Source organism: Lichenostomus cassidix, chromosome 12, assembly GCF_008360975.1.
Source record: "Lichenostomus cassidix isolate B80296 chromosome 12, HeHo_3.0, whole genome shotgun sequence".
Taxonomy (NCBI): Eukaryota; Metazoa; Chordata; class Aves; order Passeriformes; family Meliphagidae; genus Lichenostomus; species Lichenostomus cassidix.
This window is the reverse complement of record NC_139493.1, coordinates 6,621,253-6,765,072: the sequence shown is the minus strand read 5'-3', so window position 1 is coordinate 6,765,072 and position 143,820 is coordinate 6,621,253. Positions and strand designations below refer to the sequence as shown.

The 143,820-nt window shown below is 44.7% G+C and overlaps 1 protein-coding gene and 1 long non-coding RNA gene across 3 annotated transcripts; both read left to right on the top strand.

Annotated features, from left to right (window-relative positions):
• Positions 1 to 43,293: 43,293 nt before the first annotated feature.
• SYNPR (synaptoporin) lies at positions 43,294 to 142,019 on the top strand. Of its 2 annotated transcripts, XM_085072393.1 has the most exons (6): positions 43,294 to 43,448; positions 43,538 to 43,603; positions 114,939 to 115,063; positions 129,939 to 130,137; positions 138,989 to 139,180; positions 140,168 to 142,019. In XM_085072393.1, the coding sequence occupies exons 1-6, from the start codon at positions 43,431 to 43,433 to the stop codon at positions 140,432 to 140,434; spliced, it is 867 nt and encodes a 288-aa protein (XP_084928519.1). In that variant the 5' UTR covers positions 43,294 to 43,430; the 3' UTR covers positions 140,435 to 142,019. The 2 variants fall into 2 exon arrangements, with proteins under 2 accessions (XP_084928519.1, XP_084928520.1); XM_085072394.1 differs by lacking the exons at positions 43,294 to 43,448; positions 43,538 to 43,603 and adding an exon at positions 100,877 to 101,025.
• Positions 84,752 to 94,037, top strand: LOC146431589 (uncharacterized). The gene is made up of 3 exons (XR_014854703.1): positions 84,752 to 84,837; positions 91,187 to 91,259; positions 92,239 to 94,037. It is a non-coding gene; the product is annotated as an uncharacterized LOC146431589 (long non-coding RNA).
• Positions 142,020 to 143,820: the final 1,801 nt, after the last annotated feature.

Below are 143,820 nucleotides of genomic sequence, written 5' to 3'. Positions count from 1 at the left end.
CTCTGCAAAAGGTATGATAAACCCAAATTTCCGCCAAACGTAAGGCTGGAATGAAGATACATTTTGTGTGAACAGGCAAAAGACAGGAAACAGGAAATCTTGACACTTCAGGGCTCTTTTGAAGATGTTTTCACTGATTTCTCTGGATCTTGAAATGCATAATTTAACATCTTTTGCTTTATCTCATTTAAAGGAAACTGCCAAGCCCTCACCTCCTTACCCTCAGTTTTAAGGCAGTCTTTTACACTTCCAGAGGAGCTGTTTTAAGTATTCAATACTCTTTGCTCATTTCCATTATGTTTACTATGCAGTTGTATTATTAGGTTGCTGCTATTTCTCATACTACAGTATGTACTATTCAAGTTCTCAGATCTTTAGCATTCATCTACAGAAATATCTAATTAATTTCCAGCTTCTGGAATTTGTGTTTAAATTGGTATTTAATAGGGATTATTAGCATAAATATGAACATAACTTTAAACTGGGGAGATATGTTCAAGCATTACAGAAAGCTTAGAACTTTATGGAAGACCTTTTTCAGCTTACCTGCTGTTTCTTATAGGAAATATGCATTAAACAACAACCTACAGATGAAAAGGACAAGATATTTCAGCTGGCATTTTTTGCCATCTGAGTTAACTTTGCCCTGTTCTCTAACTGTGAAGAAGATTACATTGTTTTCAATTATACACTTTATTCTCTGTTCCTGGGGGTTATCATTAATACACTCTGTCCTTGGAGATGTTCAGAGCTTGGACTGTGCTGCAAATTGGGGTGAATAAAGCTAACTCCTTTTTTTTGTCCATTTATTTCTCTTTATGGTCATTTCCACTCAGAGGCCTTTTTGTACCCTCTCTCCAGTGCCTTCAACATTTCAGCCTTGCAAGGAAAGAGTGAGGAAAGCCCTTCTCTTTCAGTAGCTGCACTCCATTGAAACATTTCAAAGCTAAAACTGCTGGAGAGCTGGAGGGTGAGGCAGACACTCAGCTGCAGAGGGGATCAGTGTGAGGTTTGGGGTAGATGGTGCCTTCTGCCCATAGGGAGAAGGAGGAGGATGAACCTGGCAAAGCACCAGTGAAAAGTGCTGCCTTATGACACCTCCTTAGGCTGGGAAAAGCTCATTTGCAGCCCTTTCCCTGGAGAGATGGCACAGGAGAAAACACACAGGATGATCACCAGGTGATGGACCCTAGAGTGGTACAAAAGGGGGAGAGGGGATCTGATAGCAAAGAAGGTGAGGATCTGATAGCAAAGAAGGGCACTGCTGAGATGTGTTTGCAGAGAGGGAGCCACCCTGATTTGGTGTCTGAAACCTCAGAGACAACCCTGGCCACATCCAGGCTCGAGGATTGCAGGGAGATGCCAACTCTGCTCAGGACAGAGGGCACCATATTCATCAGGGCCTCCTGAGGCTGTGCAAGGACTCTCCTCTGCTGATGCTGAACATCAGCCCTCTCCCACCAGTCTGCAAATGAATGGAAGGAGGCTGATCTGATGCTGTGGAGGTGTCTGCCCCCTTTCAACATTCAACAATTCACTGTCCAACTGTGCCTGCCCACGTTGCCCCTTTCCAGTGCTTGAACTCATACAGAGAATGCCTCTTTATAAACCTCTCTGTGCTCTGGGCGATCTGCCCAGCTGCCCTGGGGTCTGGCTGCTTAACTGCATTAAGGGACAGTAATTTCCTGCTGAGACAGCCAACAATCTCCCGCATTTCAAAGTTTCTGTTTAATTACATTTTCTGTTTAAATTAATGTTGTTTCCTCCATGCCTGTCTCAAAGCAATTTCTCTCCCATAGACACTCTCTGGGTTTTCTGCCTCGAGCAGTGGCTCTGCAGCCTTTGGTGGGACATCAGGTCCCTGCATGATGCTGCCAGAAGATGGATGATGGGCATCTCCCTCCATCCCTCTCCTTGCTGCACCTGGAGAGTCAGAGCATCAGGACTTTGGCTTTCATGGTGCAAGAGGAGGGAGGTTTTAACAGAGACCTTGGGGACACTCTTTCCCCAGAATGTCCATGTTGTGATCTGAGAGAATGGCAAACCTGCTTGGCCTTTTTGTTTCTATAAACCCTGTGTTTGGAGCAGAAAGGCCTCACCTCTCCCATGTAGAAGGAATTATGGCTCCCTTCCCGCAAGGGTGAGAAGGTTTCTTGTCCTGAAAACAAGACTGTCATAGAGTCACAGAATCATACAATGGTTTGGGTTGGAAGAGACATTAAAGGTCATCTAGTTCCAACTCCCTGCTATGCGTAGGCACACCTTCCACCAGGTCAAATTGCTCCAAGCCCCATCCAACCTGGATTTCAACATTTCCAGGGATGGGCCAGCCACAGCTTCTCTGGGCAGCCTATTGCAGTTCCTCACCACCCTAAATGGGAAGAATCTTTTCCTGATGTCCAATTTAAGCCTATTTTTTTTGCAGTTTAAAGCCATTTCCCTTTGTCCTGTCACTATTTATTCTTGTAAAAAGTCCTTCTTCAGGGACCTACAGGGACCCCCTTGGTTACATTTCCCAAGGGCTCCCAGGTGACACCCAGAATGTTGGTGGGACAGACAAGTCCCCACTCATTTGTGTAGAAACTGTGGGTGAACACCTCAAGATAAGTGGCTGACTCCTCACTCTCCCTTTTTTAGCAAACAACTGCTATTTTTTCTGATCAGGGAGGACAGCTTGGCTTTACACCTCTTGCCTTCACTCCATGATGATTTCTTGATTTCTCAGAAAACCTCAGTGTTAACCCACCTTTGCAAACAGAGCCGTTGAGATGTTTGGCTACAACAAAAGGATCTGCATGTTTGCATTAAGCCTTATAGGGGGCTGTAATTTTCATTATGCAGAAACCACTCAAACAGCTCCTCAAGAATTAGAATGCAGAGTTAATAGGACTTTCAAAGAGGGTCGATTCATTGATATTACTGGAAGTCTCAGAGGTCAGCCTTCCAAGGCACTCAACACTCCACAGCACAACTAGAATTGCTGGATCTCCTGCAGGTATTTTCCATTTTAATTTACCGGCAGAGCAAAGTGAAGAAAAACTGAGTGCAAAGAATGGTGGAAGGGTTATGCAGTGCTGTGACATTTGCTCAGCTCTGTGAGAAGGGAAATAAACTTTCCAGCAAACAATTTTAAGCACGTCTTTGTGTTCAGGACTAACAAGTTTATATGGAATGAGTCACGGTGCCATATTCTGTTTTTAAGCGCTGTGACGCATGCAGCATAAGCCTTTCTGAAGGTATAGCAGAGGACCTGCCTGCAGAAACCCCCAGTGAGCAGGGGGGTCACCTGTGGCTGGCACAGCCTTGCATCCCTCCAGCACTGAGCATCTGGGAGTGGCTCTGCCATGACAAGGGCTGGGGTACATCCTGTGCCCACATGAGGGGCAATGCCAACCTTCAGGGACACGAGTGTGAATCCCACAGTGACAGATGCCTGCAAGCAGAGCGTTAGGTTCCCTTCTTTTGAGTTAGTTTTTCGATTCACAGCAAGTGCCAAAGAGTAGAACAGTCACTTTCGGAAGTGTGAGTGGGCTGGATTCCCAGAGGCCCAGGCAAGGTGCCCTCACATGTGTCCCCTCCCAGTTTGTCCACCTTTTTGATCTCTTGTTAAACTCAATGAGAGCAAACTAAATCATCTTGGGATTTTCTTCAACTGATTCAGCAGAACTGGAACCTGCAGTAAAAAGCTTTTCCAACAAAAACAATGACAAGATAGGTTTGTAGACGCTGCAGCACTGTGTTTGAACAAAGTGCAACCTTGAATTTCATTTTGAAAAAACTTTCATCCTTCAAGTCCATGTGATTTATCACCTCAGTCTTCTCCATGCAAAGGTCTTTTCAAAAGCATTTCCTTTTAGTGAAAATGTATTAACTCATTTGCCCTGAGCTGACTTCTGCTTTCAGCTTGACAAGCCAAGAATGTTTTCATTTGGACGAAAACTTGGAAAATGTCAGGAGATGGAGAACAACTTCCTGTCTGTCCACAATGGGAATCACTTTGTCCACTGACTTTCCTTCCTATACGCATGGGCTGAGTCACACTGAAGTCCAATTCCCACAGTGGCTGGTGGCAAAGCGCCAGGAGGAGATTTGAAGAATTTAAATGGATGTAAATTGATCAAGCAAAAGGTAGGAAAATCCCAAATGCTTCTGCATTTGCAGCAAATACTGGCTGCTCCTGTGTTGTGCCAGCTTTCTTGAGCAGCATTTCCAGATGCAATAAGGATTTTTTTGTTAGTAAGGGCTATCACAAAGGTGTTGATGAGCAAATGGAAGAAAATAGGTCTATGCTTCCCACTGCAGCTGGGCCAGGTCCTGTTAGTCCCCTAGATTTGCTGGTGTAGTTACAGCTCCATGGTGCTGTGCAGGGCCCTCTGCATTGGTATTTTCTCCTCCTCAAGCAAGCAGCAATGAATCACAAAGCTTATTATTCCTTATCTAAGTTTCACCTCCAGGGAATTCAAATGAAATACAGGCACGCAGGAAAGACGGCTCACTGCTGTGGGAGGATGTCAATACCTTAACATCAATTTAGGGAAAGATGAGCTCCCCCAGATTTAAATCTTTTCTAAGATCAGCCCATGCCTTGAGGCAGGTTATACAGAAAATACACAACACTAAGCTTCTTTCTTTGGAATAGAAACATAAAAAAATCTTTTTTTGGGTAATAGATAGCCTGTTGTTTCAAACTGGAGAGCCCAATCAACCAACACCAAGCTCAAGGGAGCTCTTCCTCTCACTTCTTTCCCATCCAAGTGCTCCTCTGTGAGGCTCAGGTCCTAAGGCTGTTTAAAATGTGCTGATATCATGTCTAGTCATATCAATAATTAATTACACACAGAACACTTTTCCACTTGGCATTCAATCTCCTCTCTAGGCTAAAACTTGTGGTAACATATCAAATGCTTTACCGTTTTCCAAAACCTGAAAAGGGACTACTGTGGGAATTACTCAGACCCAACTGCAGTGATGGCATAACAGCAAAATATAGCAGTTGCTTTCCTCTGGATGTTTTCTAAATTATTTCCAAAAGACCCCAGACCTGGCTCAGAGGTGGCCAGAAAAATTTATGTGCAATGGATCTGAGTGCATGCCATTAACAAGGTATGTGGTTTAGTCTGGGATTTAGCAAGGGACCTTAGAGAGAACAAGCAGGCAAAAGACAATGTTTAATTTTTTCACCTGTTCAGGACTTAGTCACGTTCTTAAATATTTTGGAGCCAGTGGGATCTTGGAAATGCTCTGCTGGACTTTTAGCTTGTTCTTTCCTGCTTCATTGTGTCATAATACCCAAAAGAGCCTCTGATAGACTGAGGTTCAGAGAATGGTCTGGGTGCTAGTAAAGACTGAACAGATGCCAGGCCTAAGAATCAACCAATTTTTGTTGCATCATCTCCATTTTTAGCAGAATTGTCTCAAAATACTGCAGTGAGCACCTGCCTCAAACAACCATTGTGAAGATTTCCTGAAGCTGGAGCAATGCCTTGAAGACAAATCATATGTAGGAAGTTCTAACTATCATTAAGGTGTTACTAATAAGGTTATTTTAAACTCAAAGTAGGTTACTGAAGGAGTTTCACAAAAAGCCCCTGCAAAACACAGTATTTAGAACAATGTTAGCTGAGAACAAAGGACTAACAGTCTGAAACGAAAGCTGAAGACCAAGAATGTGGCAGTGTGTTTTAAATGGGCACCGTGCAGCAGCTGCTACAACCCAGTGCAGTCTGTGCCAGAGCCAGTCTGCTTGCTGAGCCCAGTCCTGCAGCCATCAGAGCCCTTCCCTGTCCTATTTCCCCTCCCAGCCCCAATTGCCCTTCCAAAACTCACCACATCTGAGCACATCCCAAAGGCTGTGATGGATGTCACTGGCTTTTTGGCTCTGTGCCCTGCTGGGGAGGGGAGGAATGTTGTGAAGGCCAAGTTGAAGCTCTGTGGTTTCTATACAAAATGGAGTGGGGTAAGAGGCTTAGTAGCATTTTTAGTTTTATGTAAGATTGAGTCTCCTTAGTCATGGTGCTGTCACAGAGGGGAGCTTGGTGCCACCAGAGCCAGACCAAGACTGGATTTTCTCCCTTCCCTGTGCAAGGTGGTTTTAGGAGCTGCTCAAAAGCTTCCCAAAGATTGCTGTCACTGGTCACTGGGTGAGGAGTGTAGGTGTTTTGCAGGCACCAGCTCCTGGCCTTGGAGCCACACAGCCCTAGCACCTCACCTGACACAAATATCATTACTTTCACACATTAAAGATTTGGAATCCTGACAAAAGGGGATAAAGGTTAAGCCAGATTGGTTTTGTCTAAAATCCAGTGTATTAAATGCACTGGATACACAGCTAAGCCACACAATACATCCTCTTTTGGTCTACGTCTTTCCTGAGGGGGAAGACTTGGACAGCAGTGGAGGGAGAGCAACTCCCTCCACTGTCTGTGAAGAACAGACCCCTTGATGTGAGTCCAGCAGCATCATGGCCATGAGGAATCACAAAAACAACTCATAACCTAAATCCCTCTTAGTGACAAAGTAAACCAGAAATGTGCATATAGGGATAAAAAAACTAACCAAACAAAATGAGCCTCCAACATTTTATTAGCTAAGTCCACACTGCAGTTGCAGCTATACTTATCCATGAGCTTATATTGGATTTTATATGAGATTGCAGGGTATGTGCTAATACACAAGTTATTTTGCATGTAAAAGGGCCACAATTACCTTTCCTGATGAATCTCCTCTGTCCACCTCAGGGGCTGTGGATCCCTCTGGTGTCAGCAGGTCCCAAGGGTTTGCACACCCACAAGCCTCCTCCTATCCAAAGCAAGCAGCTGATCCTGGGATAATTGCTGGAGCTATTAGCAAAGAGGATGGATGAGGTACATTACTGACGTAATGATAATAAATGGAGGCTTTCACTAATCCACGTGGTGCAACAAGGCATTGAATTCCCACAAAATGAGCCAGATGCTGATGGGATGATTTAAAACTGGGAAAAGTACAAGCATTTCAGCCTATCCTGGGTTTTCAAAAGAATGCACTTGCAGGAGAAAGGGACCTTTTCCCCTAATTCTCCATGCATGAAGCTACCTGGTACCTGGGCAGCCTGGGCTTACCTTGTAAGTAAACTGTACAAGACCAGGGCAGATGGAGATGAAGGCTGGTACTGGATGAGCTGATGAAGCACAAAAATGTGGCTGTGATGTGCAGACCTAGCTGGAGAGGGGCTGCTGGTGGTGTTTGATTGCAAATATTTGCCACAAGAGAGGCTGACTGCACTCCGGGGAGATCCATAATTAAGTTCAGGTAAAGGTCCACAAGGTCCTGCACAGTGCTCTGTCATCTGTTTTAATCAGACTGCAGCAGATAATAAACCCCTTTGTCTTGAGTGCAACCTGAGGGAAGAGGGGACTCATATCTGACAAAAAGATAGAGTGCAGGCTCCTGCTAAGTGACTGATCCACAGCAGCCCCTTGTGCCATCGGGGCTGCTGGCTCTTTTTCCTCAGAAATGGTTATTGCTGCAACAAAAGTTGATTTCTGGAGCTTGGAAGGCTTCCTTACCTAATTCACTTTGGCTTTCTAATACTCTAATACTTGTCCATGACTGTACTTACCTGTAAATAAATTAGGCTGAAATATTATACTGCACCTGAGTCAACTGATTTCTTTGCTGGCAGTAAGATCCTCATTTTTCTGCAGCCCAGTGTTTCCTGGCCAGTGCAATAATCACTGTATTTTTTTCAGTTCAGGTGAAGCAGCATTCTGGAGCCTCTTGCTACCCAGTTTGTTTTATTCACTGCAGTTCACTCTACCTAAAGTTGTGTCTTAAATGAGAGCCCCAAAACTCTCATCAGTTCTTCTTCTGAGTTTAATTTACAGTTATGCATCCAAATGGGATCAAAGATTATATATTTCTGTAAATAATTATTTCAACCACTTTTTCTTCCTATGTCCACATAATGTCTGCAAAGTAAAATACTGTGACAGGCTGGGAGCTCTTTAGTTTATGATGGGTATTAAGGAATAAAGGTCGGGCCAGATGATCTATTAAGATGTCCTCCAACCTGTTCTATGATCCTATGAAAAGAACTTACAAAACCCTTGTATAACCAGAAAAGAGAAGGACAGGTTTCTCCTTTATCCATTTCTATTAGCCTGAAAAGTATGTTCAATGCAAGTTTGTTTTTATACAATATAATTTTAAACCTAATTGTCATTTTAAGATGCAGTAATTAAGAACAAAAACACTACTGATTGGCGTGGCAGCAGCCTGGCTTAGGTACCATGAGGACGAAGAGAACATCAGGGAATGCCACTACAAATTGGCTCTAAATTACATGAAGCTGCTAAAAATATAAAGCTTTAATTATTAGCTCATAACACCAAGTGAGAAAAGAAAATGCTGCCATAGTGACAAGGTGCAACACTGGCACATCTGCACTTCTTAATCACATTTGTTAATTATGGTGGCACATGCTGATGAGGAGTAATGGGTTGGAGACTGCTGGTCCAGCATGCAGAAAGGCACTTGTAGGCAGAGAGCTGACGACAGGTAGAAGGGAGGGCCCTGCAGGGACAGGGACAGGGACAGGGACAGGGACAGGGTCAGGGACAGGGTCAGGGACAGGGACAGGGTCAGGGACAGGGTCAGGGACAGGGACAGGGACAGGGTCAGGGACAGGGATGCCTTTCCCCAGGTTTGGTGCCCAGGCAGAGCAGGGATGTGCAGCCCCCAGTCACAGTCAGTGGAGGGGCTGCTTTGTTGCCACCTGCCAGGTTTTGGGGTGACAAGGCTGTGTTCACAACACACAGGGGGACCCAGTTTTTGTCCAGTCCTTACCCAGGCTGTTCCATGTGCATCAGAGGAGATGTGGGTCCAGCACAGGAATACACCCAACTGTGCCCCCACTGCTTGTGGGAGAACCCTGCTGCCCAGCACATCCCAGGGACGTCACAGGGACACCTCCTGCAAGTACTTGAGATGCACATTAGGAAGGATGTTGCCTAATATATACCTGGAGTCTTCACATTTGCATTTCACACTCCTCCATACACTCAGATGGACGTTTTCCCAATTAGCTTAACTTCTGTCTTGACAGAACCAAGACAGTAGGAAATATTATCCTGAATGTCAGGGACTTAAAAAATAACCTTTTCAGTGCACATTTAGACTCTGACCACAGCTGAGCTCTCTAAATGATACTTTAAAGGAGATAAATAATGTAATAATTGATAATAACAAATGTTAAGTTTGTCATAACTTAAAAATGCAATTTACCTTCTCAGCCAGAGGGAATATAAGCTTGTATGTTGTTCTTCGCCATTAATGTTCTGCCAGCTAATGTACTAGGTTTCTATAATTATCAACCCCCCCTTTCATTATATTAGTGGTTAACTGAATGTTTGGAGATACACACTTACACCTCGGCCCACAACTTGGCCCTCAATTTATCAAATCTCGTCAGCCAAGGCTCTGCCTATTTAATAAAGATTGAGTGACTCAAGGGAGCTCTGGAGACACTGCTGTTTGCAACAGAAAAAATAAATTGCTGCAGCTTTGATCTGAGCAGTTACCCTTGTGCACAGCACACTCGTTAATTACATCTAAAGGCGAGATGCCGCAGACAGATTTTAAGAAACTTTTTAACAAAGTCTGGGAGACAAGTGCTTGTAATTTTGTGATTTGTGCATGGGGCTAGACAGCTCAGGAAATAGTCAGCATGTTCCTGAGAGTTACTGAAATATCCTCAAGGCCCTGGCTCTTACGTGTGCTGGGACAGGGCTGAGCACTGCTGCCTACACACCCCAGCCCACCAGCAGCACTGCAGAGCTGTCTGGCTCTGCCTCCAGGCAGCTGCTGTCCCTTCTGGGTCAGGAGCCTCCTCCCTGATCGACTTGTTATATTGACTGTCCAGGTCAGAGAGGTGTCATCCGTGGAGAAAAAAAGTACAAAGATCCTTTATCTAAAGTCTTTAATATTCCCAATTTCTGTCATATGTGTTGTGCATAGGTTATGGAAAGAGAAATTGAAGGGCAAATCATTTACAGAAGTGTAGTGTCTAAATGCAATGATTTTAGAAAATATGAAGGGTTTTGGTGCATTGCATATCTTCCCCTGCTTTCTGGATATTTTTCTGCTGTACATGTTTCTTGGGATGGAAATTATGGCCCTTTCGAAAATAGATGGTCCCTCCTCCTCAAATATATTTTAAAACTAAAGATCACTCAAAACCCCTGCAATTTTTGAATTGGGTTATAATTTTCAGCCATGTTAACATGTTCTGCAATGATGGCTTTTTCTTTCTCCTTAAAACACATATGAAGACCTTTCACATTTTCTACCCAAAAAAATGATGTGAAGCATGTTTGGATGTAAGGCACTTGATTCTGCTTTGGGTAGATCATAGAATCATAGAATGGTTTGGGTTGGAAGGGACCTAAGAGACCATCTATTCCCACCCCTCTGACCTGTGGCAGCAGCAGTGACAGAGAGAATGAGCTTCACCTGCACAACAGCACTTGTGTCCTTATCCTCAGTACTGGCAAAAAACACCATCAGAATGGGAACCTCCATTATCATAAGTGCTCATAAAAAAATTCACAGTACAGATAAAACCAGTGAGCAAATTGATCCAAAGCAAAGAGTCAGAGCGGGGAGATGTCATCTGTCAATTAGGAAAATACCCTGTTATCTGCAGGCTTGCTGGTTTCAAAGCACGGCAGAAAGAGCCAGGAAACCACCAGAGCAACATTAAGGGGTCCAGACGTTAACTGCAGCGTTAATAGCTGTGTGAGTAGAACTTGAAGTATGAGATCAGATACTGTAACTAGGAAGTCCTGGAATCCATAAAGTAAATGCAAAGAGACTCGCGGAAGCTTGATGATTCAGAAAAAGAAGTACCTAATTAAAAGCCCAAACGGGTGGGTCGCATCTTCGGAATGCAGAGCTGTGCTTCACAATTTGTACAAGTGGCTTGAAATTTGCAACAGGAGTTGTTCTTGCAAAATAAAAGCATCTGCTGATAAAATAACTTGTAAATCTTACATCTAAACAGAAATTAGGGCCAACAATTTCATAAAGCTAACTGTGAGAAAAAAGAGATTTCCATTTGAATCCAGGGTGCTGCCAAAGCATCCCTTGCTCACAAGTGCTGTCTAGAACATTAAAGAGAATGAAGTTTGCATGCTATAAGGCACATATAACCTCACATTTCTCTTGAAATTCCAATGATGTAAGATCCCCCATCTGCTCAGCTTTGCCCGCTGTGAGACTCCCTGCATTGCCTTGAATTGACAGAGGCGTGTGGTCCATCAGATGGGAATCTCGTCTGGGAGACAGGCTGCTCGCTGAGCTCAGGGCAAGGACATGGAGCAGTGTCCTGCAGCCTGGCCCTGTGACACGCTCCCAAACCTCACACACCCTCCTCCCTCACTTCTCTTTCAGATAAAGAAGTGAAGTATGAATCAGATCAGAGAGAGCCTGAACCACTTGCAAAATGTGCTTCTGGAATAAAAATCCCCGTTTTTCAGTAATTATCGTACTTGAAGCCCCATCCGAAGATTATTGATGGGAAGGGCAGGGCTTGCCTGGACTCCAGCACTTTGCAGCCTGGGCATTTATTTTCTGCTGGAAAGTGTCTGCTGTGTCTTCTGGTCCTCTTGTGTCTCTGAGATAATGCCCAGTGCAGCCAGTTGGTCTGAGAAAGCAGCTCCGACGAGGAGCCAGGGACAGCGGCTGGGAGCCATCTGGGTGCATGGATATCAATAATGCCTCTCATGTTCCGCGGTGATTAAGGCAGAGATGATAAGCAGCCAGATTTGCTGCTTTTGGGGATGTGGCAGCTGCCAGCAGGGAGGTGCAGACTGTGCAAACCCGAGAGCATCACCAGAGCTCTCATCTTGCACCCAGCCCCTTTGGGGACCCAAATTCTTTCTCCCAGGAAGATGCAAACTCGGACAGAGCTGGGCAGTTAAAATCAGCCTCTGGAAGACATTTTGTCTTTCCCTGCAGATTACAAGGCATCTGCTGTGCTCTGGGTTTCCAAAGTGCTGATAATGCTGGCTATCTCAGCTTGCAAATGAGGCTGAACATCCTCTGAGGCTTTCAGGTGAAATGGGCTCATTTTCACCTGCAGACTTGTGAAGAGGCTGCATAATCTTTCTGTAGACACTGAAAACTGTCTTGGCTCTTTCACAGGTTGTGGGAAAAGTGAGCACAGAGCAAGTCTGAGAAGAGCCTTGTACATTTTAATCACCTGATGTAACTGCAGAATTCTTAAAATATCATGCATCTGATGGTGAATTTTCAAAACTAATTCAACAGCTCTGTCTGTTCATAAATAGCAGCTACCCCTCCATTGTAAATGTTAGGAATATGAAGTGTAAAAAAATGCACTTTGAGGGAGAAAAGAGAGAGGTATAAGAAAAAAACATCAAAATAAATTTGGAGTACTTTTTATAATGCACTGCAGCTAAGTTCATCATGAACATCTGATGAAGGCTGCTCACCAAGCTGACAGGAGTCACTAGCACCATCCCAGCCTGTGGGTCCCTGTGCAGCCTCTGGGAGGATGCAGAAGGTTCACATTTCTGTGCACTGTGCTGCTTGTGGGCACCCTCATCAGCGCAGTACTCCAGCATCATCACATCCCACTCCAGTATCCAGATTTTAGAAACAGCTCATGCAAGGGAACAACCCTCTCAGCCCAGTTCCTGGTGGGTGGCAGCCAGAGGAGCACTCAGCTCCCCAGACAGGTCAGGGGGACACAGCACCAGGAGTCTGGAGCCTTGCCCTCGCCGATGTCTGCAGTGGATAATGCACAAAGCATCCCCATGGAATCTACATCTCTCCACTGACTTTTGACACCAGAGAGACCTCAGGCATTCCTGCCGCCTGATGTTGTCTGGAACAAACTTCCTCCACCCTGGGAAGGTGAGAAGGAATCAGCTTTCTATGGCAAAATGTGCTTGGGATCAAACAAGAGAGTCATGACCTCAGCTGATTGTCCCCCTGCTGCAGGGATGTCCCTGGTACCTTGGGGACACCAAAGCTCCATTCGCCCCCACCACGGCCATTCCCCCTCCCGTCAGCACCCACCATGCAGAGGCGAGCAAAGCCCTCAGTCACTAGCATCCTTGCACAAGAAGCCTTTGCTCTCCCATGGCATCTCCTACCCGCTCCTGCTTTGCTCCCACTTCTGCCTGTTCATTCAGTTTCCTGGATTTCAGCAGCATCTGGCACCTCCCAGAAGCAGCACCTACACGGCTAGTGGCTGTCTCCACAGCTCCTGTCACCCAGACCTGTCTGCCGGCCATGGGAAATGGGAGAGGATCGCTGGCACCGAGTCTGCATCAAACCAGCTGCGTGCAGCCATGGGAGGAGAGGTGCAATTCATTATAGCTGTGCTTCCCCCCCTCTTCTCTGCCTCTTCTCTGAGAAACGCCACCCAGTCCCAATCTGGTTCCCTGTTAATTTTGCAGGGCTGGGCTGTCTCCTTCGGAACACCCTGCAGGAGCAGGGAGGGGGACAGGGAGGGCGTCGCACAGCTGTGCTGGCAGCCGCTCCCAGTGTGTGTCCCTTGTGCGGGGACAGGGGAGGGCGCAGCCTGGCTCCTGCCTAATGCCAGACTGCTCCCGGCTTCAGACGCATCTCTATGTAACTGCTCTCTGCTCAAACACACGACTTTCATGAGCTAAATCCCTCCCCTGCACCTCTTAACACATCCTGGGCTCCAAGAGGCTTCCTACACTGCTCAATCAATGCTAGAAAAAGAGCTTTTCACCTGCTGTCGTATTTAATCTGTCCTTCTCTTAAAGGCATTTCCTGAAAATGTGTAAGAGCAGGAACCTTCTAAGATGTTTGTTAAGTGTAAAATACTGAAGTGACTTTACGACACAATTATCTTTTCTCCTTATCTTCTCAGAATCCGTTCCAAGCTGCGCCCATTGTATCAGCCTTTCAGAGACGCAGCCAAGCCGGTGCTGTTTCACACACGAAGCTGTCACACCCTCAGCGTGTCGAGTGCAATCAGCCAGTCAGGGGGAAATGTTTCTCCTAGACGCCGGTGACAGGCGCCAAAGTCTCCTTGGGTTTGAAAATCGGTGCTGTGTGTTCCTGTGTTACATAAACTTCTGCCCTGATCTGCACCCTTGGTCGTCAGCTTGAGAAGGTGCCGAGTGCCTGAGCATCACACGGGCTGGGGATAAAGCCTCGGTCGTCTCACATTGCTCAGCAGTGCCGGCAGCAATGGGCAAGCTGCTTCTCCCTTCCATCTTTCATTATAATAGATTTCCTTTTTATTACCCTTCCAAGCGGCTCTCACCATCTCAGACATCCTCATCATTTTTCAGAGTATTTTTAATGCCTCTTCCCAATTTCCCTTCAGTTGTCTTTCACATGTCACAGCTCATATGGCTGGGGCTCATTGTAGCGCCATGTCTGTCTATCTATTTGTCTTCCTAAATCCCTGCAGGTTTTTGGGGTGGTATTTCAGTATTTCTGAGTTGTCTTCCCTTCATACTGTATATGTTTCATAAGAAAATTTGCCTGGTGTTAAGATCTGTCAAGAAAGAGACAGCAACAAGTTAAACAACTTCCCTTACTTGGGAGAGAGATGACAGCATATGAAGAAGCAAGTGTTCAGAGAGCCTTGGGACATGAAAATCCAAAGAAGCAGAGAAATCACAGGTCAAAAGTGGTGTCGCTCCTTCCCTTGACATGTGAGCTTTTATAACATTGTATGTTGCTCTGGGGTGTTGAAGAGCCCAAATGTGCCTGAATGTGGAATATTGCGTAACAGCTCTTTCCCTGTGAAACTCCCCACTTATGCTTGTTGAACACCTGCATACATCAATAAATACTCACAATTAAGATAAATTAAAATGCCACAAATAAATTGTGCTCCGAGAGGAGTAAATGTATTTCTTGAGTGAAAAAAGGCAAAACCATGTTGTTTTGGCTGAAAGTTTGTAAGCACTGAGTAGAGAACCCCTTCCACCAGATGAAAGCCTTGGCCCTTCTTCTTTTCTTTCTCCTCTCCAGCTGCTCTCCTGTACTTCTTCAAATAAATTATGCAAGGATTTTGCTGATGGCTCCTCACTAATACATCATGGCTGGAACTGCTCTCTTTGCCAGTACAAATGGCAGCAGCAGTTGCTCTCCGGCTGAGCAAAGTAGTCAAGTGATACCTCTTGCATAATGCTGATGTATTGAAGGATCATCACTTTTTAGGGGGAGGGAAGAGAATATAAGAGAGCCAGGAAAGTCTTCTAAGTGAAAAGGGTTTTAATTAGCACTTCAAGCCTGTAAGCCAAAGGAGAGCGTTCAAATCAAAGCTGCATGCTGTTAGTCTGAGTGATGCTGGACCCTGTTTCAGCCCCGTAGCAGCAGAGGGCATAATTGAACCAAATCTGGATTTTCTGAGCCTTCCTATTGCATTTGCTTTCTGGTGAGGAAAAAAAAATAGTTTGCAGATGTGAGAGAGAGACCCTTCCACTTTCCAGTTTCAGACTCTTTCTACTTCCCACTAACAAACCATTGTTTAAAACCAGTGCAGTCTCCTTATGGACAAAGAATTTCACCTTTGCTTTTAATTTTGCTTTACTTCAAAGAGGAAAATCGTATCAACTCTTCAGAAGTCCCCTGCTCCTCATTTCTCTGTAAAACCTGGAGCTTTTTAGAAGGTATTTTAGCCTGTGTTCTGTGCAAAGCAGGCATGAGAATCTGCTTGGTAGCAACACTGCCCATGAATGCAGAAATCTCCTACAAAAAGCCTAGAAGAAGGGCAGAACTGGCTTTCCTGGAGTCAAGTCCAGGGCAAACCTCTGCAATGCTCTGATGCAGAGCCATTTCCACATCCCTGTCTGAGGCAGCAGCCCTAGCACAGGAGCATGCACTCACTCAGCAGGGGCAAATCAAACGTGGTGTCTTGAAACCAAGCTGCCTTCTCTGAACTGAGGTGTGAACTTCACCTGGACAAGAGAATTTTATTGGAAATTCTGGCAGGTTTCCAGCAAAAAGGATTTCTTCTTTTTTCTCTGAGCACAGGTAGGCTTTCACTGCTCCATACTCTCAGAGACCCACAAGGGACATACTCCAAAGGGCTGACAAGTGTCAAGAGGTGGTTCTTGACAGATGAGGGAGCAGGAGGAAACTCAAACCAAAAAGGAGCTCAGAAATAGGGCATGCTGATGCTATTTTTATAAGGATACTATTGATTAATCAGCAGACTCAAGCAGTGCTCCAACCAGGTATGTGCTCACAACCACTTATGTTGTCATGACTTTTTTAATCATGCTTCATTAAAATAGTGAGAAAAAAAAATGCATTGCTGTATGAAACTCTCAAAACCCTGAAAGCATGGCATCCCTTATGCTGGGGGAAAGGAAGTTTGCACAAGCTGTTGATGCACTAGTGCATGAACCTCTCACTTTGTTAAACTCAGCACAATATTGCTACAAGTAGTTGGACAATGTACAGGTATCTGAATAGTGTTTGCATAGAGAGTTCTAAAAATATTCCACTGTTACTTTATGCCCAACTGCTGTTGAGCATAATCAAAATCAATGGGGCAATACTGTATGTGACAGGGTACTTAACAAATACCCAACAGTTACATGATGGTAAATGTGCCTGGAAATACAGGCCTTGATATTCAGATAATTAGCAAAGTTTAGAGTTTTCTATAAAATTAATAATTTCTACATATTTAATTGAGTTAGGGATGAAAATGCAGCCTTTTTCATTAAACCCTCTCAAAGATGTCTACATGGAAGGTGTTATGAAGCTGCCCAAGCCTTGCTTTCGTAAAAATCTCCCCTTGTCAGACCCCTACAGTCCTGGGTATGCGGCCCCCAAAATATTATAAGCCAGTCAGAGACCTGGAATAATGCAAGACCAGCTACTTTTCAAAATGTCTTAATTTCCAGGTCAGCCTAGGATATCCTACCAAGCAAATAGTGTAAAATATGTAAAATAATCCTTTGTTTCTGAGGCAAAGAAAGAGGAAATGGAAAAAGATTATCATTAAGTCTTTCTTTCAAAGGGGGAGTCCCCTGCTAGCTCTCTCAAGCTAGAGAAAATCAAAATGACTGGGGATGAAATGAATATGTATGGCTGGGTGCTGCGTTGCACTGATAAGAGCCTCTCCAGCTCTGCTGGCAGCACCATGCGGCCTCAGTCTCGACTCCCTGCATCCCTCCTACCAATGGGAGCTGCCTGCATGGTGAGGAGGAGGGTGAGGAGGAAGGAGCAGAGCCAGCATCACTGTCAAGGGGGCTTTGGCTTTTTTGGGAACCCCCAGGCACTGCTCTTGTAGCTGGATGTGAACGCTCAGCCGTGCTCATCCGTCTGCAGAGGCTTTCCCCTCTCAGCACCACCATTTGAAGGGAGGGAGGCACAGAGGGACCTGCAGAACAAAGTGATGGTCTCAGCTGCCAACACAATGGGCATCTGCAGGTTCGACAGTGTCCTCATCACCTGGGGATGGAATTGAGGGGTCTGCAAGAGGCTCTCGCTCTGCCCCTTCAGCTGCAGCAATCTCACTGTCCCAGAAAGTTAATCAGCCAAGTATTGCTCTTTTGTACTTAACGTACAACTGCTTATTTTTGCCAGTTTTCCTTATTTCCCACTCACCCCAGACCCCCATGGCTGGCAAACTGCCAGGGGCCTCCCTGTTGGACACACAGCCCTGTGACCAGCAAAGCCTTCAGGTCTCAGCATCGCTCAGAGCCGTGCTTGGTGGGGCCAAGGGAGGTGACATACTATGCTGTGCCCCCTCTGTGCCACCCTGCTTGTCACCAACCACATCACCTGCTGTGCTCTGAGCTGAGCAGGTCCCACAGGCACTGTGCCACTTAGAGCTGGGGCTGCTGGGTGAGGTCCTTCCCTCAAACACTGTACACAGCCTGGGTTTTGCTTAGCAAAAGCAGCTGAGTTCTCATTGACCTTTCTCATACATCCCCAGCATTCCCACTCAGGATATCTTTGTTTGAGATCAGGGCTCACCAGTGTCCCATCAGATAAATGTTAGGATTAGAAGAAGCTCTCTGCTGCTACATCCTTGGTTCCCATTCCCTCATCCATACTTCACATCCCTCAGCCTGTTAGCAACAGATAGATGAAGAGCAATCAGTTCCAAATAATAAGCCCTTGACTTAGAGCAGAAGTGCTCATTAAAACCATTACCTGGTGTTTTGATTCTACTGAATTATGTCCCATATTTATTCCCCTGTGGTCAGATTTTCTCTGTGGTGAAAATGCCTCGAGCTTTCTTTCCTTGCTAAACTTCATTATTTTACAGTGTTTTCAAAGGCTGTGAATACATGAAACAGGCTCAAGTCTGCTCTGCTCTTTGAAGAATAGCCCCTTTACTATTTCTTTAGCCCGCTCTTGTGCTGAAAAGATGCTGGTTTCTCATCTTTAACCAGATTCTAGAAATTATCATCCAGTTTTCACACAATCATTTAACAATCATAACAAATCATATCTTGTTGGAACACCATCACAAAGCTATTTGTGGATGTACAAACCTGTTAAACATGCCACACTTCTCTTGGATTACAAATCAACTTTGTATTTGACTGACAGAGATATAGAATTGGAGAATCACGTAGTCATGGAACGGTTTGAGTTAGAAGGGACCTTAAGGATCTTTTTGTTCCAAGCCCTCTGCCATGGGCAGGGACACCTTCCACTAGACCAGGTTGCTCCAAGCCCTGTCCAACCTGGCCTTGGACACTTCAGGGAGTAGGGGGCATCCTCAGCCTCTCTGGGCAGCCTATGTCAGGGCCTCATCACATTCACTGTAAAAAATCTCCTTGTAACACCTAATTGAAATCTCTCCTCATTTAGTTTAGGACTGCTCCCCCTTGTTCTACCACTACGTACCCATGTAAAAAGTCACAATTCACCACTGAGTAACTCAAAGTAACAAACTTTGGTGGAAGCAATTAGAAGTACTTGGCTGCAAGTAGCTGTGAGCATATAGGGGAGGAAAAAGTCTATATTTAACCCCTCCCTCATAAGTCATGGTCCCTTGCCTCTGCGGCACCATTGCCATTCTGCCTTGCTCCTCCCATGGGCTGGTAATGAGCTGCAATCTCTGAAATGTTTCTGGTGTTATAAAAAGAACTCTATGTTTAAACTCATATTCAGAGTTGATGCAATTTAGCACCACTCCTTTGCCTGCCAGCATACGGCATGTTTGCACAATATCAGGGACTTTCTTTACCAACAGCAAAGTTTTAAGATAGCGGTGTTGGCCCAGTTGGGTGTTGTGCTCCAAAAGCAGTGACAGGTAATGAGTGGGAAGTTTGAAGACCTCACCTTTAGCCAGACCATGAATGCTACAGAGCTTGGTAACTCTGGAGCGTGAAATTGCTGAAATAGCCTGCAAGCCTACACACCCCACCTGTACACAGACACTGGCTTACTTTCTTTTTTCCTTCATGTCCTCAGACGTTTATTCTTCATGAACATATTGTATGACTTTCATATATTTGCCAGTTCAGCCAAGGACATTCCAGGTTAGAGCACATGTAATGAAATACTGAAATAATCAGTATGTCTGAGCCTCAGACTCAGCCACCAGCTCAGACAGAGGTAATTCCAAGTGCTGTAGTACCTTTTCTGCAGCCCCATTCCCTGGGTGTGTGGCTTTCCTGGGCCATCCAGGTATAGCTGTACAAGGCTTGGGTTTGGATGCTCTAATTCACCTTGACACTCACAGCTTTCTTTGCATTAGTTCTAGGACATGTAAGGCCATACAAATTTCTGGCCGGTGGTCAGCTCAGGTGATATCCTGCAGCTCCACAGCTGTTTGTTCCAGCAAGAAGGGAGCAGGACACAATAGCTCCTTTTAGCAGCAGCCCCAGCACAGATATCTACAGATTCTGGTGTTCCAGTACATTGCCTCTACCATGTATCATAGCTCCTTGCCATCTCATCAGCTCTCCAAGAGTCCCTCTACTATACTTCCACATCCATTTTCAACTGGAGGAAGCCAAACTGGATGTTTTACACTAGGTGCTTTAAAGGGGAAGAGGAAGATTACTTCCCTTGATCTACTGGCAAAGCTTTCATGAAAGGTTTTGGAAATACTTAGCAAGTAAAGTTAGGGAAACAATTTCCCCTCACTTCTTCGAGGAAGTCAGATCCATGTGAGTGGCATTTTGTGAGGCCACTTGACCTGTACAAAAGAGACAGATGCTCTGTACCAGCCCTTTGCCATTAGCTGCTGGATGGGTACCACTTTTTCCTTGGGCAAAGCAAAAAGGTTTAGAGAGCAATTTTATGTGCAACCATGAATCAGCACAGGAGGAGGCAAGGGAAGCACGGCGAGATTTGGGAAGGAGTGACAGACTCCCAGTATGGTGATGTTTTGAAAGGACGGAGACTGGGTACCACCATCACCGCCCATCGCCCCGGCCGCTGCCCAGCGCTTCCTGCGCATCCCCGGCCGGCGGGGGAAGCGAGCGGCTCCTGTCACAAAAGGAGACGTTCGGCCCCATCAAGTGGCAGCCGAGCAGATTGCAGGAAAACACAACCCAAATGCGTGTAGTTTAGCATTAAATATTTATGTATTTTCCTATTGCCCTGTCGCAGTCAGAGTAGGGCTCTTTGGCGAACGAAAAGGCTGCTGGCCATTGGTAGCAGCCGCGATTTAAATGGTTACACTTACTAAATGTGAAACTTAAGAAATGCTCACTTGCTTGCAGCAAGAAGTTCAGTTAATTTAAGTATTAATTTTTTTTCCCATGTGACGATTTTTGTAACAGCTGTTCTTCCCTGAAAGTGTTGCCAGGTTTGTGAGGCTTTAGTGTAATATTCATGCAATAATTTAATGTAATTCTTGGAAATGTAGCTATGATTACACTATGTGTCTGTGCTCACACAAATGAGTGTACAAATACCCTATGTCCTGCATAAGAAGGTTCCAAAATAAACTGTTTTGGGAAAGGAAGCATGGCTGGTTTAAGCTCCAACAAAGGCTGCAAATCACCCCATTCCCTGACCCTCACCCCAGCACAACCCAGGCAGGGACACAAGTGCAATCCTGCAAACACTATTTTCCCACTGTTGGAAGCTCAGTGCAAAACAAAGTTTGCCTTATTAAATGTATTGCCCATCACACAATCTACAGGCTTAAAAACCTTCACTATGTATTTCAGCATTTTAACATTGTCTTAGCAGCAAATGGTAATGTAATGATGCTGTTACTGGCACTGAAGTGTTGTTCAGGGTTACAAATCCTGGAGCTTGTAATAAATCAATAGTTGAGATGCTTCATGTCCTGGTTTCTGATGCTGCCTACACAGGCAGGGAAGAGCAGAGAACAGGCTCTGCTATTAGCAAGTCTCTGCATCACAGCTCAGCTCAGTTCCAAGTACTCTAAAGAAATCTTCAAAAGGACAGAAATTCACGAGAAAGTCTATGAGATTCTTGCACAGGAGGAAGTTTTCCAGCAGCTCTTGCTGGAAGGGCTCACAAGCCATGGCTCACAGGCCTTGTGTTCCTTCATCTACAAGATGACCCATCAACAATGAAATGGCTCTTTGGCATTGTTAGAAGGGGTCTGTCCAGATGGGAAAGCAGCTCCATCTCCACGTAGAGATCCCTGGTTCAAACTCAACCAACCTGGGACCATTTGCTATTACCATCAGCACACTCAAAATCTTCCCATCACTTCAGTACTTTCTAACTCCAGTACCTGTGAAGAGCTTTGAAAGCAATTTTGTGATTGAATGTGTTAATTATTTTCTCTCCTCCTCATCTTCTGTTATTTTCATTCAAGGAAATATCAATCTAAACCCTCCTTCTTCTGTGCAAATGAATGCAGATGCCTAAAGAAAAGATCAGCTTATTGGCATCTACCTCAGCATGAGGTATCCCACAAAAAAAAACCCTGCACCAGATCTCTTCTTCTGTGCCTCTTTTTCTTTTCTTAATTCTCTTTTATTGGAACAGTTGGGTCACATAGCATTTCATAAGTTCAAAGGTTTTTCTCGGTTGGGCTAAGTTTATGCTAAGTAAATGCTAAAATACCACTAAGTAACGTTATGATATGTGGTTTTATGTTTAATTAAGTGTTGTATTTCATCCTGGGCCAAAGATCGTTGATTTTTGATGGCTTGATTTTGATACTTTTGGCAGTAACCTTAAGTGTGATTTTCAGCTCTTGACTATATCTGGTGGGGATGTCTACTTTGAACTGAGAGCAATAGAATCTTGAGTTAAACCCCTGGATCTGAGGGTCCAGGGCTTAAGAGGTGCCTCCATTGCCAAATGCACACGTTTTAAGCTGTGACAGGGATGGTGATGAGCACCTCAGCCCCGGACACAAGCTGCCATCAGGCTGGAAAGATCTAAAGAGCCTGGAGCTGCAGGCACAGTGGGGCTGCAAAGGGCCTGCCAGGGCCATCACAGCAGGGCCCTAATATTGCTGCTCCTGCATCATTCTGAGCTGGGAAAGCCAGGTAGTGCGTTGGGGTAATTAACTAGGGTTAGGGTTAGGCCTAGGGTTAGCGTTGAGAAATCTAAAGGGCCTGGAACTGCAGGAACACTGGTGCTGCAAAGGGCCTGCCAAGGCGAACGCGGCAAGGCCCCAACCTTGCTGCTCCTCTGCTACTGAAAACCAAAAATCTCCCTTTTGATGAATATTGATCATGACAGTCTTGCTGCTTTTGGATTCAGACCACAGCCTTTGTGAGGGATCACACACATGGAAAGCCATCACACCAGCCGCCCAGCTAGGACCATTCCCATTGCCTTGGACCCAGTAGCTTGTGCTGGCAGCTCAGAGATTTTACAGAGGGCAGAGAGTAGGCCTGAATGCAAGGAGGCTGCAGCATCCTCCATTGAAATTCACTATAATTCCAATAATCCGCTGAAAGGTCACTGAATAGTGAGTAATTCAGCAGGCAGCCGATAGCAGGCTGATAGCATTCCTGGCACACGGCCTACTCACTCTCACAGATAACTTGCTAAGTGGGGCCATTTTCCCTGAAAGACAAAGCTTGGGCTAGAAACACAGCCCTCTCACTGAGAGCTGGGATTTTTGGTTTAATTTCATGTTAGAGGATTTCTAACACCCCCAAGGCACCCAGCTGGATCCCAGAAAGAGAAAATGAGCAGATGCGTGCTCCTAACCGCTGCACCAGTGAGCTACCACACATCTGAAATAGCAGCCAAAAAACAATAGCAGCGCTGGGGAAAGCACTTGTGTGGAGGGAGGAAGCAGGGCCCCTATTTCTGTGTGCATTTGGGCAAAGAGGGAAGGTGCTCAGAGGGTGGTGGGACTGGGAGCCTCCCTCCTGCCCTGCCACAATGCCTGCCCACAGCCAGCAGCTCTGCAAAGTGCCCACTGGCAGCTCCTGCACTGAGTCGTGGCTCTAGCAGGTGCCTGATGCTCTTGGCATACCCACCCAGCCAGGGGCTCTCCAGGTGACCCAGGCTGCTGGCTCTCAGTGTCCTTGCTGCTGGAGAGGCTGGCAACAGCACCAGCACCACCTGAGCACCAAGTGATGCCTCTTGCAGGACCCGGGGTGATGCATCCTGCCTCCAGCACAGGGGAAAGAGGCCGCTTTTCAGCCCAGCCATAGCTGACTGGGCTTGTGTGAGGTATTTGGGGTCTGATTCCCAGCCAGCAACAAGGACATTCATTCGTGAGGTCAGTTTTTGGACAAGGACCCAGTTCAGGTTGAGAAAACAGCTGAGTTTTGTGTTGAGGCAGGAGAAAATATGCAACTACTGCTTTGCTCTAACAAACTCACTGTTCTTTACATTCCCAAGGATCTCATACAAAACCTCTGATCTGCTGTAATAAATAGAGCATGAAAATCAGGTTTGGGCTTCAATTTTATCCATGACATTAGCTCTGCCTTCGTTTTTTTTTCTCCTGCAGGGTGAAGTTCTAATGAAAAAGGCAAAAGTCAATGCTAATAATCTGGGTTTTATTTTCCCTTCCTTTCTTTCAAACCTGACTCAGGTGGATTTCAGCAAGTGGATTTACAGTTCAGAGCTCTCCCACAAGCCCTCACTGCATGCTGGCTAAGTCACCACAATATTGACATTCCCTAACATAGGACCTTCCAGTCCCCAGCACCAGAAAGGAGCTGCCTAACTCCCAATCTCACCTCCTCCTGAAGCAAAATAGCTGGGGGGGGAAAAAAAATCCATTGATCAACTTCTTTCCTACCAAAAAAATCCCATTTTCTCAAAAAGAGTGCATGGGAATTATCTGCTTTTGCTTGTTTTCACAAGGTTTCTGGGGCCTAGCAGATCAGTTTGGGTCATTCACCCAGGACACAGGACACATCTCCTGCCCCTTTCAGATCCTCACCAGACAAGGTTTTTTATAGTTTTTTAGATGCAGGCCGATATTTTCCAGTTTTCCAGGGAGCTCCTGGTTTTGGGGCACACTGGCAGCATCCCCGAACACATTCAGCTGCTCAGAAGAAAAGTCAGGATAAAGTCACAGCCAAGCCTGTCCAAAGCTGTAAAATGCATGATGGACTCATCTCGCCGTGTGTTCTGCTGTACTCACTCACCAAAGCAGAGCATGGCAGCACAGCATCTCTCTCTTGAAAGGGACTGGCAGTGAGCGTGGGTGGAAGCACAGTCGTGGCTCCGATCAGATCATCAATCATCCCTTCACGACGTGGCCACTGGTGCCACTCAAGTGAGTGAACACCCCGCAGTTGCCAGAAAACCACATGGCCCAAGCAGCTGCTGAGCAGTCAGCCAAGCAAATGCTGGGGCAGCAAGGGGAGAAGCAAAGCCTTCAGCCACTATTCCCAATTAAGATAAGAACTATGTTTAAGTTTGGTGATAGGCTTGGTTATTACCCCCACTTTAACTGAACAGGAGGTTTCATCTGGGATGATTGGCTGGAAAATTCAGCTCCAGCGGAAAGCTGCCCCGAGCTCTGCTGAGGCAAAGGATGGTTTCCTGAAGTGCAAAGTGCTGTGGGAATGTCGACGCAAATCCAGGCAAGTTCCTGGCTTTGCAGAGTTATTTGTTATAGAGGTCAAAGTAATTTTCTAATTCAGGAGGAGAGAAATACTTAACTAATATTGTAGTGTGTTGAATGAATAGTGCCTGGATAGTAAAACACTCCCTGGCTTGGCAAAAGTTCCCTTGTGATGCTTATCTAGAGAAAGCAAGATCACTTTTCTGAAATTCATAAGCAGCAGTTCCTTTGCATCATAAAAGTCTCCTATTGCTCCAATAACATGAGCCAGAGAATTATTTTGGAAGAACTTGCAGGATTGAGGCCTTTGTGTCACTGCACGGTCCATTTGCTAGCTACAGTCCTATTAGTGCTCCTTTCAGCTCCACTTGTGGGAAATCTTGCCTGTTGCTAATGTTGCTGACCTCCCAAAAGACTTTGAGGTCCAGCAGTGGCAAACAGTTTATAAGAGCAAGATGTTATTGCAATTAGCCAGAGTTGTTAAGTGCATCCTGGCAGGTAATGAGTACGTGACATATGTCTGTACAATCATTCAGCAGTGTAAGAGTGCTGGAAAAGAGCTTGTGCTTTCTAAATGCCTTAGGTTTTATAGAAGGGAATGAGGCCACAGCTGCTTTTCAGAGAGGAGCCACGTGAGACAGGCTGAGAGCTGCTAAGGCTGTGGGAAAGGACAGCCCCAGCCGAGCATCCCTCCCCGTCCCTGTCATCCAAGTGAGGAAGTGGGGGCTGTCCTATTGCCAGTGTTTGCCTTGGAGGTGACCTTTAGGTGATGAGTCCAGCCTCCCTGGGGAGGTTGGGGTGTCGCCTGGGAGGGTGGCAGGGTACCCACACCCTGAACATGCCCATGTGGCTGCGCCCAGCCACCACATGCCAGGTCGTGACGTTGGCTTCTAAAAGCTCCAGGACTGAGCCACGGTTGTGAAGTGTCATCAGCTCCTGCTGCCAGCACAGAAGTCCCTGCTGGCTCCTCCTGCACGTCTCCTGTCAGCAGCAGAAAACCCTCCTCTCTCGAGCTGTTGTGTCCGGGTTGAGCCGAACAGTAAACGTACAGCTTGAGTGTGAATCAACATCATGATTCATCCTTCCTGCAATGTATCCTTTCACTGTGATTAAACAGCTATTCTGTAAGACACGAACTTCACTTAAGAACTACATGGTTTATTTGGGTTTGGGAATACAGATGCGGTCCTGTTCAAACTGCCATGCCCGGGAGCCAATGACAGAATATAAAAATAGCTTATGCTGTCAGCATGGCTTTTTCTTATTTGTATTCTGAGTATCATCACTTTGGCAGGCACAGGAAGCTCTTCTTGTTTGCATTTTATTTTGCCTGCAGAAAATTTACAGTTCAAATGACTTCTCTATGCTTCATCAGACTAATCGGATGACAAATTGCTTGAGCTACAGAGAAGAGACCTCAGACAACAGAAAATTGCAATGGAAGAAAAAATTAAATGCCTGCTTTTGGTAGGAGCAAAGATTTTGCTTCGTACCAATCTCGGTTTTCATTTTGTCCTTCTATGTTAGCGCGAAGCTTTGTGAAATGGAAATCAGATTATTTAATCTGATTACAAGGATCTACAGGCTTGACATCATCATTTTCTTCAGTGACACAGAGCCTCAGAAATGCTGTCCTTCTTCAACCAACAGAAACAGCTACAGCCTCTATTTTTGCTGAACTTCCTACTGCCACTGAAGCCTCATAAAGCATCCAGAACGAGGCTTATTTTGTCCTCATCTTATTTATCATTTTTGATGTCTTGCTGCTATCCAGAACAAGCAGTTTAACAAATACCCAAAGATCTGTCCCTTTTTCAGAATGGAAAGGGGAGATGGGATGGGTTTGCTCTTCCTTGCTGTGCTGGCTGACCTTGCCTGGAGTGACACAGAGCAAAAGCAATGAAGATACATTGCCCTAGTTTTCAATAAGAGCCTTAACACAGACTAAATGTCAGGTTTGGAGCTTTAAACTGCCCTTGAAAATAACTTTGCTCTTAAATTTCTATGAAATATTATTTCCTGTGCAAGGACTCTCTACTGGGCTGGCGTTCATTTCACAGGCAGAACTGTGGCACCATCTTCTGGATGACTCTTTAGACAATAAAAAATAACCCACCTAAAGAGAAGATGTTTCTTTATCATCCCTAACAATGAGAACAGCTTGAATATTCATTGGCTGTGCACTCCTGATTACAGCAGGCTTTAAATCATTTAATTATGCCATCCATTTTGGAATCACTAAGAACTAGTCAAACTCTTGATTGCTGAATTTTGTTGTGAGGGAATACAGATTCTTCATCTGAGAGGATATTTCTACCCACAGAGCAGTAACAAAAAGTGCCCCACTTATTAAAAACAGTGGCAGAACTCCCCCTACTGTGAGGTTATGAGCTGAGTTTACTCTGTGGTGAACCAGAGGTGAGTTATTCCAACTCAGATTGTTACTCATGAAAAGTTTTCATTTTGTAATAGGTAAATGGAAGAAAGAGGTGCAAAAGGAGCCTTGGAGGAATGCCTGTAAATGTAATGCACAGCCCAAGCCACCTGCTACCGCCTAACACAGGACTTAGGAATCAGAAAACTTTACAGACTTCTTAGAATCACAGCTTTCCTGAACACAGATTGTAGACCAGTAATTACTGTTAAACCCCTAAGGCATGCAACTACCTAAGGGTAGCCAGCGGCACCTTGGCACTAGGGAGTTTCAGGAAAAAATGCTGATGCATAGCAGCTCCGCTGCCCCTCAGCTGCCAGATCTGTGCATCCTCCAAGTGAAACTGATTTTCAAAAAGCATTTTTTTACTCATGTACTTGTGTTATTTTATTTGATGGTGGCCACTGGAAATTCTATAACAGGTGAGATTATCAGTTGGAAGCCAATTATTGACTGCGGTTATCCATCACTTTCTATTTCTTTATTTATTGTAACTCTCTGATAGTATTTTTTATTCTTTTTTACTATAATAAAAATCTCTTTGGATTGTGTTTTGACTGAAGATAAGTGACTGAAGGCTGCAAAAATTTTTTACCTCCTCTGGTGGTTACAGCCTGAGAAAGATGAAGCAAGTGGGCTGCAATTTTCCTCCTTTCTGCCTCCCCTCCCAGGTACTGCATCACAGAGTCCTCCCTGCACCCCCTTGGGTACTCACTGCACCAGTTATCACCTAAATTTTGCATGAAAGGCAAATCCAAATACTCCAACCGTACCTGGGACTCCACAGCTTCAGATGGCAAGAGGTAGCAGTCAGAGATCTCTGTCCCTTCAACCTCATGTGAACTGCTTTTCCTTGTGATGCTCCAGGGTATATTCACCTGTACTATCAGTCCTCATTCTCAAATCCAGAGTACTGAAGCATCAGCCCATCTAAAGGAGTCTTTCTTCTCTGTGCTTGAAACCATGCTCCGTGATGGGAAAGAACAAACCATACTCCCATCCAAACAAAGCCAGAGAAGCCAGACTGTGTGAGCCACCTTTGCTCTGCGTTTTGATACCTCTTGTATGTTATCTGTGGTCACTAAAATCATACCATTTATCTTGAATGAGTGATAACTGGGCTGTTTTTCACAGTTCCATATCGTGGCATGGACAATCATTCCAAAGGAATGCCATAACTGGTGCAGCCTGACATTTACACAGCACGCTCGAGCTGCTCAGTCATGTATGGAGACCTGCTGCAGCTCCCAGAACCAGCAGTGTATTATCACATCACATGAGATCTCATGCTGCTGTGTCTATAAGCACAAGAGACAACATTGGTTGTCTCCTTCAGTGGCAGCTTGAAGATGCAATATCTGGCTCAAAATATGCAGGGAATCAGAGACCCTGCCCTGCCCCAGGAATTTCACAGGACTCCTATTGCCACCAACAACAGTTTCTGGGATTGCTCTCACACTCCTACAGAATTCAACACTCCATCTCTGCTGCAAAAAGCAGCTACAGCTGCCCAGCTGACCTTGGTATGATAAGCAGGACCCTGGTCACCCCTCACTCACTGCACCGCCCTGCTCCTGCGCAGAAATCAGCTCCTGGAACTGCTCCGAGGTCCCCACGGGTCACCGCGTGCCACTTACCCTGCACCACTGCTAATCCTATCAGCAGCAGTTTCCTCACTCAGATGTCCTGTAATTGAAAGCACTGGGAATTTTGACTTGCATGCTGTGTTATAGAAAAATATTATGGCTAGGCATTAAACTCCTGCTGTGAAACACGACACATGCCGGAGGAGAATATCAGATATTCCTGCTCCTTTCCCTGTGAGGTTATACATGGTCAGGGTACAGCAGGGATTAGAGGAACATGGGTAAATATTGCCTCTCTCAGATGGCACAACAGGTATGAACTTGCAGGGAAAAACCTCTGTCCTCTCTCCCCAAACCTAAACTCCAGCTACAAAGCAGAGCACAGTCCTCTGCTCCATTTCTCTCTGTTCAGAATTAAACTCGAGCTATGTAATGGAGCACAGATGTGTGCTCCATTTTTCTTTCCCCAGATTAAAGTCTACCTGCACAAAATAGCTCCAAAGAGAGCATTTCATGTCATAGCTATAAAAGGTATTTGAGAAAGCATATGCATAGTGTCATTAAGGAATCTATACAATGAAAAATTACATATATTTTAGCCACTTGCTATCCCTGGTGTTATTTTGATGACTTTCTATGGCTGAATCCGAAGCAAAAGGAGTTAATTGGACATACAGGTGCTTTGCTCTTCTAAGCATAGAAAAAACAGAGGGCCAGATGCTCTGCTGTTGATTACAGAGGGACCAACATTGTGCAAATGATTTGAAATCTCCAAATCTAGTCATGTTTGGATCACCTTCCCTTTTTTGCTTTCCTCACAATAATGTGTGTGACATGATCTGGCTGCACAGACTTTTAGAACGAAGCTTTTATCCAGGCAAATTCAAGGGCTCCTGCACAAGTAAGTGTATTCTGGTCTGTACAAAAGTCCTTAGAAACATCTCCCACAGCAATGACACAATTACCTATGGCAAATGCAATTGAAGAAAATCAAATGTCAAATCTGCTAAGCATCCAATATGGACCTGGTTTTCTTGGCAAAGCTTTCAAAGCATTTTTTTCTCCATTCCCATGGCATCCAACACATGACCAAGAAGGTAAATTAGTCTCCAATACAAGTAATAAACCCCATCTCTGCTTCATTCTGAGGTAAACTCAGCCAGCTTTGGAAATCATACACTCATGCAGAGCCAGGCAAAGTTTTCCTTCATTCAGAAAGAGAAGATAAATTGCCCAGATAGCAGCTTTGGACAGGATGAAGCTTATTTGCTCACATCCTCTGGGAGAGGCAGAGAGATGCCAGGAAGGAATCTGGGACCTCAGGGTGGTTAGGTTCTGTTGAAAAGTCTGTTCAACAGGAGAAAATAGTTTATGTGTGGCCAGTGTCAGCGCAAGGAATGGGAGATGAAAAGCAATGATCATGTTTGGCTGAGAGATTAAAAGGGGCTGCTCTGCACATTCTGGTGCTGACAGATCTCATGATTTAATCACGAGCCTTGAAATACTTAGGGATATTTTAGAGTTGTGGTGACTTGAGGAACAGCTTCAGGCTTTTTGCCTGAAAAAGGGGGGTGAAATCTTTCAGACGAAATGAAAGATTGTATAAACTATTGATCCCTGTGTATCCTAAATTTGACTGTGAAGATTCTAAGCTTTATTTTAGCAGAACACCTTTTCAGGGACCAGGCCTGTGTTTATGAACAACAAAACTGGGCTCCTGAAAAAATAAGGTAAACAAACAATAAATGCTAGCTGGCTCTCCTGGATCCTCGAGCTGAAGCTGAGGTTCAGAGCAAGAACCCCATAACAGCTCGGAAAGGTGCAGACAGTCAAACCCACACCGTGCCAGCGCCGCAGCGGCTGCAGAAAGTGACATCTGGTCTGGGATAATCTGCCTTCCGTACACTGGCTTTATGTGAGGAAAGCGCCACTGATCTCGGAGGACTTGTTCCAGATTTAGCTCCGTGTGGGATCAGAAGGAGACCAGCTGCAGCTGCTCCAGGCTGCCGGCCCCAAAGGATGGAGCAGCCCTGGGTGGGTGCTGCAGCAGTTCCCCAGGGAGAAGGGGAGGCACTGGGTGCCACAGGAGAGCAGCTGGATGGATTGAGTGCCTCACGCTGTGCTGGAATGGATGCAGCCAGGAAAGGAATTCCTGATCCCCAGGCAGAAACTGGGCTCACCCCAACCTCCTGACACACATCCCAGCCCCGCAGCAATGGCACAGGGAATGGCCTGTGGGAAGGGTGGCAGGTCGCCCACCAGATGCTGGGGCTGCCTTTCAAACTTGTGGCATCAAAATCCTTCTCTCTGGAGCTCACATCACCAACTCAAAGCCTTTGGGTGACAGCTTTCTCACCCCAATCATTTTATCAGTACCTGGACACTGGTTCTTGGTTTTGCTGGGTTTTTTTTGTTTTAATTTGCCCTTTCTATCTCAAACCCTCTAAGAATTTCAAAACCTGAAGTGGAAAAAAAGCCCCCATGTACCCTCTGGCTCTGGAACAGGGAATGGAGATGGTGACTGGTACGTGTGGCCAGGCATGTCAAGGCATTATGATGGCAAAGCAGAGTTCGTTTGACTAAAAATATCCTCTGTGACAAATTGCACAACAAAACAAACAAAAAATATTAATATTTATAAAATATTTAGGCTTCCCTGATTTTCACTTTGAACTTCTTTCCTTGCAAGTTTAGATTAACATGTAAATATGCATATAATCAGGCTATTACAGGCAAAAATTATCCCGTCATCATGGAAAACAGGCAGGTTTTCCTTTTTGATATATTTTAGGTAAGGGGTCTGATTCTCACTCATGCTGCATTCTTCATGTTGTGCCAACAAAATAATCTTATTTTTGGCCCTCTTTGATTTTCCGAAAAGGTGTAAAAAGGCTTTTGTACAGATGAGAATTGAGAATGAACTGTTGTTTTGTGAATTTGAATTATACTTCATCTAAATTATAAAAGATAGAAAAAAATAGCTCAAATATCAGGGAAGTACCACATTAAAATACAAAACTCGTTAATTTTAACATGTATTACTAAAATGTTTATTATTACCAATAGACATCAATTTGTACTTTCCCCCCATGACCTAAATGTTTTGCTTTTACAAGACAAATGTGGATTTCCTCCCAACACAGTGAGTTGCTGTGAAAGAATTAGATGAAAGGCAACTAAACCAACCCAAATCCTGCAACTCTCATATTCACATGGACCAGATTTTGCACTAGATGTCCTGCTTGAGAGCTGTGAAAATCATCCCAAGAATCTATTTTCCTCCTGTTGTTATGTGCACATAATTTTCCTTACTGGTAAGGGTTGTAACAAAAAGAAAATATCCTTTAAAAACACAAAGAATGTTGTTCTATTTTTGTTCATTCAGTGGCTTAATTGCGTTCTCCATTTGGTGACATGGTTGTTTGGGGCAATAGAGATTTTACAGTAAGACAAAGAGAGCTTTCTCCCTGCTTCCACATCAAAGGAAAAAATGTGTTATGAAATACCTTTTGAAAAGCATTTAAATCACCTGACCTAATATTTTCAAATTAATCCAATTATTTAAGTTGATAGTGTGTTTAATATGACACCGTAGATGTGGCCCTGGTTTTAAATCAGTAAGTCACAATAAGACATTTCATATCAACCTTTTCACAGTAATTAACGTGATCTTTTCTTCTGAGATGTATCTGGCCCTGGTCCTGAGAGCTCAAACACTCAAACAGTGAATAACAATTGTGAGGGAGATCAGTCCTTCAGCTGGGGAAGTCCTTCAATCTGTTATCTGCCCATGACGGGTATTCTTAAATCCTTTCATCCAGTACAAAGGACTGGATCAGGAACTTGTACATATATGTATGTTCATCCAGTCTGGGTAAGACCTCATTAATATTTTATGATTAAAAATTCCTTGTTTAAACAAATTCCACAGGATTTATTCTTATTTTCTTTCATTCCATGGGATGTCTCATCCCTCCATCACATGAGACAAAAAGAGCCTGGTGACATCAGTCACTGCCTGTCCCTAATCTTGCTCCCCTCAGGGCAACAGCAGGACTGGGGAGCAGATCAGGCTGGATGCCACACTCCAGTTTTCTCATGTGCATGTTTGGATTTTGAATCTCCAGGGTACCTGGGTTAAAATCAGGAGGAGAGGAAAGAGACTGTCCCACAGAGACTCATGAGACTTTTGCTTCATTTATAGAGCATCCAAACCCAGAATATTAAATACTGCTGAGACGCAAGTCTGGGCAAAACAAACAGATTTTGGGATATGCTTCTCTCCATCACACCAGGAAAAGCGGTTGTCAAAACACAATTGAGCTTTCAGTCTAAACACTACTGGCACCGTCAGATCCAGCCTCAGAGAGAAACCATAAACCAGCCTACATTTCAGTAGAGGATCCTAACACTCTCCCAAGACTCCCTCTCTGTCGGAACTCATTCAGCCAGAATGGTTTGAACCTGGTTTCAGGTTCAAACCAAAACTCCAGCGCCAAACTCTCACTCCACAACCACTATTTCACAAGGCTTGCCCTCACATCAGTGACAGCTGCTGGAGAGTCAGGAGAAAAAGAGCAGAGAGGAACCACACAACAAGCTCCCCATCTGAAAGTACCAAAATTTGCTCATTGAAGCCTGGATTTGCCCATTTTTTTCTATACTGAGAGCTCCCACACCACGGTACCTATACAGGGAAGTGCAGGGATGCTTACACAGCTTCTTGGACCAGGGACCAGCAGCAGACATGGGAATTGATGTTCCTGGCCAGAGAGACTGAGCTTCAGACTTATGCTTTTCATGGCCATGTCACACAGCTAGCTCAGAGCTGTTATCTGACACATGCACAGCCAGACCCTGTCCTTCTGGTCACACTTGCTGAGCTCCAGGACAGCTGGATTTGGTCCTTTGGTCACATGTTTCCCTTATAGTTTACACTGCTACGGCGAGTGTACGTGTGTATGTATATATATATATATATATATATTATTTTATCTTTAAATATAATTACATATATTTATATATGTGTGTGTATATCTATATATAAGCACACTTCCCCATCCATGGAAATGTCCAAGGTCACTTTGAGCAGCTGGTCTAGTGGAAGGTGTTCCTGCCCACGACAAGGGTGCTGGAACTGGATGGTATTTAAGGTGACTTCCAACCCAAACCATGCTGTGATTCTCTGTCTATGCACACATGGAGATTTTCTACAGATCTCCAGCCTCTCCAGGAAGTTCTGGCATATACAGGTCATTGAAATAAACTATATGGCCTTCATAAAGATCAGGCTGCTCTAGAAGTTGCCTCTGCTAGGGCAGATTTGGAGAAAAGCAGTGCAGTGTCACTACACTGCCTTTTGCTGACAACAGCCTGGGGGTAAAAGAATTTCTTTTATTTCCTTTTCCAGCCTCCCATTCTTCTTTAGGCCTAGCAAATGCTCTCAGACTGCCTGAGCTTATCTTTTCTCCCAGATAAGTTATTTCACAGACTCAATCCTTTGTTTTCCATGCCCCAGACTGACTCTGTGAGAGCTGCCATAGCCCCCAGCTCCTTCTGCACCTGAAGAGATGTCCTTGAAGGACTTCAAATGCTTATGAAAATTGCAGCAGGAAATGTAGTCAAAAGCCAAAGTTTGTAGGGGAGAGACAAGAGGTGATAACATACAAGCAGGAGGACAGAAAGAAAAAAGATGCTGCAGAATTCTCTTCTGCTACTACTTTTTTTAAGGTCTCAAGATTTTTTGCCATTTCTAAGAAAAATTACCTTCAGCAAGAAAAGAAAAATTTGTGTCTTTTACGAGGCACATAGCTATAAAGGTGACTAAACCAGGAAATGCTCAGCAGCTCTACACAGACCTTGGAATGGCTCTGTGCATAACCCAGTGCTGCCTTACACAAAGCTCACTCTACCACTCTCACATCCCCACCTCAAAAAAACGGCAGTAATCCTGCTGGGGGGCTATTCATAGCCTTCCCCACCCCTTGCTGATTGAGTTAAGAAGACTCTGGGAAGAGCAAACTCAATATAATCCCCCCCTCCAGCACAGCCTTTTCTACCTTCTGCTCAATTGCAGCTATTTGGGATTTTTGTGATGGGCTGTGTCTGCTTTCTTTTTACTTACTGTTTTGCTTATATATCTGAGTTTTAAATTCCTTTTTGTTATCTTTCCATTCCCGTTTTTTCCACTTCCTTTTTCATGCTGCTTCTTCTGTTTGGTAACTCCCTCTCACCATGGGTTTTGTATTAGTGGTCTCTGCCTGCTCTCTGTCCTGTAGGGTCTCCTGATGTTTCTCTTTCCACCAAAGTACTGGGGTCTGAGTTCTTCAAAACAAAACCACAGTCACCTTCCCTGCAGCACCAGGGACTGATGGGTGGTGTTTGGACAACTCTGAAAGGGTATATCTAACCAGAAGGGAAGGCTGATTTATCCTCATGAAAACTGGGTGTTGCTTAGTAAGTAGGAATAATACAGTGGCTGACTCTGTTTTACAGCCCTTAAAAAATAATTTGAGGAGTATTAACTAGACTCCCTCAGAAACAAATTGAGAGGAGGGGCTTTGCCATTTCACACAGGCCCTGGGGCAGAGGAGAGCCTGACCAGGGTTTGACTAATGGTGAGGATCCAGTCTCTGGTCCACTTTTGTGGGTATGTGTGAAGCTGTGGTGAAGTCTTTGGTGGGGAATTGGACTTCAGTGCAGCCCCTCTTGGGCTGGGGAGAGCTGATTCGGTGTTGTGGGAGCTGCACCCCTCTCTCTGAGTGCCTTGCACAGCAAAGTGAACTCAAAAGGCTGTTGAAATGGGCAGGGTGTGGGGTTTTTTCAGGGTTACTTTTTTGGTTTTTGGGGTTTTTTTTTTTCTTTCCAAGCCTAAAAAAAAAACTTGACTTTTTTTTTTACCAGTTCCAATTTGATGAAACCCAATTTTAAAAACACACAGTCCTGGGAGCAGAGAATGGATTTCAGTGTTCTCAACATTGCTATAAATAGTACGTCAGCAACCAGCATGACTGTTACAACAGCTTTAGCCAGATTGCAGATCTGAAGGAAATTCAGATAATATTTAGCATGAGAAAGTGTTGTTATATTAGTTGTTATGGAAAGGAAGGTTCCCAGTTATTTTTTTAATTATCTATTATTATAAAAAGTTTGTTTTATGACATTAGTAATCTCCTGTTTTGAGGTGTTACCAATACTCTGACTTCAGCATATGCTGACAAATGGTTAGCAAAAATTTCCAATTAGATGCAGAAAGTACCTTATTAAAACCTGAAGGTTTACAGAACTACTTCTTGCTCAACCCCAGAGCCTGAGAAAGCACTTGGGAAAACTGTAGTCAGTGTGAGGAAAGCAAAGATAATGTGTGAATTGCCTGCAAGGAGGTCAAGAGTGGGGGCTGATGTTCAGGGACGTTATATACAGTTTTTTGAGAGCTGTAGATACTTGTTTTCCCATAATTTACACTTGCATAGTTCATTTTATGTTTCTGATCCCCAAAAGCAGGATGTAGAGAACTGCTCATTTCCTAAAAGTTTCTTGAAATCCTTTTGCAGATGTCAGGAGCTGCTGCTGTGCTTAAAACTCTTCTATCCACCATCCAAGAACTAATTAGGTGTCTTTTACAAGAACATCCAAGTTGGTCTTTAATGCTTTGTATGCCCAGGCTTGCACCAGTGGGACCTGCTGAGTGTTTTGATCTGATTTGGAGCATCCCCCCTTGCTGCTGTGACCTTGCCTGGGCTGCACACCAGATGATGCTTTGCCTCTCAGCCTGGCCTCATCTGCAGCCCTGTGCTTGGGGCACCCTCTGGAAAGGATGATGTGAGCTTGAATTTTCCCTGGGAGAAGAGGCTGAATTTTCCTCTCATGGTTTGTGTAAGAGCTCAGACCAGCAAGCAGCAGTTTTAAGGAGAAGGAGCTGTTCTCTGAAGTGATGAGGCACCAGCTCCCAACTGCAGGCTGTGGGTGCACAGGGAGTTGGATGGGTATCCCCTGGGCAGTGATGGTGTTTGGGATGTCTCCTTTCCTTTGCATTTTTATTAGCTGTCTTACACAACCAGCTGTGAAAAGCACCTTCCAACCTGAAATGCTGCGCTGGTGTGAATTTTGGCAGGTTTGTTTCTTCCACGTTGTGTTATAGGAGACTTGCACCTACCACGCTGTCAAAGCTTTAATCCAGACTGAGGGAGGCAAATAAATGCTCCCCTAGCAAAAACAGGACAGGGAGACACCTCTTGGGATACAGGGATGTGTATGCCTACCTCATCCCTCCTTAAGGCTCTAAGTGGTGTGCATGTGCTTTATACCAGTACTGAGGAGCATACTGTGGTATTTCTCCTTCAATCCTGGAGCTTGCAAGGTGAGTCCTTCCCACCACCAGCTAGCCCTGACCCTTTAATTCCTTATCCTGAAAAGAGATTTTTCTCATGCAAACCAGCAGCAAGGTGGGTTTAGGGTTTTGTTGTTGCTTTGATGGGCCAGGGCACAGCATGGATGTGTGGACATGTCCCTCATGGGGCTGGGACAGGCTGAGGGCATCATCTCCACACAGAACATGGTCCAAGCCCCTTCCTCTGTGGTTAACCCAAAGCAGCTCTGGTTTCTGCAGCTCTTCCTGCAGCCAGTGCACTGACTCCCCTCTTCCTTTAAGAGAAAAAAAAAAATCTAGCATTTAAACATTTGCTTTGGTAAAGGATGAAATGGAAAAGTAGGTCGGATTTGAAGGATCCCAGCCCTGACAGTGTCCCTTCTAGAGCTCCAGACCCAGGTTTTTGGAGAGAGACTGAATATGACTGCAGTGGTGCTTCTCACGCTCATTTGTGCTCTTCAAGTTCCTGTGTACAAAATCACCCCCAAAACGCCCAGGACAAATTATATCCCCATGATTTTAAGGGAAGAATTTGGTTGCTAGTGATACATTTGTGAAATGATGCTAGTCCTGTTCAGCTCTTTTGAAACTTAGCTGGGTTTTACCATGAAGCAAGGTTATTTTTTTGCTTTTAAATAGTCTAAGCTAAATTAGCTGGAACCTAATTACAGAATGCTTTTGATTAAAGCCAGACAATGTGCTCTGAAAGCTAGGATCAAAAATGACAAGACTGGATGGCAGTGAAGGATTAGGAAGGAAAAGGAAAATGACTGATTAATTTTTAAAATCAAATCAGGATCTCTTTTTGTACATGGAACAAAGGTTGCAGCAAAGTCAGGCAAACCTCTTGGACTAGGGAAAACTTGACTTTCAATGATATGATTTTTAATTTCATTTCATAGGCATATAACTGAAATCTGAAAAGAAACAGTAAAGATTATTTCTGTAGCTATTCTTAGAGATCAGGAGAGAAAAAGTTGTGAACCTTGTGTGAGATCTAGAAATTTTACTAAGACAGTTTGACTTGTAGACATGATACTTTTGGTCACCATCAGCTGTGCAGCCAAACAGCTGCCTGCTCTTGCCTTAATCACTGAACCTTTAGAAAGTGCTCCATAATTATTTTCATGCCGTACTCTGAAAATAACCCTGGTTAAAGAAATTGTGCATGTTGCTAGAAAAACAAATGCTGATTCAACAAAGCTCCTTTCAAAAATACTTTTGTACCTTTAGCTTAATAATGAGCAATGGTCTCATTGCTCTGCTGATTTGAATCCTGAAGACTTTTTATTATCTGGCAACACATTGAGATGTGCATTTTTTTTCCCAAGCTATTTTGCTCTAAAACAAGCACATGTGGGTTTTTGTATGCAGACTTTATTCAGCTTCTGAGGATGGAATATTCTGCAGTCCTGTGACATTTCAAGTTATTTACCTTAACATAAAGTGAGGGGGGATTGATATCCATGCTTGGCCCTATCATCTGCATGCAGGGAAAACTGAGAAATGAGATTTCCTGGGAAATTAGGTTTATTAAGGATTATTTATAGCCAGGGGTGTACACCTATGATTTGAAAATGCAATGCTGGGAGAGCTTATGGGTGTTGGAAAATTGTGGTACAGGATGTGGCTGGGAGCTAAGAGTCTGGCCTCTTCCATGGATCCCCATATGTAATTCCTGGTCACATGGAAGGCAGTGCTTGGCTATCCCAAGGCCTCATACATTTTATTACTCTTCTGTTTTTAAATTTTAGAGTGAACATACCAAACAAGTGAAGCCAAGCCATGAAATGACTGGCAATTGGCTTAGGGATGGGTGAGTGAACTTTCCTGTGCCAGGAAAAGGTGAAAAGCTTTTTCAGCCCCAGGGGAAAATATTGAAACCTAATCAAAATGACTGGGAAGTTTAAAAACAACAGAAAGATCCAAGAGATGGCACCAAGCTCTCCTTTCTAGGAGATAATGTATTGCAAACAAATTTGATGGAGACCCCGAGAGGATGAAGTGACCCTCGACAGTGTGGATCTCGAGAAGAGTGACAGGTAGAGTGTGAGACTGAGGCCTGGCTGGAGCTGGGAAATCTGGTGTGCTAAGCGCCATATGGTCCTCCTAGCGCGTGTGTGAGACCTCATTTCCACACCCAACTGCTCACAAAAAAATTGCACTGGTGCTATCACCAGTTGCCTCAAACTCGCTTCAGACTGGGTGACCCCACCATCTGGCCCTTGCTGCTGCAGCCTGGATGACCCATGGGTTGTAGGCTTTGTGCTCTGCCACATGCAAGGGGAGATGCTTTTTCTACTCTCTACTCTTTGTGCACACACCTGTGTGTGCAGAGACACCTGGCTTACATGTCATGTCCAGCCTAGGAGAACAAGAGATCAACCTTTACCCTTTCCACACTAGCAGGTGGAAGTAAGATTTAAATCAAAGACATCCCAAGGGAAAACAAAGCCCCAGTGTCCTTTCCAGCCCTTCAAGGCTGGTATGGCTCTGAGTGCTGCAGCCCTGGGCAGGGGCAGGAGCACTGCCATCCCTTAGGTTACTGTCCCCATCCTGCAGTGGCTGTTTCTCCCTTCCCACAGGGAAAATTTGATCCAGAGCCATGTGCACAAGAGAGGGGCTGGCACAGTAATGCTTCCATGGATCCACAGCTTTCCAGCACAGTGTAGTCTGCAGTCCATGGGTGTGCAGCAAAAGCCTGAATTCACTTGGCCTGGTGCTTGGATGACATTGTAGAAAATTATTTACCAGAACTCAGGTTCAGGCAGGCAGGGAGAAGTGTAACACACATCTTTTGGCATAGGTCTTTGAGAAAACCTTCCCAAGGTAGAAATGAGGGGTTGACACGTATTGATGCTTTTCCTACTGATACATAACATCTAACAGATGCAGTTCTCACACTTGCCATTAATCAGGGAAGCTTCCTACCTTCTACTCAAATGAAAAATCAATGTATGTGCTTCCTAGAAACAGGAAAGAAATCACTGCCTCTAGCTGGACAAAATGCTAATCCAGAAATTAGAACTTTAGCTTTTAAATTTGCCCTATTAGAACTTGGGCCAATTAATTTTTGTTTTGTTTTTTTGTTTTTCTGAAGTGAAGAGTCTAAAGCTCCACTAGTGTCCTGTGGAGAACTTTGGCCCCCAACAGTGATGCAGGACTGGCATGGCTGCTTTGCCTTACAGCACTGCTGGACTCTTTCCAAGGAAAGCAAAGGGCAGGAGCCTCCTGTCTGTGAGGTTCTGTCCCTGTGAAGTACTCTGAGTCTTTCCTGCCTATTTTTCATTCAGCATGGAGATTTTTAACTGCACCTCTCTGGCTTTTACTGACTCATGCATGTCAAGCCCAGTCATCCAGGTGTGAGAAGAGTGAATATAATGTAGTGTCCTGGGGTACAACTTCTTGCTGGATCACCAGTAATTGCAGACATATCACTGCTGCTAACCTGAACATGAGTTTCAGAATGTGTTTTATTATGTAGGCTTTAAAAAAAGTGTGGAACTTTAATGTAATTTTCAGAGCAATGTGCTGGGATACTCAAGAACTGGGATGGAGATGCTCTTACTTCTGAGCTGACTGGGACAGTATTTAGAGAGAGCAGCTGTGAAAGCCAGAGACTGCTATATCCAAGAACAAATGCTAACAGCCATCTGCAAGAGTTCATAACAGCAAGAAGAGGCACTGAACACTGACTGTAAACCAATGTTCCTGCCATGGTTCTGCCAGGATTTCCAGCCAGTGGGGGAGCTGAGGTGGGGATGGCCAAGCACTGAAGAGCACCAAGGTGAAACACAGCTGGGATGGTGGAGATGGAGTGAAAAAAAAAAAACCAAAAACAATCCACCAACCAAAAAACAGCATGGAGGAGCTCCTGTATCTGATGAAAACCCAAGTGTGCTGACCTAGAGAACAGTGGGGAAATCATCCCAGTTTGCAACCTGCCAGTGGTAAAGGTTTTAGGAATATTTGCTTTAGTTTATCTTTCTTTGACAATTTTTGGAAACTGAAGTTCAAATGCTACTAAAATCTCAGGCTTATAATTGGAGATAATTAATAAAGGGTTAGTAATTCCAGTTCTCCGTGGCAGTCAGTGGAGATAGGGCATATGTTTTTTCCAGAATGCGCTACTAATAAAATTAAGGAAAAAAGATTTTCCACATCTTCCCCAGTCTACTGTTCAGTTATGCCTTTACTAAATGTTTCAGCATTTTTTTGTATCTCTCAGGAGGTTTTTGAACTGCTTCAATACATCCACAGCTGTAAGTCTCTCCATGAAAGAAACCTATTAAAGGAAACAGCACATGAGAGTCACAGTAAACAGCAAGTGATGAAACTTCCCACAGCCCAGGGCTTTGGTGGCGGGAATACCAGAGCTGGAAATCACTGCAGGATGATCTCTGCTGCTCTTGGGGACTGGACTAACTGGGACTCAATGATCCTTGTGGGTCCCTTCCAACATGGGATATTCCATGATAATTTCTTCTTCAGACATGAGAGCTGAAGGCAGGTGGTTTGCAGTGACCTGACTCTACATCTCTGTACCAGTGGGAGAAGTTCTGGCTGAAAGTCAGATGGATGATTTTGTGTCCCTGCCTGCTTGTGCCTCTTGGAGATTTATGGATGCTCTGTCCTTCTGCCTGTGTGAGGGGACTCTGCCTCCCACAGCACTGGGCCACCAGCAGGCAGTTCCTAGAACTGCTGAGAGGTGTTTTGTATTTCCTAGAGGATATTATATAAATAAATAAAAGCGTACTTGATAATAATTTGCAAGGAAAATTATCCATTTTTCTTTCCTATTTTTTTTCTCCTAGGGCAGAAATAAAGGAGTGCAGAAAATACAAGAATTTTCAATTGAAAGAAATTAAATGTGATTCTGACCTAAAAAGCTGGTTTTGATACGGTTAAAAAATAAGTTATTTAAATTTTAAAAAATCTGGACCCCGTCCCACTGCTACCACAGACTTCAGCTGAGTTTGTTGCAGATCTGTGAATTTGATGCAAAATCGTCTGCCTCAAATTCCAGGGAAAACTTCATAAATTCATCTTCTTCCCCCTCCTCCCCCCTCCCCATCTTGTTTACTCCAAGAATACATTTAGATTATTGTGTGGGGTTTTTATATTAGAGATACAGTTTGAGCAAAACTAATTGACTTATTAAACTTTTGCAGATGGCTGATTCCTTACAGGGAGTAAAAGCTTCAGGTATTTTTTAGGCAGATCCCTGACCTACTTATGGCGGCAATCCTATTTGAGCACCGGTGTCCTTCTGGTGGCACAACCGGTTATCAGGGTGGCAGCTAAGTTGAATATGCAAATGTTTGCAGAATCGGGGCCTCAATCTAGCGGCTGTTGTGCTGTTCAACGGGGAGATGGATTTGTGTCCTGAGCCTTTTCTGAGGCAGGAACTTTGCTCCATCGCAAAATCCTCACGGTGCTGTTTGAACGTCACAAGGAGCTGCAAACGCTGTCGGTGAGCGTGGATGGACACAGGGAAGCTCCGCTCCGCTCCTGCCGGGCTGTGCCACCGGGGATGCATTAGAATTATCAAGGCTCTGCCGCGAAACGAGGCCAGGACAACAGCAAGGCAGAAAACGCTGTTCTGCTGTCAAGGAAATGCTCGGAAAGCAGAAGGGAGCGAGGGCTGAGAGCGCAGAGCTGCAGCCCTGCGGCCGCGGGGGCGGCGAGCGAGTTCGTCCCGGCAGGGCGACAGGGGACGGCAGGGCGCGGGGCAGCGGCTGCCATCCCTAAAATATTTATAGTTCCCGTGCGCGCCGGGAGGAGGCAGTTTGTTTTCCTAATTTTTTTATTTTCCCTTCTCCTTCCTGCCAGAAATAAAATTAAAAAAAAAAAAAAAAAATTACCGATTACCGAAAGCTTAGCAGCGCTATAAAAAGTGCGGAGCGCGGCTGGCGGGGGCAGCGGGCGGGGGCCGGGGCGGCTCCGCGGGGCGGTGCGGGGGGCGCGGGCCCCGCCCGGCTGCTCCGCCCGGCCTGCGCGGGGGCAGCGCCGCGCATCCCGGCTGGCGGGCGGGAGGCTCCGGGAGGCTCCGCGCCGCTCGGCTCCGCTCCGCGGGGCTGCGGCGCCATGGAGGCGGTGGACCAGGTACGCGGAGCCCCGCGGGCGGGGGGCGGCGCGGGGCGGCGCGGGGAGCGCGGAGCGGGCGCGGTGCTGACCCTTCTCTCTGCCCGCAGCTCGCCTCCGCGGGCACTTTCCGCGTGGTGAAGGAGCCGCTGGCCTTCCTCAGGGTGCTCGAGTGGGTGAGTCCCGGGCTGCCGGGGGGGTTGTCGGCAAAGTGCGCGCCCGGCGGAACAGGTGGGAGCTGGGCCGGGCTGAGGGACAGGGACGCGGGGGTTGGGGACAGGGACGCGGGGCGAGGGGCTGGGGACTCGCGTCCTGCCGCGCTGTGGCCGGCGGGGCGGGCTGGGGGCTGGGTTTGTGGGTGCCCCCGCCTCATCCTGGTGCTGGCTGTAAACGAATTTAAAAAAAAAAAAAAAGCACCGAGGAAAATAAAATCCTCATTATGCATTTAGCAAACTTGTCTCTGGGCCGAGCGGGGAAGGAGGCAGATAATTGGTGTGCGGAGCAATGTCACTGTGTGTTGCTCTGATGCTCATTCGTAGTGAAGTCTGCAGGTCAAATGACATCCATCGCCAGTAGGTCTGCGGGAGCAGAGAGCCTCTCTGAACGGAAAGTTCAGAACATGTCATGGAGGATTAATCACATTCCCCTAACGCCGACTGGCTGGGGAATTATGTAAGCCGCGTATTTTGGGGGGCGCGTCCCCGTGCGGGTGCGTTTATCCACATGTTGTCACCTGCCGCGCACAGCCCGGACCGGGATGCCTGCGAGGGGCTGTTCGGGTGTGCTGGGGGCAGCTGCTGCCCCAGCCCCTGTCCTGTTCTGCACACCAGAAGCAGCTGCTCTTCCCCGCCGGGCACCTTGAAGCATCAGGTTCCGTGGAGCTGGGTGGTGGAGATGTGGTGGCACCGTGGCTTGGGACGGGGTGGCCCCACAGTGGGGTCACCTGCACGCGGCAGTGGATGGACAAGGTCCCTTGTGTTCCCTGCCCAGAGCTCTGCAAACCCACCTGGCACTGCTGCTCCTGCCTCAAGGAGAACTCAGGACATCCAGGGGCTGAGCCCCAGGCAGGTCTGAGGGTGCTTCAGCCACTGTGCAGCACTCACCATGGAGCAAGAATGGGGAGCAAAGCTGTTCCTGTGGCTACTAGCCGCTGGGAATGTGGTCTTTTGGCTGTCTGCCTGATGAGGCTATGTCTGCTGGAGGTTGGGAAGAGAGCCCTGCTGGGAAGGACTCTGGGCTGATGGGCATGGGCTGTGCCATCGAGAAAATTGTTCCTGCCCCAGTCAGTGCATTGGCATCCTCAGGACAGCGAGTGGGAACTCTTCTCTTGGCAGTTTCCTGGGTCTGTAACTTCTTCCAGCAGCCAAATATAAAAGCTGCCTTTGTCATGGTTGGAAGCCACAAGTAGAACTCCTCTGGCTGCTCCAAGTGCACGTTGGTTGTGTGTGTACACATGCATGCACACACGGCTGTGTGTAAACAGAGCTCTTCTGACACGGCCAAGGTGGGCCAGTCCTTGGCCATAAGGGAATGTGGCAGAAGGGTGCAGAGTGTGTTAACATTTAAGATGATCTGAGAAAATACTTTGTCTCCTTTTCACAGGTATGTGTAAGTGGAATTAGGCGCAATTTAGTTTATGGTGTTTTGGAGTGTGGAAGACTTTTTTTTTTTTAATATACTTGAAAGACTTTTTGGATTACTGAAATTCCATCTCTATTCAATTAATTTTATTTCTCCCATCTTCCTTCTCTTCTTACCATGCCTCCCAACTGCTGTTCACATCTCTCTACCATCTACAGTCTCAACTACTTGTCCACCTCTCTCTCAGTCTCCTTTTATCAGCCTAATCATAATTTCAAACTTTCAAAGAAGACCAAATTCTCCAGCCAATTCTGTGTCCGCTTCCATGTCCCCCGGCAGCCTCACAGACCTCATTGCACTTGATCAGAACAGTCAAATTACACCCCTTAACACCTCCCACTTGAGTCCTAGATTGCATCTGCAAAGAAATAAAGTTCATAGCCCAGCTGGTGACGCAGCGATTCTGGGCGTTGGGTGGCTCTCGTGCCTGGGGGGAGGCTCTGTGGTGTTGCAGCACAGATGGCAGAGCTGTGGGGGATCCTCAGAAAGGCTGTAGGGTGGAGGTGGTGCAGGCTGAGAATGTCCTCAGCTTGTCCATGCAGTCCAGCCTTGGATTTGCACACTGGTCATTGGGGTGGTTTGAGTTGGCTCACAGCGACTCTGGGGAGAGCATGTGTTTATTCATCAACCTCTGCTGCTGAAATGTGTGTGTTTGTGGGGGCACACATTTGCAGGTCTGGAGGCAACTGAGGTGGCTGTAGGTTTCTCAGGTGTGAAATGTTGCAGAATTAATCTGTGGGTGTGCAGATTTCAGTTTACCTGTAGTCTGGCTCAGACATGGACCTCTGTCTCGAGGAGCAGGGACCTTATCTGACCTTCTTCAATCTCCTACTTTGATGGTCACCTAACACCCAGAGAGAAGCTGCTGAGATAAGGATGATTCTTCTGAATATTCACAGCACTGTAATATGTTTTCATTTGTATTTCCCATGTACATTGTAATCTTATTTTCAGACAAGTTGCATTTAGAAGCCATTAAGAGACAACATTGGCTCAAGCCCAGGAAAGGTTAAGAGAAAGAAAAGAAACCAAGAAATTGTCTTGTAGCAATTATGCAAGAGTTGCATTTTTTTGAACTCCACCTTGGAAATAAAGTATGTGGATCACAAATCTGAGCTTGGAAAAATGCACACAGCTGCACTGGGTCAGCCCTGGGTGTTTCCAGCTTTGAGTCAACTCATGGCATGTGCTGGGGGCAGGGAAGAGCTGTTTAAAAGCTGTATTTGTTCTTGCTACTCTTTATTCCCTTGGCTGTAACTCCACAGATCTTTGCATGAGAAGAATGTTCTTCTGAAGCTTATTTCTCACAATAATCTACTGTGGCACTACAACCAGTAGCAATGTCACAAACACTCTTACAACTTCACTTGAAAAATAACTCTCTTATACATGCACCTGACAATAATGAATAAGGAAAGATGAAAGAGAAGAAATATGTTCATTCATCTCCCTGGATTAATTTCAGTCCTGTGACTCTCTGGATGAGTTTAGACTGTTTTTATTGGGGTCTGCAAAAAGTGAGCAAGACAAGCAAGTTTGTCACTTTTGGTCTATTTGTTTTGCAGTTGCTGCCTCTCTGGAGCCCTAGAAGAGGAAATTAAGTGAAAAGCAAGGGTCTGCTCATGCAGTGTGATGGGTATAAGAACTACCTCATGTGTAATCAGGTTGTCACTGGCAAAAATACTTTTGTTAAAATGGAAACTTTGTATCCCTAGGCTGAGTTTACATTGTGAATTTCCACAAACTTCCCTTCTGCAAACCCAAAGCAACCTGATACTTACCCAGTTTCGTGGAAAGTTACAGGAGCTGCAGCGCTGTCCATAATGTCTTTCCTGTATTCCTCCATAAATAGCATGGATGCAGAAACTCCACCATTTTTGCAGTCAGGAGGTGCTGTGATTGCCTTGATGGCTGTCTGTAGGTTGGTGTTTTAAAATCACTTGCAGTGAGCTCCCTGCTCCACCAGCTTGCAGCCCTGTCTGGGCTGGTATGGACAGGGGTATTTTTGGCATATTTCTGGCACAAAGGCCACACTGTAACTCTGTCTAAGCCAGTGCAGCTTTTATCAGGGAATGTGTGAATCATTGATGTTGCAGGACGAATCTTGTGGATGGTGGCTTTTCTTGACAGGACAACTTGGAAGTGGACATTAGGATGTTCAGTGAACTCGAATGTGTCTGAGGAGTTATTTTACTCCTTGCCTTTGTGCCAAAAAAAAAAAAAAAAGTTGCATTCCAGGCCTTGAACAACTGGACTTCGTCACTGCTCATGGGCATCATCATGGGATGTACCAAGGAGTTCCAAAGCATTGCAGGGCATTTGGACAACAAATCTCTGGTGGAAAGTGGATGAAGATGGTCTGAAAAATCTGTGTGTGGTGTACATGGACCAAGCTAACCTTGTTTTGCTTCCTTGCCTTCATGCTGTGATCACTTGACTGGTGAGCCAGGAGAAAGGCCAGGCTGTTGCCTGCCTGGCAAGAGTCAAGCTTGCTTTGATGAAGTTTGCAGATTCTGAAAGGGTTAGCATCCCTTGCCTTGCACACAGATGCATGTTCAGAAGGCAAAGGGAATCTGAATCTTGAAAGACTGATAATAAGTCTTGTCTTTTGTCCTAGTGCTGATTGCTCATCTGGCCGTGGAGTGCTTTTGTTGCACTCCATGCATATGAATGGACATAAGTAGCTGCGTGCTTTCAAGTGTGCCCTAGAAAAGCCTAGATATCTTGAGATGCTGAAAATAAATGGGAAAGAAATAAGAAGGTAATGCTTGCATGAAGCATGTGTGATTAGTAGTTTGCTCTTTCTAGTGCATTGTGGGGTGAGATGTTTTATAGTTGCTTGAGACTCTTCATCACATTTGCATGTGTTTGTTTGGTTTTTGCTTAGTCAGAAGGCTGCTGACTACTCTGGTAGGGGCAGAGACTTAGTTGATGGAGTAGGGTTACCTTGCTGAAGCTTAATTATCCTCATGGATGGAGGGTGGAAGAGTTGAGTGTTTGATCTTCTCTACCCTCATATTGAAAGAAAAACCTTTAAAAAAAGTAGTACTTCTTACTGCCTGGTGATGTTGCTCATACAATGCCAATCTGATTATACAGATGCTGCATTTAGTGCTGAGCCCATCCGTCTTGATGTGTAAGAAGCACAAAGACTTGTTAAAAATGTATTGCCAAGTGTTTTGATGTCTGCCTTGGGATGTAGGTACTTAGCTTTATTGTAAACTGGGTCCCAGTTGCTACCTCAAAGGTCTTGTATGTGTAGTATCAGGTCAATAAAACATGTGCCACTTAATCAAAAAATGTAAATCCATTTCTATGGTATTTTAATATTAGAAAGGTAATTACCGTGTAACTAACCCTTCTCTGTAAGCTGTCATTAATTGGATGATTTCTTATAGGCAGCTTAGCATAATGCATGCAAAATACACTGCAGCTCTGGGCAGGCAAAAATTGCCATGATGAACCAACAGGATGTGAGCATCCAAGAGACCTGAGCCCTGGGAACAGGCTTCACTGGTCCTTGGCTTTGGGCCTGCAGCTTCTGAGCACGAACAGGGGTAATCTGCAGGCAGGGAACTCTGTCAGACAAGTTATTTTTATTAAGAAGAACCCAGGAAGTGAATTTTGCTGTTAGACATCAGCTCTGTGGTGTGCGATAGGAAGGATCTGAAAAGTTTTTGTAGTCTCACTGAAGGCAGATGTGAAAGCCATATGTCACTCTGCCAGTGGGACTGGCATAAAGGCAGCAGAAGCACTAGCAGTGCCTAAGTGGTGTTTTACCTTGTGGTCTTAAAGTCTCAACTTGTGGGAGTCTCATGACTCTGAAACCTCTGGCTTTGATAAACCATATGGTTTTAGATCAAGGTAGCATAAGAAAGATGGGAGCTCTGAAGACTGAAGACCCAGAACACAAGTGAAAGAACAGGAAGTCTGTCTTGTGATCACATGTTTTACGCAGTCTGCAGAGAGCTGACTGCTTTGCTGTTCACATCCATGATTATCTGCATGAATATCTGGTTGTAAACTGAGAATTGTGCTCATCAAAAAGTTGTGTTAAAATGGTACAAACGCTGATACCAGGGAAGAGAAAAGGTCAGTAGTGCCTGACCACATTGCAAATAAGTTACGTCTTTCATCTGGAAAATGCCTACCATTTTCCATTTAGCACTGTGTTGTGATCATGGAAGAGCTGATTTTAAAAGGTCGCCTAACAATTCATTTAAATCCTGATGATTCTCAAGCAGCCCAGAGTGGGACCCAGTATAAAACAGTTCAGTAGGATTAGCACGTATGGTTGAGACAGGGCTCCAGGAGCAGGACTTGCTGGAGTTATGTGCTGCACCTGTGGAAATACCTGTGTGAAACTGGTAAAATCTCATGGTAAGCCATTTGAATGGCTGCTCTTATCTGAGTGTGGCTGTTTGAAGCATTAGGAATAGAAGATGAGGAAAGAGACTCATTAATGCTACATTTGATTATATATGCAAACCAGGTTTCTATGAAAAGAAGAACAAAAGTGATCTGACTTTCAAACTAGCAGTAAGATGTGTGGAGATAGAGGGTTCTGCTATTAGACAAACACAGTTAAAGTCTCCTTGACAATTTTTATGAGGGCGATGTTTCAGTCATCACTCCTGTAAATCAGCATCTGCATAATTGGAGCCCCGGGTAAAAGCCCTGCATGTTGACATCTCTGGGTTCAGATGTTGCAGTTGGGGGAGGACAAGCTTGGAGGTGCTTCTGATAAAACCCTTTTTATCATTTGGAGTCTCTGGTCCCTGGCTTAACCTCGGTTCATTCACACTATGTGTGATCCCAAGAGGCAGGAGATGTTGCTTGGTGAAGTTCTCCACTCTGCTCCAGGGGGAAGGAACAGAAGGGAAGGAGGAGAGGCAGAAAGCTGGTAAGGCTGGTCTCTGCCCAGGGCTGGTGGTGGAAGGCAAAGCTGCACCTCTGCAAGCTCAGCTTTCCCCTTGGGCACTGAATAAAACTGGTTCTGTCTTAGTATGGGCCTGGGGTGCAGTGTGAAAAACAGCACTTGGCTTGTCTGTCTGTCCAGCCCAGCAGCTGCCAGAGGGGTCTTAATGGATTTTACTCTTGGGGGATCTACAGAGTGCTGTTAAGAATGTTATAGAAAGGAACATACAGTGTGGAGGTGCTGCGTTTAAGGTGTTTGTTCAAAGTGGCATATGTGCTGCAAAGTGTGACATAGTTGCTAAGGTGACAGCTTGCTTGCTTTTTGGCAAAGGCAAAAGAATACTGAATATAGGCAAACTGTAAGCTTTTGCTTCAATTTGCACAGTTTTATCTTCTGGCCATTGTAGAGACTTCTCAGGTTTGTGTTTGGAAGCAGTGTTTTCCCATTCAGAACACTTCACTCAGGTAAAAAAGCGAATAGTGCTTCTCATTCTTATGGAAAAGCTTAAATCACATAAAATGATGTGGATTCCAATTATTGTAGATACTATCAATGGCATTGAAAGGCTTCAGTATATAACACTCATTTAAGTAAGGAAGTATTCTCTAAAAACATTTTATATAAACAAAAATATTAGGCGTTGCCTCGTTAGCAGCCTATGGATACAGGCACACCCATGAGCGCATGCTCCAGAAGATTTTTGCATGGAGTATTTGCATGCATTTGCAAGTGCTCAAACCTAAGCTGGAATGGATGGTGAGGGGAGAACTCCTGCAGGTCAGGCTCAGAGGTTGGTTGTGGTGGGAGGGAACAGAGTATTGTGCTGGACAGCTTGGGTTCTGCTGTGGTGAAGTATTTTCATAATGCTGCCAGGGGAGAAGGATCAGAGGATTAGACTGGCCCCTCAGGAGAGGGGGTTTTCCAGATGAGCAGCCATCTGTGGCATGAAGCAAATGTTATGGACCTCAGTATGAGAGCAAAGCAGAAAGGTCTCACAAGATGAATGTCAGCTTTGGCCCTTAAAGCAGCAGGGTAGGTGCATGACCCAGGAGAAAGGCTCAGGAAAGGCTGAACTAATGTGCTCATTGCCCTTTATTGTTTACCTTTCCTTTTTTTCATGGTGTTCTAATGGATAGATAAATGTGTTTCTCTGAGAAAGCTGTTCTGTCTGTGCCTTTTCCAGGATGCCTTAGCATCTGGGAGAAGGCTGTGTTAGAGGCAGAGGCTGTGGGAGCTGTTGAGCTGGTGCTGTGGGGAGCTGCAAGTGCTGCAGCCTGGGCTTGGGATAAACACTGTGGGGAGCTCTGTGGGCTCCAGGTCCTGGGTAAGTGCAGATGTTCCAGCCCAGCTTGGCAGGGCCATTGCAAGGCAGAAGTTAGTGAGGATGTTTTCATCAATCAGTCCATGATACCCTACACAGAGGGCTTTTGCTGGGGGATTGGAAAAGCCTCTTTGATAAGAAGACCCCATCCTAGTCACTGAAATGTGCTGGAGAGACGTAGTGTTAAGGAAGCAGGGTAAAAACTGAAGCAGGAAGATTTCATTGAAGTGTTATACATTTTCAGAGGAGAGGTGTATGATCCCAGACCCGCTGTCAGAAATAAATCTGATTTGACTCTCTTGCAAAAGTCCCAACCTGTCAATTTGATCTTTATTCTATGAGAAATACCAGAGCCTGCTGTGAACAGCCTGACTGAATATTCACTAGAAGTATTCAAAAGCCTGAAGTATTGAGGCTGAAATTCTGCCCAGAAGATTTTAAAATGAAATGCTACCCAACATCGGCAAGATCATTGATACATCAGGAAGTAATTTATAATAACAGCTCCACCATAGCTCTTTGAATTTCGAAGAGAAGTTTTTTGTGTTTGTCCTCAGTCTTCCCTTTTCCTGATGTTAATGCTCTGCCCTCCTGTGTAATATCTCAGGTGATGCAAATCCAAAGTATATTTGGCTTGAAGTGATAAGCCCCAGCTCAAATCCTTTGTCATGTGCATGTTGGGTGCTTGTATTGGGACCCCGTGTTTGACCCTGCATTTGACAGTCTTTATAATATTTGGTGAAGAGCATCTTTGGCATCCCAAATAGTATGAAAGAAGAAGCAAAATCTTCCTTGCTAGGCTCCCAAAAACCAAGGAGACAACTGGCTCCTTGGTCCAGCCTCCCTGATGTGGGCTGTATAGTCTATGGCTGCCTTAAGCATTCAGATCAAAATACCCCAGGAAGCCAGGAAATATCTTACAGTTATTTAACAAGCAAACTTAAGCCTTGCTTGAACTGTTTTCAGAATAATCTTCTCCCTGGCTGTGTGCTGGAGGTATGCTCGAAGCAAAACCAAACAAGACAAGGCTCCCATCTGTGTGTGAGTCTAAACCCATATCATTGCTTAGCCCTGCTCCTCCCCACACTGAGGCCATGCTGCACACAAAACCCCACTGCTTTGCATCAGTTTTTTATCCCATTTCAAACAGCGTTTGTATGGAGGGAAGGGTGTCTTGGAGTGGTTGAACATGGCAAGATCCCTACCTCCCTGTTGGGATTGTAAGGGGGAACAATGTTCTTGGATGTATCTTGTGCCCAGCCCAAGGAGCTTAGGTTTGATTCTGGAAATTGGCTTATTACTGCAGAATATGTATATTGCAATAATTATCCTTTGAAGTTGAGCAGTTTCTCTTAGTGTTTTTTTAGGGACTGTACTTGAAAGCCAAAGTAAGCGTGGGATTCCCTCACCACCAAATCCAGCAGCCGATAAATCCAGCAGAGCTCTCCTGATTGCCATCTCCAAGGGCAGTCAGCGTGCTGGAATGGAATTAGGTCCTGGTTTGAAAGAAGATGCCTGCCAAAAAATTAAACAATGGATGCCTTCCTGTTTAATTTTAACATTTTAATTAAATTCTTCGCTGCTGTGCGCCTTTGATCTTGGTGAGCTGATATACATGGTGTCTGCTGTTTGTCGTAGCAGCATTTTGTTCAAATCTTGCACGCAGACACAAGGATGCATTTGAGGATGGATAAAAGTGCAAAAGCTGCTCACTGCCAAGTAGTGAGCGCATTACAAGCTGCCTTTTCCAACTGGTGACCCACGGGCATGTGGACAGAGGGATTACTCACGAGTATGGCTCAGTAGAGTTTCTCTCTAAACGTATTCAACTCCCTTTTTTTAATCTTCTGTGAACGGTGCTGCAAGAAGAGTTTCCTTGATGGAATTACTCATTGAGAGGGCTGAGGCCAAGAGTGGAGATTTCGTTGTGAAGGAGATTTAATTTCGAGTGGAATAATTAATAAACTTTGATTCTTCAGTCAGAGAGCAGAAGCAACGCTGTGTGTTGTTGACTGGGCACATCCATCGATTAGTTCCAGCCAAGTGCCCAGTTTGGGAGCACTTGGCAGGCAGCTGGCTTTCCTTACAGCCAGGCACAGAACAGCAGGAAAGGTATTAGAAAGAGTTTCCTCATGGATTATAAGCTCAGGCAGGTGATTGAGGATCATGTGGAGTATTTGTCCTTTGTGATTTGGGCTGTACCTAAAATGTCAGGGAAGAATCTGTCATTTCTACATCAAAAGGAGTCATTACTAGAGCTGCTTTGGGAAAAGAAATTTCATTTACTTGAAGGAAAAATTATTTTTAATCTCGATTTCCATTGAAAACTGGCGCTCTGGTAAGATCATGAATGGAGGAATATTTGTGACAGAAACAACAATATATCAACACAAAATATTTCCGTAAAGAAATATTCTCTACAGAAATGGTTGTGTTCTCCTCCTCTGCACACTCTGCTGAGATGCCCCAGTCTCACTCCTTCTGGAAGAGTCAGTGATGGATGATCCCAACTGGGACCCTTCTGCCCACTGGAATGGCATAGCCTGGCCGTGGCACCTGATTTCCAGAGCAGGGGCAGCGTGAGGGAGCACCCCAAACCCTCTGAGGGCACAGCAGTGGTGTACCCAGGGTAGATGATCCAAGCCCTTAGCACTGGCACTAAGAAAGAAAAGTTAACATTTTTGCTGGGATGACAATTCTTTTGGGAAAAGACAGGTGAGTCTAAAATGCAGAAAACTCTTGTGGTTGAAAATTGTCCTCTGCCATGTAAGTCCGTGAATGCATGGTGGTGTTGTACTCTATGCATATACTGTGTGCCTGGCCCTTTTTTCGGCCAAACATGGAGTTTTTCAGAGCTGTGCAGAGGCAGCACAGTCCACCCAGCAGAGAATCAGCCTCACTAAGCCTCCTGGTTTGGCGGCATTGGCTCCGCGTGCCGCGCGGTCGCGGGGCTGCTGTGGCAGCCTGTCACTCGTGGCAGGCAGCTCTGCGGAGAGGGCGCCTGTTCCAGCACAAAATCTGTGCCTGTCCAGATTGCGAGGCCCTGGCAGGCAGCAGGAGCTGGCTCCACCACGGCCCGACATATGCAGGGGACGCTGGCTGTGCCACGGGGTACGAGCCTCCTGCCGTGTCCCAGTGCTTCCCAGGCGGGGATGATGCCATGAAAATGAGCTCCTCGCCCGCGGTGTGCCACGGCCCAGCGGTGGTCCCCACTGCTGTCACTGCTTTTTTTTCCTTTCTCTTTTTTTCATCCTCTCCACCATGGTTTTCACGGCAGAATGACAGCATCCGGGCAGGGACACAGGGTTCAGGTCTTGTGGCAGAACCGATCCAGCACAGCTTGTGTTGCTGAGGAATCAAACAGAAAAGCTTGTTCTGCCACAGAGCTCGCCATGGCACAGCTCATTTCTAAAAACGGCTTTCCCTCTTCAAATTTATGTGCTCATTAGTGCTGGCCACCCATGGGTGCAGCGCTGGTTGTTCATGCAGCTGGAGAGGCTCTGACAGAGCTCATAAATGTTCATTGTGCAGCTTAGTCCCCCAAAAGTAGTGACTCAGCAGTGATCAGACATCTCTCATGGGACAAACAGTTCCCATCTATTCCCAAATTGCATTGAAACCCGTGTGTCACTGGGCTGCCAGGAGGCAGGGCTTGAGTACCCCACATCTGTATTGCTTCTGCACAGAGATTGCTAAGCACGTCCTGGGTGTTAGGACAAGAGTACTTTTGCTTCGTTTAAAAGAAATTTTTTTTTTTCTGGGGATTTTTACACGCCACCCCATGATGCGCTTTGGGATGCATTCAGCTTTCTCTTCTGAATAGGGCTCCAGATGATGGAAATAAATTATCATAAATTAGAATAGATTGCACTCTTCAGCATCTCTACATCTGTCATTATGTTTCTTTAACAGTTCAGTTTAACATTTATACACACTCTGACAGCAGCTACTGGTGTGTATGCTATAAATATTGGCTTGGAGAAGACATTAATGGAGTTTAGGTAAACGTTTGATGCCGCTGAGATTCTGTTCCATATGGTGGTATGCAGAGAAATCAGATTTAATGTGCCACATATAGTGCACATGTATTCCCTATGGACTGGCCTCCTGGCATTGCAGCAGCTCACTACCCCACCAAGAAAGAGCAGGTGCCTTCAAAAAGGAAGGTGAGATTCTTGCAGTTTATTCTGGTTTTTACCACCTGTATTGTCTGTGATGTTTAAAGCCGACATGTAGCATGTAAAGATGGGAAGTGCTCATGAAAAAGAGACATCTCAAAGAAGCAGTGGTCAGGAATTGGGCAACAAGATGTGGGAATGCTCTGCTTTGAACGTGTCTAAAGAAAACCCATGGCATTTTCTGGCCCAGGTGCCATTTTGTTGGACAGTAACTCAGTAGCAGGGCGACAGCTTTGTGCATTGGTTGGTCACAATGCACCTAAAAAAGTTGCTAAATCTAAAATTGCTAAACCTAAATTTGCTAAACCTAAAATTTGGGACTCCTGATGAAACTGTCACCAAAGCTACACAAGGGGAGTATGGCATGAGGGTTTGAGGACTCTGGCTTTCATCCCTCTGACTTACGTGAGGACAAACAGCTGAGACCATCATGGCAAGAAGCAGGAAGAAATGTATTCTGGTCCCTCTAGTGTTCCTTCTGCAGTTCAACAGAATTGGGATGTCTGTCATAGGTTTGGGGTTTTTGCTTTGTGAGCTTGGTGTGTGGGTTTTTAATTTTGCTAATTGCAGCGCTTTCATTAGTGTAGCCTGATGGTATTACTGTGCCCTCTGCAGTATTTCTCTGATTTATCCCACTTTCAAGCTAGCAGGAGGGTAAGAGGCCTGGCTTAGCACTGTGGAGGGGTAAAGCAGCCCAGCTCTGCTCCTGGTGTGGGGCCCTGGGAAACATCTGGCTTGTGCTGGCCCTGGGGCACATCTGCAGAGAGCAGCGGCTGCCCCTGTGTAATGCAATGTAAGTAATGAAGTAACCATAATGTACAAACTGACTCAAAGCAGGCCAATCTGAGGAGAAAGTGCTCTTCACACTGCAAATTGCTAAAGGTCTTTATGATGCCAGTGAATTAAAAATCTGAGAAGAAAAAAAGCCTCCAGTGCTGTAGGTTCAAGATGAATCTTTTAAAAGCTGCTGGTGGGCAGGGGAAGAGATAACTTATCTGAATGGAAATGTATTTAAACTCTGTATCTTGTACAGTTCTGGGTTGCTGCAAAGCAAACTGTGTTCCCTGTCAGTTGGAGAGCTGGGGACATTTTTGTATGGAGTGAATAGGTTTCTGCATTGATGTTTGCCCTTTTGATCTTAATCGTTAGCCAGGTTTCCAGTCCTTTCCAGGTTATTTCTTTTAAAAGAAGTTGCTTCTGATGTTTTGGTGATTCACTCTTGTTTATTCACACTGGCAGTACAGAGGAGCCTGGTGTGCTCCTGCATCCCATGAAGCATCTGCAGCCACCTTCCCCCTGGCTGGGCAGAAACCTCTCTCTTACCTTTGAATTTCCAGGTTTTTCTGTTCTTACTGCATGTGTGGTTCTTCTGCCTCAACTTTCCTCTGCTTTCTTGCTCCTGCAGAGAAAAAAAATGTTTTGTGAAATCATTAGCAAAATCTTTCTGCCCAGAGCAAAACCTTGCCCGTGAATTTCCTTTGAATGCTTGCTTGTGTCTGAGCTTGAGGCTGGCATTTAGATCTCTTGAAAGGTACTTTAAAGGAACTAAACTGCATTTAAAGAAAGGCAGCATTTACATTGGCCTGATGCTAAAGACATTTTAGCCCAGCCAACGAGATTTCATGGTGAGCCTTGGTCCAGCAAGGAGCCCTTCAGCCTTCTCCAAGCTGAAAGAGAAGCTGGACTCTGGGGAGCAGTTTCAAAGCATTGGAACTCTTTAATCATTGTTTGTTGTATTTGTTTTCTGCATCTTTTGGCTCTTTGAGGCCTGGACAATTTAGATCTGCACAGTCTGAGAGCAACTAGGACAGGCGTGGGTTTCTCCATCATGCCCTAATATAAGCATGCAGGATTTGGGAAGGAATGTGCTGTGAGAGGAAATTCATGTAAACAATCTGCATTGGATCATTTGTCATGAGGATATCTCTTTGAATTGTGTATTTAATTAATTGAATTTTTTTTCATTTGGCTGTCATCTACACTGTAAAGATATTTTTGGCTGGAGGGGAGGAAAGGAACCCTTATTCTGGGTGGGTTGATTTTTTTTTTTTTTTTTTGTTTTCAAATATACATTATGTTCTCATAGGAAATGTCTGTGTACTTCTTTTGCATCAAACCTTTCAGCTTTCACATATGGCTGACATTCATAAATTCTAAGGCTGTTTCTTTTAAGCTTTCTATGCCCATTGTAAACCTGGAGATGACCCATTCCCAGTTCCTACTGTCACCTGTCCCTGGCTGAAAGGCCCTTTGGGGTAGGACGGGAGAGAAGTCACACTTTTTGCATTCCAATCAGTGCTGGATCTCGGAGTTTAAAAATATCCCAAGTGAAAAACATGGATGTGAGTCATACAGAAAACACCCTTCATTTCTCAGGGAGTAAAAATATCAGAGAAACACATTCTTCAGATGTTTCCTCCTGTTGAGAGGTAGCCACATCTAAGATTTCCGTTTGAAGTGTTCAGTGATAAACACTGGATCCCTGCTGTCACGGTGACCATGGGTACAGGAGACGCCTATGAAATGTTAACATCTCGTACTGTGCCAGAGCTACATCAGTCAGGAGGCTCTGGGGGAGCTTTATGTGAAGAGCAAATGTGGAGAAGGCTGGGATGTCATTTCTTGGGTCAAGATACTCCAGTGCTGAATCCCAGTCTGCAGTAAAAGCCCAACTTCTGGAAGGTTTGGTGTTCACTTTGATCCTAATCACTCATCCACATCTCACACATCTGACATATTCCAGGGCAGCATATCTGCATGCTTTTGGGGCAGTGATCTCTTTCTTTTTGGTCATTGCCTTTGCCCCTCAGGGGCTGGGACAGCATGGTTGTGTATCAGCTTGCTTTAGTGGTATTTTTGAAGCAAGCATGTTTTAAAATGTCTATGCATTTCCCTGTGTTTTTACAAGATTAATATTTGAAAGGCTATTTAATACAAAACCGCCTAAAATTATTTAAATCTGAGACATGCTGGAGAGATCAGAGAACTCTTATCAACTGTTGAATTAGTAATGTTGAATTAGACATGAGAAAATCCTTTTCAATTCAAGCTTTTCTTGGAACTTTTTGCATGTTTAATATCTTCATTCATCCTTCTCATAATTGTTCCAATTTCAGCACTCCCTGAGTATCCATGCAGATGTGCACAATGCACACTGCTCAGGCCCTGATCCATTCAGCCAAGCTGTACCTCCCTGAGGACCACCAGGAAGCCCCCAAACCACTTGTCTCACATTTTCCTCCTGTGGATGCAAAGACTGAGCCATTCAAGGATAATATCATACTTGTATTTGAAAAACCTGCTCATGCTGCTGTCTGAGAGACTGGAGAGATCATGAGTGCTCTTCACTGTAGACACTTTAGCATTATCTTCCAAGAATCTTATAAAAATTTGTACTGGAAATAACATTTGCGTTACGCTTTGTAAGAACGCTACCGTGAGGCTCTGCAAGGGGAATTACAAATAACTGCTTTTTTTTTCCCCTCATAACTCTTGGAGGGGGTCAGCCTCTCTCCAGTCCCCCTTGATAACAAGCTCCTGTGAGAGCTTAGCAGAGCAATGTGTGTCCTGGTCACACCAGATGGATCTCATTTGTGTTGCTGTTCATAGTCATGATAGGCAGCAAATGGAGTGGAGCCTGAGGCAGCACTTTGCTGCCTGAAGTTGATGCCTGATGAATTGCGGAGATAAATAAGGCGAGAGTCCGCCTTTGCTTTTCCCTTTGAGTGTGCACGTAAGTGTTAGGTGGCCTGTGTTTGAGGAGACAAAGTGAAATGAGCTTTAAAATATTTCCTTGAAGTTGTCTTAATTATTTCATTATAATGGTGAGGAACAAAGCGGAAGAATCAATACGCCTAATTATTACATCTAAATGCAAGAGAAATTAGTCAGTGAACTCTCCCTTCTCTGGGGAGGATTAATCTTCCTATGCTCTATTTCAAGTGTCTTCCAGAAAAATGAAAGGCTTATCACCTAGGAAACACGCGGTCCTAATCGCCCAGGTCTGGCTCTTGGATTTATAGACGGTGAGGGGACTCTTAGTTGATCTTCTGAAGCACAAAATTAGATTGTTTTGCTTGTGTTTAACCATTGTAGTTGAGTTTTGTAGCTGGGTGATTTGAATGACAAGCGCAACTGGGGCATGTGCCTCATGTCATCCCAGCAGGCTTTGGCTGGCTCTGGATGAGCCAAACTCACCATGGGGAGGGGATGGGTAGGATCCTGATCAGTGCTGCCAGTGGGGCAGTGCTGATTAGCTCAGGTGCTCAGTAACAAGTGCTGTATTGATGAATCTGTAATATTTACAGAGCTGTCTTGTTGCCCTTTTGATCACTACGTGAGACTCCAAAAAAACCAACAGTTGGCTGTGGCCCGGTGGCACACAGCCATGAGATGATTACAGGTGATCCTGGTGGGAGCTGACTCTTCACTCTTGAATTAGTCACTGGATTGAAATGGCAATAATGTTCCCCAGCTTGCTAGGTTTGGTATGGCAATAAATTCTGGTCCTGTCTCCTTGCTGTTGTCTTGCACCAGGCCAATAGCATCTTGTGATACTTTCTACTAGGTTGATTATAAGAATTTCAAGATGTAACACAGATGTAAGATGATTTCAGATGAAGTGTTATATGAATAAATTCAACTTTAAGTTCTGCCCTTCGTAATGTTTGAATTTCTTTAGATTTTGTTATTTGTAGTCATGTGTTGTCATGATGGAAATACAAGTCTGGAAGTACTGAGATGTGCTTCCCTAAAATAATTCCACATTTTTGCATAGGCAGATCATGCCCAGGAATAGAAGGCTTGGGTTTATTCCCTGCCTGCAAACCCAACTTAGTGTAAAGAAGACTCAGTAGCTAAAATATGAAGTCTAAATAAGAGGAAAAAGGGCTGTTTCTTTGCATAACGCTGGGGAAATCAGCCTTACAGTTCACAAACTGAGATGACAGCTCGCTGTAGGGAAAACTTCAGTCCATCATTATTTTGCATTTTTGGGTTGCTTTACTCATGGCACTTTATTAATTAGTTTCTATTTTGCACTCTTTCTTGAAAGAAAAAGATTTCAACTCATTATGTATCACCCTTGTACCTTTCTTTCTTCTCAAATTACTCCTCATCATGGTCAGTTCCCATCTTTCCTGGCTGTCGAGTTGATTAACTGGGTGATGCTGACTGGAGGGCATGGGATGGGCCACTGATGCACCACCTGATTATGTGGTCATGGAAACCCCCCGGAGGTAAGACCTCTGTTATCAAAATAAATTGGGATTTTCTGCCAACTAATGGTTGGCGAAGCTTGCACTAATGCTAGATTCTGATGGATGATGCACTATGGAAGCCAATTAGCCTTTGCTGATAAGCTAGACTTTGATTAAGCTCTTCCAGGCTTTCTCATCGCAAGAAACATGTACTACTCATTGAACATGCAAATGTATTTGCAGTGTGTAATTACAAAATTTTCTAAAGGAGCGACCTATTTTAAACAGGGCTTTTGTTTCACTCTCACTCCTTCATTGCACTCACCAACTCAGTCACACAGGCTAATTCAGCAAACATAATTGACTGGTTTTAGGAGTTAAAATATCCTGTTGTTGAATGTTTTATGCTTCAAATACCGATTATAATGAAGACCTCTGTGGTGGGTATGTAGCTCTCTGCAGCCACTCTGAAAGACTTGGCCTTTGCAGTGAGCCTTTGGGATGCAGAGGGCTGGCAATGCTAGGATCTGCATTTAAAACTGATCTTGTCCCAATAATGCTGATAACAAACTCTTTCTGTAGCCATAGGCAGGGATAACTTAGGCTGCTGAATGTGCAGCTCATTGCACTTGATGGGAATTTACTTATTGATCCAATTAGCTCTTGAACTGTTTACAGGGTGATAGTTATAATTATAATTGATTATGGCTGTGTATCCTGACTTTAATCTTTGATGCTGAGGATTTGGATATTCTGGCCTGCCTCCTGTAGCTGATAATGGGTTGTGAAGAGCATCAAAGAGTTAATGTATTTTCACACTCCTCAAGGATACACTTTCTATTGTGGTGCTTTTAATTGAGTGTCAGGATCATGTTGCTTACCTGGTCATACATATTTTGATAGCTTTGTTCACTTTGTCCAAGAGTTTGCCTGAGCTCCTGTATTTGCCTCTCTCCATACCATGGTGCTTTAGGGAAAAACCTAAGCAATGGACATTTTGTTTCCAGGTGTAATTCATGGTTGTATTCCTCAAGTGTAACAAGGGCATTTTTATAGCTATCTGCAAGTACCTCCTAGTTGTGGTGCCTTTAGGTTTTTGTGTCCATAAGAGCATGGAAAGCAGAGTTTATTCTGTGATTCACTGATGGGGTCGAAGTTTGGCATAGTTACCATTCTCTGAGAGAAATACCTGCACAAATTCTCAAATCAGAGCAGTAGAAATGCACAGAAATGGGCAGTGCAGTGCCCCATCTGCACTTTCCCCTTTGTACATCATCTCCTGTGGGGTGGCTGTAGGGTCAGAGGGGAGCAGTGGCAGAGCAGTTCCAGATGCACCATTTCCTGTGCTTTCTCCTCCAAACTCCCAGTGCTGCACTGACACCTGGCTTAGGGGTAAGGTCAGGGGGTGTCCCTGCTGTCACAGACCCTCTGAGATGTGTGGTTTTTAGGATGGAGGAAAAGGATTTGACTGCTGCAGAATCCTGGGGTTGAGGCTCATCACAAGCCTTGATCCTGCAGAAATAGTCTGTGTGATGCACCTTTTGTAGATCATGGTTGATGACTTCATCTTTTGATGCCTTAGCACTGGGGCTGGTGGGTTCAAAAATGCTGGATAAAAAGGTACACAATGGTCATCCTTCCCTTGTGAGGCTTTGCTCCCCAGTCTCTGCCCTCTTGCTGAACCAGCTCCTTCTGCTCCTCACATGGATATTCCCAGGATTTTGGCTAATGACCACAGAGCACACTTCTTGCTCTAAAGTCATGTGTCTGTCCTCTTCCAAATTAGCAGTTTTCAGGTAACCCACTGGTCATTTGGCCTAAAACAGTCTGAACATTTCTACTGTTTCATGGTCATCACCAACTTTCGGGATAGGCTCTGGTGAGGCCACAGTCTGAACACACACCATTGCAGCCTTTATTTAAATTACATTCCATCTGTGGTAGGAGTGTTGCAAGGGAAGTTTGCAGGACTGATGTTTGAGTGTAAACATCTGAATTATAAATTGAATTCTGCAGCATTTCGGCTTAAGAAGATTTTTTATGAAATCTTGAGAATTGTCATTCTTTCCCATTCTATCAATAGTAACTGCAAGCTTGAGCATATGCTGCAAGAGGCACTGAGGCAAAGCATTCACTTAGAGAGAGAACACAAGTGCCTTTTTCATCTGAGGCAAATTAGCAGAAAAGGAGACAACTTCCAGCAAACTGTGGCTTCCGATCTACAAGCTGATAAAATCTGCATATTAGTCACAAGTTATTTTTCCAGATTTCTAGTTCATTCTGTTTTCCTAATTAAAGATGCTGAGATTCACTTTCAGTCCTTTCAGTCTCTGTTTCATAACTAGTATACTTGGTGGGGAGGGGAAAAAACAAAATCATCACCACCACAATTATTATAGCTCACATCCGGCAGGTTGTGATTTGGCTGGGGTTTTTTGGGAGTAAATCTAAGGAAGAATGCAATCTTCATTGTGACCATGTTCTGTAAAAATGGGATTTTTCTCAAAGAGAAGGTGTTACTTTATGACAAAAAATTCCCATGTGTTGGATTGTTAAATCCAAACCCTTCCAGTTATTAAAACCGAACCCTTCACTGCATGGGTTTGGGGCTCAGCATCCCAGCACATCCTGTATTTGCACACTGGACTGTTTAAAATCTGAGGTGGATGTTCACATTGTGTGCCAGTGTGAAAGCACAGAGCCATTCTGAGTCTTTGCACTGGTGGATGTGTGTCTGTCCAGGGCTTGCTCCATACTGAATTAATTGCTGTGAGGATTAATGATACTTCACTGATTTCATTTGCCTATCGAGGGATTTAAGTGCCATGAGCTTTTCCCAGTCACAGGAGACATCCCTGGCTGGGGGAAGGAGTAACATCCCTTGCCTCATTTTATAACAGTGAAATCAGTGGCTCGAGGGAGGAAATGGTTCCTTATCAGAAAAGATGTCCCTTTTTTGTGTAGCAGTCATCAGAGAATCAGCTTTTCTGCCAGAAATAGCAACTGCTGGCTACAGCATGGGCATTGCTGCTCAGGATAATTCATAAGAGTATTTTGGCTTCAAAGCTTGGCTTTTTACAACTGGATAGCATCACAGTGACTGAGGACACCTCTTGATCTTTGCTTCAGTCTCAGAAGGTGTTTTCTGCAATTTTTAGCATGTGGTAGTTTGTGTAAGAGTTGCTGAGTCTGAGTTTGTACCACATCATGACCTCTGGAAAAGCATTGTTCTCAGTGTTGCCCATAGAGCAGCTGGCACAATCAGAGCAGGTGCCATAAAATGAGTTTTCTCTCATGGTTTCTAATGCTCCTCTAGTTTGGTGCTGCCTTTGGTTAGTGTATGTAAATTTGTGATGGGCTTTTACTGTGTTTTCTATCCTAAATTTAGATTTTCACTTCCATAGCATGAAGGGATGCACAAGGGGGAGGATGCATCAGAGGTTATCAGAGAACATAAACAGGGTTTGCAGACTGGGAATATTGACCTACAAGCAGAAGACAGCCAGGGCCAGTTTGATATGTAGAGCACGTGGTTCCAGTTTAATTGGGTTGGTTTGTGGCAGAATACTGCTCCACTGTTTTCTGCATTATTTTTCCAGTCGAGGAATCATCTCCACTTGTGCTTTTCACTGTCTGTCTTTTCCCACACCTCTCTTGCCCCATTTTCACTGCCTTCAGCCAGATCATTGCCTAGAGATGTACATGCATTGGTTCATCACTCATGAGGAGGATTTTTTTGGTTGAAACAACTCTTCCCAGAAGGGCTAACACAGCATTCATGTTTAATTCTTCCAGTTCACTCTGATTGATGTAAGAGTTGAAGTGAATCTGCACATTTAGATACAGCAAAGACTGTTTTTATCCCTGATGAAAAACTAAAATGCCATTAAAGCAGAATGTTTGCTGTAATTTTCTGTGTATGTGTGCATAAAGGCCATAAAGAGAAGTGGACCTTATCGATTTGATGGCACTCATTATCCTAGAGCTATTTTTTCACAGGGTCATTCTACCACAATTCTAGACTATTTTGCTCTTAAAATTTGCTCTGACATGTTTGTGTTTTGGAGGAATTTTCCCTCCACAAGATGAAACACCATCCTGTCATCTAACTTATTTCTTCATTTTTTTACTTGTGGCAAATTCATGCAAGTTAAACGCTGAATTCATGGTGGGCTTGGAGGAAAGCATGATTGCAATAACCTTTATGCACTGTTGTGTACTGAAAATGTCCTCTGTTTATTTTCTGTTCAGGCAAACTAATTGATTAACCCGTGCAAGATTTTACATCCCCAGTGACATGTTATTAATAAAGACAGCATTTTCTAGTATCTATATCATTGTGTCTTTTTAAAAATTATTATTATTATTTTCAGTATGACCATTATGTTGGTTTTGCCTGTTGTTAGGTGGAGCAAGTCACAGTGTTCTGCAGTGTTAAAACATTCTCTAACATTGTTTAGGTGTAAATTGTGACTATTGTTGCACAGAGTATAGAGGCAATGGGTGATTTCCATGTTCCCAAGATTCTGCTCTTCTGAAAGACCAGTATATCTGGTAACACATCTCATGGCTGAAGGAAGATTTCAGGAAAAAACAGACATAAAAACATGCTTTGCAGAAGCACCTAGGCTGGAAAAGTTGGCCTAAACAAACAGGCTCAGCCAACAGAGGAGTGTCTGCTGCACCCACAAAATCTGGATGGAAATCCTGCTAGGCTGGGTACCAATTCTTTCTGAGTCATTCCTACTAGGTGGCATCACCATGGGTTGTCATGACCATCTCCCTGACTTTGCAGCAAATCTGCCATTGGCAGTGGATAAAAGTTGATTTTATTTTTCATGTTCATGTGGTAAGACATTAACAGTCCTGGCTCTGGATGCATCCCAGGCAGAGGATGAGGGATGAGTGTGTGTGCCCAGCATGGAGCCAGGCTGGCACCCATCACCAGGAGAGTTGCAGCTGAGATACTCCCATGCTGATGCTGGAGTATTTAGATCTCTGGAAAAGATTTGGTTACCATACAGTTGGATTTCCTACAAAAATAACCCCAAAATCTTTTTGGATGATGGGAGAAGCTTAAGGCATGGTTCACAGGGAAGCATCTCCTCTGGGTCTGAGCAAAGGAGGTGAGACAGCCTGATTTGGTGGTGATTTTGGCATGTTATCTTCCTCTGCATCTCCTGGAGGCAGGGAGGCTTCTGCTTGGATGCTGGGATACAGGAAAGGCTGCAGGAAACCTTCCCTGTAATCTGGGGAATTACTGTGCCCATTTTAAAAATCAATCCTTATATTCTTTGTATAAATTTATCTTACCTCTCACATGCTTAAAACTTCTCTACCTAAAATGTGCAATGGAGAACCATTCTGCAGGGATCTGTAGGTTAAAAAAAACCAACAAGGTATTTCCATGGACACACAAATTTTTATTTTCTAAAATCAGAGGCTGTGATTGGACTCTGTGTCCCCCAGGAACTTGTTTAGAGCAGATACACTCTCTAAAGATTTAATGACCAGAAGCGTTTTCCTCTTGTTTCACAATTACTTTTTTTTTTAAAGCGAATGCTCGTAAAACATGGGCAAAATGTAAAGCTGAAAGGAAGAGAAGCCAGGAATACTAAAGAGAGAGAGAGAGAGAGAGAGCTTGCTTGAAAGTGTTGGCCAAGCAGCTGTTCATGCCTCCTATTTAGCATGAATGGAAGACATAGCCCTGATTAAAAATGGTAGGTAGCAGCTGCACAGCCTGGGCTAAGGATTACCAGATGGTTAACTGTGATTGACTTGTCTCCATGGAGCTCAGTGAGGAGGGAGGAATGGAATATCTGAAATGTGATGAACATGCTAGGTACACAATTTTTTTTTATAATGAATGTGCCAGATTTGTTTACATGCTTCTTGAATAAAATATGGCTGCTAGTTTGACTTAAGACAGACATCTTTAGTACATGCTATGTTGCAAAACCTTGCTCTTTTGATTGTAGGTGTGATGATTCCCCCTCATCTCTCCCCCCCACCCCGGTGCTGTGATACAGCATAAAATAATTGGTTGACAGAATGTTGATTCTGCAGCACGGGGAGGATTTGCACAGATGGGAGTCAAAATATGTCTCCTTGCCTTATGCTAATGCCACCACAAAGGTTAGGGAGAAGTTCAGAACTGAATGTGGAATCCTTGTGCTGCTTTAGCTGTTGCAAAGTGTTTCAAGTCGGTACCTGGAGGAAGAAGATCTGGATCCAAATGCTCCCTCTGTTTTACAGCAAAAGGGTACCAGCACTTGCTACATATTCATAATACCATGGTGCCTCTGTGACTGCTTTTCATTGACATGTGCCCATGGTGGCCAAAGTGGGATTTTTTTCCTACCCTGGCAAGGGCTAGAAATCACAGATATCTCTAAAAATACCGTGGCAAGAGGATGATGCATCAACATGATTCCAAAGAGCTTTCAAAAGGGGCTTGGCCACGTTTCTCACAAGTGCCAAACAATTGTCCCCTTTTTAAACTAAGTGTCCTGCAGAGGCTGTAGCCGTGTGCAAGGTGGTGAATTCCTCATAAAGTCTGCTCTTTGGGGTGGTGGAAGAAGGTGGGCATTGGTCAGTCAAGGGCCAGAATGCCTTATCCACCTCTTCTGGACAGTCCCTGGCAAGTGCCAGCCCCATGGTTTTCCTTCCTCTCTCTGATCTCAGCTTCTTCTGTTTGGGCAGCAGCTCTCAGTGTGTGCTTGTGGAGGAGTCCTGGAGCTGTGGCACCCTCAAGGCCGTGGGGCTCATGGGCAAACAATCCCTCACTTCAGCCTTTAGTTCCATGTGACTGCCCTGACTTGCTCGGGAGATGGAAAATTGCAGGTAACTAAGAATAGAGGCCAGTCATCTGGAAACTAATACTTTGGCATGTGTTTAGGAAAAAAAAATAGTAATAAGTGTGAATAATTTAGAAATGCCAAGATAAATGCTGTGTTTGAGGGAATGTGTCACCTCCAGCTGTGGGGAGTGGGAGACATTGATCGTGTGTTTCTTTATCCTCTGTGTTGAACATTTTTACTTTCTGTTTGCGTTACTTTTTTAAAGCAAATTACAAATATGTCAAAAAGATGGAGCTGTCTTTTGTGCCAACTCATTTCCTCACATTTGAGTATGAATGAAATTGTGATGCCGATTTTTCTTCATAAATGCTTTTTACCTAGAAAACATTACCTCTGAACCTGTGACACTTAGTACTCTATTATTGGTCTCACCTGAATGTTGTCACTGTATACAAACACAAATAAAATGCTAGTTCAAGCTACTGGTATTGATAAGCAAATTGGTTTTTTTTTTACTTGGTTGAATTTTTTTTTTTTTGGCAATAGCAGAGCCTCCCTCCTCCTTCCCAAAATATAAAACCAGAGCAAGATGCCATCTGATTTTTTTTTTTAAAGTGGCAGAGTCTTAAAAGCAATGATTTAAAGTCTCATTAGACTCAAACAATAGTGCCAAAGAGGGGAGGTTGGGCTGGGGATGGTGGCCACAACCTCTACCGCTCTGTGGGATAAAATGTTTGGCTGTAGGTTTCGTGATCCCAACGTAAGGAGCATCCTGGCTCCAGAGGCACCACAGTATTTCCTACATGTTTCAAGTGCAGGAGGAAAAACTCATGAGGAAAACAAACCCATTTTTTCCAGGCTGAGCACAAAGGCTGTGAAGTTTGTGGTGTGTTTTGTAAGGGCTTTTGGTCTCCCCTTGGGAATTGAGCCATTTGGATGCTGGAATGTGCTGGACACCCACGCCTGGCTCTCTTGAGGTAGCAGGGTGGTTGTCGGGTGTCCTTGTATTTCCTTTCTCCTGCATGTTGCTAGAAGTCTGATTTCTGGGGAAAACACATCTTCAGCATGGTTTGCTTCTCAATGTACAACAAACTGGATTAATCTTCAGTGTCATAGGCCAGGTAATAGATGAAGGTGATAAATCTGTTAGCAGCCATACTGAAAAGGCTGAAATATTCTGCTTTTGTGGAGGTTAAGCACTATTTGTGAAAATATACATTTATGGTTCGGCCGCACCTTGCAAAAAGAGCAAGAGAGGTGGCCAAGGAGAACTGTCCTGCCTAGGGTTGGATTTCAGATTGTTTTCTGATAGCAGGGAAAGGTGCAGGAAAGTGCTGATGTGTTGAGAAACTGCTGTACAAGAGGCAGACAAAAGAGGGCTTGGTTTTTCAGGTGTAATGGGCACACTTAAAAATAACTCTGCTCTTTAGATGCAGGAAGAGGAGAACAGCTGTTTGAGCTAATGAGCCAGCTTGGTGTGGCTTTAGGCACCCAGCAGAGAGCTGCAGCCTTTGGGAGGACAAAGCTCCTCTGCCAACGCGGAGGGAAGAAGAGAAGCAAAGGTAGCTTTGTGAGAAAGGGAAAGAATTGATGAGAGTCACAGTTGTGCTTCTTCAGCAGCATGAGCCCTCAGTGACCCTCATGTTGCTTCCAGCCCTGAGAGAGCCAGGAGGACACAGGGGATGGGATGGGATGGGATGGGATGGGATGGGATGGGATGGGATGGGATGGGATGGGATGCAGGGATGGGATGCAGGGATGGGATGCAGGGATGGGATACAGGGATGGGATGCAGGGATGGGATACAGGGATGGGATGGAATGGGATACAGGGATGGGATGGGGTGGGATACAGGGATGGGATAGAAGGTGGCCCTGGTCACCACAAGCTGGGCCTTGAGTGGCCACCACGATGCTGTCAAGGGGCTGTCACAGAGTGCAGGGCATGGGAGGAGATAAATCTGCCCTCTCTCCACACATGAGGGTAATTTCTGCCTCAGTGATGCTTGGCAAAGCCACGTGTGAAACAGCCTTCACGTCTCACTGAAAAAAGGCAAGACTGCCAAAATTTTGTCTGTTTTGAGTCAGGAAGGAATGTTGAAATCTTGAAAGTCTGTTTGCCTTGAAAAAGATACCAACACCCCAAAACTCAGATCTGGTCAACTGAAGTATTTTGATTTTGATGCGTTACACTGTCTTTTTCATGTGTATATAAATTTTGTAACACAGTATTTTTCAAGCAAAACTGTTCATTTTGAAAACTTCAGAGCAGGGATTTTGACAATGTAATAAATTTCTGTAGAGAACATGTCATCCTTCCTGTCTACAATTATGTGTGACAAATCAAAGCTTTAAGGGAGAAGCACACATGCGCAGTAATAGTTCTTTGGGAATTTCCTTTCCAGCTGCATCGTTTAATACATTATTTCAGTGTTAACAGGGAAGGAAAGGGCAAGTACAGACCTGTGTCTTTTGAGAATCAATGGCAATTCCTTTTGGGGCTCAGTTGGTTGGTCTCTTGTTGGTGGGAGGGGAAGATGTACCTTCTGCTGTCCCAACAGCATTTGGGGGAATTTTCAGGAATATCTCCCACCACTAACCCCACTGACAGGAGCCTTCAGAATGATGTGGCTGATGGCACATGGTCTCTGCCAAAAAATATTTTCATTTTATTGAGCTACGCATCAATAACTGCTTGATGGCAAACAAAAAATATCTGACTGCTGCTTATGATTCCATGGCAAACTGAACAGATGCAAGTGGGTTTTCATTTAAGTGTTGTGTGCTGAGCTTCAGACTTCAGAAGAAACAGTGCCGTCCAAACCTATTTGCATTCCGTATTTTGCCATTTTACTCTCAGCACAAACCCTGTCGTCTCCATGTCATTCCATCACAGATAACTCATTGCTTGACATTTTCCCAGCAATATTTCTAAGGAAACATTTTGTCCCCAGTAGCATAAACACTGTGAACTAGGATTTATGCTTTCTAAATCAAGGCCTGGTACTCTGTACTGAGAATAACATTTTGCCATGAATAAAAACTCGGTGTCCACATGTCAGGTGACTGCAGCATCCTGCTCTCTGCACCACAGGATTTCTCTTGGGATAAGTGTGATGAATTAACTGTTTGAAACTCAGCCTCTACATGTGTAGTTGTTTTATGGGTGCTTGGGTGACTCACTAGTACTCATGCAATGTAAATCAAATCTCTCATGCTGGCTGAGTGGTACCTTGAATATAGACAGTAACAGAATTTGTCTTCTTAGAAACTGCCTTGTTTATCAGCATAAATTGACTGTTGAAATGAATTGTTTGCATGGCTATAGAAAAATGTGACAATTGATCAGTTTAAGACAAGTAGACATTGATTTTTTGTATATCTACTCCATGTTTTTCATGGAGTAATAAATACAGAATTTATTGGCTTAAAAGAAATTGCATCTTTAATGTGAGTGTTTGCCTTAGCCAGGTTAAGTTAAGAAGTAAAATCTTGCCGTTGCCCTCCTGCAATATAATCTATATATAAATCCAGTGGGTGATGTCCTTGCCCATGGAAGGGAAGGTGGAGCTGGAGGATCTTTAAGGTGCCTTCCAACCCAAATCATTCTGTGATAGACTTTATTTTTAAAAAGTATATGCAGGGAGAAAATGTATATATTTACTCAGACACGTGCATGCACACATACAGAAATTAAGTAAAGAGTGCATGTGTAGGAATCTGGCTTTGAAGTGTCACCTCTGAGTCTGACATCTGAACCAAACGTTGGTGTCAGATGTCACTGTGCTGCAGTTGGTGTGTGGCTGTGCCAGGAGGAGGCTGTGTTAGACAAGGCTGGATTAAATCTCATCAGTGCTGAACAGGGCATGAGCAGTATGGGTTGGCCTTGGCTGCCCTCCATGCCCCACTGTTCACGTTTCTTTTCGGTTGGATGCTTCCTCAAGAGTAAGCTATGAATGGGAAATAAAGACCTTTCCTGCCCTGGCTGCAGAGTGAGCCCTGTATTTGGGATCATTCACCATGGACATGTGCAGACATCCCAGCACTGCTCTCAGGGTGTGTGTGATCCCTGCAGTCCTGTATTTAAAGCGTGGGTAGCACAGGGAAGCTGGGCAGCAGGTTTTACATGCATCTGTGCCTTGCATCCCTGCATTTTGTGTGCAAAAGCAGCATTACCTCTGTGGACTGGTTCTGCAACAGGAGGTGCTGGGCTCTAATGCTGGTCCTGGACTGTGGGACCACACAGGACTTGGGGACATTTACAAATGGTGAGAGGTACCTCAGCACCTTGCTCAGGGCCCAGATAGATCATCTGTTTTTGTGGTACAAAAATCTCATCACAGGGGATTAGAGTGTTTAGTTCTTCATTGTATGGTTGAACTAGTTAAGCTGCACTTGGTTTATCCACATGCCCAGATATCTTGATGAATTCATCCCACCCTACAGCATTTGCACGTTCTGCTGAGAATTAGATTTATGTTCTTAAATTTCTGGAAAAAAAAATCTAAGTAAACAGAGTTGAGCAATTGATCTGGATTAATGGGGACCAACTCTATTAGCCTAATACAACACTAATCTGATTCCAAACTGTTAACATATTAAAGCTGCTTAATTATATGTTTGTTTGACACAATGTGGTAATCCTGTATGATTTAGGGTATATTGTCACAGCTCTTGACTTGCAGTTTCTCACCATTGATAAAAAACACAATTAAAACCCTTTAGTGTGAGTTAGGCATTCACTTCACCCTTTGCTGTATTGAAATGTGGCTTGTTGTAAAGGCTGCCAAGCATCCTCCCTGCTTTTATAAAAGCAGTCACCACCTCTCATGCATGAAAGCAAGGGGCAGGAAAGGCTGGTGCTTGCTTATTCAGGGAATTTAATCTAGGGCTCCTGAGGAAGAGGTCTGGAATTACTTCTAGATTAAACCAGTAGGTTAAGGGGTAAGAGAATAGAGCACTTTGATGTATTTGGGCAGTTTTCTGATGTTGTGCAGTGTTTTCTTCCTGGTCTGGATGCAGCAATGTTCCAAGACATGAAAAGCTTCCTCACATCTGCTCGCTGTGAAGAGTGGGATAACGAGATGCAAAATCAAGGCAGAGCACAAACCCTCTTTGCTTGTTTGAGCCAGGCACTGTCAGAGGAGGAGATGCCTTCCCTGGGAAAATGTCTCAGCCATTTGTGAGCTCCCTGTGCACAGAGCCTGATCCTGGGCAAAGGATGCTGTCCTGGTCCAGGCTGGGAGCAGGACCGAACCTGGGACATTTCTGCATCACTCAGTGTGCATTTCTGTGGTGTTTTGCATTTTTCACAGCAGAATCCTTGTGCAGAATACAACATCTGTGTGACTCTGCAGAGAACCAGAGAGAGGGGAAAGATTTGTGACTCCTGGTGATAAATGAACTGAACACACCAAGGTCACTTACTGTCGAAGATTTCACCAGAACAATTCAGCTCATATGCCTGTCCTAAAACCACAGCCAGCACCTCTGCTTTCTAGACTGTGAAAATCTCTGCTGTCCCAGATTACAATTTTTTTTGACACCTTGTACAATACCCTTGAGATTTTTCATTGCTGTGAGGCAAGGCTGGTCTGCAAATTTTACATAACATCATTGAAATCAATACAGATCTGAGGCATTTTTACTTACAGCTTTGCTTTAAATTGAAATTTTTCAGATTTTTAAATGCAATTGAAAATCTTGAAGCATTTCTTGGAGCCTTGGTATGAAGATCTTAGCTTAAGCTTGAGATGGGCTTTGGTGGCTATCCAAAGTGAAAATATTCCTGAAATAGATGCCATATAAAGTGATGCCTTGAAAGCAGAGTAAATTCTGGAAAATTACAAATTGCATTTCTGGCTTTGTGTCTGTCTGTTGAGTTCAGCATCTGCAAGGGCTAATCTGCAAAAGAGATCAGACTCTAGGGATTGATTTATATGAAAGTAAGGACAACATCCTCTTTGAACCTAATGGATAGTGTGTGCTGTGATGGTGCCTGCAGTGGACATTATAGTGACAATCTGAATGAATATGATGACATGAGGACCTGCCAGATGGATGCTATGAGTTCTGAGGTGTTTGACAAGGCTCTGACATTGGGATGGATAATCAGAGGGAGAGAGAAGAGGAACAGAAAGTCCTGATTTTCCTATGATTCTGAAGGCTTCAAAGCTGCTAAGTTTTTTAACTCTGCAAGGCTTTGCTTGCTTCAACCAAAGGACCTGGGGCTTATTGACCAGTGAGGAAGGTCTGTTCCCAGTTAGAGACATTTGCATCCATGGCAGCTCAAATCAGAATAAACAGAGAGCCTGAGTCCCTCCGGGAGTGTCTTTCATATGCTGAGGCAGTGTCCAGATGCTGCAAGAATATTTCCTCATTGATCATCTTCAACGTGTGGCAATGTCTGTAGGCACTGAGTGTAGTGGCAGCATTCCCAGTGCTGGTGCTGGGTGCTGGTTTTGTGTATCCCTGCTCCATGCATGGCATTTCACTGGGAGCCTGGGATAGATTATCTCCTGTGATAACTGTTTTTTTCATGTAGTTCTGTAACTGATGCAGAAGTATTAGTAACTCGTAATTTCTCTCTAGTTCTTACATTGTACTGATTGTGAAATATCATGCATGTACATGAAGATATGAGACTGGAAAGATGATATTGTCTGTCTGAGTTGGTTTTCTTTCTGTTGCTCCTACTTTCTGGGCAGCACCATTTGCTCAGACATCAGGATAAGTAACAGTGCTTTTTACAGTTGGCACTTTTTCCAAGGTAGTCCTTTAACTTTCATTTCTTATGCCTTGTTTTACACATCTGGGAGCTAACTGCTCTTCAACTGGAAATGTGGGGTTGACCCAAACTGTTTTCCCTCTGGAAATCTACACCATAACTGCTCAGTGGGTTGTTTTTTGATAGCAAAGCAAACATTGGAATGAAGAGTAGGTTTCCCCATGGGCTGGGGCAGGCTTGGGTCTCCTTGTTCAGAGACAGCACATGGCACCCTCATGCCCCAACATCCTCCCTGGGAACAGGAGTTAAACCTCACAGGAGTTAAACCTCACAGGAGTTAAACCTCACAGGAATTAAACCTCACAGTCGGGTTGGTTCTCTTTCTCTGTAAGATGACTCTGTCGGAGCACAGTGAACACAGGAGTTATCCAGGGGCACCTGAACGGGAACAGAGACAAACAGCACACGGTTTTGGAGGGGAAAGCGCCCTGTCTTTCCCGGTTATATGGTGGCACGTGTGCCAATCATCCCCGTGAGTCAGGCTGGCAGAGCCGCATTTTGGGATGAGATCTGCGTTGATCAAGAAGTTGGTGACACCTGGTGGCGAGCGCTGGCCAAACCCGGCTCTGCCGCCTGACCCAGATTCGGGCACTGCCCTTTGGAGGTGCTGCTGCGGAATTCCTGCTGCTTTCTGACAAAGGAAAAATGCTCCACGTCAGAGGTATTATTTCCCGGGGTTTCACAGGGATGAACCCGTGTGAGGTGGTTGTGTGCAGCGGCAGGAGCATCCCGACACCATCCATGCCTTTGCCTTGCTGCTTGCATTTAGCAGATCCCTTCCTCTCACATCTGTAAAAAATGTAAAAAGGATGAGAAATTTGGAGAACAGTCTGCAAGAGAGGTTAAGTACAACTGGCTTCTTACCTGGTATACTTGGGAGAAAATAAATGTCCTTTTTTACATATCAGGATGCTTAAGTTTTGGATCACTGCTAAGTGTCTGGATCATCTTATACAGGCAACCAATATAATAAATATACTAAATATAATATAATATAATATAATATAATATAATATAATATAATACAATACAATGTAATATATGTCATGTAATATAATATAATGGCATTCTTGCATTTATTCATACCTGCTGTACTTGCCAGAGTCTAACTTGGAAGAAAACTTTTGCCTGGTTAGGGGAGGTTTGGAGTCACTGAGCCCTTTTGGAGTGAGGGCCATTCCTGCACCCAGATGTAGCCTGCCAGGAAGGATGGTGCTCGTGGGGAGCATCCATATGGATGTGGTTTGGGATGTGCAGCAGCCTCTGTTCAGGGTGATGTTCACTCCTGCAGAGCCAAAGGGTGACTCAGCCAGGCTGCACTTGGGGTCCTTGTGCGTCTCAAAGGGTAAAATTATTCCAGTCCCAAAATTCTGTAAAATGAAAACCAGTTAAAGGATCCTTGAAGACTTCTGTAGAGTGACTTTTCATCCCTTACAGTCACATCTCTAAAAGTGTAGCAGCATTATATCAGAGAAACTACATGTAAGGGTTCTTGGGAAGGTAATGTTGCTGCTGTCCTTCCCCAGTGATGGCTTTATTGCAAGAGATTAACTATAAAACATATTTCCTGGGCAGCCTAAGATCCTAGCGTTTTAAAATCAGAGAATTAGAGACTTTTCCAAAATCCTGTCAGTTCAGTTGTACTAAGGTGTCTTTCCAGACATTATTTAATATTTTGGAAGACTTTTGTGCTCAGTTTAATTAGTTTCCTCCAAATTAATTTGGATTTTGCTTGTTGGCTAAGTGATTCTTCCCCAAACTGCCTGAGGCATCAAGTTGATCTCGACAGAAATGCTGAAGTAAACATTATTATTTGGTAACTGTGACCATTCAGAGCTGCACCACTGGTGCCAAACTGTTACTCGCTATGACAGCTCATTATCTCCCTGTTTCCCAGTTCTTCACATATCTTTTTGTTTATTCTGGTGGGCTGAAAATAGATGTGTGTCCATTTTTGTGTGTATTGCTGTTTTCTGTACAGCAGTGAAACCATGTTTATTAAGTGTACAACATCTTGTGCAGTTTTAGTGTTGCAGAGGTTAATGGGGAGGTGTGTCCTGGTGTAAGCTTGTTTTGTGAAGTCCAGGGTATGATTGATATATTTATCTATATATAAAAACGATAAGGTGTATGCTTTTTTTTTTTTTTTAACATTTATGCATGGGTGAAGATGACAACTGGTTCTAGTCAAGGTCAGGTCTGTGTATACCTGCCAGAAGGAGTCAATAAAGAGCATTCCTGGTCTAAACACTTTGAGATGTCTTTTTGAGCTCATCTAGCTTCTGTGATGGACAAAGACAGTAATGTTGTCTACTCTAGGTGACTTTTTTAATAACACAGTGGCCAAGTGTATCTTCTGTAATCCATGGGTTGTTGTTGGAATTGCTATAATTTTTTTGGAACTGTTTGAATCTGTATTAGATATTTCTTTTTAATGCTTCGTCTCAATAAAGGTCAAAATACTGAGTATTGACACTTGTTTCTATACGGTATTATTCAGATGGAATAATTTCTAAAAGCTCATGTTAAATTGGTATTTTGTCCCAGTTTTAATTTGGAAGGTGGCTTTTCAGGCACATGTGTCAGGAAAATGGAGCAGAGGGAGAAGTGTTATTTCCTTCTCTGGGTTTGTGTTTCACTGTGCTTTGCTGCAGCCACATCACCTTGGCAATTGAACTTACTTTGAATGGGAGTTTCCTGATTTTGCCCAGGTTAGCTGTATTCACATTGGATCCCATAAAATCTTGATAAAAACAACCCAAAAAGTGCTCTTTCTTTTTTCTTACATATTAGGGGCAACAGTGATGGGATCATAATTGCAGAGACTTTTCCAGGTCATGGGATTATGTTACATGGATAGAGGACTCCAAATACTGGATGTGTTTTTCATAAAGCATCTCATTTAGTTTGAACAGCTCATGCAGCATCACCACGTCATTATAAAGTCACTATTCTACTTTTTAAATATTTCTAAGGAAAGATTTTGCATTTTTGTTTGTGACCTGGGGCAACCTTGTGATTGTGATCTTTTGACCAAGCAAGTAGCTGTTTTTACATGTACAGATTACAGAGTTTGTAATTTGCATTACACAGATCAACAGATTGTGGCATATTTGGAAAAAGAACCAAGCAAACAAATGGAAAACCAGATATCTGGCCTTATCTAGGCAACAAACTGCCTTGCCACTCTCATGAGAAATAGGGACAGAGCCCTGGAGGGCTGCAGCTCTCCCTGCAGTTGTGATTTAGAAACTACTTCAGAAAACCACAGGTTGTGGCTGGTGCTGTGAAATGCCAGTGCAGGGGAAGGATGTTCTGCTCTCAGGGCATCCAAACATCTCTGCCCTGAGCAGATCCCAGATGCAACAGGTTGCACTTGTCTGAGAAGCCCTGATCAAAGGGATTCTGCCCTTGCAAGGTGCTGGACTGAGGAGCTCCACTAACATGATCTGCCTGGGTCTCAAACCCTTAGGATGATGCCTTTTGAAGCAGTAATGTGATTTTATTTAGTCAGATAGGGAACATGATTTATCTCAAAGCTCCAAGATAACAAATGCGCAGTTTAATGTGCTCCAGATGTGTGTGATGGTGAATCAGGGCCTTGGAAAGTTTCCAAAGAGCTTCACTGCTGGTGGCTGTGTGCTACACGAGCTTGTGACAGAAGCCAGCCCTGTTGTCCCTGCATGCCTTGGTGTGGTGGGAATGGCAGGGAAGGTCCAAGAGATGCCTGCAGGTTGTTAAGAAATTTATCTGCTTCTCCTTAATTCTCTTTTGTTTACCTTTATTTGCAATAAATTTTGCCAGGGAAGGAAACAATGAATAATTTTTTTGAAGATACTGACAGTTATTCCAGACCAGAATATTTTTTCCCTAAATCTAATTTTCTCAGAAATGCTGGCTTTTTTCTTCAGCGAGCTGGAGTCATTATATTCTGTATGTATCTGTTGTCATAAAAATGCTGACAAAAGAATTTGCCAAAATAGCATTTGTTTGCATAAATTTAGCATATGAAAACCTACTTGTGAAAAAGTTGAATACAAGGCACAGCTATTTGGTATGAGGAGCAGTGCCCCCCATTTGCTGTGCCATCAGTTACAGCTTCAGTATCAGAGACAGCCAGAGGTATTCCTGTGCATGGATTAGTGCATATTTATGGGTAGTCTATGGCAGGAGTGGTATTTAATGATATTTTAAATAGTGCAGAAGGAGCCTGTGTTGCTGCAGTGAGACAGTGAGATGCTGAGGAGGAAGGTTGGAGTGCCACTTACTCTCCTCTGGGATACTTCGCCCTGTTGGGAAAAAACTCTTCTGCTTGGCAGAAACTGTGGAGTTGTAAGAATTTTGGAAACCCAAAATTTTGCATGGTTTTGTCCTGTAGTATCCAAAATATGGCAAATATCTCAGTCCCTGTTCCTTTGCTTGTTCACCTACTGCCACAGTTTATTTGGCCATCCCCAATGCCCATGCTGTGAATAGTGTAAGAATGTGGAAAAGGGGGGAAAAAACCAGCAAAAAACCTCAAAACCCAAACGAAATCAAACAAACAAAACAAAAAGCAGAAAAGGAATATGGGGAAGTTTAAAGGCTCAGCCTTATACTGAATGTGCACAGCTCTCAGACTCATTTCAGTCCTCTTGTTTTTGTCAGAAGGAGAGCTGTGCATGGGAGATAATTCCATAGGAAGAAAATCTGTGTTTATCTGGAGAACTTCAACCACCCTGATAATTAAAGGCAGGTACAAGGATGCTCTTTGTAAGGGAATCAATGCAGATGTTCAGAGGTGAGTCAGGAGGCAGAAAGGACTGATGGAAAATGAGCGACTGTGGGTAAAAGCAGGATTATGTCCAGCCATTCCTCAACATGTGTGTGTATTTGGAGTGATCATGCCCAAAGCCTGGCCCAGAGGGGAATGTCTTCATGGATGGAGAGTACAAAAAGAAGAAACATGTCTTCCCCTGAGCCCAGATCCAATGCTGTTTTCTCAGAAAAATGCTGTAACAGACTGAGCTCAGCTGCTGGCATCAGCTGCTGCTGCTTGTGAGGCAGGGATAGGTTAGAGAAAGTCAAACTATTATAAATTGTCTCTGCCCCAGCATGGTTCAGAGCTTTGGGGGTGCTGATGTCCTGGCAAAGCAGGCAGGCAATGCCTTGTCCTGAGAGCTGCTCATCTCTGAAACACCTGAGAAGCAGCAAGTGTACAGGCAGCATTGATGGAGCCTGGAGGATAACTCTGGAGTGGCATTGACACAAGGAATGTTTGCTGAGAGCTCTTTAATGAACTTCACTGTCTGTCCTTCATGGGCTCTGCAGTGACTGCAGCTTTGTAACTCACTGAGGAGACTCTTCTTGCTTTTAATAGACTTTCTTTCTGCGCTTCTTGGTGTTCTGAGCTATTCTATTACCCAGTTGTCTGCAGTGCCAGGGGAACAGTGCAACATTAGCTGCTGTCAGGGGGTGAACACTGACATTTCTGGGTGTAGTGAATTATCCCACACCAAGCTGTCTCTGTGTGCCAAAAGCACCTCACGCTGTGCACATCGTGAGAGTCAGAAAAGTCAGAAGTGAGTTTAAGAAGCTGCTTAAGAAGCCTCATCTGAAGTCCATCACGGGGAAAGCATCATTCTCTGGGTGTTCCTCATTTGGTGCTCCTTTTCCCAGCAGGTTTAAGGGACGTGCAGGCAGGGGTGGTGCTGGATGCCCATGGTCTAGCAGGTAACATGACACCATCTGCATCCCAACTGCCACAGCTTTGCTCTGCAAAACTCTCTGCCTTGTTTCCTCCTCTTCCTGGGTTTTTCATGGTGAGTGCCTCTCTGCATTGCCAGCTTTTCATGGCTTGACTGGTGAAGCAGTACCTGGGGAGATGCTCCCTGGAGTCAGACTGGTGCTGCAGAAGTCCTGAGTGTGATCCCAAACTCACACCTTGGGAAACTTGCTCCTGGATATTCTATATCGATTCAGGTTAAGGGAATTATAATTGAAAATATTTTTTCCTTGTTACCCATGTTTTGACATTGTCCTGTATAATTTCATTTCAGTGGTCTCCATAGTTATTAAAAGTGTCTTAGTCTGTTTTCTCAGTGAGTGCACAAATGGTGCTCCCTTATAGTAAAATTTTAAAGCAAAGCATCTGTTTTCTGTTCTGTGTTTGTTTAAGCAACTGTGACAAACTCCCTGGCTTTACAGGTGCCCTCCCTGCTTTCTTGGAGTGCATCAAATGAATTTCCTTCTCACTGCTGATCATTAGAAAACTCCTGTTCCTCTCCCAAGTGCTACAGTCCTTACCTTGCCTGTGAATCTTGCAGGGAGACTCCTGCTGTTGCTGTCTGGCACCTGAGGGCTGATGTGGGCTGAGGAGGTGTTGAGCTGAGCAGGCACCCTGCAGGTGAGGTGTGGCTTTGTGACACACTTCAGTCTTCACATGCCACCCAGATAGATACACAAAATTATGTGTTTGATAACAAATTCTGATTTATGAAAGTAGAACAAAACTGCAAACTGATAAATGGGCAAAGCAGTACAGTGATTGTAAAGGATTTATTTTGCTGAGTATCACAAGTAACCTTCAGTTCTTCCCTTTAGGTCAAGCTGGAATCTCCTTTCCTTAGTTTAAGATGAAGTTTCTTGCTTGTATTTTCTAGAGGTTGCAGCACCCACCTTCTTCTTCTATACGGAAAAGGGAATGACCTGGGCAGGAAAAAAAGTCAAATCCTTCACCATCCCAGACAAGAATGCAGCACTTGTACCTGTTTGAGAGTTTTTCCTGCATTTGTATATTGAACAGTCCTGGCTTCTCACTTTCTCCTCCCCTTTTCCTGAGTGTCACCTGGCACAGGTCATTTCTGAGCTGTGCAGTGTGAAGAGAGAACATTGAGGTGACCCCTTGGGCAGACCCCCTTTGCCCTGTGGAAGATGCCCTGGGGTGAGTGTCTGGTGCTGTGTTTTATTTCATATTTCTCTCCAGGTTCCAGCACATTGCTGAGGTAGTGCAGAGCAGCATGAGGCATGTGTGACATTTATGAGATGAGACAAATTCCTCTTGACCTGGAGTGATGCATTTCACAGACACGGAGGAGTATTTTCTTGATTAGGTAGATTTAATTTTCTTGTATGGATTTGCACTGTCAGGGCATTTTTTTCCAGCCTTCCTTTGATGGGAAAGATGTGTTCATGATGCTGGACTGCCACTGAGAAATCTGGGCTCAGTTCTTGGCTGGGTCACAGACTTTGTGAGATGCTGGCAAGCAGTTCCTTCTTGTTCCTTGGCTGTGGATGAGGAGATCTTCAGTTCTTCTATCAGGAGCTTAAGGCTGTTCCTTTTAATAATGCACCAGCCTCCGTACTGTGAGGTAAATAAGGCTTTCTTTTGCATATTTCTGTGCAGCAGTTTGATTCATCACTTCCAGTTGTCTCCAGATTTTTCATTCTTTTTTTATTGAGCAGCATTATCCTGTCTCACATTTTCATTCTACTTTGCCTAATGCTGATGAAGAAGAGATACATGTGGTGATAAAGTACATTCCGGGTGAGCTGGGGTGAAGAGCTTATCTGTTCCAAGTCTCCTCCCTTGTAATCCTGAAAGGTTAGTTGGAGCATTGAAAGGACTCCTCCTGAATGATATTGGAGGCAATGTTCAGCTCATAAATATTTGTGTTTCATCACCCTATCAATGAAAATCTGGAAGGCTGTTATACCCTGTTGGTTCTGTCCTCACTGACTGTAAAATTTTAATTGGTTTTACTTCTGGTGCTTGTTAACCCAAATGTAATGTTGAGTTCCTGGGGAAATGAAATCCCTTCCAGAATTTTGGAAAGAATTGTTTAAATAGAGGCATGTTTTTCGTGATTAATTTTTTCAGGACAAACTGTTTTCTGCTCTTTGCAGGGGAAAAGCCTCCCACTGCCTTTATCCATGTCCTTAATTCAGCCAACTTGTTTACAAGGATTGAGTTTTAAAATCAAAGCACCATCAGGACTCAGCTGTAACTTTGCCTGCAATGACAAGATTGCTAAATAACTTGTATTATTTGTGCTGTAAGCTCTGTGGAAGTGGCAGCCTTTACGGCTTTGATTTTTTAACACCACCTGCTCCAAATAAATGCCCCAGGTGACACATCCACCTTGACCTTCCTGTGGGAGGCTCAGGTCTGGCACTGCCTCCACAAGCCCCAAACTGGGACCATAGTTAATGGAGCAGCACTGTAAGGAACTTGGGGAGAACAAGGTGGGTCTGCAAAATAGGCAACTGATGAGCAAAAAGGGCTCTGGAGGAGACTGTCACTCACCAGAGGGTCAGCTTTATCTAATTTTGCAGTGCTGTGGTTATTTCAGAGGGCTGAAATCACGTGCCTTATGAATAATGGTCCATTTTCCCCATCATCTCCCAGCCCTTAATGCATGAAAAATTGTGGGCAGAGTCTGACTTCTGTTTGATTTTGATGCAATTGGTTTTAGTCATAAACAGTGTTGATTCTCTGAGAGCTGAGTGAAAGCAGTCATTTTGGCACCCCTCAGTATCACTGTCTACAGAGCCTTGTTCAAGCCTCTGTATGTTTGAAATCACATACTGCAGAATTTTACTGAATTTTGTCACTGACTATCCCTGTATGGAGAAGCCAGCAAACTCTAATTAGAAACAATGAAAAAATCTAATAAAATAATATACTAATACTACATGACTGGCTGAATTAAACATATAAACCTGGAGGGTTTTTTTCCTTATTTCTCACTCTTTCCTCCTCTGGCCACTGTTAATTATTTGCAGTTTGAGTTACCCCAGAATATGAGCCCTGGTGTCACCTACTTGAAATGACCTGGCTGATAGAAACATTTCTAACCCTGGCCCAGAATTGCCCATTATTAACAGCAAGATGTGGCCTCCAAACTGAGTATTGAAATCACAGTTCAGGGAAGAGCCAGCAGTCCGTTTACAAGTTTAATTATTAGTCTCAACTGAAACTGGCAGGCTGGAAATGTAAAGATCTTTCCTGAATTAAAACATCTTCAGGTGATGGTAGAACTTTGCAGAGCTCCATAAAACCTATTGTCTCTGGTGAAATCTGTCTCTTTGATCTCAGCCTCAATTTTAGGTTTCTACAAAATTAAACAAAACTATGCAAATATTTGAGAAGTGAATCAATTTCTTATATTAAAAATAAAACAACTTCTTCTTCTTTCATATAGAATGTGCTGTTTATTAAAGCTGGTGTTCCTGAACTTAAATAGCCAAATGCACACAGAGAGATTTGTCCTTTAAATTGTTTGAAGGCTCTTGTTTACCACTATTGATTCGTGCCAGCCTTGCTCTTGTTTTAAATCCATCCAGGCTTTGGTGTTCCTTGGCTTTGATGGCTCATACTCATCAGATAGCAATTTATATGTTTCAGTTATAACCTCATGACAGGCCTCATGTTTCACAGTAACAAAAAGGCTGTTTTACACTTGAAATGATTAAATTGTCAGCTTCTGAGCACACTCTGAAAAATTGTCTAAGTTAATTGTCTGTTTATGGTTTTCATGAGAATTTGCATGTGCAAATCAGGTATTTTGTTGCACAACCCCCATCTGAGTTGTAAATACATCCAGGCAGGTTTGGCAGGTATGTTTGGGCTAAAGTCAAGAATTACTATATGCTGAAAACCTGGAGGGTGGCTGAAACCACATTCAGATTTGGTCATTGACATTTGAGGGATGTTGATTTTGTAATGCTGCTTAAAGCTTCTTTGGCTGAATTTCATTTTATGCAGGGGTGTTAGTATTTTGTGTTCTCCTTGGTAGGGAACATGTCCTTTTATGTGCTTTATATTGTTTTGGAATTAATATTCATATGTATATGCTGTTTATCACTTTTGATTTTCATAAGCTTTTTTTTTTTTTCCCTGAGTGATCTGTAATTTGGAATCAGCATCTATGAAAGAATTAAGTATTGTTTTTTTCAGGCTGGTCATGAGACTTTGCAGCAAACCCTGGAGATAAACTGTAAATTCAATGAGCCCAGCATGGTGCTCCAACACCAGTGTACATAATAACCACAGTCATAGTTAGAGGATGACCATGCAGCTGGTGAAAAATATGTCTCTAATATTAATACACTACTATAATTTGTTAGTAACTATTTGAAGAATAGGAACAGTATCCATCTTAGTTCTCTGCCCAACTGTATTTAAAGATGATAACTGCATGCTAAATTGTTAAGCAGACAGAGTGAAGATATTCTGTCTGTAAATCTAAATACTGCTCAGGCTTTACACAACCCCAGAGTTGCTCTGCACAGCCTCTTGGTGAGGCCAGCCAGCGTCCAGGGAAGGAGCAAGGAGCAGTGATTGATGGGCTGAGATAAAACCCAGCCACACCTGGGTGCCCTTGGGATTTGTGAGCATGGACATAATCACCAAACCCAGCCTGCCTGGGGTCAGTGCAGGTGAGCTCAGGTCAGCCCAAGTGAAAGTTTAAAAGGCCATCATTAATCACAGCTGCAGAATCACTTTCAGCCATTGCTTTTAAGGTAGGGAGGAGCAGTTTTGGCCAACTGGTTGGTGCAGGTGTGAGCTGAGCAGGTGATGTGCTCAGGTAAGGTTTTTTTTCTTTGTTTTTTTGTTTTTTTAATGTAGCCATTGGAAAGAGCTAGGCTGCTCCTTAAGGTGATTTAGGGGATGGAGGAACAGCTTCACAAGTTCTCTGGGTTGGGGCTCTGCAGGAAGGGGAGTTTTGAAGAATTGGTGAGGACAGGGTGCTTCACAGACTAGAACTAAGAACTGTTTTTCTGTAAAGTGGCTGCATTGGGACCACAGCAAACTGGGAGAGCTGAGTGATGGGCAGGTGAGTCAATCCTTCCTGCTTTGCTCCGTGCTGGTTAGACTCTGGGAAGCCATCACATTTTGGGCTTCATCCCAAAAGAAAGAGATAGTTGGGAAAACAGAGTCAAGAAAGGGACAGCAAAAATGAACTTAGAATAGAGGCTGTGGGGAGAAAAGCTGTGGGGTTCAGGCTATTAACTGTGAGGGGAAAAAAGAGGTAACTGGAATGAGGTGAGGTCATGTTTGAGTTCTCCTGGGCTGCTGCAGGGAAGAGAGGAAGGGAATGGGCAGTTCTCTCGTTTGTGGTGGTTGGGAGGACAAGACATGCTATTAAGGGTATATAATTTTGAGAAGCAGATGGAGAAGCAGGGGGGCAGATTTGCCCCAGGAAGTTGTGGAGTTGCAGTCACTGGGGGTCAGAAGTTAGATAAACATCTGCCAGAAAAGATAGAGCTGCCTGGCCTCTGCTCTGAGGGTCCTTTCAACCCTCTTTGCAATGATGACTTTGAAATCAAATTCTGCATGAAAAGAAGGCAACGCATTGCCTTTCCTCTGCAAAGAAGGAGATGCAGGGTGTGCCCAGGAGGAAGAGATGTGGAATAAAGTGGTTGTGGCAAGGGACAAGATGTGACTGAGACCTGAAACCAGTATTATTTCCTTCCTTCTCTTTAAATATTAATAGAGTTTTATTTCATGCTATTGGGATAGCCAGCATTATTCTAAGCTGCTGCCTAGGCCATTAATGCACTGTGCTTTGAGTTATATTTTGCAGGCTTTTTTCCTCCCCTCTCAAGAGATTTTTTTTTCTGCCTCACTGGCAGCAGAGCTGGGATGTGATGCAGTGTGGTACTTCATGAACGAGTTCCTTAGCCTCTGGAAGGAACAGTGACTTTCTGGGGCAAAACTCCTTTGCTTCCTTACTCAACAGTAAACAGACCTGCAGGATGACTGATCTTGATAATAATAAAGAAAAGCACACTGTGCACTGGGGAAATAATAAGAAAAGGATTTATATGTGGTTTGGAGAGGGATTCTTGGGGCCATAATCCTCATCCAAAGGAACTCTCAGTACCAGGGACACTGTGGAAAAGTCTGTTCAAATTATCAAGTGTATACCATCCAAAAACCTTTGCATGTAACAGCACAAGAAGGTCAGTTTGGGGAATTACAGTCCCTCCCACCCCTCCTGAGCCAGGTGCAGTGAGCTGAGGTCTGGGAGATGTAGTGGTGGCTATTGGAGGTGCTCTCTGGAGTGTAAATCCTGTGGTTTGTGGGGTGCATGTGCATTCAAACAGCTCTGCTTGCCCACTTACAGGGATTCTCTTGGCCTCTGGTCATCTGCTCAAAACAAAAGCTAAAACCTTGAAGGTTTTGTCTGCTTGGAAGCATTTTCTGTCTGAGGTGCTTAGCAGCAAGCCTGGGCAGCAGAGTGTCAGTGTGATCCATAATTTCTGGTCTCTGTGAGTAAAGCCTTTTCATCCGCATCAGTGATGGGAAGAGCACAGGCTTTGTCACTCCCGTGCTGTGAAAGGACCTGTGTTATTTGTATTGCCCTGTGCCCCCTGGAAGGCAGAGAGCCAGGGCAGCACCAGGCAGAGGTGCTGCTGCCTTGGCAGGAGGCTGTCACACATATCTACAACTCTTCAGTCTCGGTAAAGACAGAGCAGGGAAGGGCAGACTCTCGGTTTGCTCGTTAATGCCTCTGCTGGTCACTCTAAGTGGAAATATATTTGGTGGCTTTTGTGTATTAACAGGCTTTGGCGTTGGACAGGACTGTGGAGAATTCAGAAGCTGGAAGTTGTGTTTTTCCTTGTCTCAGTGTGCTGAGGGTAAACAGCTCTGCCCTCTAGTGCCGTTTGCCAAATCCGGTAAAGCTGATTCACTGATCACATCAGTGATCCAGGGAACACAGAGCATCCCTCGGAGCACACTGCCCTGTGCTGGTCCAGGCTGCTCTGGGCATCCCTGGGAGCAGCTGGAGCCAGGACAGGAGGGTTTTAGCCCCATGCCAGGCAGGAAAGCGTGGCACACGTTGACATACCCGCTGCCCAGCATCCCCACGTTCATTTCTGTTCTCCCTCAAACAACCCCGCTTAGCCTGATATTTGCTTTCCCATTATGTTTGTTATGCCTTTGAGAGACATGCAGAAGAGCTAAATGGTTTCAGCAGCTTTGCTCTTTCAGCCCCATAAATAATGGATTCATCAGGGTGAGAAAACACATGCCCAGACACAAACACATGCAGAGCCCTGCGGAGGAAAGAGAATAAAGACGGAAGCTCGAGATCCTAATGCAGAGCCCTGTGCCAGTAAACTGGGAGCTGCTTTTTGGAGTGAGAAAGTGTCAGGGGGTGGGTATGGAGTTAATTGCCTCAAGAAGAGGCTAAAAGCAATTAGGAATGGAAGTGGGGTTTGAAGTGGTGAGTTGCTACCTGCTTGGCTTTTGGAGAGGGCCATTAGTTTGAAGGGGATGTTTGTTTTATCATCTGTGAGTTCTGTTTTTAAGCATCAGACGAAATAATTTGGTTGTGGCTGGCACCTTGCAGCCTAACAGGGAGTACAGACATACTGTGAACCTGCTGGACAGTGTCAGCTTGATGGGGCAGGATAGTGGGGTTTCAAAGAATCAGCTTTTCAGGAAGTTTTTTAAAAGCAAATAAAATAATAGATTGGACACAACAAATCCTCACTGCTGAGAGTACTTGCAGAGATGGTGTATGTGCAACTAGACACCAGAGAATCCACCCATTCCTCCTCTTCTGCTGGGCCTGTTGTGGACTTCTGGGGTTTGCAAGGGCTCTTTGCTTGCTGATGCTTTGAGTGCCTTTTCCAGGAGAGATGATGTGAAGTGGGAGGTGTGAGCCTGGCTGGTGTGGGCAGCCCAAAACCCAGGTGTCTGCAAACCTGGGCTGCACCAGGAAGGTAAATGAAATGCAAGAGGTTCACCTGGGGAGCCTTAGCAAAGTCCTGCTGGCTGGAGATTGTGTTAACTCTGTTAAGTTCTTTTCCAGAAAAATGGCAAAGAAAAATGCACTGGTTTGCAGTTAGTCCTTCAAACACAAGTGCTCTTGGACAGCCAGTGGAGCACATGGGCATCTCTTGAATTTAGCAAATGCTGGGTCTTCAATTCTCTGATTCATCTTAGCTTGATTTGCACTGATGAGAACTAGGGCATTTTCATGAAATGTGGTCTTCTACCTATAGCTGTGTCTAAAAGGTTTTACAGGTCAGCTGCCAAGATGAGGTTATCTTTGGTGGAATGGAAAATTTGCTTGGGGAAGGCTGGGCAATTCCATTTGGAGGCACTTTACCACTCTGCAGGTGACGATGGTGGGAAAAATTTGTGTGCAAAGTCTGAAGATTCTGAAGTTCTAAACTTAACTGGGGCTTGGAGTTCTTACATTGGTACCAAAACCATAACTACTTGACTAGTACATAAATAACCCTCCAATATGCATGCACTGATTTATTTTTTTCCCCCCTGACACTCAGGCCATCTATGACAACTCTTACAAGAGTTGTCTCTCTTGACCTGCTATATTTTTGTCCTTGATCTCTGAAGCAAGTGATATCTACAAGATTGTGCTGTCGAACCTCCTTCCTTCTCCCCATGGATTTTGAACTTCATTAGCCTCTTACCCACTGTGGGTAAACACTGTGTCACTGTGGGGTTTGTGAACCCATCTGGCTGGCTGAGCAGAGGCCTCTTGGTGCTTTTAGAGGTTCACCCTAAAGCTGACAAATTAAAGTGGGGGTGAAGGCAAAGAAAGAGGCATTAGTAATTCCTGAGTTCAGGAGAAGTTCAGCCAGAGCTTCCCCCAGTAACTGTCAGCTCCCTTCTCATCCCTCTTTATATATTTTGTTGTAATGATGAAAGCTAAAATGCAAATGCAAATTCAAGATAATTTTGCAGATCATCATTCCTAGGATTGCTGCAATCATTACAGGCTGAAATAATGTAAGTAGAAACATAATAGCAATGGGATAGAGGAGTGGGCAAAAAAGAAAATACGTTTTTAGCTGAATTTTGGAAGGAAACAGAGTTAATGAGTTGGAGCTCATCTAGATGGCAGCAGCAGGCATTACTTTTCCTAGCAAGAGCTGATGCATGTCTGGAGAATAAAAGTGGATTAAAAAGTTGCCTGATTAGTTACATGGAGGTTGAAAGAGCTACAAGAAAGGGCTAGGAGTAGACTGAAACAACCAAAGTATCATGGATTTACACGTACTTAATTTTATTCAGAGTGAGTGACTGATACTGGGCAGTTAATAAAACCAAGCTGCTATATCTGTGTAATCCCTAGCTGAGTTTATTTTTTAAATAGTGCTTGGCTTGAGCAGTTTTGTTCCACAGAGTGGCCAGGGAAGGAGAATGAAGGTGGCAGCAGAGGATTTGCCCCAGCCTGCAGACAGCACAGGATGCACCAGGGGTTTGAACCACCCACTGTTGTGCTCATCCCCTGCTGGAAGACAGTCCCCAGCATCAAACCAGAGGTGTGTGCATTTTATGGGCTCATCTAGCCTCTGCCCTCTCCTGCCAAACCCAGAGCACGAAGTCCCTTGGGGTGACTGTGCATGAATTTGATGTAGGCAGGTCCTTTGCCTTTTGTCTTTTTTTTTTTTGGGGGGTGTGAATCCTAGCTAAGCAAGCTAATAAAGCCAGGAGCTGTATAATTAGTGGGAGCAGGTCCCTGTGTGTGCATGGGGCAGTTGTCAGCAAGGCTGTTCCAGGCTGAGCTCACAGGCTCTGCCCCCACTCTGTGCCAGACAGAGCCTTGGTGAAGATGGGCACAGGTGGGCTGCTCAGTGTGACGGAAAATAATTAGGAGAGCATTAGTTTTAGGTTGAAATGAATGGATTGTCCAGCTGTAGCTGCTGTAGAGAGGAAGCTGAATGTTAATTAGATGCCACCAGTAATTATGGTGATTATGTATTTTTTGAGTGGCTGTTGGGAATAGCTCAATTCGCTTCCACGGGGTGATGTGAATGATGTTTCTAATCGGTTTAAGGAAGAGGAAAGGTACTTTTTTTTTTAACAAGGACAATTGCAGTAAAACAAAGCTACTGGAGGATGCAAAAAAAATGCAAGTTGTTAGATGTAATTGCTCGGGAAAAATGATTATTCTTTGAACTAAGAGAAAATGCTTTGTGTCTGCTGCAAGAAATACATCCTGCTTCTCTACAGAGAAAAATTAGACCCTGGCAGAGCTGAGACCTAAACCTGTTTTCCCAGCTCATGGTGCATTTTCTTAACTGCGAGACAAGCAGACCTCTTGAAAATAACTCTGAATTTATTTTGCTGGCTTTCAGGCCTGTTTGATGCTTCTCTCTCCTTCTTACACAGATAAAGGTGATGCCAGTAAAATTAATGGAAACAGTGATTTTGTAAGAGACTATTACTTACATTACTTGCCAAGGGCCAATTTTAATATTTACATCAGAAAACTAATTTTACAGGCTTGTCCATGCACAGGGCTACTCCGAAACAGTTGCTCCATACATATTTATGTAGGCATTGTGATAAATCAAGTGCCCACATGCGAATCTGTTCAGCAATATCTGTTGTGCTCTATATTCAATTTTCCTTTCAGTTTTCTCTTTCAGTTGTAGATCAAGCCTCTCACTTGTACCCACTGGTTAAGAAGTGAACACATTAACATGCCACCCACTGTGTCTGATAACCTAACTAACACCTTCGATCTCAGCCTCAGCTCAAATTCACTCTTAGCATTATTTGTCAAGATTATTTGTAGAATAGATTTGCATAAATTCCCAACAAGCATGTACTGAACACCCAGACTTTTGTGGAATACTTTACTGGAAATGACTGGTGTGTGAGAATGTTGTCTTCCATGCAAACTGAGTGTTGCCCCTGGAGGGGTTCTCATTTCAAGAAATAATAACAAATACTTGAATATTACACACAAAATGTGTAACAAATACTTGAATCTTGCACACACAAAATGTGCAAAAGCCCAAGGACAGTGAGCTGATTTGCACAGAAACCCTCTGATGGTTGGACAAGGAGAGTCTTCTGCGATCCACAGGGAAGGTCGACCTAAAGCACTTGTGTGGCTGCCTAAGGTGAAACTTAAAAAATGCACCATTCACCTTCATTCACAGGGGAAATACATTACCTCACCCCCTGACCTTCCTGAAGACCAAGTTTGGAAGAGCCCTGCTGATGGTGATTCAGGTAAGACGTTGCTTGGTGTTTGCATTGGCTGTGTTACTTTCTGTTAGGGGCATTGCTGATTTTCCTGAGCATCAGGATAATACAAGACACCCTGGTGACTCTCAGTGGCCAGCATGTCTCAGACAGAACTGAAGAGGTGCCCAGCACAGCATCCTACACTTGCACTTTTGGGGCCATCAGTTGGAGAGGTGTAATCTTTCACCACATTGCCCAGCCCTTGCTTTCCTTCAGCTTTGTTCTCCATGTGGAGTTTCTTCAGAGAAACTTCTGCACCTGGTCATGTTAGCAGGGATCTCCTCCTTTGGGTGTGAGTGGAAGTCCATCTATTACAGAGCTGAGTGCAGCATGAGATGGGCACAGATAGATATCTCCTGTGCCCTGGCACACGGGCAGGTCTGTGGTGTGATGTGCCCTTCTCAGAAGCTGCTGCATTTTGCTCCCATGATGGATGCAGTTGTGTAGAGGGGAAGGATTTGCACAACCCTAGGTGGGTTGATTGCCTGAGCAGAGGGATGCCCCACATCTGGGAACAAGCCTTGGGCTAACAGCTGGCTGAAAGCTTTTGGTGGGTTGGATGTGTCTGGGAGCAAATGATTTGCCAAAGAGAAGGCTTTTGTCTCTGCTGCAAACAAAACAGCCCTTGCATTCCTTCATTATTTCCATCTAGGAAGGTTGATGGCCTCTTTGATTGAACTGTGATTAATGAAAAATAGGTAGCAAGATGAATGCTTTGCTCTTGCATCTAAAATCCACTGATAATTAGAACTTACAGGAGCAGTAATGTACTTCCTTTTCATTTTTCTGTGGCCAATGAGTCAGTTGAAATACATTTTCATCCCTTTATCCATAGTACTTTAATTTAGGGAATACAGAGACACTGCACACATTTTCTTGCATGCTTGGACCACTGTGCAAATGGAAAAGTTGGGTTGGCCTTGATTTACCCAGTGCTTACACAGCCTGTGCTCTCCTTCTTCAGATTCCTCCTGAAGGATCTACTGCTGTTTGATGGGAATTCATCAAAACATGTTGTGCCACTTCAGGAGCAGCATAGGACAGCCTGGGACTCATGTTCCTCTTCTTTGAGGGTGAAGAGCTGACAATTTTAAATGGACATACCACAAACAGTATAGTCAAGAGGAGATGGATGAAGACTAGGAGCCCTAGCAGGTTTTGAAGCTTTGAAGAATCAGACCCCAAGGATGTTTATTTTCAGGCCTGTGTTTATCAGAGTGATTGCTTTGCCATGTTCTCCTTGAGGACCTGGCTGAGCATCCAAAGAGGGGGCATATGCTGTCACCTCCACTGAGCAGGCTGGCTCATGCCACCAGATCTGTTTTGTTGCTGTAAGCTCCTCTGTGTGCTGTGCCATCACTAACATTTGTAAGAACAACAAGAAATTTTGCCTCTCTGGTGCCTGGCAGCCTGAGTTTTTCTTGTTTGTACTTGGACATGGGTATAGTTCTCAGTCATGCTGGTGATTTTGCTTCACCCTTGATGTGTTGGTGCTTCCCTTTTCTGTCCTCCCTCTGCCTGGCACAGCTGGGGCTGTGAGCTCTGCTTGCTGGCAGGGGGATGGCAGCTCACTGACAGAGCCACCACTGGGGTGACTTTGACCATAACACAGTTTCTCTGGGTCTTTGCAGCTTTTCTGAGTGAGGTCTGTCAGCCCGAGGGTTCATTTGCACAAACACCATGGGTGAGAAATCTAACACTGTGTTGGTCCATGTTTATTGTGAGTCTCAGGGCTGCTGAGAGCTCTGTCAGCCAAGGCAATCCCCCAACCCTTGGGAACACCAGGGCTGTCCAGGCTGGACATGGTGGGAGCTCTACTGCTTTGCCTGGGAGCACCATGGTGCTGTTTGGCAGCACAGGCCATGGCATAAACGATTTTGCTATCTTCTTGTCTCAATCAGTGAAGCAAGCTTAGTGATGAGGAAGGACAGAGCCAGGGAAGAGCTGTGTTCCCAGAGGGCTCTCACAGTGCACACGAAGGGATTTTTAACCCTGGGATCTCTCTGGACTGCTGGTCATGGTGTCTCAGGCTTGCATGGGAAGCAGTAGTTTCCCATGTGGCTGTTTCCCATTGTGCTGGGGCTGGCTCATCCTTGCTGTGGGCTGGGAGAAAGGGTGAGGAGGTTTTTTACACATTTTTAAACTGGTGCTCTGCTTCTCTTACTCCTGGGCTGATGGACACTGCTGTTGTCCATCCCAGGGATGGCTCCAGGAGCAGGCTGAGTGAAGGCTGGGATGCTGTACCACTTGTCTGACTGCAGTAGGCAGGGTGGTGGCTCTGCAGGAGGAAAAACTCCTCAGATGAACCAGTCTCCCATGATTCCCATATGGACCTGACGGTGCAGTGTGTGCTCTGGGCTCTTGTGTCAGTCCCAGCACAGGGAGGGGCTCTCCTCCAGGCAAGGGAGATGACTCTGGAGCTGGTCCAGGTGCATGCAGGGCCCTGGCACTGTGTCCCTCCTGGCACGGGCACCTTCCTCTGGGACACCACTTTGGGAAATGTGTTGTTTCCTGTCTCTTCCTTGCCAGCTCTCAGCAATTTCTGTGCGTGCCCACCAGAGAGCAACCCTGGCACAGGGTTGTTGTCTCCAGAGAGATGAGGATTGTAGGGCTGGCTGAGTGTGAGGTCAAATCCATCTTCCCTCACCCTTTCCAGCCCTATCACCTCATCCCAAACCTGAGCTGAACAGCGAGTTTAGCCCCTCTGTGTCCTGGGCAAGAGGAGTATCCCACAGGGAAGGAAGAGCATGCTGGAAGAGAGAGGCAGGAGATCTGCCTGTGTCTTCTCCAGCAATCCCAATGCCATCTCCAGGGAAGGACCATGCCATTAATTAGCAAGGGACATCAGTCCAATGTGCAGGAAACAAGTAGGGGTCCAGATAGAGCTTAGCTATTTGGATAGCTAAAGATCTGGTGCTTTTTGTAGTTTCCTATAAGTGCATAGACAAATTGTACTCATCTCATAGAAGCACAGAATCATTTAGTCTGGAAAAGACCTTTGAGTCCAACAGACATCCCAGTGGGTATCTTTGGTGCTTGAACAGGTAGCTGGGTGTCTTGATGAGGTTGGGTTTTTTTGTGAGACTCCATCCCGTGTTTGGGGAAGGAGCAAACCCCTGCTTGTCATGTATCCTCAGGCTTTGTGAGTGTCAGCTCAACCTCAGTGTGGCAAGAAGTCCCAGAATAGGCAGGGACTTGGAGGTGTGGGGTTCAACAATGCAACATCAAATACCTTACCTGAGCTGCTCGGCTCAGGAGGGAGAGATGGGCAGGACTGGTCTTTCCAGGGACAGACACAGTGAATTTCCTGCTGGAAGGACGTGTCCCTCCCCTCTGTGCTTTGCCAGAGCCCTAGGAGCAGTGTTCACATGCCAGTGCTGGGTGCCAAGGTCTGTGGCACTGCTGAGCTGCAGCCCCAGAGCCTGCAGAAATGGGCTTTGAGAGAAAGCTGAGGGAAGAAACAACTCCTTGCTATTTTTATCCTTGCACCAGCCCCCGGGGATTTCGATTGACAGGATTAGTTATGAAGCCAATATTATGAGTTTAACTATGAGTGAAATAACACAACTTCTGTGGGAAGCAGAGTAAAAGAGGCAATTATACAGTAGTTTAATAACAGCGCGCTGCTGGCTGGGTAGCTGAAAACTTACAGTTGACAGTAATTAGATTTTTCCATTCTTCCTGTTAAATAGCTATAAAAATTACAACAGAAAATAATCTGATTCTCTTTTATTTCATGCTGTTTTCATCATGCAGTCAGTATCCATTTGGCCTTCTGATTATTCTTTTATATGTTCTTCTGTTATAAATCTGGTATTTAAGACATGCAGAAATGGAACAATGTTAAAAAAATGCAGAAAGCACTAGGAATCAGGGAATGGCAGTAACACTCCTCTGAGCATGAGGAATCCAGGGGATGCTTGAATGGACAGTGAGCACTTTCCAAATTGACTAACTCTGAATAACAGCTGGACTTCTAACCATGGGAGTTATTCCAAATCATTTAAAATTACAGTAAAAAATGAGATGTTAGAAATTAAATCCCCATTTGCCTGCCTGTTACTGTAATGTGCCAGGTGTAGATAAGCAGGAGGGAGGGAGGTGCTGTGGTGCATCACTCTGCACTGGTGGCTTGCTGCCCTCATCTCCCTGGTGGGCTGGGAGTCCATGCTGTGCTGTGATTCTGGGCTTCTCTCCCACCTTGGGCTCCATGCTGGGATAGCAGTGTGAGTGCTGGGGGTGTTTGTTGGCTGGCAAAGAGCTGGGCTTGGACAAAAATCTGTGAGGTCCCTCAGATCTGCAGTGCTTTTTCTCTTCCCAGTCTTTGCTCTCTCCCACAGCCCTGCTGTGCTGGGATTTTTGCCCTGCAGTGCTGGGACTCTACAGGCATCTCATGTCCCTGTTGTTCACATCCCAAGTGATGCTTCCTTGTCTGCTGCCCTCCTTTCAAGCACTGTCCTTTTTTCTGTGTCTAGACAGGAGTAAGTTTTCTCTTATGGCATAAAAACGTGAATTACTTTAGAAATACACAGTTGTTAAACTTGCAGGGTGAAACTTGATGAGCCAGCAAATGTGTGGCATTTTGGCTGCTTGTGATTGTAGCTTGAAAGTGCTGCACAGCACAAAGGGCAGAGCTCTCAGGTTTGCTCTCACCACTGAAAGCTCAGGGGTGGGATATTTGCTTCGAGATTAAAAGTATTCTTCCTCTTGCTCTCCTTTACCGTGTAATGTAAAAGATCCAGGTATGATAAATGGTATCCTGGTTGTGATGTTGTGCAGGGAATTCAATCTGAGATGGTTTTGCAGCTCTGGTGCCTGGTGGGATCTCTGACACACACAGTAAATATGTTCTGCGGCAGCACGCCCGACCTCACAGCACAGCATGTCTCTGATTTTATTTCCTTTTCTCTGTCATGACAGGAGCATCACAGTTCAACCTCACACTCGTGGTGCAGTTTTAAAGCACGCTGGAGGTGCCCAGAGCTGATAGCAGGGCAAAGGCCACCTCCAGGTTTGCATCTGCCCGATTTGGTTCCACTTGTCGAAGAAATGTGCTGTGCTTTTGGCAGATGCAAATGCTCCAGATGGTACTGGGAAAAGTGAAAATGAAAGATTTGATTTCCTCCCTTCCTCACTTTAATAAAATCCTGTTCATCTCTCTGGTACAGCCTTGTTTATTTTTTTCCCCAGGGGCTTTTAAAAACATATCCCTTCTCTTTTTTCCTACCTCTCTACCTCTGAGCCTTTGACCTTCAGCTCATCCCTGTGTTGCTGGAAGTTGTTCTGCTGGTTGTTGCAGTCTGTCATCCAAAGCAGGTACCTTCTTCTGGTGCTAAGTTCATAGTCTGTAAAAAGTGGGTGTAATCCATTAATGAGATGCCTGACTGTTCCTGTGCTGGGGGTGTTACCAGGTTTGAGCCAGCTGGGCAACAGTAGTGAGCAGTGTGGGCTCTTGACACCTGGATGTGCACTGGTGAAGTGCAAACTTTCAGCGTGTGCTAAAACAAATCTTCCCTGGTGTTCTGGGTTCCTGCTGGCCCCTGTGAGAGGGACAACCAGCTCATAACAGCTGGTGCTGCTCTTGGGCTGTGTCTGCTGCCCTGTTGGACAGTGTTCTTCTGCAAGGCTCTGGTGGAAGAGCAAGAGGCTGAAAGGAGTCACCTTCTGGGGCTGGTCCAACCCGTGGGCCACTACCTGGACCTAATTTTGGCTTGGGAGGATGAGGGAGAGGAGAGCTGTCATCTCCCCCCTTAGCTCCATCTGGAATGGCATGTGTGCTCCCAGGCGTGTGCTGTGCTGATGCTCACACAGTGCCCAAGTCACCACCCTGCATTAGATTATTCCAGCACCTTTCCTTGTTACAAAATTAGATCCATTTTTGCAAATTGCTGCTGCACTAGTAATTGAATTGAAGGGGTATTTTTGTTAATTTTCTCTTTCCCCCCTCTTTTTTTTTTTTTTCTCCACTGGAGTAAATCAGGAATAAGTCAACAGAACCAAGCCCTTAGAGCTTTCAGCAACATGCTCATTTAAATTGGATGCAAGAGGGTGTCTGTGTTTACATTTGGCCTGCCAAGAATCTCTGTTTCAGAAACTGGCTTACATAATATGTCAAAATTGGTTTACTCATTAGCATTGCAAACTGCGTGAAACAAGCCGCAGATTGATAAACTCGCAGCAATATTTGCATCCGGATCCGAGTGGCACAGGGGGAGGGGAGGTTCATTAGGAAACGTTCCATTTCCACAAGAAAAACAAATGGTTTCCAGTTATAGATCTCAGACTTCGTTAATTTTCTGTCTTCCCAAATTTAAATAAAGATTGAGAGGGAAATGTGAAAATCTCTGTTGGCAAACAGGCAGCCTGTCTTAATATTTCCTGTGCTGGTGAGTTGTTTACAGCAGCAGCTCCAGGTAGGCTGATTATCCTCTCCCAGCTGGAGCTGCAGCCCTCTGCCAGGCTCCAGCCTGCTTGGACACCGCTGCTGCCTTGATTGATGCTTTCTCTGCAGCACAGGTGTGATGGACACTTTAATATTATTAATTAACTTTTCCGAATGTGGAGTGGGCACTGATGCAGTAGTGTGGTCCAAAGGGACTTGGGTGGTGCTGCCTGTCCCTACCCTTACCTGGCTGTGTTAAGTTGGACTCAGTGATCTTAGAGGTCTTTTCCCCCTTTTATAATTCTGTGCTGGCCTCATGCAGATGCCTCTCCTGAGTACAGCTGTATCCAGGGATAAATCTCTCCCCAGGCTGCTGCCTGTCCTGCTGCTGGTGTCACTGCATCCCTTTCAGCAGCACTGGCTCTGAACCTTGCACAAAGTTGATACAAATCTATTGGATGTGTACTGCTTTTCAGTAGTGTCTAAAGTAGTTTGGGCCTTAAATCCCAGGAAGATTTTTATTTTGCTTTGAAACTCCCAGCTCAAAAATCAGAAGTAAAAAGCTCTAATACAGCACAGAGACATGGCATAGCAGTGCTGGCGTTGGCAGCAGCTCTTCTTGTGCTTGGTGATGCTGGGTGCCCCATCCAGTACTTCAGATGAATTTTTGAGCAGGAGTCTAACAAAGCTGGAGGAAGGACCAGCCTGCAGTGCTGCAGGGTCTGCCGCAGCCTGACAAGTGTTTTGCCTTGTCAGCAATCACTGGCACATTGGCTTTCGGCAGCATTAATACTGATCCACAGGATTCATAGTGTGTTACAGGTTAGGGGAAAAAAAGCAGGCTTTGGTTTCTGTGTCCTGTAGAGTCTGTGTTGCAGTGTTGTGTGGAGGAGGTCTGTGACAGGACAGTCTTTATCTGCTCCAACCCCTTGTGCTCTGGCTAAAGCTGCATCCCCCACAGGTGCCCAGTGGGCACATATTTTAGAGACCTGAGACACAGCAGCTCTCAGCTCAGCAAAACTCTTCTAATGTATGTTTTTCAAAGTTTTCAGAAGAGTTTAGTGAGTTTGAGTAAGCAGTTGTTAGCTGTGGGAAGGGAAAATAAATTTTCTCGCTGGAAAATGAAATGAGAGGTGTTTGCATTTCACTTACTGTCACACCTTGCAGCAAGAGGCTGGTCACCATGACATACAGCGTGCTTGAGTGCCAGCTGGAGAGCTGAATGCAGTGAAGAGGGCCAGCAGCAGTGAGATGCAGCAGCTGGGGAGCTGAGGCAAGCTGAGCATCCTCTGCCAGCGTGTGGGAGCAACCCAGGCACCTGCAGGCTGGAGGAGAGCTCCCAGGGCTGTGGGAGAGCCAGCATCACCCTTCATGCTGATGCAGTGGGTGGTCAGTTTTGTGTGGCCCTTGGTCACTTCTGACCACATGGAGTGTCAGCGTGACTGCAGAGTGCAGCTCCTGCATTGATAAAGAATCAAAGGGCTGCTCACGCTGCAGGGGGAGGCAAATGCTGCCCAGCTCTGCAGACCAGAGTCGCTGTGGTGTTTAATCTTCATGGCTGGGGCTCAGGCAATGTGCAGGTAGCTGGTGACTGGTTTTGTGTGTGTTAAAATGCACCACGCAGCAGAGCAGTGCTTCAGCCTGGAGAACTCTCTGAGCATCACAGCATCTCCTCATTACAGCATCCACCAGCATCAGGCTGTGTCTGCTGGAACCACAGGGCCACACCGACAGCAGTGACATCTGTCAGCCTGGCAGTGCAGCTCCTGCTTGTGGGAAAGGGGCCTGGAGTTCTATGCTCATAAAGGGCTGTCAGAGCCTTCTCTGTGTCTGGGTTGTGCTGGAAGTGCCAGCCCCCAACAGATAAACTGTATTATCAGATGAATTCAACCTCCTTGCTTTTGTCTTCAGGATTTTCCCTGTGAATTCCAGCAGTCATTGCATAACATAAATCCTAAGCCACTGGGGAAAAGCAATTGTGCTCCAAATTTGCTGTGCGGAGAACTGTTGTCACCCCACAGGTGTTTCTGTATACCAGCATGTAACTTCTGTCTCCTAATAAAAGGGAAATTTGCCTTATGTCTCATGTGTTTGAAAATGTTTGCTGTTCTGTGTAGAGAAGAGGGTAAAACAGTGATCAGCCCAGCACTGATCAATAACCAGCGCAGTGTGGTTTAATCTTGGTTACACCAAGTGGTGTTGGGGCAGGGATAAGGGTCGAGCAGACCTTGCCAAGAGGGATCCATGCATCCATTCTTCCTGATATCCTGAATGCAGAGCAGAGATGTGGGACTGGCCTGAAAGCCCTTTTGTGAGGAGGTTTGCTGTGACAAGGTGTGGGGTTTGCGTCTGTGTGTAGCTGCTGGGGGGAGGAAATGTGGCACCTTCCCAAGGAAGCGATGTTTGTCTGCCACTGATGTGTCCTGTCAACAAACAGGTGCCTGAGCTCATCCTCCTCCTCCCAATACACATGGGGTACAGCAAAGATTTTGTTTGGGTGGATTGATAGCACTAAAATTTGCCCTCTTGGCACAAAGGAACCCATGGTTTTCCCACTGGTTTTCTCTGAGACGCAAAAAGGGACGAAAGCTCAGATGCCAGGAGGACACTTTGGAGGTCTGGTCCTGTGCAAGCACAGGGTGAGCTCAGCACACATGAAAGTGTGGGAGACCTGAGAGGTCTTTTCCCCTTTCTGCATGGGCTCCTTGCTGCAGCTGCAGGGCAGCTGCCTGAAGTGCAGTGAAAGGCATCTTGAAATGTAGCAGAGTCCAAACAGCCCCCAAACCCCACCATGAAAAAGCCCTGCTCTAATGACAATCTTTAAGTGGCAGCATTTTGGCGGACCTTCGAGCTTTTTTCAACTTATCCCAAAATTTCTTTTCTGTGGAGCACACATGAGGGCCAAAATGATGCTGCATTGGCAGTGGGTGGGAAGGGGCTGCATCTCCTAGCCCACCATGGTGGTACCTGCAGCACCTCAAAGCAATCAGCCCCTAGCTGAGGGGAAAGGGTTTCTCCACTCAGGCTGTGTGTAGTCAGTATCTAATAATATGAGCATTTTGCCATCCCTCTGCAAACAAGGCTGAGCCTGCTGCCTGATTGGTATATCATCTCACTTTCTCTCAGCATTGATTTTCTTGCTCTCCTTATTTGCTTCATAAAAAGCGAGGCAAGGAGCTGGTGCTCGCTTGCTCCCTCTCCCTCCCTCCCTCCCTCTCTCTCTCTCTCTCTCTCTCTCTCTCTCTCTCTCTCCTGTGAGAAGCTTTTGGGAGCCTTTATTTTTAGTATGAGACAAACCTTGCTTTATTTCAGGAGACGCAAGTTGGATTATAAATCCTTTTGTAAATGTGTATGGTGATATTTGCTCCGGTAAGTTATATGCATCTCTATTTATTTGTGTAACTGTACTGGCTGGGGGAGAAGTGGGGTTTTTCAGGAATCATGAAGCCCACAAAATTGTGTTTAGGCTTGGTTTCTTTGTAGTCTCATGCTGAGCCAAACTGTTCTGTGATTTTTAGGTACGTTGGGATGTTTTCAGTTTGTATTTTGTTTTGCAGAGAGGGATGCCTGCTTTGAAAACTTGTTTTGCACTTCATTTTACTGCAGAAACACGGACAATGATGATTAAAGGGAAAAGGAATTCTTATTTGTCGTGCTTCTTCTGGCATTTTAAATCAAAGGTGCCTCTAAAATAATGCAGCAATATTGGATATAAAAAAAATCAGTAGGAGCTATTTAATATTGATCAAGCTGAAGTATGAAATCCGACTGCCTATTACCTTAGATCAATCTAAAGTATGACAGCTTGGCAGCAACATGTTCCCCATCAAAATGTGTTAATGAAATAAAGAAAATCTTTAATTAAGAAAATAGCTTGCTTTTCAGAGTGTAACATCATTAATACAGGTCAATAGACTGTTGCTCTGACTTTCTGCTCCCTGCCTTTGCTTTTACAGCTCAGCAGCCTCATTCCTCAGCCCTCTTGGCTAACTTGGAGACCTCCTTGTTACCTGTGAATAACAGTGAGGTGCAGCTATTTTTCTCACCCCATCACAGCTCCTGGTGAGCTTTCCAGGCAGCACAAGTCAGGGGCTGTAACAGTAGGCTGAGGAAAATAAGATGTATGGCTTTAATACTTTCAGACTACATAATACTTGAGTTTGCAGCATTATATTGATTAATTTATTGACACTTAAATTCTTTCATACTTGAACCGTATCCATGGGAGTTGGTAGCTTTGGTGTTTCAGAAGTCTTTAAGAACTCCAGCTGTAGCACAAGCTGGAGCTGCTGTGAGAACAAGCTTGAGTGTGTATCTGCTCAGAAAATCAACAGTTTAAACCCAGAATAGTCTGCTACTCTCATGATACCAGGGTGTGCTAATAGATGTATGAAGTGTACTTTTAATAAGATGTTAGAAGGCTGTAACTGAGTTTATTAAACCCACAGGAGAAGGTAAGCATGTTGTGTCTGGAAGCCAAAGCTAAACTCTTGCAGAGAGAAATTTCAGATTGGCAATAACTGCTTAGTCATTTTAAGCTACTTGCTTTAATTGTTACCTTGGTTTTGGGGTTTTTTTAAAGTGTAATAGTTGCACTTGTCTTCTCATCTGCCTGAAGAGCACCTGATGGGAATACTTGGTGGTGTGCCCCTCAGCAGTGTCTCAGGAGCTCTGCTGGGTCTGTGCCCTGGCTGGGCTGAGCCAATGCTGGTGCACAGCATCCCAGGGGCAGCCAGGGCATTCCACAGGCGAGCCCATGTGCTTGGTTCCTGAAAATGTAGTTAGTAGGCACTCAGTTCAGAGGCTTTCTGGTGTTTTTGTGATTGCTGTTTCGTAAGGACCATGTATATTTAGAGCAGCTGCATGGTTTGGATGCGTGTGCTTGGCACAGACAACATGGTACATAAAATGTGCTGAGTGCCACCGTGTTAGAGAAGGTGCATAACAGTAATTGTCCTTTTCATGGTCCTTTAGCTGCTCAGGTGTGGAGGGCAGTCTGAGCAATGTGGAGGGTGTCTGAGCAATGCACATCTCACACACTTTCTAAGCATAATCCTGTTTGCCTGAGGACAGCGCTGGCCATTTCTAACTTTGCTCAGCCCTGGTATGTGGCTCAGTACAGCATCCTCCAGGTGAGCAGGGCGATGGTCAGAGGGCTCGTTTGGGTGACCCAGGAGGGGAGGGGGCTGGGTAGCATGCACTGAAGAGCACAGTTCCTGCTCCCAGCCTGCGAAACTAAAGGCCTGGGTTTTCTGTGCCACATAACTCATCATAGCAGGGGTGCCAGACTGCCCTGAAGCCAGGTTGTGGTTTATTAAGGAAGGCAGTTGATCTCATCCTAATAGCTTTGAAGCAGGAAAAGTGGCCTGGAATGGCTGGTTTGACTGCAGGCAGGGGCAAGTCTCATCCCTGTCCCTCAGGGCAGGTTGCCAGCAGCCAAGGGACTTAAGGCACAAAGTGAAAATGTGGTTAAGTCCATTGCTGCAAGACTTTCTCTTGGCGGAGGAGCAGAAATGATCCCCTCAGCCCTACATCTCTACAGGGTATGGCTGACACTAACTCAGGGGGACAGGCGAGCTGGCCCTGTTCCTCATGTTACACATACAGAAGTCTTCAGTGTTTGTGGTTTTCTGTCCTTTTGCACATCCTCATGTTGCAGGGTGTGGTGATCCTTCACCTCCAGCTGCTCAGTGGTCACAGGTCTGGAGCTGCTCCCCAGCCCAGTACCCCCAACCACAACTCAGCTCTCAGACCTTGGAGCACTCAGACCTCCATCACCTCCCCAGGAGTGTGATACCCACTCTGCAAGATGACTTCAGGCTGATGTGCAAACCAGGGCTTGGTGCAACTGCAGGGGCAGGTTCACAGCATGAGGCTTTGCAAGCCTCAGGACTGAAAATGTGAGGTTTGCGGCAGTGGGATGGAGGAGTCACTGTCCCCGGCTAGCAGGTGCATCAGTGTTTGAAAGGGGCTTGAAACATTATTTTAGGGGTGTTTGGATCCCAGGAACTTAATTTCCTTTGAGACCTGTCTTCCTGGCTGCTCCTCCAGGAGCTCAAACAATTCCAAGAGAAATTCCTTAAACTCTTAAAATACTCATATCTTAAATATCTGGCTCCTCCTGAATGCCAGATACTCTTTTTTTAGCCAAGACCTTGGAAGACTTAATGAGTACTTTCCTCACCTCTGTTAATCCTGTTCAGATCAATAGAAACTCTACAGGGGGAAAGGTATTTGTGTTGATATGGGGGTAGCAGCTGCCTGTCAGTGCTGGTGATGGCAGGTGGTACTTTATTCTTCATGTCACTCTTGATTAAGAGTTCCTGTACAATTATAGGACCATTTTTTTCCAGGGAATTTTTCAGTGAAAATAGGATGGTAGATGACAATCCTGCTTGGAGTTTGTTTTCTCCTGATTTTGCTTTTGGTTTTGTTTGTTTTCTCCTGATTTTGCTCTTCCCCTCAGGAAGCCGAGTACAAATTGTTTCAAATATGAGCGTATCACACCCTTGTGAATTCACTCATTTGTGCATGGTGGGCTGGAGACTCAGCCCAGCTGGCCTGAGCAGATCTGGGGTCTGAGCATCCCTCCTGAGCTTGAGGTACCACTGTGGGATGCAGGCACATGGGAACAGGCCATGGATTGGGAACAGCAAAGAGCCACATTCCCGTTATGTGCTTCTCTGCTCCTTCATTCCCAGCCAGCGTGGGCAGCCTGGTGTGAGATGAAGAGATGAAGTGCTGCTGCCAGCCCTGCAGCTGTGTGTCCCTGCACTGGACACAGGGCTGCTGGAGAGCCCAGGGGACATGGTGGCACAGTGCCAGCCCTGAAGAAGCTGCCAGGGCCCATGGGTGTGTCTGGGCTGCAGGAGAGGTTGGACCTGGGACACAACCCCCTGTAGAGCTGTGGAGCTTGCTCAGCCTTTCTTTAGTTCAGTGTCCAGTGCAGATGGAGGGTTTGGCTCTGCCTATCCTTACTTTGCAGACGTGACCAAAGGGTTGCAAAGAGCCCTTGCACCTGCAGTGAAACTCTTTGGTAAATGAGCTCTGGGGCCAGAGACGTGACAGTACTGCGAGGCTCTTCAGCTGTCCTCTCCTGTCATGTGCAACCTCTTATTTCAGAGGAAAAAAAAGGCAAGGAAAGAAGAGAAAATGAGAAAGATGTGCTAAGCCTGTCTGTAGAGACAGAGGAGGAGACAGGTGATCAGCGTGAGGTATCTGCAGTGCTGTGCCTTCCCTCTCCTCTCTTTTGCAAACCACTGGGGGTGTGTCAGGGCTGTCTGTCCGTCTGTCCATGCCCAGGCTGGATGGGTGGGACAGCCCAGTGTCACCTGAATGGCTGCGCAGCGCCGCATCTGTCACCGAAACTCCCCAGCGCCGTGGCAAAGCAAATATGCTGCAGCAGGCTGTAATGCTGTAAACATATGGGCACTAACAACAGATTAAGTGAGTGATTTAGTCTAAGGGGCTTGGTAGATTACCATAAAATGTATCTTAATTAGAAAAGCAATCAAAGTTGCACGGAGTCAATGAGGATGAAGCGTCTCTGTTGGCAGCAGTGATCACTCTGTCCCCTACACCAGGGGATGTGGATGGCAATGGATGCAGCTCATGCCCACTTTGGGGGTTTCCTGGGGTTTGCCCAATCCAGCTCTTGGTGCAGGCTGCCCTCATGCTGAATTATTTGTTCTTTGACTCATAAGACTGTCCTGTGAGCTGCTCAGAATGAGAGTGATGGTGGACTCATGTTCTTTTAAAAGCATTAACAAACCAGAAACTGCTGAAGGCGAAGGAAGAGAGCATTTGCACATTTTCCTTAAAACTCTGTACCATTACCCAAAGATATATCTGAGTGTTCACCGTGTATAGCACAGCTAGTCCCAGATAAAGGATTGGGGCTTCTAAGTGCTACCATAACACAAATAATTAATAAGTCTTTCTCCCGCGCTGTGTCCTTATCTTTTCAGTGAGCATGGCCATAATTAGCTTTCACCTGATTCTGAGTTTATAGCATGTTCAATTGCTTTTTCCATTCTGCTTGTGTTTTCTCTGCTTCCTTATTTTAGTGGTCCTGGCTTTATTCCACAGGCCAGAGTCTACAGATAAAAAAAAAAAAAAAAAGGCTGGATAATCATCTCCAGTAGTGCAGATGATGTAAAGATTGCTACAGCCAAAAGCATATTGATGCATTATTGGTTTTGTACAAGTGTCTGTTTTTTTCCCAGGGTCTGGGAGGATTTGAAGTACATTGGGAAGTGGCATAGAAGGTTTGCAGCAGCTGCTGGCAGCTGAGAGAAAGGGAAGGATGACTGCTAGTCTCAGAATTAAGTATTTCGAACCGTGAAGGAAATGGAGAACATTCAGGCGAGATTTTTGAGAAGTTTTTTCTCTTTGTGTTTGGAAGGAGGTATGGGTGCAGATTTCAGGGAATGTGAATGAAGGGCTGTGAAAAAAAGAGACAGGCAAGAGGTGTGGAGCAGCACAGGAAGGGGGAATATGTAGGGGAACAGGACAACTTAAGCTGTCCAGATGAGGTGTGCCAGAGCTAAGGACAATATTGTTAGCATTTCCTAAATACATTCTGTTTAGGTGTTGCTTTTTATGATTTAAGTGTGGGAAGGAGAGCAATACCATCTCTGGGGACAGAGTACGATAGGAGTGGCAGAAAAGGAGAGGGAGGTTTTAATTTTAAAAATGTTTCCTGCTCAAAATGTTCCCTGTGAATTCCCAGAGCTCATGAAAGCAAACTTTCATTTATAGCCCATCATCTTAATTATTAAAAAATAAATTATTTTTACCATGTGGGCTGATATTTAGCCAGGAGCAAATTCTTATTCCAGCCTTTTGCACAGTGGTGGGTGTTGAGGTCAAAGCCAGCTCCAGTGGATTTTTCCATTCAAAACTGGTTTGAGGTGAGGCAATGAGCCCCATGTTTGGAGCCAGAGCCAGTGCAGGCATGTGGGACAGCGGGTGGAGAGGCAGCAGATGACACCAGATAGTTCCATGGGAGCCCAGGGAGCTGAGAGGAAGCTACTAATGGCCTCTGATGAGCAGGACGTGATAATAATGAGGTTAAGGCCCTTTCATTCACCCAGAAACATCTTCAGGAATGTATAATCCCCGCTAGTCAATGGGCAATCATTAGGTCATAAATAATACAGCGTGATTGAAGGACAAGAGCCTTTCCTGTAATAATCATTTTCCGTCGGTGTTGACCCGAGGAGGGTTTGCTTGCAGCCCCCTTGCTGTGCCACACGGCAGGGACCCAGCTGCTGGAGCATTTTCTGGTCACAGGAGTGCTGCAGCCTCTCAGTTCCGCTCTGTGCATCTGTCACCAGGGCAGGAAAATTCTCCTCAGGAGCACAGGTCCACCGAGTAGTGCTGGGAAAGGAGCTGAAGCGAATGGAAAGAAAAAAAGGCACAAATTAGGTGAGGAAGCAGTTCCAGGAGCCGTCAGGGAGTGTTGAAAAGGGACCCAACAGTCGTGGTGATGCTGGGAGAGCTGGCAGTGGGGCTGGGAGAGCTGGCAGTGGGGCTGGGCTCCCTGGCTGGGAGAGGCGCCTTGTCCCAGCCCTGTGAGAAAGAGGAGGATGACTGCTTGTCTCAGAATTAAGTATGTTGAACCATGAAGGAAATCTGTCCAGCACTGCTTTTGCAAGCTGGGTTTGTGGTCCCCATGCTGCAGTGGAGGGTCTGTGGGGTAGTCTTGGTTGTAGTGGAGCCCCTGTGCCTGTATCCACCATCAGGGGCTTAGAGACATTAAGTTCAGGGGCACTTTCCCTTCACAGTGTGCTTCCCATGTGTGCATGTCACTCAGCCATAATGTAAATCCCTGTGATTATTAGAGGGAGTAAATCCTACTTAGTAATAACTTGCATCATGCTCTGTGTGCATTTATATTACGTTATGGGCCATTTTAAGCCCAGATGCTTTTAAACCCACCAAGGAAAAGAGGAAACGAGCAGCCATCCAACCTTTTTTATTTTATAATTAAATGTTTACACTTGTTACACAATAAATCCCATATAATCAGGCTGTAAAGTCTGCACAAAACCTGTTGTTTCCTGGAGGGAGTGGAAACAAGAGTTACATTTGTGCATTAACCTGAGTGTTTGCTGGGTTATTGCACATTACCTGTTAGTAAAATAAGAATTGACTTGACCTATTAGAAAAGCTCTGCTGTACCTCACCATGGCTTTCTATGGTTTTTCCTACCAAGACACAGCCTGGGAGTGGCTGCTCTCCCAAACTCTGGGCACTGGTGATGCTCTGGGTGCTGTCACAGTGTGGATCCTGATATAGACCCCCACAGTTGTTGTTTTTTGCTGGAAGTCTATGACTAGAAAAGCTCTCAGGCCCCAAAAGGAGCACATCTCTGCTGCAGTGACATATGTCACAGCATGAGTCATTCAGGGATTACATGTACAAATCTAAACATGTCTGTCCAACTTGTGCTCCCACGTCCTGAAACGAAGAGGGCACAAAGGGGAGTTGTGGAGACTGCAGGGGAAGAGATGTAACTTCCAGGCTGTTCTACAGCCAGAGGGGCAAAGGGCTGCAGGCTGTAGATATGTCTGTGATACATCCCAAATGAAGCCATGAACACCCAGAAATTACCCCAGGTGCTCCCAAGCCTGCCTGCAGCACCTATTGGTGTCTCTTGTTTCATGCAAGACTCATTGCCAATCTGTCAGTGTCCGTGTGCTGAAAGCAATTTATACAATAAATTTTAAAAACCCCTCAGGTCCTTGTAAATGTTTACCTCAAATCTTTGACTAATGGTTAGAGAGGCTGGGAGAGCTTGGCAGCTCTGCTCAGCTTGTGTAAGTACCTTTGTACTCCGACAACTTTTCACCAAGTCCAAGAAGAGATGCTCTAAATGTGTCTCTATTTTCTGCCTGTTAACTCTTCCATGCATGCTGCCAACCTTAGCATTAGCTTTCAACTTTGTGGCTGACCCATTAAATACTGGATGAAACACATCTCATCAGCTTGCATTACGTTTTGAACTTAATAAATAGGAAAAGCATTACACAGATTCTGTCTGGCCATCTGGAGGAGCAGTGTTCTTCACCCCAACGAATGGCTATCTAATCCTCTCATATACAGTTGGGCTTTATTCTATTAAAATATAATGAGAAAAGACTACCATACCATTATTTGGTGGAGCTAAAGGGGATTTTTAGAATAATCAATGGAAGATGAATAAAAAAGATAGAGGTTTTCTTCAAAGAAAAAGAGAGAAAATTGTCTCCTTGGGATTAAAGTATTGTATAACCAAATTTTTATAACATGATCTTTACTCACTAAAAATACCCCAATTTCATTTCCATAAATCTTTCCATTAAGAATCAAATCAAGGTTGGTTTTTTTTTCATTTAAAAAATGCTAAGCATTAAATGAAATGCTGTGCTTTAAACAGAGGATGCTGTGGGGTTCCTGCCTGCTCTGGGGTCAGGCCTTTCTTTCCAGTTGGTGGGTTGCTCTCTGTAGGTGCCAAACAGAGGTTTACTGCTGCAGATGCCCCGGTGAAAACCCCTCAGCCTTTTGGGGAAGTCATGGAGCAGATTGGTCTCCTCCAGGTGGGTGACAGGGGCATGTGTGGCTCTTCATGCCCAAACTCTGAGCTATTCCCTCATCCCTGGGGTTTTCACTCCACACAGACAGGAGCCTTCTTAGCAATGCTGCTGTTTATCTGTAAGGTGGGGACACTAAATCCCAGCAATTAGTGAACTGTGGCTTTAGGGTTTGTTTCTCAGCAGGAGCAGAATATATTTCAGCATTCTCCCTGTATAGCTGTTAAAGGAAAATGACTCCAGCTAGTCATCACCCCCCCAGCACTGCGTCGGCTGCGATGCCATCCACCTCCAATTCATCAACCAGTCAAGTTGATATAATTAGGAATCCCAAAGTCAATAATCTGATAATCTCCAGTGCACAAAGGCTCGTATGTAGGAGAAGTGATTCCAGGAAGTCTGCAGCTCAGATCCGTGCAGGAAAAATGCCAGATTTTAAAAAAGAAACAGGCAGAGACCCAGGGGAGAGAGTGCTTCCTAATCCTTCAGTGGTGACATATTTTGGGCCATCAGTTCTGCAGTGAATGTTTCCCGTACAGTCATTTAGTGCCTTCGAACCTTCCCTTTACAGCCTTAATAATAATGTTCAATTACTGGTTCTGCCCTATAAATAAATAATCTCAGTTTAACGAGACACTCTGCAGGGTGAGCAATGCTGGCTGAGAGGGGACATCACCAGAGTCCTTCGAGCAGCACGCTCCTTCCTCACTCCATGCACGCTCTTGGCCACAGTGAGCAGCAGGAGATATAAGGCCAGAGAACATTTGGCAAAGGTTTTGCAGTCTCTCTGTGATGGTGATATGGGGAAAGGGAGGTCTTAGATCAAGAAACGATGCCAGAAAAATAGGTCTTTTTTTAAAACACTCTGAACATGTAAAGTGACTAATAATAGTGTAGGCGTTTTGAATATTTCAGGTTGCTTTTTAAAAGTGCCAGGAGTTCCCCTCGGCCTGCCAGTGTTAGGGCAGGAGTAGGGGGTTGGAGGGACCTCTCTGGGAAAGCATCCAGCAGGTTCATTCCCATTTTCCTTCCTCAGTTCCAAGGGAAAGTGTTGGAGACCAAACCACATAGTGAGCTGCATCCCTCACAGCCTGTTTTTGGCCACCACAGCTGCAGGCAAGAGTAAGACTTTCTTTTTGAGATCTTGCCCTCCTGGAGGACCCACCAAAGAGCCCTGAGGCAGAGCAGGTCCTTCCCTTTGCATTGGGATAGATTTGGGGTGCATCCCCAGCATGGCTCCATCCTGTCAGCCAGCGAGCTGCCAGAGGCTGCTGCTCAGGGCAGATGTGCTCCGGAAAAAGTAAGTGGTTTATAGAGAAGTTTCATCAATTTTAAATGACAGTGTTATCTTCCTACTGGGATGTTTGAGCTGTAACACACGCCACACAAGCCTTTTAACTCGCCTTGTCAGGAGCTGTTCTGCCTTCTCCTGGTGTGCAGAGCGAGCCTGTGGCTCAGCAGGCATCGAGGGGAATTGTCGGAAAGCCAGACAGGGAGAAGTGATAGGAAATCATCCCATTTTCCCCTTCCACGGCCAGATGAGTGATGTCCAGGGTCACATGCTGAATGCTACCAAGTGTTTCGTGCACAGCTGGGAGTTGGGCTCCCTCAGGGCACTGCACACCCCAAGCCCCTGGCCAGTGGGTTGGGAAATGAGGGCACCAGCCTTGAGTCTGGATAAATGAGAGCACCTGAATGCTGAATTACAGGATCCACTGCCACTGCACTGAAACCTGGCATTGGAGGAAGGGAGGTGATCCCATAAATCATATGGTGAACCTTTCCCTGCCCTGTGCTGGTGTGAGAAGTAGCAATGTGCTTTGCTGGTTATTACATTGCTATTTTTTTCCCAGAGTGCTAAGGAGCCAACTGGTCTTTAAAACATGCTTGTCTGATTTGACAGGGAAGGTTGGTTTACTGTTGCACAGTACCATAATAAATATAATTTCTGTTGGTTAAGTTATACTGTGGGATTTACCCAACTTCCTTATGAAAACATGCCAATGGTCTGGGCCAAGGCTGGAGGTCAAAGAGGGAATATCACCATAACAGGATCTGGGAATGGTGTTCATCCCTCTACAGAAGCTCATTGTGTTATCAGCATTGTGTTGGCATCATGTCTGAGACCATGAGGAAGGGGGGTGATGTTCAACCAGGCTGGGCTGGACATGGGAGATGTGCATTGCTCCAGTCTGTGCTGGAGAGCACAAATAATGTCTCTTCCTCCCCCTCCCTCCTCATCGGGTGGGTTGTCAGCGTCTTCCATGGCACACTCTGAACTAGTGGGATGCTTGGTGTGTTATCCCACATGGAATGGGGACCACTGACCCAGGCTGGGGACAGGCATTTCCCATTCCCCTGCAAGGCTCCAGGCACATGGGAAGGCACCAAGCTCCCCACTGTGTGACAATGGCAAGGCAGTACCTGCAGCTGCAGAAGGCATGGGAGCACAGAAGGCAGGGTTTGCCCTGCTCCCACCCCTGTGGGCAGGAGGAGCCTGGCACAGCCAGGACAGCAAGGATTTGTTGCCTCAAGGGCACTGTGTTTCTCCCACTCCCACTCCAGAGAATCCAGGCACAGACCTGGCTGTCAAGCCTGAGCCTTGGGAGGCAGCAGCCATGAGATAACCAGAGGTAACTGTGCGTGGGGAGATTTATCTCATGTGAAGGGGAGAAGCAGGATGCATGCACACTGCTGATAGGGCTGGTGCTGAGTGTGGATTTATAGGCAAAGAGTAAATAGGAACATAGGGAAACACTTTCCCTTTCTCCATAAACTTTTCAATTTCAGAGCAGCCAGGTTCAATAAAATTATCTCACAGATGGAGGTTTTATTGAATCTGGCCCATAAAGCTCCCATTATGGGGTTTACAACTGCCATTTACACAAATCCTGCTATAATAAAATACAGTGGTGTTTACAGCATTCCTGAAATGGCCACAGAATTACTGTGTGCACAAAAAAACAGCGAATAATTCTTGGCTTATTGCACTGGGCACTCCTCTGACAACACAAAGCAGCACAATTTGGGGGGGCGTGGGGAGAAAGGGGAAATGCAGAGATAGGAGAGGAAGGACAATTACGCTGCTGCTTGGCCAAAATACCCCAGGGAAATACCACTGATTCACAGCCCTCACTCTGCACTCTCTCGATGGAAACTGTAAATATGCTTCCAAAAGGTGCTTCATGTCCTCAGCATGCAGCTGTGGGAGCTGGCTGGACCTCAGTGGCAGCTGGGTGATCCCAGCCATCAGCAGCATCTGATCCAGCCACAGCAGGGAGCCAGGCTTGTGTTGGCTGAGGCATTGCTGAAGTTTGGTATAAAAGTCTCCAGCATGGTCCTTTTCCCTTTCTCCCCTGCCCCAGGGGTGCTGCCTGGTGCTTGCAGCAGTCAGGGTGGGAGCTGGTGGCTGTGCCTGGAGGGGTTTGCTGAGCCAGTGAAGGCATCTGAAAAGCCTCTGGTTCACAGCTGGTTCTGGGGCTGATGGGTGAGTAAAGGCTGCATCTGAGCTCTCTGAAGGAACAAGGCTCCAGGTGCCTGAGTCTGCTGTCAGAGATGCTCTCAATAGGAGAGAGGAGAACTGGGAACTCTGGAGGAGATGCTTCCTGGGAGAGAATAGCCTGAGCTGTGTTTTTGGGCATGGCTCTGTGCCCTTGGTGAAAAAACATGATGACAACCATTATGCTGATTTCCAATGCATGATTAAAGGAGATGCATTTCAATTGCACCTCTTTTCTCTGCTTCTCCCCTCGCTGAGAGCAGTAGCTGAGAGGTGCTGGCTCTTCCTTTGTGGCAGGTCTGTCTCACACCACAGGCTTTCAGGTTCCCTCTTTATATATCACTGTTAATCTTTGTGCCTCTCTATGTACCTGCAAAACATTTGCAACTTTGTTAATTAGGCCAGAAAGCAGGTCAGCTTTCTCTCCTGTTCTCCTTAATATATTGTTTTCTGACATCACCTCACAAATTAACCTGGGGTGATTAATGCTGATTTTCAGTGCTGTGCTACATGTAAGGGCAGAAACTTCTTGTGTGTACAGAGGAAGTGTCTCATTTAGGATGAAGAAACACTATTTAAGTTGTAATGAAAACATTTTTTTTGTGGCACATATTTAACAAGTCAATTCATGGTGAAGTTCAGCTTTCCTCTTTTTCAGCGAGCTCAGCGAGAAGAATTGATTCAATCAAAGTTTTTATTAATTTTTCTTGTCATTAGGTACCTAAATACCTTTGCAAATCTATCCTCCATATGTGATATGCCTTGATCACACTGGAAGTGAATAGCAGGGTGGGAACTTGCATCATTCTCCTGTTATTCCCTGTGTTCCATCATGCTCAGCACATCACCCTTCAGCCAGGGAGGTCTCCCTGCCCCAGTGCTCAGGTGTCACCCCTATAATCTGTCACTCTCTGGGAAAAAGGTGCACATGGAAAGCTAAATTCCAAGGAGGCTGGTGAAACTCGAGGCTTTGCTCATGCTGCAAAGTGGGAGAACTAAGATTAATGGTGTGTTTTGCAAAGCCCTGTGCAGCAAGAAAATATCTAGTTTTTCTATGTATTATATTTTCAGTCTTTTATTTTGCCATTACATCTGCTTGCTGCATAATGTTTCAGTGTCCCAGAACATGGTTTCTTTCCCAGATGTGTGCACTCCTTGTTTCCTCTGTGTTGCTGATTTTAGCATATTTAATTGTGGCTGGGATGGGGCATTTGCTTGTCGTTTCCCATATCTGCCCCTCTGTAGATCTCACAGTAACTCTGTTAAAGTTAATGGAGTTACTTCAGAGGTATAGTGCTTCAATCAACAAAATCTGACCTGTCCTTTAATTTAAATTACAACTGCATAAATAACCTGCCCCCACTTCTGCTCAGGCTCTTCCAACAAAGCCTACATCAGTGATGTTTTAAGACACCTATGCCTGCTTCCCATTCCTTTCTTTGAACCCTTGATATAAATGCTGATGTGTCTCTGCCCTGCATACTCTCTCCTGCATTATTTTTCTCCTGGAAGATTAAGATGTGATATGGGTTTACATCAGAAGCACCCAATCTCTTTGTTCCTTTCCAGTTTGCCTGGCATTACCCTAAGTCTGGAATTTCTTTCTGCTTTGCTGTCAGTTTATTTCACCTCTATGTCCACCTTGGATTATGGTAGTAATTTAGGAAAAGTAATTTTAAAAATAGGGGTTTTTTTCTAAATCACGTGTGAACTGGGAGAGGAGCAGCTGAGTTCTGTGTTTTGCCACGAGATGGGATAGCAGCTGTGTGAGCTGTCTTGATCTGCTATTGCCACTGGTGGTTGCACCTTTTAAAGACTTCTGCCAGTGTTTTGTTTGGGTTAGAGAGACTCATTATGCTCAGTCAATATTCATCCTTGTCTTTTCCAATCTCACCTGTCAGTGGGGTGATTTAAATAATTGCCTGAGCTGTGAATCCCAAATGGGGTTCAAGACAGGAGTAAAGAGCTGAGATGCCTGGCATGGACAAATGGTGATGTGTCTGTCTGTATGGCAACAGAGCTTCAGGTTCCATGGTTCTTTGCATTTGCTTTTGGGAAGGGTGCAGGAATAATAAATGGCAGTGCTTTAAACGCAGGGAGTGATGGATAACCTGACCCGAGGGGGGTGCAGCAAGAACTACTGCATGGATCTGCTTGGGATGGTCGCTGGAACGAAATGAAATAAACCTGTTGTTTGTTTTTGACAGCTTTTTGCAATCTTTGCATTTGCAACATGCGGTGGGTACTCTGGAGAGCTGCGCCTCAGTGTGGACTGTGCAAACAAGTCCGAGAGTGACCTCAGCATCGACATAGCCTTTGCCTACCCCTTCAGGTAACCCGGCGGCTCGCGGCGGTTTGGCATTCTGGGCTGGGGCTGGCCCAGCTCTGCGGGGCTTTCCATCATTTTTTGGTTTAGAACCCAGCTGGGGCTCCAGGATTTTCCTCTGGGTGTGCAGCAGGAATGGGTTTGGCTAGACCTGGTGTGGATGGGGCAGTGGGAACCGCTGGGAATGGGAGCTCAGCGAAGGAGAAGAGAGATTGCAGAGCCCTGGGGAGGCTGGGAAAGCTCAGGGAGTGGAAAATGGCAGGCAAGGCAAAATGAAACAACACCTTATACCAAGATAAAAAATGGGGATAAAATATCCGTAAACTGTAGTGTAGGCATTATCCAAGCTGGAAATGAGAGAGGATTTTCATCCATCACAGTAGCAAGGATCTGAAATAGCTACTCCAAGGGAGGGGGAAGCAAAAAACCAAAATGAGTTTGAACCATAATTTTGAAATGTTTTTCGAAAATTTTACTAATTGCCTGTTTACATCTCTTGGTGTCAGAATGCTTTAAACTTAGTGATGTAGGAAAACAGTTTTTATGTTTTTTAAGTACATCTGAAAACTGTAGCACAGTTATACATATTTTTATATATATATATAGAGAGAGAGAGAGAGATATGTATAACATTCATGCCATTTAAGATCCTGCTTCAAAAGAGCATCTACAGTGTTCTGTTTTCAGATGTGTCAAGTCCACTGCAGAAACCGTTCACTTTTGTTTAAGTAATTTCTTCAAGGAATTGAGATGATTAAGAAAAGACTGCATAATTCACTCACAAGTCTAGTACACTATGACTCTGAAATTATTTTGCTTCCTTGGGAAATCACATGCTGTTTTGCTTATGATTGCTATGCACAGACCAGACTTGAAAGCATCTATTTCTTTACCATGTTCTAAGATATAGCAAATTCCAAACAGTGGGAACTGAATTTGATTCCTTGAAATGTTGTTCTTGCTTGACATACATTTATTACTCTGAAAAGTCATATTTCCTGGTATTACAAATGTTTATTTTTTTGTCTTGAACTTGTCTACATTTTCTTTCATTTCTGCTTAGTATGCATAGGAGATATCCTGAAAATTGAGTTATGTGAGTTTGTAATTTGATTCACTTCCAAATAGGTCATTTCTCCAACATTCATGACAAATACACCCTGTAGTGAAGTGTTTTTAGTTTGCATCATTATAAACCAGTATTTTATTTTAAAAGTTAAAAAACCAGAAAGAAATAGCCATCAAGTGTCTCCTGGTGTTTCTCCAGGCGCTTCAAACATTGTTTTTAGAAGGAAGTGGCTGGATCTGCAATTTCCCACAGTCTTGCTTATTAAAAAACTGGAAATAATTGATGGGTAATTGCAGCATTCCAGCATGTTGCAGAGATGATGCAAAGTAAAGTTTATTTGCAGGAGGGATCCAGCTGAGGCTGTGCTGGCCCTTGAACTCAGCATGCACAGATGGGATGTGTGGCATTACAGTGGGGTGGTTGGCTACATGTGTAAATGTACCTGAAGTGTGCAGGTGAGAAGGGAAATGGCACTTAGCCAGCTGCTGTTTTAGGAGAAGCATGAAGATACTCTGATTCTGTGTAATTTAGGATTTTGTGTGCAAACCCGAGGCACACGCAAAAAGTGTCCAAAGGTTTGCGGATTACATGAGGCAGCAGATATGTGCCTGGAAAATCTGGCCCAGTGCTACCTGTGGAACTTGGTGTCATCTCAGTGTTTTATCTAAATATTCCTGTGACTTTCTCATGTGTTTGCTCTTTTTGCTTTTCTCCAGTTCTCCTTCCACAGGATGGGAATGGAATGCTCTAAAAAACAGAAGTGAGATTAGTTGGGAAAGATAACATCTCAGAGCAGTGAATACACTTGGAAAAAGCAGCTCAGAAAAGTTCAGGCTCTCTAATCAAGACAGTGCTCCTGAGGAGGATGAGGCTCATCTGCCTGCAGGGGCTTGTAGGCATTGTGTAGGTAGGATGAATTCCCCACCGGTTGTCTTGCATTCAGGTCCATCTTCACATGGCATTTTCCTTTCAAATGCCTTCACAGTCCTGATTATTGGCTGTCAGCCGGGGGAGGTGTGGGTGGAAGGAGAGAAGCTGCTGAGCTTCTGACACCCTGCTGCTGCTGGGGCTGTCAGCAGTGACACTGAAGCAATCAAATACCTGAGCGCTGCTTTTTATGAGCTGCACCTTCCAGCATGACTTGAAATGAAGAAAGCCGTTCTTACCAGCTGCTTTCATTCCTGTTGCTGTGAATTTGAGGCTTTGTTTCCTTCTCCCAAAAGATGAACTGCCAGACCTTGGCCAGTAGATGACAAGTGTCAGGAGCTTTAAGCTGGTAAACAAAGTGGTAAGGCTGAACAGGACAGCTTGGCAAAGCAAGAAGGCTTGGATGTTTGGGAAATGAGATTGAAGGAGTCTGAAAACGTTCCCATTAAGGCAAGATCAGAGTGGGGAGGGAGTTTTCCAGGCTGAAAGGATGGGCATTGCACTGTGAACAGGAGCTTCTGGGGCCAATCACCGGAAATGAAGAAAATGCAGGAGGATGCAGGAGGGCAAAAGCAGTGCTGGTGGGGTGTGGGGATGTGTGACTGAAACATCCAGGGTGCCAGAGGACTTCAAAGCAGTGATTCGTGTAGCCCCAGGCCAGTGTTGAATGCACTGAAGCAGCACTGCACTCCACAGCAGGTAGCTCTGGATGCTCCCAAAACAAAGGAGCAGCATCTTCACACCTGCTTATTGAGGTTTTTCTCAGCTCCAACCTACAAATTGCAAAAGTCTCTAGCAAGAAATATCAATTAGTCCAATAGAAATAATTAGTACCATTAAACAGGGAGTTTTGAAGGGTACCTTTAAATTAATATTAATTCTTGATTTTTTTTTAAAGTTATGACTTTAGGGAAGTTGTGCTTGGCTCTGCCATGCCTAAGCTGATATTTATAAGGATGTTTCAAATATTCACATGAATGTTTTTCTCATTTCTGCTTGATTCTAGTTGTATCACAAAGCATTTCTTTCCTTCCTTATGTTTTAAAGCACTTATCAGCCATTCTTCTGCATACCTGTACATGCATTTGGAAAGTTTTGCGAGTTCAAATATGGAATCAATTTCTCTGGCCTTACACTTGCAGTTTTTCTTATCATTAGGATCTGTGCTTGATACAGAGTCTATTGCAAATTTGGCACACATTAGGATGTTCATCAGCTTGACCCTCACTCCAATTCTTTGAGGGGTGGGTGGAAAAAAAAAGTCAGCATCTTGGAGTTATTTGTTACTCTCACAGTCCATCACCCTTTCAGATTGGATTTGTCACTCATCCAAGTGCCCTGAAGCAGTATTTTTTGTCTGCCATAAGAGTCCTGGTGAAGGTCCTATTTGTTTATTATTTTCTCTGATCCCAGCAACATTTTTATCATGTACTTTGTTATTCCTTGGGTTTACTTTGATAGTAAGTGATCAAATAGTACATACTGTGTACGTATTTGTTACTGGTATTCACAATTTTAAGGTTCTTTTTCATCAGTTCTCCTAAATGCAAGTATTTTTGTTTGCTTAACTGCAGGGCAGTGGGAAGGGAGAACCACCTGAATACAATCCTCTAAATGTGCTGTCTGTTAAGTGTTGAGGCAGACCCTGGATTAAAATCTCATTGCCTTTAGCTTTTGGAGGTGCTTTAACCCAGCCTACATACACAGTGTATCCCCAAGTTACATGCTGCATGGGAATTATTTGGAGTGTCTCTTGTCTTTTCTTGGGGCATTCATCCTGAAAACCACTTGGAAAATATTGGCCTGGAGGATGACATTGTTAGGTTTTAAGCAGTCTCACCTAAGGCAGTGGTTAGGTGAAGTGTGTGCAGGGGTGTTAGGAGCACTGAGCCACACTTCCTAGTGGGACAGACTGGGATTTCCTGGTGGTGCTAATGTGAAAGCCTGGTGAAAATACCTTTGCACATCTTGGTATCACAGCAGTGAGCAAAACAAATGTTTTCCATTTTATTCTAAATCACCTATTAGTATCTTTTCAATGCTCTAGTAAAGCTGTCTCTTGAATTGATCCTTCCTTCTGAAGGAAAAGGAAATTGTGTTTTATGGGAGCTTTTAATTCACTTTAAGCAACTCATTTGAATAAAGACATTCCCATTGAGCACTCTTGAAAGTGTTCACCTCATCTGCATGCTATGGGTAGTCTAGTCTTCCATCTGAAATATGACAGCCAGATCTAAATTGCCTACTTAGAAGATACAAATTATAATTAAGGAAAAAGCATCTAACTTTTTGAGCTTTGCATCTATCTTTCTTTGGAAAAGGCCTCTGCACAGGCACGTTTCTGTGCCAGTCTGTACTGTCCTTCTATTTTTTTGTCATCCATTTGTAGTAAATCTTGCTTCAGAATTCAGTGAAAAATATTTTGGCTGAAAGATTAGAAATGTCTGTGATGGCTGGGAGACTGAGAGCTGCTGATAAATAGAAAGTCTTTCAACTGAGTAATTGCCAGCAGTGCTTACTTTTAGGCAGCTATGGTGAGCTCTCCTGCCAGACTTCTTGGGAGGTTGGAGATAGGAAGGAATAAAGTCACTGAGTTAAACTCCTTCAGGTTTGTGTTTTATTTTGGATGTCTTCATCTTACCAAAGATGCCTCTTCTGCAAAACCAGATTGTGGCCTGATGAACCTCCTGTGGGTAGACAGGAACAGAAGCAAGCCAGCAGGAGTTGTGCCCTGGCTCCAGGTGTGCTCTGTGCCAAAATGTAGATGCCCCAATTCCCAGGCGGATTTGGCAGAGCTCCCGGGAAGGTGAGAGGTGCAGGTTAAACTCTGCATGACCCAATCCAGCTTAATGAAGGGAGAAATCTCCACCCTGTGACTTCTTGCAACAGAGCTTGGCACTTTTGAGTAGCTGGTTTTGCACGAGCTGGAGTTGCAGGGATGATCAGGTGGAGTTCAGAGAGGAAGAGCACAAGCTGAGTGAGCACAGTGGTCCCTTCTGGATCTTCAACAGCTCCATCAATTTAGTCCCTTTTCTTGCCAAACTGTGACCACCTCATCTAGCACTGCAGATCTGGGGTTAACAGCTGAACTGATGAGGAAAAGTGTTCAATAATACATCAGCAAAGCTGGAGATTTTCACCAATATCCCTGTTACATAAACTGGCTTTGTAGGATGGGCACTGAGAGCTCAGTCATGACTTTAATTATCTTCCACAACTGTTTCAAACTCTGATCTCAGTGGTGCTTTTTATACCTAATTTTGACCTCCTAATGAATAATTTGCCTAACCAGGATTTCTAGGATTTAACTACTGTTAGTGGAAACTGGAGATTATGTGAATGAGGATGCTAGTGTTGCATCCTGCTGAGTAAAATCCAGGAAATCCTTCAAGTTACAAATGTCTCTGATTGTGACACCTCCACAAAAAATAGCTTCATATTTAATGTGACTTAATGATGCAAACTGAAGCATTAAGATATTTTAACTAGGAAATAGACCTTTTTTCCCTGAGTTGTGATTTGTACATTCTGGCAATTTATATGGCTATCCAGAAAATTGCAACTTGATTTTTTAAATTTTTTTTTTCCATGGAAAGCCAGTTGAAAGATTTTTTTATGCCATTGTGACATGAATGCAAGAACTTTGTGAGCTATTTAAAGTATGGCCCCAGCATTTCCCTGGCAGTCAGAGACCTTGGTCATGTCTCTGCACTGAAGCAAGTCCGGAAGCAACCTGAACATGAAGCTTGCAAAGCCAAACTGAGCACTGATCAATGAGTTGTTGGTTTAGTTAGGGCTGTTTGCTCTTAGATTTTCTCCCAGGCTGGGGAAAAGGTGATCCAGGTCTGCAGAATAAGTACTTTTCTTTTCGGCTTTGGATGAGCATAGTTTGTAATAGGAAAGAATATTTCACATTTTTGTAACTGGGCTCTAGTGATTAGAGAGTGCATCCCATAATTCAGAGCCATGGTGTGATTTTTGCTTGCTTGTGCATGACTACAGACTACTGAAGTAATTAAAAACTGCAAATCAGTGTTCTCTGATGTCCATGGGTCCTTGAGGACCACCCTGACTCTGGGGATGCTGTGTTTAAACAAAGAGGACATTAGAATGGGAGAAAATTGGCTTTTTTACTTGCACAGCTGTGGTCTGCAGCAGCAGCTGCCCACGAGCACATGTACAATTTAATTCCTGGTGTCAGAGTTTGATGTAATTATTGCTGGTTTGATTAAAACAGATAAAACTCAGGATGACTTAGTGACTTTTCTAGTTTTGAGAGCCACCTCCTGACCCCAATTACAGTCTCCACACCCCACTTTGTAGAAATCTTCAAGATTGGCAACTTGACCAAAGAACAGTCATTACTGCCAGTTTGCACTTTTGGAACTGTGGATAAAGACAAGTGCCCTTTTCTCACAAGTGAGGGACCAGAGATGCTTCCAGTCACCCTTTGTTCCTGCATGAGATCTGTAGAAAACCACCAGAAATCTGATAAAACCACATCTTCAGCTTCTCTTTGAGGCTCACCCTGTGCCTGTGGTCCTCAGCACAGCTGTGTTGTTGAAGCAAGAAAACCACTCACTGTCCCCACAGTTTGATGGCTGCTCTGGATGGTTTGGCTTCTAGGTCAAACTGTTTTATGAACAGCCAAGAAGCTGCACACCAAGGGTGGCAAAGTCTGAAAAATTGGATTTTTGATGAATTTGGATGGTCCAATTGATCCAGACTGGCTGATTTTTCTTCACAGAGGCTCTATTTTATGCTTAACACTCTTTTAGTGCCAGAAAACTTCTTCATTAATTCTTTAGGCCGAATTTGTTCTTAAAGTGGAAGTTGCTTTTGCATTTGTTAATATATGCAGCTTTTTCACAATTTGAATTTTTAATATATATTCATGAATAGTCTCTGCGGTATTGTGCAGTGATGGTGTTTTATCTGTGCCTGCCACAAAGGCTTTTCCTAAAAGTCAGACTTTAGGCAACTTCCCTTGCAAATTTATTTTTGCACATTTTCATGCTGTCAGTACAGAAGCAACCAAAGCAGCCACCCCTGGGCTTTGCTTTGTTTGGCATTTGATGGCATACCCTGGATGGCACATGGTGACCCAGCTGGGGGACAATCAAACACACACCCTTCCCCTTTCCCTTGCTCCAAAATGTGCATTTGTTGTGCAGCAGCCCTGAAGGATTCCCCAGAACTGTAGGGAATGGGATACATGGGATGTCTTTGGTCTCCTCTCACACCTGGATTCTACATTAATTTATTTGCCAGGAGTTTAATGGGATATTTTCCATTCAGTAGACTCTGGAGAGGATGTGCATCCAACTCCAGCCTGTGCTGGAGCCCACCAGCTCCCTGAGAAAAGGGTTTGTCATATCCTTCCAATGTAAATACTGTGACTGGGAGTTTCACTGGAGTCTTGCCATAAAACTCTACAGAGAACTCAATATGATTGCTTGAAGTACATTAGGACAATGTACTTGAGAAAATTATAGTTAAATACAAAGTAGTGTTGAAATACAATACAAAGGAGCAAATGTTGCTGCATCTTCTGTAATTGGTGTTGCATTTATCTCACTTGGTGTTGGGGGTGAAATTGCTGCTTTCAGGGTTTATAGGTCTGGATTAAAATGTGTTTGAACATTGCTTCTCACAGGGCAAAGCATTTATGCTCTCAGGTGCTTCTGGCTGAGCACCAGGCGATGCCCAAGAACTTGGAATACTACATGTAGTTCATAGTCCATTTGATTGTGGCAGGGAAGGTGGACTGGGTGTGGTGTCAGAGCTATGAACTGCTGTGAGCAGCAGCAGAATGTGTTGGGGTGCAGGAATAGGGGATCAGCAATCCCATGTTGCTCCATGCAGAAACACTGCCCAGGGATTTGGTACACCAGCTTCTCAGAAATGGTCTTATTAGATTCAATTACTTTTTTAGGCCTTTTCTTTATGATTTCTACTGCTTGTAGAATCATAAAATCATTTTATCTGTAGATATTTAGATTTCTGTAGATCTTTCTCCAAATGGAAGCTTTTGTTTGGCTCTGACAGGAGCTTCTCAGTTTGGAAGCTGATTCCTGTGTCTGTCCAGAGGAGAGGGCAGCAGGAGGGACAGGATCTCATGGTGGGACCAAGTAACACTGGATATGTATTCATGTGGTGGTGCAAACATGCCAGTGGCATTTCCAGGTCTTCTAATTCACCTTGATCCATGAACATGACAACTTTTTTTAAAGATAATTAAGGGTTCCTTCCTTCAGAGATAGTAGCAAAGCTTCCCAGAGACTAGAAAGCAGTTTTTCCTGAGAAAACAGCTCAGTGAAGGGAAATCAGAGCATAATGTCACCAGTCTGTGCCACAAAGAACGTAAGTGCCCAATCTGGGAAGGCATTTGGGTTGTAAAGGCTGGGGGAGCATGTCTTTGAGCAGCAAGGAAAAGCATGTGTTCCTGAGGAGAGCTGTGAAATTATCTTGGGAGATAAATCTGGGTCTTGGATGTAGCTTGGGAGTGGGGTTGGGATCACCCACTCAGCTTTCCAGGCGCTCCCGGCGGTGTGTGTTCTATAAAGAGCCTGTCTGTGTTGGCTCCTTGGTGCTACGCTGGAGTAGTAGGGTTTGCACTCCTGCTACATGCACAGGCTGGGGAGGCTCATTGCTAGGGCTGGCACGAGGCTGGGATGGTTCTTTCCCCCAGGAATGCTGTGCAGGCTGTTTCCCAAGGGCTTTGTGCCTGCAGAAATTGGGAGCAGGTCCTGCAGGATTGATCCCGAGCTGGGGATGTGGCACTGGTGCCCTCTCCCTGTTCCTGTTTCTTCTGACCCCATCCTCAAAAGGGTTCTTCTCTTCCTGGAGGTCTGAGCACCTAGGGGGGGTCTCAGACTGTAGGAAAATAGTGCTGGCCAAACATAGTGGCCACAGTGCTCCCTGTGAGGGCTGGGAGCCTGGCAAGCAAAGAAACTGAAAGTATGAGGAGGGAAATATTTTCCATTATTTTAACTGGACATAAACCAGAAAAGAGTGTAGGTTGCTGCAGCTTTCCTGGTCAGCTTCCCAGCAGCATCTTCTGAGGTGGTTTTTGGTCATGCTGCTCTGGACATGGATTTGGATGGGTATAAGCTGAAGTCAGCTGTGACAAAGAGAAGATCTTTAGGATGTTCAAATGTCCAGGATAGGAGTTAGGAATAAATATTTGCAAGATGATGTATGTATTTGTGTGAAGTGACTGGTAGTGTTGAAGAATTCTAGAGTGATGTGAGCTTTGGATTTTTTTTTTTTTTTAATAAATGGAGAGGTTTTATTGAGCAGACAGAAGTTCAAAGTGAAATATTTTCAAATACTCTTTGATCAGCCAACTCTATTCCTTTTTCCTCGAAAAAGCAAAGAAACAAAAGACCAGGCTTGGATTGCTGAGTCAGCTGGAGAATTTTAATTTTTCTTTCTGTCTCCAGAGAAAAATGAACCAGTTTTGTAGGGACAGGTATGTGGTAGAAATGAATGTGTTGCTGCTCTGTAGGGGAGGAGGGTACTGAAGGCACCTTTGGGTGCTGAGGAGTCTGCAAGGATGTTGTTTTTTGGGGAAGCTGGCAGAGTGAGGTATGGAAAACTGCTGGGATAGTTAGGAAGGATGGATAAGCATCTCAGAGTTTTGAAAGGCTGTGGCATATTCAGGCCTTTCAAAGATTCAGATCCTGTGGGAATTGCTGGATAATGGCTTAGTCACTGCAGGGTTCCCCCACTCAGAAGTTTGTCTTTGGAGAGCAGATGTGGGGGGAGGAGGAGGAGAAAGCTGCAGAGCTCACTCCATCCATCCTCCCAAAGACTGGAAGGAAGGCTGTTTCTTGCTGTGTTTAGCACCAAGCATTCAGGAATGCCCAGCACTGGGGGAAATGTTCTTTGCAGTGAGAAGAGCAGACTGTGAAGAATGTTGGAAGAATCAGTGGACCCCAATTTCATTAAAGACTTTTCATTTGCAGGCAGATTTCTACTTTTGTTTGATTACTGGAGATGTCTTTCAAAGTGTTTTTCTTAATGCAGGTAATATCTCTAGAGAGGTTTTACAGGAATGATGAGCTCTGTTGTGTGAGGAAAGGCTCCCATTTATTTGTGTTCTTCCACTAAACCTACCAAAAATCCATATTTGGCACCTCAGAAAGGTACATTTGCCCAGGGACTGGCTGTCTGGAGGCATTGGTGTCAAAGCACACCAGCATAGTCCTCTGAAATGAGGGAACTCCTGTGTTTTCAGGGCTAGCTAAAAGAAATACCTTTGTTCTATATCCCAGAGAAAGGAAGGTGTAAACCCTTGTCACATTTTTGTGCCTCAGCAGAGCAGTTTGACTTGCTGAGGGGCTCTGTGCATGTCAGCATTTCACGACTGTATTTTGAAATTTCATTTTTCCCTCATTTTGGAGATTATCAACCAAGATAAACATTTCCCAAGAAACCCCTCCACAAGCACTGCTGCAATAATTCATTTCTAGCGATGCATTTCTCTCAGGAATTTGCAGACAGTAAAGACAATTGACAGTTTGACTACCAGAAACAAGTAGGGGGAAATAAAGCCCAATGAAAAGATAATGGATCTCTGGGTTTTTGCAAGCACGTGTGTGGGTGTTGCAGATTTTGTTCCAGCATGTTGTAGACAGGTTGGAGGGTGGATTACAAGATGCTATTTTCAGAAAATAGGACAACCTGCCAAAAACAGAGAGCTTTTTTCTGCCTGTTTTTCACCAGATCCTAGTAAAGGAATGGAGAAACACGAACCCCCATTGAGAATTTTTTGGAGGCAGAACTTTATCTGTTATTTATTAATCCACACACTGATCAAAGCCCAGGAGAGGAAGTCTTTGCCAGTTCATCAATAACATTTGAGCACATATTTGTGTTAATTGCATGTTCTGTTGGCTCCAAGTGTGAGCCCTGTGTGCATTGCTGAAGGGGTGAGTCAGGTGAGATCACATCACTCACCCTCCTGCTTGGGCTCTTCTGTGCTGCTGGACTGAGACATGGGACAGGACAGCTCTTTGGGGCAGCTGGCTCTGACCATTTCCATGCTCGAGGATCATCAGGGGAACTCAGCTGCTCTAAAAAATGGTGGGCTATGATTAAAAGAAAGCTGTGGCTTGAATATTGTGCTGAGGAAGTTCGGGAAGAAAAGGCAGCTTCACATTCACATGGAGAGAGCAAAGCTTCTGCTTCCCCACGCACACCTAACAGCTGTAGCTTTGTTCAACGTGTCTGGCTCCATGTATTGTTTCCAGAGCAAGGGTAATTAGTGTCTGAAAATGTAACTGCTCTTTGCTATTGTGGAACGATGTAAAAATCCCTTTTTTCACTGTAAAACATTCCTGCCCTCTTTTGATCTTGTCGAGCTAGACAATACAGCTGTCTTGTCATCATATTTCCCACGGCAGCGGAAAGTTTGCCAAATGGTGGAAGAAACCTCAGCAGCCCTTAATTACTGTGACTTCATCAGTGAAATTTGACTGCCTTTGGTGGACTTGCTTCAGATTGAAGTGAATTTGAGGGAATTTGGGCCTGGATGGCTTGGCCATGGCAGTTGCTGTTAACGAAGGGGATGATGCTGGTAACAATGGGCAGCAAGGATGACCTTAGTGCTGCTCTGCTGACTGTGGGGTACAAGGTCACATTCCAAAGTCAAGAGCTTTATTTCTGAATTAATAGCAGTACTCAGAGCAGTACAAAGCAAAAAAACAAAAAAACAAACAAACAAAAAAAAAAACCCTGGAGGAACTTACAGGAGGAAAGGTTTCTCTAATTAAGTAAATTCATTGCTGTTGTGTTCCTTATTTGCATTGCTCATCAATCAGTGAAAATCACTCTTGTTAATGCAGCCCAACAAATGTTAATGAAGTGCAGAGGGTGTGATTGCAAGGGGTCACTCTTGGGACTTCGGGTTTTGTTTAGGAAATGGAGAGGCAAAGGTGGAATGCAGGTGGTGCTGGAAATTGGAAAAGCAGCAGAAGGAAGACACTGGCCAAGGATGACTCAAAGGAATAGGTGGGGTGTAAACAATGAGAGATAAGAGAAGGTGAAAGAAGAGCAAGTCAGGGGAAGTAAGAGACAGAAGAGGTAGAATTATATCAAAAGTGGGAGGCAGAGGCAGTTAATGTTTTGTGAGTCATCACCCAACAATCCTGCCCCCAGAAAGGCTGACTCAGCAACATCAGTGCAAAAAAAATCAGAGTTTCTCTTGGAGATGCCATTCCAGATCAAAGAGGTTTCGATTAGTGAAACTGGATTTTCTGTCACTGATCCTCCCCTGCCTTCAAGAAACTTTTCAGATGTATCATGTAAAGTCAGCATCCACCCTAACCACCGCAGGGCTTGGCTCCCTCACTTCTCTTCCCTGTCACATCTCCTCTTCCCAGGTCTGAATCATGGTCTATTTCAGGGCCCTTTGCACAACAGATCTCAGTTGTTTTGGCAGAGGTGAGGTAGCCACAAGAGGCACCAATTACTGCACATCCTCTTAGAGGCCAGGGAAATCTAAAAAGAAAAGCAAGTGAATAAAAATAACTTGATGGAAGAAGGTTTCTGTGATCTCGGATCCCTGACAGCTGCCTGGCCATAAAAGCACTGCTGGGAAGGTACAAGTGTGATGTTAATGTAGGAACATTTTTTTTCTGGTTTATGATTCAGAACTGAGGTGCAGTCAGGAAAACAGAGAATAGGAAAGGAAAGTGGTCTCAGTTGCTTTACTGTGATTTGTAAAGGCTGGTGGTTGTTGATGATGAGACTGAGCTGTGTTGACTGTAGACAGTCAGAGGGGCAAGCACGGGTAACTTCCAGTCTGAATCTTTATGGAAACATTCCCTAAGTTATTACCTCTGATATGGCCAGGATTTTGAGCTGCTACCTGCAACACCACGTGTTGTCCAGTCTGCATTTCAGGACTCCTGGGGAGGGGAAAAAAAACCCACCATGAAATGTATACAGAATTGCCTTGCTCTTCTTTTTCTTTTCCCCAACATTTGGATTGTATTTAATGTAGCTCAGCCAAATTTCACAGTGCTTGTGCAAGTGATGTGAGGGAAGGTGGCAACAAAACCACAGAGCTCCCCCATTGCAGCAAAGCCTGAGTTCTTCTGGGCTCAGCTGGAGAAACAAATCCCACATCCTGCAGCAGGACCCTAAAAGAGCAGAGTGGTACCTGAGTGTGGCCCTTCCAGCACAGCAAATGTCATGAGTTACCAAAGAACCAGAAAAGGCTGCTCAGCCATTTGGAGGTTTGGACCAACAACAGCAAGCAGCCAGAGAAAACCCCACAGAGCCTTCCGCAGTTTTCAAGGGGCTTTGAAACACAGTTTTGTTCTGTGTCAATACAGCACCCAATCAGCTGTGCATGAGGAAAGCAGAGAAAGCTTCCTTTTTAGACCATGCAAATCATGCATTTCAAATCTTTCCATTATCGTGGTGATGGTTAAAACAATACCACTTTCTCTCCAGACTGCAAAATTGGCATGACAGGCACTAGGAAATCTTACTTCTCCTTTTATCCCTCAATTTTAGCACAGAACAATAAGCCCTGATGAAAAGTGTGTGTGCAGTGATGCCAGGAAACAGTGAAGTTAGGAAACTGATCATGAGCATTAGAGTCTCTCTCGTGTTCAGATTTCATCAGGAAAGGCAACTCAGCCACTGCTCATCTCTGCAATCTGGGCAGACTTGGTTTTTGTTTTCATCCCACCACTACTACAATGACAGGGAATAAAATCTCTGAGGCAAATAACTGGAGTTATTCATCAACTGCTGATGAAAAGGTCCTGCCTACACGTTTGGGTACATTTAGTCTGGACCAGCAAAAGCAAAAAGTCATCCAATCCTCCAACGTCCATTAATCCATCTTCTGTGATTTCTGCTGTGGGTACTTTGTTTTCCTCTGGGGAATTAACTTTTTATTTAGCCAAATACAGTTATGGCTGCTGCTGCCATTGGCTTGCTGTTGCACACATTAATTGCCCTTGAGCAGAGGAATGTCTCCCAGAAGGCCTAATCCTTTCTCAGCACCAGATCATCAGTTCTTTAATTGCTGCTGGCTTCATCCCCTCTGTTCACCCTGCACAGAGCAGAACAACATGATCCCTCATTGGGCTCCACATCCCCACTGATGTGAATCTAGGCCATGCAACAGCACCTGCCAAAATGACCCTTCCATGTATCCCCTTCCTGTTTTCTGAATCAGAAATTAAAATTATTACTGACAAAAAGGCTCTCTCTGGAGCTTCCAGACAGAGCTACAAATCTGTTAGCTCAGTCACTGATAAACAGTGCATGAGTATAAAGTTAGGACTTAGGTTGCTTAAACCAGGGCGTTCAGACTTTTTATTTGATTCGAGTTGTGTATTTCTGCTGCAGCTTGATTTTAAAAGCCTTTAATGCAGAAGCACTATGTGGCTAACAGCCCCATGGGCTGACAGCCACAGGTAGCTCTGCACTAGACAGTTTTGTACAAGGAATTTGTGAATGTCCAAACACAGTTGTCCCATGGGCTTAGTACCAAGGATAACACCTGTTTTCTCCTGCCTGCATTGCAAGAATTCGAGAACCAAATTGTGTCTCATGTTATCCTTTTTCAGTTGTTGCCATGGCAAAACCCCAGAGAGGACGGGGTACCAAACCACTGGAACACAAACTTTTCCCTGGGGTTGATTAAAAGACGCATTCCTGTGCTCAGTCTCACCTTGGCACTCACAGGGAAGTCACCTCACATGTACCAGCAGCTCTGAGGAGCACAGCCCACAGTCATTCACGGGGATCAGTGCACATCAGGAATGAGACAGAGACCGAGCAAATGCATTCATCTTTATTCAGACAACAGTTTCCATTTTCCTTACTTCACCTGCTGCTCTTTGGTGTGTTTTCCAGGTTGCATCAAGTGAATTTCGAGGCTCCCACTTGCGAAGGCAAGCGCCGGGAAACGCTCGCCTTGATAGGAGACTTCTCCTCTTCGGCAGAGTTCTTCGTCACCATCGCGGTCTTCGCCTTCCTCTACTCGCTGGCTGCCACCGTGGTTTATATCTTCTTCCAGAACAAGTACCGTGAGAACAACAGAGGGCCTTTAATTGTAAGTGTTTACAGCATAAGCAGTGTTTTCAGGCATAGGTCTTCACTTCTTGTTTTTCGGTTGTTGAGGTTTTGGCGTGGTGTGGGAGATCCAAGTGTCCCACTGCCCAAAGCATCTCTGCATTCATCTGCTTTTTTTATCTTAATGGTGGTTTAAAATTTTAACACCAAGGGTAATGGAGGCTGTATGCAGGAGGAGTTTAGTCCTAATCCTATACGTACTTGTGAAGTTCTGTGCTTCTCCCCCATTGCCCACAGTGACGATGATCACACAAATAATGAACATGAAGCTGAGTGGTAGCAGGATTGGGGTCTGAGCCCTATGTCTGTGACAGCAGAGCTTCGTTGGTGGGGAAAAAAGGGAAGGGGAAATCTTAGGCATCATCCTAGCAGACAGATGAAACCATGCCCCTGATCAAAGCCTAGCCAGGGAGATTGCTTATTGCTAATGACTGCAGGGTTCAGCGAAATTATTTTGCTTTGGAGAAGTATGTGGCTGTTTTTCTAATATGACTCTGAACTCCCAGCACGTTTGTGTCTCCACACTGGTTTATGAGCATCCCAGTTATCATCATCTGCACCCATCAAGCTGTGGCTGTTCCTGCCTCTTATTTTTCTTTTTACTGATTCCTGAAAGCTTGTGATAAAAAGCAAGTGCTGCTGTGCATGCATTTCCTCATAAATTGAGACTGTAAAGTCAGTGAGGGCTGTTTTGGTCCAGGTGTCTGTTGCCTGTCAGTGCATCATGGCCCATGCTGCACCCTGTGGTCTTGCTGGGCTGCTAAGGGCTGTGCTGACCCTCACCTGCACCAAATTTGGGTCAGGTCTCTGCATCTCTGTGCTGTAGGGTTGCAGCACAGTCTCCCTTCCATGGACAACCCTCTCCTTTGTGACTGCAAGAAGGTTACTAAGAGAGAGGAAGTAGTTCTCTAATGTCTTGGTGTGAAGATGGGGAGAGTTTATAGTGGACCAGTGTAAGGAAGAAGATAGTGTTGGATTTCAGAAAAATCTAAAGTTTATGACCGACAGAAACCAGACATTTTGCTGAGACTTAAGTGGCTAAAATCCACCAGTAAAAAATATCAGAAATATATAGCAGGAAGAAAAATAAATCGCTAGTGCAGAAAAGCTGTATCTATTAAAGGAAACAACTACAATAACAGCCAGCAAAAGATTAAACTGTAGGAAGGTAAACTTAGCATCATGGGGATTTGAGGGAAAGATTTTCCTGCTGCAAGGAGATGTGAGCAGTTTTCTTTAAGTTTGCGTAATTCAAAACTGATTAATGGTTACCAAAAAATTATTCTTGCATATCAAAGGAAATTAATCCTCTTAATTTGGAGGTTCTTGGAACCTTTCCTGTCCTAGAAAATGGTGAGGAAATGTGGGGAAATCTTCAGAGAGGAGAAAAAGAACAGGCAAGATAAAGGGATCCCTACAGAAAGAGTAAATAAATAAAGTGCCTTGCTGCTTCTTGATGCAATTGGTATCAAGAAATACATCATTTCAAACTGTCTCATCAAAGAATTAGTTGCAGAATTCTGCCATCTTAATTTTCTTGTGGGAAATAATTCTTGCTTTTGGCCAACCACGTTATCCTCTGTGGAAATAGAAAAAAGAAAGAGAAGCAATAGTACTAATATGTCAGATTGTGATGTGGCCACTTGCCTTTGCCCAGGACTTTCCTGAAACAGCTGCTGCAGTTGTGTCTGTCACAGGATGCACAGCACAATCCACTACAGCATTAATGTCACATTTACTTAATTTGTTCTGTGTGATGGACTGTGTTTGAATCTACAGGTTAAATTTAACCAGTGCCTGTTACCAAAGCCTCTGTTTGCAATTTCCCAGTATTTAAACCAAGCCTTTTTGACCTTATTTGTTCAGAATATGAAGAGGCTTTTGAGTTTGTCCTACAGCAAAAGCAGCTTCTGCTGGTGAGTAGTGCTGGGAAGTGGCTGAGGGTTATGATCAGCTTATGCTTGACAGGAGGAGAGTCCCATCTTCCCAGCCAACATGCTCCAGCATCTCCTGTGCACTGCAAGCTCTGTTGTATTTGGTATTTTTAGAAAAAAAAAAAAAAAAAGAACCTTTTTTGCCTGGAGCACATCCTCCCTGGTGTCCCTGGAGACTGTCCTGTGCAATGATTGCAGCACCACAGCCTGACTGGGGACAGGGTGTGACTCCCCCTGTGCAATGGAGTTGTAGGGAAAATGCAGAGCCCCAGGCAGAGAAAAAGCTGGCAGCTGTAGTCAGTAGGAATTCAGGGGTCAGGGAAAAAGAAAACTTGGAGTGAAAACCAGCTTCTCAGGGCTGCAGTGCTCACCTAAGGGATGTCACGCTCTGTGAAGGAGGCAGGCGATGTATCCTCCAGCTCCAGGCAGATGCTGCTCTGAACTGACGTGTATCAGATCAGATGTGTGAGTATGTCTCATCCCTGAGATTGTTCCTTCCAAAGAGAATTGCTACAGAAATCTGTGGTGCAGCAGCAGCCCCCAGCACGTGTTTGGTGCAGGAGGCAGGGCAGCCCTTGCTCTGTTTCACCACCAGGCAGGATCATCAGGTACCATTTCCAGACTACCAGTTTTTTCCCCTCTTAGTGAAGAGTTTGAAGATGATAATTTCATCCATCCTTGCTTCTGCTGCAGTGCCTGATCACAGTTTTGTGGTTAAAACCATTCCTGTTTTAAGTCTTGTGCTTCCTCTTGGCTTCATATTTTCTCAGTCTGGGATGACATCTGCCTTTAAGCAGCACCCTCTCAGAGCTGCCTTTTCTCCTGAAAAATTTTCAGGATTTGAAAAATGAATATGACAGGAGAAGTGGAGAGGGGAAGAAACCCCTTTCACTTGAAATTTTGAAATATTTTTTCAAAAAGCCCCTGCACAGGCAGTCAGAACACCATCAATGCATTACCAAATTGCAGCAGCCTGACTGGGTGCAGAAGATATGATTTTAAGGAATTTAATAACCGTTAAGTCGCAAGAAACTTGCAGGGAAAATTTCAGTCACAAATGTTTCAAGTTTACCCTGTTTATACAGATCCAGGGAAATGAAGTGCATGTGCTGAGATCTCAGTGAAGCATCACTTTAACTGTGGAAAAATATTTTAGCGTTCAGTGTGAAGTGAGGCATGATGGCAAGGAAATATTTCCAGTGGGAGAAGCAGTTAACTCCTTCCCTGGCTGTTTGGATGGCAGTGGTGTGTTCATTCAATATGCAGTGAGCCATTTCTGTTGCTAACGTTGCCTGTCAGGTTTTGGGGGTAGAAGTCTTTTTTTTTAGGTCTCACAAAAGGGTTGTGTTACTCATCCATTCCCACGGGGCTGGCAGCAGTGAGTCCTTATGCATCCTCTGCTTCCCTCGCTCGCTCCCTGAGGGAGTTCATACCTAGATAGATAGAATCTAAGAGAGAACCTTGGATTCCCAGTTTCTGAAGGAGCAAGGAGCAGGTTGCCAGGGATTCAATGCCTCATAGATATGTGCTGTGTGTTTCTGAACTCTGCAAACCACAGCTGTGATTTTCATTCCGTTGCGAGCTCCCTCATGGTGCACAGGTGCAGTGAGGAGCTGGGGGCTCACCTTGGTGGGTACAACGAGGGCAAGGCAGCCTCTCAAGTGACTGATTAGTGCTCAAGAGCCAGGAACTTTTTAAAGGAATTAATTGGAGGTGGTGACTTAGATTTTAAAGGATGCGATGTACAAAATCCCACCAGTTTTCGGTATATCCCCATCTCTCAGACCAAACCAAGCTAAGCTGGTTTCCACTCGTTTAACACCACATACATGGGGAGAGATTGCTGGTTTGTGATGAGAGTAGAGAGGAGCTGCACCCTGGGACTGCCAGCCCAGGCACCTGTGTTGATGCTCTGCTTCAGGTCTGTACATGAGTATACCAGCTTTGCTGAAGTTTTAGGGGATTAGGGATAGGAAGCTTCCATATGTCTCAGAAAATAAAGAATAGCCACAGTCAGTGTGTATCAGTCCCCATCACTCAGATTTCATACCTTTCCTATGGTTACTTTGCCCCATATGTGATCCATTTAAAATCCACATGCTGACAACCCTTTGTGCTTTCAGCTTTGTCTTTGGGAAGTTATAGCTTGCCTGTGAGAAACCACATGCATTCATGTATAAATGTAAATCACTTCATTAATATTCCAATCAATTAATATAAAAGCATAAAATTATTCAGCCAAGAAAGGTGACTGACACAGCCCTGAAAAGAGATAGTTCATTTTTGTAGTGATTACTTGATAATCTTATTCTTATGGTGCATAAAGATGCTTACATCTTAAGAAGAAGATGAGATCTTTCCTTTGCATCTGGAGTCCTATGAATAATCACATTATGCAGAAAGGCATTCGGTTCCTTACATATGTTGCAGATCAAGAGCGTTAAGTACACCCTGGTCTGCTCTTTGAATACCTCTTTGATTAAATATGTTGTACTTTCTCACCTGTGTCCAGCTGTCTAGAAAATAGATAGGAAAAGAATGAAGAGCCATCTATAAAAACATAGACTGAATCCTTTGCAGCTGAAAAATGAAATTAGGAAGAACCTGAGTATTTCTTTGCATTTCAAAGGGCTGTTTCAGGCTGCTGTTGTCATCTCCTTTTGAAGCACAAGCCAGGGTGACCTTGCAGTACATGCTGGTGCCTCCCAAAGGGCTCTGCACTTCCCTGCCAGAAGCAAGCTTGCAAGGCCTTCACTATTGCAAGAAGCATGTAATTTTTTCAAAGCTTCATTCGGCAGAAAATCTGGGGTGGGACCTCGTTCAAACCAAAAAAGAGCTAAAATGCCACTGTAGGAAGGCGTTTGCTGCCTGCAGCAATCTGCTGTTGGCCGCTTTCCCGGCTGGGACCGGGGCTGTGGCTCTGGCTGGGGTAGTTCCTGAATTTTTAGGTTGGTTGTGACTGTGAAAGCAAATCTTCTGAGTGGTTTGTCCCTGCTGGGTAAAGAAATCTCCCTCTGCTCCTGCGTGGCTGGCCATGAAACCTGTTGGCAGTGCTAGACAGGCTCTGACTGGGAGGCTTTATGGACTTCAGCGTTTGAGGAGTTGCTCCCTTGGAAGCTGTAAATGTGTGAGAGGGTTTTCCTGAGTGGAGAGGTTTGGTGGTGTGAGCCCTGCATGGAAGCAGCTGCAGCCCTGTGAGGGAGGAGGGGTGCCAGGAGCCCTCTGGCCAGGCCAGAGCTGAGCTTTTGCCTGTTTCCAGCCATGACAGCCCAAGAGCATCCTGCCAGACTTGGCTGGGAGGCCAGGCAGGGTGCAGAGGGCACGCAGGGACAGGAGTGTCACAGCCTCAGGGGCTGCTGGAGCCACTGACCAGCTTGGAGCAGACAGAACACATCCCCTCTCTGGGTGAACAAGCAGCTTCTGCAGAGGCTCTTGGCTGGGTGAGGTTGTGCCACACTGGGGAATCCAAAACTGCTCAGGAGGCTCAAGTGACTGTAAGTGACTGCCCCTTTCAAAGAGGAACATTTTGCAAAAGCTGGTAGCTGGATAGCAAGGAGAAGTATTTCAATTGCCATGAAAAGAAAAGGCATTCACAGTTCTATTCTAAAATGGATAATATATAAAATTGTTCCAAGTAGGCATTTTTGGCAAACTCAGTAATAACAAGTTTCAACTTGAAAAAGGCAGCAAGATTTTTTTTTTTTTTTTTTGCACATACTTCAGGATCTTAAAAAGTCCCTCCTTAGATATTCAGAGTCTTTTAAATTCCAGTTTTTGCCTTTCTTTACATGTTCCTATTTTCCTTCCTTCCCAAAGGCACCTGTAAGCAGAGCAAAGTATCTCAGCTGAGATCTGAGAGAGAAACTTAGCAATTAGGAGTGTAGTGTAATCATACAACAATACACACTGAAGAGATCTGTAGACACCACTTAAGGAGAGCAACTACAAAAATTTCCTTTGTTCCAAAGGAAAAAAAGACTCACCCATGCTATAGGGATATTAAACATTGAAATGCAAGATTTGTTTTAGTGTGCAGGCACTCTGGCCTTAATTACCAAGGAGAAATTCCCCAGATAGACATTAAGCACAGAACAGCTTAGCTTGAAATTCACTTTTATTTTCAGCATGTCATTATCTTGTAACTCTGTTCCACCCAGAGCTGTGAAAATGTTCAGCCAGAAATGCAAACCCACTTGAAAACAAGAGAGGTTCAAGTTCCAGCCAAAGCTGAAGGTTCGGAAAGATTCAAAATAAATAGGAAGATGCAAGTTTGCTCTAGTCGTAGAATCATACATTTTGCTCCTTGCACTATGCAGAGGAGGGATAACAAATCCTTGAAGAGCCTGAGTCTGACCATGTAGCCTTGATGAGAACACCTGCTGAAAAAATCCCAGTTTGTCCTGTTTCCTTGGTCAGCTGGTGGCCAGGCTCTGTGGTTTCCTCTTCGAGTCCCACTGTGCCACCTTTCACTTCTGGCTCTGTGTGTTTCTTGCACCCAGCCAGACTTTACAGTTTCTGGGAGTTCCTCTAGACAAGAGCTGATCCTGGCACCCCAGGAGTAAGAACCCTTTCCCAAGGCTCTGACCTGCTCTGAATTTGGAGCAGAGAGGGCAGGGTTAGGCTTTGTGAACACCCTGGAACACGGGAGGAGAGGAGAAGGCTGGAGCTTGGGGTGTGATGGAGAAGACAAGACCTAAGAAATAATGTGAAATACTTAGTGCCTTTAGGACCAACCCCTCAGCTGGTGGGATGAGATGTTCCTAGAAGGACTTACAGCCAAGGACATGGGCTACCAGCATCCAGAGTGAGGGGCTCCTGCAGATGCAGTCATCTGTGCCATGAGTTGTGCAAAAACCTCACCAACACAGGGTCAGGGCCTGTGAGCTCAACAGCAGCTGTACCCCTGCTGCTGCCACCTGCTTCATGAACTTGGCTCGCTTTTAAATTTTTTCTCTTTTGAGCGAGTTTAATCTCCTGTGTTGCATTAGTTTTAGTCAGTTTGCCTCTGTTTGCATCAAATTTCTACCTGCTGTTATGCATTTCTTTTATTGGCGGTGCCAGTGCACCGATTACAGAGCTGGATTTAGTTTGCAAGAGGGACTTTGGGAGAGAGTTGCTTGTAATTTAAAAAATACATTCCCCTAAAACTCTGCTGTGTCCCCATCTCGTGTGTCAGTCAGAACCTGTGTGGGGGCTTGGCATCTGGGCCAACAGCATGTCAAACCTCACAGCAAATAAAGAGCATCTCCCATCCTCATCCACAGCTCGGCGGATATCTGGTGTTTCTACCAGCTGGAATTTTTAGGAAATGTTTGCAATTGAACCGTTGCCTCTAGGAATCTGTTTCTCATTCACTGCTAAGACATATGAGATACAATAATTTCTTTTGCTGGAAATCTCCCTGAGAGGAAGGATTGCTTTGGGCTATATGCCTCTGCCCACACGGAGTCTCTTTGGGTGTTAAGGGAGTTGTCAGCTCCTGGGCTTCACGCTCTTCAAGAGAGCCCATTTGGGCAGCACGGAGGAGGTCAGAGGAACCCAGAGCTCAGTGGCAGACACAGGCCTGCAGAAAACAAATCGTTAAAAGAGAAGGATGTATCCTTTGGGAAAGCATCCAAGCACAGTTAATTTAATCCCATCTGCGTGAGTGGAGACATCCTTTGTTCATGGCTCACTTGTGCGGCGGCTTTGGCGACTGGTGCTGTGACAGAGGCTTGTGCCTTCCACCCCTGTGTGCCACAGAGAGCTCCTTCCCAAATGCCAGGTGTGCTTGTAGGAGGGAAGGATGTTTCCTAGGGATTGCTTATTTCTTTGGACAGCAACCCAAAACGCTGGGCTCTTAATGAATGTTTTCCCTTCCTTCCATGCACACCTTTATTTTGCAAGGGGGAAGGGGAGGCAGCCCCACGGGAGGTGGGATATCAAGACGCAGCGATGCAGTTAGTGGTATGTTAGACTTTGGCACCTCTGCCATCTGTTGTGGGCTGACAGATGGGATGAAATATGACAGCAGAAAGGCTCTTCTGTTTTAGCAAGACACAAGAAAGCTTGAAAAATCACACCTCCTCCCTCCTTTCCCCCCAAACCCACACAACAACAGTGTCACTTGGCCACTTGTTCTGGCTAAGACAAGGAGAAGTTTATGCCTGTGCATGCTCCCGAGAGCCTTCCGAGGGGAAAGTGAGCAGAGTGGATCAGAGCAGAGCTGCTCAGAGGTACTGGAACCTGGAGGGACCACCACACCTTCTCCCTTCTTTTCACATGGGTGGGAATTAGGAACCAGTGCATTACCAGGCCAGGGAGGAGTATCTGCTTGGCAAGTCTTGCTGTTTATTTGCTCACTCATGGTAATTAGTGGCTGCATGGCTCATGCAGCAGGGACATTTGGCCTTACCTGTGGCTGGTGAGAAAACTCCTCATCTGGTACCTGAGGATTAGCCAATTTCAGGTTCTCCCTGAGACAGAAACACTTCCTATTGGAAACCCACCCTGACTGTCTGTAGGAGTACCCAGGGCAAGACCCAGCCCTCAGGAGGGCCCAGCTTCTTTAAAGGCATATGTATTTTGTAATTCATCCCAATTCATCAGCCTGGTGCTGTGAAAAGCCACATTTTCAAGGCAGCTCAGCATCCTGGGTACCAGCTGTATGTTTGTGGGAATCTTGCCTCAAGGCCAGAGGTGCAAATGTCAGCCGAGGGGCTCTGCCCCATTAGGCATGTCAAGCACTTCTGAAAATTAGCTCTGTGGGTGATGACAGTAACACAGCCTTCCAGTAAATAACAAGCTCTTGGTATTTCTCTCCTCTGACACAAGCATTCGGTTTTCTGGTGATTTTTAGTATTTTTTCCTCTCCAACGGACACACCAGTATAATGCTTCTAACTAATTTGTCTTTTAGGATTTCATTGTGACAGTGGTCTTCTCCTTCTTGTGGCTAGTGAGCTCTTCTGCTTGGGCTAAAGGACTGTCAGATGTAAAGGTTGCAACTGACCCTGATGAGGTGCTGCTGCTGATGTCTGCCTGCAAACAGCAGTCCAACAAATGTTTGCCTGTTCGCAGCCCTGTTATGTCAAGCCTCAACACTTCGGTTGTAAGTGACTTTGATTGCTGCTGTTCACCCTTACCTTGCAATGTATTTTCATCTTTTACCCGTGTATTGACCTAAATTGACTGGTGTAAACCAGTTAGCTGACGTGATTTAATTGGAAGTGCAGTCTTGCTGCAGGGAAAGGCAGGCAGTGACTCACAGCAGCTCTGCCGTGGAGCAGCAGCAGGATGAGTGTGCAGGGTTGGGATGGGGAGAAGGCAAAGTGTCTGTCCAAGAGCGTTGGTTGGCCCCTCTGCTTTTAACTTGCTCATTACAATGCTTTTGGAAAGGGATATGTGTGCTCCTTTAGGAAGGAAAGGTTTGTGTCTTACAAATTGATTTAAAAATTCTCAAAGAAGCAACATAAAATTGGACTTCAGAATGTTTAAAAAAAAAACCAACCCTCCAAGCCAGCTGACCAATTGAGATATCTCTTTTTAATTGGTTTCTTTCAATTTCATCTTTCCACAATTTCTTTGAACTAGGTTACATTTCCAAACAAAAATATTTTGGTCTAAAATCTCAGGCCTTTTTTGGAAACAAAAAGCAAAGCAGACACCTTATGAGCTACAGCTAAGGGAAGTGAGTTTGGGAATTGGCTCCAAAGCTGAGAAAATTTTCCAGCAGTTTTTGGGAGAACCATAGAATCACTGAGGTTGAAAAAGGTCTCTAAGATCAGAGTTCAACCACTAACCCAGCACTGCCAAGTCCAGCACTACACCATGTCCCCAAGTGCCACATCCACTCTTACCCCCATCACTTCCCTGGGCAGCCTGTTCCAGTGCTTGACAATTCTTTCAGCTAAGAGGTTTTTTTCTAACATCCAATCCAAGCCTCCTCTTGCACAACTTGGGGCCATTTCCTCTTGTCCTTGGGAAGGAGGCGTTGGGAGGAACTTTGCCTTCTCCCAGAACTATGCAGGATGCTTAAGGTTAGGTTGGGCTGTGAGATCATGGCTTATGGTGACAACCTCCTCTTCTTCCCACCCAGGTCTTTGGCTACTTGAACTTTATCCTCTGGGCAGGCAACATTTGGTTTGTGTTTAAGGAGACGGGCTGGCATTCCTCGGGCCAGCGGCACGCCACCGACACCATGGAGAAGCAGCCTGGCGGCTACAACCAGGGTGGCTACAACCAAGACAGCTATGGGCCAGCTGGGGGCTACAACCAGCCAGGCTCCTATGGCCAGGTGGGTGAATATGGCCAGTCCCAGAGCTACGGGCAGAGCGGGCCAACCTCCTTCTCTAATCAAATTTAGGGTTCACGCAGCGCAAGTTCTTGTGTCCCTCACATATAGGGAGTTTAACAGGTCTCAAGTTTAAGTGGCGCCAGAATTTTAAGGGTTCTACATCAATTAATACTACAACACAGTGTTTAATGTCCATTGAAGGTCTAAGCCCACCTCCTTTGGCAGATGGGAGGTGGCCAGTGGGCTGGAGTTGGCCTTTTCTTTCCCTGACTAGCCAGACACAGGGGATGTGCTCCTCGCTGGTGACCTGGAGTCGCTGTTGTAGTACTGTAGAGATAACTTTATGGTAGTTTTGTATGTGTTAAGATGGTAGAAGCATTTTGTAGCCTCAAGTCTGTAGTATTTAATATGCATAATATAATTGAATTTCCTTCTGCATTTTGGTGAAAAACGGAAGTGTTTTACTATGATTTCTACAGATTATTCTGTATATCCATGCATGTAACATTGCACCTAAATTTTCAAAACTGCCTGTCTGTGACTCTTCAGAACGTTTGTTTTGGTTATACCTTTCTGTTTCAGAAGATTTTACTATTATTTCAGTTAACTGAGTCATCCATCCGTAATTTAGTGCATGGATAAGCAGTTTCATACTACCAAATGTCTGGACTGTGTAAATGGAACTTCTCGACTTCTGCCACTACATTTTGTTAAATGTCTGTTTAAAAGAAGTATGCATCTTTTATATATTTTGCAGAGTTGAATATATGGCTTACCCAAGTTCTGAATGCTTTGTAACTAAACTGTTTTTCCTTGAAATGGCATTCAGTAGTATATATGGTACCTGACCAATGTTTATTCCATTTAACTCCGCTAAGTATTCATTCTATAAATCACTATTTCTATGGATGTTTTGTGAATCTTTTAACGTGAGCTGTGGAGAATAAGGACCAAGTAACTGTGTTATATGTTTACAAAGGTATTTATTTAACTAAGATAACAGAGGTGCAGATATCAGTATACAAAATCATGTGAAAATGCCCTGTTGCTCGATACAGCAACATGAAAACCGCACGTATTGTTGTGACCTTACAAAGCATAAATATTCCTTTATGCCCTCTCATGAGAAGAAAACCTTTCTGTCCGTGCTGTTTCAAGATTGTTAGATATCCCTCTGTTAGGTCGCTGCTCTGAGCGCTAGCTTGGTGCTACTGGAGAATGTAACTGGATTGACCAAATAACTCAGGCTCAGGGGAACTCCTCCTCAAAGAGCCAGAGCCAGACTTGTAGCCTGTTTGGATTCCTCCCCGGGAAATTCCTCCCTCACTACAGCATATGGGATGCATTGACACAAATGAAAGCCTGAAGCACAATGTACTAATCAAAACTGATCATCTGCATTTCTAGATCAAAGTGTATCAGTATATAATCTTATTGTATGAGCTGTAATGTTGAAAGCATCTTAGCTTAAAACAGCTTAGTCTCTTCTATGATTGTTGTAACCAATTTATGGCTACTCGGTGGATGAATCTATATTGTGATATCTATTTGACCCTAATAAAGTTATTGCATACAATGCATGTTTTCAGAGTATGTTAATATTGAAATGTCACTGCCAAATAACGAAGAGAACTATTAAAGAGAAATAACTATTCCTGTGCCTGACCTTATTGGTCATATTCTGACTGTTTTCCAACACTTTTATGGGGATTGTTTTAATGTACAGTGGAGTACAACACTTCTGCAGACACCTGTCATTAAAGGTCAGTATCACAAGTTTTTTAAAAAAAATTAAAGTGTGCAGTTTAATACCTGCCTGCCTCTTTACCTCTCTTTCCACTGTCAGTAGGACTAGCCCAGTACTGTGCTAACCATCCCAGTTCTGGGGGTTGCTGGAAAGCCATGCTTGAGTTGTAGAGAAAACAAACAGGAATATCTAAATGTTCTCATATTCCAAATGAGAGCAAAATACAATTTTCTGGGGCAATCAAAAAACTTTTTTTGGCTCTCAGTTAATTTGGTTGGGTTTTTTTGGTTGGTTTTTGTTTGGGGTATTGTTGGTTGGTTGTTTTTCTTCTAAATTTCTCTTGCCTTAGTTGGTTAGGAATATCCCAGACTGCTTTATCTAAGCCTCTCCACTAGAAATAGTTTCTGTGTCAACTGACTTTCTGTTCATGAGCTTTTCCACCCAGATCAGCATGGTCCTATTCCCAAACCTTTCTCTCCAATGCTGAGGGATAGAAATGAGTTCTCCTTTGGTTTATTCCTGCATTTCAATACAGTTCCTGTACATTTCCTGCAGTTTCTGATACAAGACTGGGAACAGAATTAAGATTATGTCATATTTTGGGTGCTATTTCCATAACTCCAGGTCTAAGGTTTCCTCATGAAGGGCAGAGCAGGTGTAAGGGTTGATAAAAGTAGTTTAAGAGGCACATGTTTTCCTCAAAGACTTGCCCTTTGCTTTACCCAGCTGGCCAGACCTTCACAGGTACATCAGCTCCTTGCTGCTGTGCAGAACAGTTGAGCTGGTTGTTACCCTTTGGGGACTGTAATCTTCACTCTGATTTAGGAGGGAAGAAAAAATCTCTTCATCTGTAGCTTCTCAGATTAATAAAGTATGGCAGCAGCAAAAGTGAAAACAAAAAAGATGCATGCATTTGTCTGTGTTACATAAGAAAATGTATCTGAATGTTTCCTCTGTCTTCCTCTGGATTTGAGTCTTATCACATCCTTTTGCAGTTGTTGAGAAATTGAAATTTTATTTCAGCTGGGGAAGTGACTACATAGCCAAGGGTTGAGCATCTGATGAAAAAGATGAAAAAGACTGTATTTGATGTTACCTGGATTTAAGACAAATAGCGAAGTAAACTTGAGCATCCTTTGTGAAACTGCTGCTGGCAGCCTCATTGCTTTCCTTCATCATTAGTGAGTATCTCTGCCAGTTAGTTAAATAACTAGGTCAGCCTGGGAAAAAAAAAAACATGTTCCTTGATCTTCTGTGCTGTCCCTCCTGTTTTCCCATGTGTTTCTCTTTATAGCCCATTTCTCAGCTACCCAAGTTAGGAGCATGTTTGCGTTACGAAGTGTAAAGCTATGGAGGAGAGGCAGGTATGTCTGAGTGTGTGGGGAGCAGAGAGCACAGGACTTTCTCTCCATGTGCCTCAGAGGCCAAGGAAGGAGCACATTTACCTGCTGGTTTGGGGTTTCCCCCGTTGCTCTTGGCTGGGTGGAGGATGCACTTTGCAGAGCTGGAGCATCATTCCCTCCATGGGAAGGTGCTGGACAAGGCAGAAGGTAACTCTGGGTACCACTGGCTCCTGCTTCCCTTCCTGCCCAGCACATCAAGGAAACAAGGATGAGTTTAGATGCAAACCCAGCCCACAGGGCTCTGCCCTGATGGGCTTGGGTGTTTTGTGTGTGGTATTTTTCCTGAAGACCAAATCTCCTTCAGT

Bases quoted from the DNA above. Each gene is read 5' to 3' on its own strand.
- SYNPR (XM_085072393.1), top strand. The intron at 43,604-114,938 runs GTGAGTCCCGGG...TGTTTTTGACAG, and splicing joins TCCTCAGGGTGCTCGAGTGG to CTTTTTGCAATCTTTGCATT. The intron at 130,138-138,988 runs GTAAGTGTTTAC...TTTGTCTTTTAG, and splicing joins ACAACAGAGGGCCTTTAATT to GATTTCATTGTGACAGTGGT.